General features: G+C 35.5%; 1 protein-coding gene and 4 non-coding genes across 7 annotated transcripts; 2 read left to right on the plus strand and 3 right to left on the minus strand.

Moving 5' to 3' along the window:
• Positions 1–5,102: 5,102 nt before the first annotated feature.
• Positions 5,103–87,563, minus strand: LOC141405031 (beta-glucuronidase-like). 3 transcript variants are annotated; one of them, XM_073988985.1, is made up of 11 exons: positions 86,947–87,563; positions 9,923–10,329; positions 9,684–9,850; positions 9,473–9,618; positions 9,044–9,408; positions 8,809–8,981; positions 6,328–6,471; positions 6,131–6,215; positions 5,893–6,069; positions 5,690–5,828; positions 5,103–5,627 (listed from the first exon to the last, which is right to left on the minus strand). In XM_073988985.1, exons 1-11 carry the CDS (start codon positions 87,005–87,007, stop codon positions 5,428–5,430), a joined length of 2,064 nt encoding a protein of 687 aa, XP_073845086.1. In that variant the 5' UTR covers positions 87,008–87,563; the 3' UTR covers positions 5,103–5,427. The 3 variants fall into 3 exon arrangements, with proteins under 3 accessions (XP_073845086.1, XP_073845088.1, XP_073845087.1); XM_073988987.1 differs by lacking the exon at positions 86,947–87,563 and adding an exon at positions 21,943–22,127 and having other exon boundaries at positions 9,923–10,275; XM_073988986.1 differs by lacking the exon at positions 86,947–87,563 and adding an exon at positions 16,621–21,908.
• On the minus strand, positions 35,982–36,053 carry TRNAD-GUC (transfer RNA aspartic acid (anticodon GUC)). The gene has a single exon. It is a non-coding gene; the product is annotated as a tRNA-Asp (tRNA).
• On the minus strand, positions 38,855–38,926 carry TRNAD-GUC (transfer RNA aspartic acid (anticodon GUC)). Its single transcript has one exon. It is a non-coding gene; the product is annotated as a tRNA-Asp (tRNA).
• TRNAE-UUC (transfer RNA glutamic acid (anticodon UUC)) lies at positions 45,001–45,072 on the plus strand. Its single transcript has one exon. It is a non-coding gene; the product is annotated as a tRNA-Glu (tRNA).
• A 26,934-nt stretch (positions 87,564–114,497) lies between the features above and the next one.
• On the plus strand, positions 114,498–114,570 carry TRNAV-AAC (transfer RNA valine (anticodon AAC)). The gene has a single exon. It is a non-coding gene; the product is annotated as a tRNA-Val (tRNA).
• The last annotated feature ends 29,609 nt before the right edge of the window (positions 114,571–144,179 follow it).

A 144,179-nucleotide genomic window follows, 5' to 3' on the forward strand; every position in this document is an offset into this window, starting at 1 on the left:
AATTCTTGAGTTTGGCAAAAGTATAAACTTTATTTTGACGCGTCAAATGTTGGGTTATTTTGGCAATCTTTATTTATTCCGTATAGAAACGTTGGAAGGGCCTAACATTTTCTGGATTCTAATTCACCACTAAATACTTAAAAAAGTTACATTTATATGTTATACGTATAATTTCTCTATGTCGTTGTAATAATGCAATAAAAAAATGTTGAGAAGTGGAAATTTTATTTTGACGTCAAAATACCTGAAATCGATACCTATGTGGGCTTATGTCCACAATTTTTGTAGATAAGTCTTTAACCGCTAGGAACCGTAAATGCTAAATTATAGCTAATTACGTCGTTTAAAACATCCAAATACCCGAAATCGGGTGCTACTGTTATATGAGGTCTATTCCAAAACATGGATGTATGTCCAAAATATTTTGTTGAGAAGTTTATTTGGCCACTTCGGTCAATATCGGAATATGGGGCTGTTCCAAAACATGGACCGATGCACAGTGGATGCGCTCAACGACAAAAATCAAAAAATTCATGTCGTCGTTTCAAAAATTTAAAAATGCACATAGCTTCAAAACATTCCAAATTTTTCGAAACTCAACTTATTTTTTCCATTTTTCGCGGTTCTTAAGAAGAAAACGCCTCATGAACATAACTAATTTTGAAGAAAAATATGTATTTAAAAATGAGAAAAAATACTTATATTCTAAGCGAATTTATGAAATAAAGGACTATTTTTAACGCCTTAACTTAAGATGACTCATTTAGTAAATTGCCTAAGCTTCATTTTTCTAGTTATGAAAATTCCTCTAAATCGCAAGGGTTGCCAAATATTTTGGTTATAATATTGGTAAAAATGAAATTATTTAATATAGATGTATGGATTTCCTTAAACTTTTAGTCACTAGTGCCAAATTGTAGCCTAGCGCCTGTTGATTTCAAAACTGTATAGACTTTTTGCGGAAATTTGCTGTTTTGGCAGTTATGACCTTTTGTAGTTGCTGAATTTATAATTTTTGGAATACTTTTAAGTAATTTTATTATCCTTTCTTAAATTTGGTTTCAATATAACGTTTTTTGTGCTATTAGCTATTTCTATGGTCATGGTAACTTAGACCTGTAATGAAAACTCGCGAAAATAAATTAACAAATAATTTATTTTATTTTTGGGACACCCTAATGTTGGACCACGCTAAAAAGTGGAGATTTTTCCACGCATTGAGTAAAAAAATGCATTACAAGTAATTCTGCAGACAAATGTGGTTAAATCTTATAAAGTACAAAAAAAAGATGGTAACCCTATATGGAGGCTGTGGTCAAAAATGGACCGATACGACATTTCTTTATAAGATGTTCTGAAGTCTGAGATCATTATAAGAATATAGTCGCTTAGAATATTTGGTTGACATCTGCCCAAATAAATCGATATATAAATCATTGGGGAGTAAACCAAATCATGGACCAATACTGAAAATTTTGCGTGGGGATGCTTACAATACAATAATAACTCCTGGTACCGGATTACAGCAAATTTGGGTGAACAATATCTTGGTAACAGTAAAATACTTAAATTCAAGATGATTCGTTTCATGGGAAACACGCGAAATTTTGGACCGAGGACCCCAATATTTTACGTACAGTGTTTTTAGGCCACTATGACCCATTGATAACAATTTCAGTTCGATATAGCATTTAGAAGTATTTTTGTCACACCTTCCCATGTAAGTGCCACCACTGTGCGATGTCCACATTTTTCAGGAGATAAGTTTCTTAACCGCTAGGAACACTAAATACACCAAAAAGATTTATACAAAGAACGGGAAGGTCAAGGCTCCGATGGAGTGGACAAATAGATGACGATATCAAGAATAATGCTTTTCAAAATTAAGAAAGTAACGAAACAAATAGAGAGGATTGGAATTCTATTCTGTTGAGGGCTACATAGGTAAGTAAAAGACAACGTTAAGAGTGGTAGACATAGACTCGTCGTAACCCCGCATAAATTGACTGTCGGCTATATGTATGATCTTTATATGCAAAAGCATTCTTACCCTCCACCTTAATATGGAGGGTATAATTAAATTTGTCATTCCGTTTGTAACACATCGAAATATTCATCGGAGACCCGATAAATTATATATCGACGCCTCCAAACAATAGTATGCTAAGTCGACTTAGCATGTTTTCAAGTTCTTTACATTTTTATATTTAACGTCCTTTAACTTAAATCTTGTCAAATTTTGGTAATATTCGGACAATCCGAACAGAAGTTATAAACAAATATTTACTTAGCATAGTACTGAAGGTCAAAGAAATTTCCAAGCTTTTAGAGCTTGTCCTGCAAAACTCACTGTTCAGAATTAGCATACTATTATTTGTAGGTGTCGAGCATTTTTATATTTAACGTCCTTTAACTTAAATTCTGTCAAATTTTGGTAATGATAGGACAATCCGAACAGAAGTTATAAGCAAATATTTACTTAGCATAGTAATGAAGGTCAAAGAAATTTCCAAACTTTTAGAGCTTGTCCTGCAAAACTCACTTTTTAGACTTAGCATACTATTATTTGGAGGTGTCGATATATTCTTGATCAGGGTAAAATTCTAAGTCGATATAAATATGTCCGTCCGTCTCTTGAAATCAAGATACAGCTCGCCATTTTTAAGATAGAGTTTTGTAATCTGGTATGGGCTATATCGGTCCACGTTTTGATATAGCCCCCATAGAACGGTACCACCCGATTTTCGGTATTTTGGAAATTTTACCCTCATTATCAAACCGAAATGGATGAAATTTGGTAGTACCCGGTACCTCCCGATTTTCGGCATTTTGAAGGTTGCGGCCACAATAATCCACTGAAATTGCTGAAATTTGGTCTTCATTTGGGATATTAAACGTTCCACATGAAATTTGTCGGTATAGGACCACGCCTTCATATATCCCCCATAGAACGGCACCTCCCAATTTTCGGAATTTTCAAGGTTGTAGCCTCAATATTCCTCAGAAATGGCTGAAAGTTGGTATTTAGTCTTCGTTGGGGGTATAAAACTTTCCCCCAGAAACTTGTTGGTACAGGTCCACGCCTTGGTATAGCTACCATAGAAGGGTACCTCCCTATTTCCGGTATTTTGAACTTTAGCCACATTGTTTTACCGGACTTGCTAAAATTTGGTATTTAGTCTTCTTCATAAACGAAAGGAAACTAATTGTTCCATTTTACTTCAATACAACTCGTGGAGTAGGGTATAACAATTTCGGCCTGGCCGAACTTAACGCCGTTCTTACTTGTTTCGGCTATATTATGACTGAAATGGTCTGTTCCAGTACTACACATTTCTACACATTTTTACTCCGATAACCGATTTTTCCTTTATGTTATCGAAAAAAATAGTAAAAATGTGTAGAAATGTGCAGTACTGGAACATACCATAAGTTTGCATTTAGTATTCTAAATTTATGAATTACAAAAAATTTGGACGTAGCACAGTGCAAAATATGAGGACTTTAGTGGAACTTTACTAATAGGTTACCAAAATTTTGCACAAATATATTAGTGGGTAATTTGGGGCTCGATATGGGTCATATAGACCGGCGGTTTTCTACAGCGCTCATGTAAAGGTGACGGGCGTTCATACATTTTGGATTCATTTTACTGCAAATTGGTATATTAAGGTTTCAGTGGATAGAAAAGAAAACGTGTGTACAAAATTTTGTTCAATATAGGTTCTCGTTTTATTTTAGCCCCCATTGAAAAGGCACCTACGAAATGTCATAGCCTCAAGGTTCCAGCCACATTTACCAACTTATTTGGTTGTATTTTGGCTTTTTATTTTTTTGTAGATAGAAAACCTCTATGCGAAATATTGAGGTATTTTGAAGGTGTTGCCAACCAAGATCGTTCTACTTGACAATAAGTATCAAGTGAATAAAAAATGTTGTAATAAAACAATTTGCAACATATGTCCTAAATTTGGCCCTAACAGCCCCTCCTCCAAACATCTCCATACATTAAGAAATGATAATCCAACAAAAAAAATATGTTTTAGGTATTTAGTTTTAGTATAGTGTCATTAATATAACATCCATTTTATAAATTGCAGGTTTTCAATTGAGGATATTTTTGTCTTATTATGTACATGGATCTTCAAATTATTCTATTCATGTTACCATTTGAACGAAATTAGCAAGAATAACCTTCAAACTATAAATAACAAGATTTCTTAGCTTTGGCGAACCTATTTTGTCTTAAACGAAACCAACAATGAGTTTAATGTCGGTTCTTCTATGACCAATGACTTTCTGAAAAAGTCGCATAACTCTGAAACCTGCGCAAACTTGTAGCTATTTTTTGGTTTGTCCAAAGAAAAATATCCTGCCTCTCAGAAAATGTGCGTTTTATTATACCAGCTTACGACTGGACTTTTTAAAACCTCCAAGGATTATAAAACATATTTTAGTAGAGTTTTAAAATAGCCCATTTTTGGGAAACGAATACCAAAAAAAAAAAAAACTAAATGAGATATTACAACAAATGTAAAATATATCAAAAATTACAACAACGACAAAAAACTATAGTCAACTGGCTTACCATTTGTTTTTATCACTCTATTACTTAAGCAAAGCTAGAAACAATTTTTAAGGAAAATAAATATTGTAAAACAAAAGTGCAAATTTTAAGTGCATTTCTAGTTGTTTCGCGGGGTATATCGCAAAGCGGAATATGAGGCATTTTTCGTGGGATACTTAGCAATAGAATACAACAAGAATCTTATTAGTTCTATGTACTACAATAGGCGTACCGAACTAAATGAATGTAATCTAGGTTAATATACTTAAACGGTCTATTTCCCTAAGGAAACGTTTCCAGTTTTATGTCAACTTTATCTCTTTTTATAATCTAGGCCTCTAAAATCTCCTTCAGGATATCTAGCACAGGCACTAGGCATAAAGGGATATGAATACAAATCTTGGGCAGTTCATTAACCTTTACATCAGTGCGAAGGTGAAGGCCATAAGTCTCTTGTCCGGAGTATATTATAGTGTCTTTGGGTGCCTTACATAGTATTTTTCGAAACCTTCATTACCAAAACACTAAAACTTCATTATATTTCAATATAAAAAATAGTTTATTTTCACTATTATCATTCACTATTTTCTATATGTACATAAAAGAGACATATAACCGTTTCTTATCATATAGATGTATAATAAAATATAAATATTTTATAAATATACTTACATATAACTATAAAAAATTTCAATAACTTAGATTAATACAAAAAACGTATATAAATACATTTCTTCAGAAAACGAAAACAAAAAACACACGAACTAGGCATAAAAATGCAATGGAAAGTTTTAGAATAAAACATCATTCTCCAGAGAATGATTATTGACAATAAATAGCTCTAGAATTAATGGTGGAAATTATAAATCGCTGTCGTCATGTTTGGCATTACGTGCAGAACCTAAATCGGCAATATAAGTGAACAGGTCTTCGGGGAAATTGCATTGATCCACTTCACGACCCAAGGCAAAGTAACGTTGACGTAGAAGATGGGCCACAGCTTTCGGTTGACGATTACGTGTGAAGACACCCTTTTTATTGCCGCCAACACGGGTTACAGCTGGAATATCAAGGTAGAAATGAGCAATTTTTCAGAGAGTTTGCTTGTGTTTTTGATCTTACTTTGAGCCGTTTTAAAATCGGCAAAATTCCACACAAATTCACCAATAAACCAAGGTTGTTTTCTTAGCGTATCGAATGCCTTAAAGTGGCGAGAGAACAGTTCTGTTTGATATTCCTCAGACCAAACATAGGCAGGAAGCTGAAAAGCAATATTAAAATATTATATTTTTTCAATATATCGAAAAGATTTTTGTTTATGTTACCAAGTGTAAACCCTCCACAGTATCGGCACCATATTCCGACATTATTACCGGTTTATTGTGCTTTTTATACCAATTTGTAGCCTCATCGATTACCCGCTTGGTAATCATATCCAAACGTCCTGGGTTGCTATACCAACCATTATAGCGATTAAAACTAATTACATCTAAAAATTTGGCCTAAAAGAAATGGGAAAAAATTAAGATGGAATTTCCAATATTGTTATGACCATCTGCTTACAGCTTTATCATCATTTGAGGACACGGCAATGGCAGCTGTAACTGGTCGCGTAGGATCCAGTTCTCGGGTATAGTTGGCTACATATCTAAAGAAGAGAAATCACAACATTTGAACTTCCATAACAACATTTAAAATTCATGAGCCTCCAAGAATGGAAGTTTCAGAAACTTTTAGAGAAAAGCTTATGTTCTACTTACTGGAAATATGATCCTGCATTTAATTGATTAGTTCTAGGTTCATTGGCAATAGACCACATAACAACACTGGGATGATTGCGATCACGGTGGATAAGTTGTTCCATAGATGATTTGTGCTTGTCCAGCAGTTCTTGCTTGAAGTTTCTGAAAACAGAGAATGGGAAAATATATGATAAAATTATATCGAAATCAATACCATTAACTTTTAGGCTATCGATACGTCCCAAAATATGATACGTCGAAAAAATGGTTTTAAACTTAAGTATGGACGAAAGCCGTTTCAGACAATTTGGAGTCGATTTAGCCCTGTCCGCCCGTCTTTCTGTCTGATCAATGGTAACATTTTTACGATAACTCTCAAGGGAAGTAACCGATTTGGTCCAAGCATTGTATATCCTCCAGATATACATAGGCCAGGTTCGAATATGGACTATAGGCCCACTTCTTCGGTTAGTTCCCAAACAAAATTTAGTTTGTTTTTCGCAAAATTGTAATATAAGGTCAAACGTCGAATCATTTTGAAACAAGTTGTTGTCATTGTTGCAAGGCAACTATGTTCACTCGTATATATTTTTTCAGTGATCTGGGTCTCGTTCCTCTTTGTCCAGATTGAACAATTTTGCAACATGGACTGGCTGTCTCCATAAAGAATCAGGAGACAGGTAAGTGGGGTTAGCTTTGTAGTTAAACAAATGTAGCGCGTTGTGTGGTTCCAAACCACATGCGAGCATGTGTTGGGTAACGTGCATAAATATATTTGTATTGCCTGTACAACCACATCAGTTGGATCTCTCTCTAGATCATGACGATATATCCTGGCGTGTCTGGGTGGGAGAAGCCCTTCCACAAGATTAGAGTATGTTCCTTAACTCCTGGGTCTTCAGGGTTCGTATTCGTATTTCGGATATTCGACCAGCAGTTATGTAGCGAGCGGTTGCAGCTGCGATGATGTCTCCGGAAATGCTCTCAGCTACCCGGGGATCTGAGGGAATGTTCAGCTCTCTGAAGCGGTGATCGGTAAATTCTCTGGACGCTTGCCAATCAGCTTTCCCGTGGTTCAGAAAAGTACGGCGGGCAGAGGCTATGAAGTCGGATGGTCTCTTAATGAAGTTAATGATAGGAAGGTGGTCTGAAACAAGCGAAATGACGAGTTGTCAGGACACATACAGGGACCGGGTGCCACAATGGTGTGAAATCTGGCGAGTTGCGGCAATTTCCTCTTATTGTCGTAGGAGCATCTTCGTTCACAGTGCATAATGTACCCCTCTGGTCATTGCCTAGCAAGGGATGTCAAAGCTCATGATGAGTATTGAAGTCCTCTAGCACCAGACGCTTATTGCCCTCGAAAGCGAACTAATAACAGGCATGTAATGTAGGGCTCAACTATTCATTGGCGGTATGTACACTTTAAGCAACACTACCTAAGCAGTCCCACTATTTACTACTACCCCCTACCTTCCATGTATGGGTGCGTAGCTGACAGACTATTATGAAATTAGTCCTCCTCCTACGTCGCTTTTACGATCCTTTCGCAAAACGTTGTAACCACCGCAACGTTGAAAGCTACAGATGACTGTGATCATTGTTTCCGATGACTAATATAGATACACCCTGGGAGATGTTCTGCCAAAGAAAGCGGCAACATAACTGCTATCGCAGAAGTCCAGCAGGCCGGTAAGGCCAGAGCATCCTCGGAATTACACCCACTCCCTACAACCATTATATTTCACCGATGTTGACAGGCAGATGGTGGATGCGGATCTGTGACACGAAATATATAGATTGCTCGAGGTTCTTCCCTATCCTGACACGAACTTAAAGAGCTCGGAGCAGGCATTCCGGGATATATTGCCGCTTCCATGGTGAATAAATACAAACACATAATTGTTGAAGTGACGGACCCTGGTCGAAAATTCATCCGTGTCAATCCGGTGCATAGAACCGCCCCTTCAGAGAAATTTAAGTATAGGTGAGTCTTTTTACATAGTTCCATTAAACTGTACATCCCAGGATTTCATAAAGGGCAGAAAACTTCCTTGCAAAAATTTGTTGTCAGAAGCTCCATTTTTTTTTTGATATAATCGTCAAAGAAGTACCACGCTATTTTTGGTGTTTTAAAGGTGGATTCCTACCGTATTAGGCTAAACTTAGACAATACCCCGAATATATCCATCGTATGCTCGGGTCTAACGAACGGCGTGACCTGACAACGCTCCATTTCATTATGTTTAGATTCCCACCCATGCGTGCCTCCATCAACAGAGGTTCCCAACTTCATAAAATCTGAATGTGTATGGCTTTCTCATGATTTAGGGAAGTCAGACATTCTTCACCCCTCGTCGCTTTAAAGGAATTTCCGGAAATTCAGATGTTGGAATACATAGGATATGACAAACTTTCCAGAACTTAACTTCTGTATCTCCTCCCCTGATTCATGACAATTACTACATTTTAATCTCCCTCCTAATCGAAATTACTTACTCTGTATCAACGCTGGGACATTCATCAATTATCATTATGCCATTTTCATCGGCAAACTGCATTGATTCCTCCGAATAGGGATAGTGTGAGGTACGATAGGCATTGGCACCAATCCATTTTAACAAATTAAAATCTCTTGTCATTAAGGCTAAGTCCAAACCTTTACCACGAATCTATATGCAAAGAAAATGCAAAACTATTATCAACAGTTCAACACCAAACTCCTTCTACTTACATCCGAATCTTCATGTCTGCCAAAACCGCGGAAATACACTGGTCGACCATTAATCATAAACGAAGTATTATTCCAACTTAGCGTACGAATGCCCACCTTTTGACGATAAACATCGAGCAGCTCATTATTGTTACCATGCAGGAATACTTCCAACTGATAGAGATAACCAGGTTCGGGATGCATTAAATATGGCCACCAGGGCATAACTTTTTGTACTTCTAGAACGCCCTTCAAATCGGCATTGGAAGTTTCATTGGCCACAATAATGCCCTCTTTGTTACGCAGTTGAACGCGAACATAAAGGTTACTAATGGCTTCATTCGCGGCCGTACCATTGGCCTTGACTTTGTAATAAACGAAACCAACTGGGGAAAAAAATTAAAGGATAAGGAAATTGTGATCAAAAAAGCTCTATCTCGAGTTACTTACCATTATTGTCCTTTGCAAGATCTGTTGTAATTTCCATTTCTTCAATATAGGTTAGGGGAGTTGTATATAAATGCACAGAGCGGTGGATACCAGCATAATTAAAGAAATCAAATGTATAAGTTTGTACTATGGCAACACCATCATCCCTGCAAAGAATGATTAAAGGAATGTTAAAAAGAAGTAAATGTAACCGGAATCTAATGCAACGTACCTTGAAACTTCGGTAATTTTACCCTGAGGCACTGTTGTTTGTATCAGGGCATTATCGCACATTACCGTTATGCGATTTTCTTCTCCATATTTGACTAAATTCGTGATTTCAGCCTCGAAGGGCAAATGTCCCATTTCATGACGCACAGCAATTTCTCCATTAATAAACTGTCAACACAAAAAGGGTTAGGTTTAGAATCAATCATGAATATAAGGTCCTCCACAGAAACAAAAACTTACCACAAAGGCCTCATAATGTACACTACCAAATCGCAACCAAACCCTTTGTTTATCTGCCCACGAACGCGGCACAAAGAATTTACGATCATACCACACAGTTCCAACATGATCTCTCAAATCATTTTGTGTTGTTATATCATTATAACTAGCCGGTACAGGCATAGGTATTGTATCCTGTACCCTACTCAGATCATCCATAAACCATTTATCACGTATACCTTGTGTTGGATTTGTGGGATCTGATTTGGCAAAATTCCACAGGCCATCGAGTGAGCGTACCTCACGTGTTTCCGATTCTCTTGGATATAGCATACCGACAGTTGGTGAAATTTGTTTATTTAATATTACTAGTGCTATGGCATAGTGAATACAGAATCCAATAACACCCATGGCAATTAGTGATAAGGCTGGAAAATATAGAGAGAAGAAGAAAGGATTAGATCTCAATATAGGGAAAATTATACAAAACCACCAAAAGCCAAAAAAGAGAATGGTCTTACAAGGTCTGCACAATACGTCTTGATTCCCAAGCGATAAAGTACACACTGCTTAAAGTAGTTATTGCTTAAATGTGCGATCCGGGCACACCTTACTTTTTGGTCAAATGAGCCGAATAACCCATTACAAAGTAATGTAAACAACCTATATTCTGCATCACCAGTAGGCTAAAAAATAATGCGTTATTTTTTTAATTTTCTTATATTATTTTCTATGTAATGAGTAACTGTGGGAAGCAGTGTGTGAATCCGACTACAAGACCGGGAGTTGTGAGTTCAACCTCACCGTCGGCAAACAATGTTTATACCCTAATCAGGGTATATACACGTTGATACAATAAAAATGAAGACAAAATCCATTTCAGATAATTTGGAGTCAATTTAGCCCAGTCGTGCGCCCGTCTGTCAGTGTGGCTCTCGAAAGGATCAACCGATTTGTCCAAACTTCGCACCTCGGAATATTTTGTCCAAAGTTCAACGATGATCCATATTGGTCCACTTCTTCGAGTACCTCCTTCATTGAAGTTCAAATTTTTTCCCTAAAATGGTGTGCACAATAGCCCTCGAAGTGAGTAACCGATTGGGTCCATATTTTTCACATCGTAATATGTCTACCGGGCATTGATCAGGTTCGAATTGGGATGCTCCTTCGGGTATTTTCCACACAACTTTTAGTTTATGACCAGCTATCAGCAGGTTGTCCTCGCATCTCTTATTACGAATGTACATGGAGGGAAGTCAATATTTCCGGTGGTAATGATCCAAAAGCTAAAAAAAAAACCTTGCCGGCACCAACTAAGGGACTGATGAGCGCCACTACAAATACCACGACGGATTGACACGGTGTAATCTTTGACTCCGGCCGTCATCTCAACAATTATATGGAGAGAAGAACTCCAGATCATGGATCTGTTGCGTTTGCCAGATCCGTATCTACCACATATCAACATCGGTGCTTCTGCTCCAGAATATTTTCCAGCATGTAGCCAACATTGTCGCCATCAAAATACGGAACATCTTACAGTCTCACCAACAACAACAAACGCACCATGTTACACCCCATGTCTTTGTCCATCGCCCCGGAAATGCATAATTCCCGGAAATCAATTTAATCCGATTTCAATCCATTGGAGAAATATAATTGTCGCCGCGATCCTTGAGACAAAGCTTATCATCACCTGTAGCTTGCAACATAGCGAAAGTGTCATACAAGAAGCACGGGAGGAGCACTTGCCTTCCTTATACTGCAGTCTCTTGAACTTGAATCTAGTGACCTACATCTGCCAAGCTACGGGGGCTTAATGCGTAAATACAGCCGATGAATAGCTGTGCTTCGCGTACTATGCCTGAAATTATTTTACTTTTGGAGAACAGTAACCGTCAGCTGCTAGAAGATTTAAGGCTCATCATGAGCTTTGGCATTCAGTTCTAGTCCTTGACCAGAGTGGAACAGCGCATGCAGAGCAAAGCTGAAAAAACACTCTCCTACGAGAATAAGAGGAGATTGTCACAGCTCGTCAGACATCACCACTGTGACACATCAGGCCACCTTCATATCATCGTCACCCTTAACAGATTTTTCTGAACCATGGAAAAGCTGATTGGCAAAGATTCAGAGACTTCACCAATCACCGCTTCAAAGAGCTCCCAGTGCCGCAGATCCCTCGGGTAGACGCTACATACTTACATACACATGCATATGTTCCCACAAAATTGTCAAATCCATATACAAAAATAAAAATAATATAATAATAATTGTTCCACAAACATCCCCGAAAGGACAAGGGAGACTTCTCTCATATCAATGACTGCACGCCGATTCATATTGACTCAATGACATGGGACCTACTTTTTTTATCGCCGAGACCGAACGGCATATCTTACGACACCACTTGTAAAGAGGTTTTTCATGGCTGAATGTAAGCCAGCATTACACTGAGGATTTGCCACCGCCGAAACTTTTGAGTACAAGGCGGACGTGCTTATCACTGCACCGCGGTGGCTACTTACCTGCTGGTAGAATAGGCGAAATTAGATTCATCGAATCGTGAAGACGCAAGAGTTAGGGAACTTACTCTTGAAGTCAACAGGCTAGTAGCCGAACATAAACGGAAAAAGTGGCCAGATCACCTGAAGCAATGCAACATTGGTACAAGTAATGTGGGCAACGGTAAAGAATGATGATAGAACGGCTGTTACTTTGAACGGCATGACGGCGACAGATCTGAAGAGGTGCTCGTGTTATTTTAACCGGCAATTTTTAGAGTACCCCAATAGTAATATGGTGTGTATAAAAGCCCTCTATGCCGAAGCTACAACCGCAGATACAACCGCAATTTACGAGGGGTGATTTTACAAATGTCATCCGAAACGAGAATGCATCCAAAGAGTATGGGCCACACGAAATCTAAATTATAATACTTCAGCAACTGGATGGATCCGGAGTTGAGTATTTGACAAGTGTCCTCAATATTTCGTAAGCCATACCGCTACTAAAGTCAGGCATGGATGCTAACAGAGGTGAATCGTGCAGATCAATTTCCTAGAGACACTACTCCTCCTTATTATGAAAAGCAGTTTCCCAGTTGCCCAACATCAGCATGGATTCCGGAAAATGCACAGTAACACAACAGTATTATAACCATACAAACACATATCAATCGAGGACTGAACCAGAACAGAGGGCCTATTCTGTAACTTTTTAACAACTTTACTCATTGTTTATTTTACAACAATTCTATTTGTTTGTTTTTGTAGTTGTTACAAAAACAAAAGAAATTTTAACAACTTTTCAATCGATAAAAGCTACAGCTAATAGACCTACAGGTGTGCGACCGAACAGTCATGGTGGTTTCTGACCCATCGAAGACCTTCGATAACGTCAGGCATGCCAAGCTATTCGAAGACATAGAGAAGTTCCCCGAGGGGGGGTGATATCTCCGGAACTGTTTAACGTTTACCATTCTGAAATTCCACACCCTCCGGGTGACATAGATATTGTAACGTACGCGGATGATTGTACGATATGGGCGTCTGGTCCTATTGTCGATGACATATGTGATAGGTTAAAAATCTACCTTTCATACTTAGTGCAGTTCTTTTATCTGAGAAATATTAAAATACCCACCGCTTAATATACTGCTATACTGTTCAACACCTGGAAGTCGGAAATGAGGCTTCCCCTGAACATATTGGTTGATAGTATCCGGATTCCGACCACTAAATGCACCAAAATATTGGGTGCAACGTTCGATAGCTTGTTTAATTTGTCCGCACAAGCCACTGCTATTTGGGAAAAGATCACAAAGATCCTAAAGTCGTTGGCCGGCAGCACTTGGTATGCTGACAAATAAACTTTGTGGACCTATTATAAAGCAATAGGCCGGACTATGGTAAGCTATCCGGTACCATTGTGGTATGCAAAAATTAGCACTACGCAATAGAAGCATACTCAAACCTGCCAGAATGCAGCCCTCAAGACTGCAACAGGGTGCTTCCTCATGATACCAGTACAGTGCACGAGGGTGTATTATACCCGGTAGCATCACTGCCACAATTTTGTAGACAGGTTTTCTCCACCCAAACACATCAGGAGAGATCTCTATGATATTAAGAGTGAGGTCCAAAGGCAAAAACACGAGTAGTTTTAGCACAGTAAAGATCCGGACGATGCAGCCGCCTTAATTTGTATTGGGCCCGAATTAACAACACTATACCCAACACATGCCCGCTGCATTCTTTTTAACTGAATCTGGACACAGAAGAACCAGATAATTGACAAAATATTGCGAGAACCAAATTTTGGACCAAATCGGTTGATTGGTACAACTCTACAACTGGTGACAACCCCTTAATGGACAATTAAGATTAGATTTACTTGTTAAAATAAAAACTAAATAAAATCGAATTTGCTATATGTAAATCCAATTTTGAACAACATTGCTATAGTTGCATATCCGCATTCTTGATATAACCTCGGAGTAGCACACACACAATAAGGTAAGCATGTCTCTTCATTAGCTGACTGACATATTAACAAATTTTTATATCAAATTTTTTATCTCACCTGGGCCTGGACTATCGCCAATTTTAAAATTAATCTTGAAATAATCTAGTATAAATGTGTGATTCATGCTTTAGTATATTTTAGTTAGCTATAAGATGTACTAAAATGCTAAGCATGTTAATTTTGTGTATATGTAACTAAATGGTGTTTCATTCACCAAAAACAAAGTTTTTAACTTATCAACGAAAATTAGAACGACGATATCGATATCTCTACATAAATATCAATTGGTATGTGCTATCATTGTGATAGACTGACGATATCTTATCGAATATAGAAAAATTAACTTTACTAACAAAATACACCAATAAAATAGCAACTCAATCAAGTCAATATGTTTAGAAAAAACAAAAAAAAATCTATTGATAAAATATTCCATAAAAACGTTATAATCCATTAACCAATTTATTTGTTTGGTACCATATGTTCGAATTTGAAGTGAAAGATAAGAACAGTCTCTAGAGAAACAGGGTTCAATATACATACTATATTTTTACTTGTATAATTTATATGTAAAAAAAAACTGCATAATTATAAAAACTTTGGACATTGAAATATTTCTTTCACACATTGATCAGGTTCGAATACAAAATTGCAGTTCATGGAAGTGTATTGGATAATTTAATACGACGATATAATTTTGTACGGGCGCACTTACGAAATGAGTATCCAATTTGGGCGAAATTTTGCACATCGTAAAATTTTTTGTAAACCTTGTGATTCTGATTATAACCATATATTTTTTTCGAGGGTAAAGTCTATGTTTCCTGACATATCGACTCAAAAGCTCTAAAATATTCTACGGTGACCAACTTAAATGGCTGCGTGGTACGAAATTGTCGAAAGGGATGACGTCCAAAATTAGTCCATATTTATATTAGGCAATTTTCCTTGCGGCAATTGTCAGTTTGAAGGAGAGAGAGGTGAGGCATATGGTAACCCATTGTCTCTCAACACCCCCTCTCACCGACAAACTTATAATTACCACACGAAAAATTGCCTAATGTAAATATGAACTTAGGTCTAGTTTAAAGATGGACTATTTCGGTCAATTCCTTTAGGCACCTCCCCCACAAAAGTTCAACACTTTTGTTCTTTATTCCAGTTTGAGTTCAATTCTCGGAACGCGTTGAAATTTTAATAGCGGGTAGTGGGCGTTATAATGCTCTACCACATTATAATATTTTCTAGGAGAAGTCCACTACCACTACTTCATATCCTTCTCGCACATAAGTTTTTAGCAGTGGTTGTGGTATTTATTTATATATTTTCCAAACTTCTCTCGATGCCGACCGCATATTTTTACAATATCAGGGTATACATATACACTTTGATACGATCAAAAATGTGCCTCATCGAAATAATGGGTTTAGACTCCAAGTATGTTAGGACGAATCTGTCTCAGACAGTTTGGAGTCAATTTAGACATGTCTCGATCGAAGCAACCGATCTGATCCAAATTTTGGCATTCAATTTTTTTTGTCCAAACTTAGTTCCAGTTCGGTCCACTCCTTCCGGTATCTCCCCCAAGAAAGTTCAAACATTTTCGTTAAAATACTTCAAGGCATAGATCGGGTTCGTATATGGATTATATCGGTCTACTCCTTCGGGTGCATCCCACAAAAAATTCGGAAAAAGTGAAGTTTAAGAGCTCCTCTTGGATAATTTTTACATTTTTGAGCAGGTTGTCCTTGCGGCCCCTCTAACGAAGGTATATTTTTTTCGGGTGCAAGTCCATACTTCCTGAGCTAATGAACTAAAGCTCAAAAAAACGATTTCCGGAATTTTTAGGTTTTTAGCTACATTTTCACACCGAATTGGCTGTAATTTGGTATTTAGGGTTCGAAGTGGTCAAAAGCTTCTCTACAAAAAATTGCGACACAGGTCCACGTTTTGGCATGACCCCCATATATCGACGGTACAAGTCGATTTCAGGTATTTTAAAATTTTACCTATATTTATGATCTAAATTGGCTGTAATTTGCCATTAAGGGTTCCCAGTGCTCAAAAAAAAAATCGCCATCAACACTGTAAATATAGATTCACGTTTTGGTATAGTTGTGCTGTAGTTTGGCACTAAAAACTTAATTTTTTTTACTCGTATAACTTTGTTTTAGTTATGTATAAATACTTACATGATACGATATATTACAAAATATACAGACAGGAACAACATTTTGTCACATTTGATAGGGCACATGAAACATAAATTAATTACAATATGATTAAATGTCATATTTACGGTAGATATCAGTTAACAAAAACAACAACAACGATAACATCAACAAACCACAAGCTTTCGGATGGGATAAACCGATTAAGTGCGAACTCAACTTTATTGATTTTGAGCGAAAATTACCGAGAGCATATTCTTACAAATCAAATATGTGAACTTATATATATCCACGTTTGCTGACGTTTTCATTAGGAGACAAACAAAAAGGGAAAATGAATCATTAATGACGTTAATGAAACAATCAACGTGCAAGATAATTCGAATGATGGTAACATTACAAGATTGCAAAGAAAGTTACAAAAAGTCGTTCGCGTTGCAGCAGATAGATGAGTCATACAGATTTTTTGGCTGGTAAATTTCAATAGCTTATAAAAAAAAAAACAAAAATACACCAAGCTCTCACTAAGAAAATAACCAAAATACCAAAATGCAACCTTTAAAATAATATGGTGACCCGTAGTGGAATTCTGCAACTCGTTTTTGGAGTTACCGACAAAAAAATCGGTAAAATTAAAATGCTTAAAATTTCGGTAATTAACGAACTTTGTCGTAAATTAACAATCAAAATAAATTTGTCGCAAATCCCTACCGATAGTAACAGTGCTGTCAACTGTTTTGATACTTTTCATTCATAATTTCGCCTTTTACTTTTACCGATTTTTGTCGGTTATTCAAAAAATGAGTTATAGAATTCCACTACTGGTCACCATATTATTTTAAATTTTGCGAACACATCGCACAGTTTTGTCAAAAATTACACTGTGCTACAAATGATGGCCAAAAAACTATTCAGGGTTTCTGATGTAAAAATTCGGTTTTGTTGGAGTCCATGGGAGACGAAAATATCGCTGGTTTCGTTGGTTCACTTCTTTTTATACCACACTGTGGTAAGGGGTATTATGTCTTTGTGCATTTGTATGTAACATACAAAAGGAAACGAAATAGACCCGTAGTTCCATTTGGGGATATACATATAATCACTTTCTGCTGCAAAATTCGAGACTACAGTGTTTTTAGCCATAGGAAGAACGCTATTGCTTTTGGTGAAAATCGGTTCAGATATATACTTCCGATTTTGATGAAATTTTAAATGTGTGACTAAATTCGGTCCTGAAATAAGTGTGCCAAATTATAACGAAATCGGTTCAGATTTGGATATAGTTCCTATATATATTTTCGGCCGATTTCAGATATTTTCTGTACCAAACACTCTATATATGTCCGATTTCGATGAAATTTGGAATGTGTAACTGAATTCGGTCTAGAAATAAATTTGTCGCTAATTCCTACCGACAGTAACAGTGCTGTCAACTTTTTTAATACTTTTCATTCATAATTTTGCCTTTTACCGATTTTTGTCGGTTACTCAAAAAAATGAGTTATAGAATTCCACTACTGGTCACCGTATTATTTTAAATTTTGCGAACACATCGCACAGTTGTGTCAAAAATTACACTGTGCTACAAAAGTTGGCCAAAAAACTATTCAGGGTTTCTGATGTAAAAAATTCGGTTTTGTTGGAGTCCATGGAAGACGAAAACACCACACTGTGGTAAGGGGTATTATGTCTTTGTGCATTTGTATGTAACATACAAAAGGAAACGAAATAGACCCATAGTTCCATTTGGGGATATACATATATTCACTTTCTGAGTCGAGTTGTGCATGTCCGTCCGTCTATCCATGTTTTTGTGTTCGCAACGTACAGGTCGCATTTTTGTCCCATTCAGCTCCAAAATTTGGGACTACAACTTTTTAGCCATAGGAAGAACGCTATTGCTTTTGGTGAAAATAGGTTCAGATTTGGATATAGCACCAAATTATAGCGTGCCCGATTTTGATGAAATTTTGAATGTGTGACTGAATTCGGTCTAGAAATAAGTGTGTTAAATTATATCGAAATCGGTTTAGATTTGGATATAGCTCCCATATATATATTTTCGGCCGATTTCACGTATTTTCTATACCAAACACGCTATATATGTCCGATTTCGATGAAATGTTGAATGTGTGACTGAATTCGGTCTAGAAATAAGTGTGCCAAATTATATCGAAATCGGTTAAGATTTGGATATAGCTCCCCTATACATATATTTTACATATTTACAGTGGTGTAGGGGATCATATAGTCGCCCGCCCGACTTTGATCCTTTCCTTACTGGTTTTTATTTTATAATGTTAAACGTAGAGAAAAACGGGTGATCCAACTAGAGGTACTTTTTTCAAAAGCCTTTTTTTTGACTGATCACGCGTGAGTCGTGTCATGCTGTCATGTTATTCTTGTTTAGTATTGTTTGGCATTTCATCGTGGAAAGTCTTACTACTAAACAATGTTTGTAATTCGTTCAACTTTATTACTAAAATTCAGGTTTATTGAGGAATGTGTGTTCGAGCCATATTTTTTTCAGCGTTGAGGCCCATTTCTGGCTCATTGGGTGTGTAAACAAGAAAAGAAGCCGCATTTGGATAAAGATCAACTTAAAGATATTCAAGAGGTGTCACTTCATTCAGAAAAATAAGGGTTTCGTGTGGTTTGTCCTCTGGTAGAATCATCATTTCTTTAAAAATTATGTCGGTGAGAACGTAACCTTCAATGGCGACCAATTTCAGGTTTTGGGACTATCGAATGGTCACCAAGATATTACACCGTTAGACTTTTTTGGTGCTCTCGCCTCTACGCTACCGTAAATGGATGAGTCTCTTAAGTGTTGTTAATCCAGCAATACATAGAAGTTTTTTGTAATATTTGAATTAATTCATCATAATTTTTTTTTATAATTACAATTATGTTTTAAAAATATAAAATATCTAATGAAAACTCATGAAAAATAAAAATATTGACTTCTCTTAAATACAATTGTGAGCAGCCCTGGTCTAAAGTGTATGCGGACAACCCCGCTTCCATTCAGGCCTTGGGATAAAACATCACGCGTGTCATTCGTCAGTTACCAGTCGAAATGTTCGAACGATTCAGCGATAATTGGACTCTACGGACAGGCCGTCTCAGACATAGACGCGGCCAAATGTTCGATTCAGCGAAAATTGGACGCGACCAACATTTGATAGACATAAACTTAAAAAAATAAATGCCAATGAATGTTCTTTCAAATGATCTTTAGTTAGATCAACCTTTATATGTAATTTTATGGCGTTATATTAACGTTAACCCGTGACACTTGAGCGATCTTTGTTTCCATAGTACTTTGTAAGGGGGCCAAAGACGAATTTTCAGGAACTCGCTCTACATGCAACATTTATTTTTCAATCAATGAACAAATTTTACCAGTTCATTGTTGTGACTTTATAAACAGAAGTTTCCATTAATCCTAAGATGTTTGGTAATGAAAATGGGCCATATCGGTACATGTTTTGATATAGTCCCCATAGAACGGTTCCTCCCGATTTTCGGTATTTTGAAGGTTGTGACCTCAATGTCGCATCGAAATGGCTAAATGTTGGTATTAAGTCTTCGCTGGGGATATACAACTTTCCACCAAAACTTTGTTGGTATAGGTCCTCGTCTTCATATTGCCTCCATAGAACGGTACCTCTCGATTTTCGTATTATGAAGATTTCAGCGTCATTATCAAAACGAAATGGGTGAAATTTGGTATTAAGTGTTAGATGGGGACATAAAATATTCCAATTTTTTCAACTATAGAACAATACCTCCCGATTTTCGTTATTTTGAAGGTTACGGTCTCAATATCGCACCGAAATTTTGTATTAAGAGTTCTTTGGGGGTATACAACTTTCCACCAGAAATTTGTACGTACCCAGCAAAAAAAGTCCTGCCAAAATCATGGGTTTTGTAAGGGATTTTTGGCAGCCGTAACTACTCACAAACCCCCTTTCTTCCCCATTACTTTTACAAGGCTTGTCGCACTCAGTTTCTAGTTATTTTATGACCACTAGAATAACTAGTTATTCTGTGGCCACTAGAAGTTGAAAAGTAAGGTGAAAAAATTCTATTTTTAGAAACAGTTGATGTAGAGAGGATTTGTTTTTAGTTTCATCACACTTCTTACTTTTATTTTACTTTATTTTATTTCGCTGTCTGCCTGAACTGAACCCACGAACCCTCTGATTTCTAGCCAAAGACACTACACACTGTGCCACGCACACGAATATTAAGGGTTGCTTAAGAACTTAAATGTGCAGTGCACATGTGCACCACGAACTGTTATTTTTTAATTAACAAAAACTCGCGTGCCGACGGTGAGCGTTGAACACACAACCCTAGGATTAATAGTCGGACACACACTCACTGTGCCACCGTCCTCATTACTTAGTGAGGAGTAAAGTAAGTAGGGTTGCCTTGTAAATTTTTTAAGAAGTAACCCATTACTTTTCAAATTACTTGTAATGCGAAAAGAAGCTTGTTTACATTACTTTGTAATGGGTTACGTAATGACTAAGGGATCCGAATTTTTGCTGGGTATAGATCCACAGCCCCCATAGAACGGCACCCCCGATTTTCGGTATTTTGACAGTTTTAGCCACATTATTCAACCGAAATGATTGAAATTTGGCATTTACTCCTCTTGGGAGTTACAATACTTTCCTTCAAAAATTTCTCTGTATTAAGTGTTCGCTGGGGAACAAAAAATTATAACAGGTACAAAACAGGCGCACCTTGTCTACATTTTCTTTTACATTCAAAATTTAAAAAAAGTGGAAGCAATCTTTTTTCCCGCACTGTTCAAGCAGTGCATTTGAGAGGCACATTGAGAGAAGATAAAACTACCTATCTCAACGTATGCAAATAAATTACGTCATTGTCTTACGTTTTCGTCTTCATACTACAGCGAGATACCGACCCCAAACATACTGTGTCCGGGAAATGTAAACACGAAGACATGAAAGACAAGTGACAAAAATAAACAGAACAAAGAACAAAATAGACCGCCAAAGACAGATGTCAACAAATATGGTCTTCGGCTGGTAACAGCTGATTTGGAATGCACATGTTGGGGGGTCATAATTCTGATATTTATTTTTGTTCATTTTCTATTTGCAATAAACGACAGTATTTAGTTCCGATGATGACACATTTTTTAGCCTTGGGTTTGACTTTTATTTTCAATATTCTAGCCAATAATAGATTTTGTTCATGTTATCACAAGTGGTTTCTAGTGTTGATGTTGTTGTTTGCAACTAGCGCTGTTGTTGTTATTGTTCTAAATTAGTATATTGTTTCAATTTTGTTCCAAACACAAACATTTAAAAAAGCTACGCATTCCCCAGCCCATAATCAATGTGCCCACATTGCCTTTCGCGACAATATCAAACGCTTCGTTTTTGTTTAGCTTTTAGTTTTCTTTAAAAAATTCCACGCACAACAACGTTCCGCACGACGACTTGACAGTTCTCCGGTTAAATATGAACTACCGCCATTCCATATCACGTCAAATTGTTAAATTGTTGTTTGACGGCGAAATCTTGTTTTGAGTTAATATTAAAGGCGAAATCACATTCTTGTTAAAATATTTATCATCTGTTGGATACTGACGGGGCAGCACAATACAAATATGAATGAATGAAGCTTTTTCATAATGGCAGAGAGCTTTTCTGTTATTATAATAAATCTAGTGACGGTTATAGAATTGAATTTAAATCAAAAAAATGCCACATAAAGAATGTTTTATACCACCAACGTAGACTAAATACTAAATTTTAGCTATTATGTTACTAAAACCTTCAAAATATCAAAAATAGTTAGGTACCTTCAATGGAGGCTATATCAAAATGTGAACCGATATAACCTATTTAAATACCAACCATCCTGAAGTAATAGAAACTACCAAATTATAATTACCACTTTTAACAACTATGTACTTATTTTAGGTGTCGTTCGTTCCGAATAGTTCCGAGACGGAAATGTTTTCATCGTTTGGTGGATGAATTGACACAAAAACAAGTAAATTGCAGTGAATAAAAAGCAACGGAGAGAGAGATAGACGTAGGCGTTAAATTAAAGGAACGATAAGAACGAAAGGAACTATATGAACTAAAGGTGAAAGTTCCAATAGTTCCATGTCAGAAATAGTTCCTTGGAACTAGTTCGTTCCGGAAGTACACAACTCTAGTGGGAACCCCAATTACTAAAGTATAGCTAGTATTTCGATCCGAAAATGTAGCTAAAACATTAAAATACCTGACATTGGCCTATGCCCACAATTTTTGTTGGAGAACTATTTAACCACTCGGAACCTTAAATGCCAAATTACATACTATTTAGACAAAAAATGTTCCGTGAACCTATGTCCACAATTTGAATACAACAGGCGGGCGGACGGACATACAAATAGCTTATCCTCATTAAGAATACATATCATCATATCATATTGAAACTCGCGAACAGTTGTAATATACCATGACATTTGAAAGTTACGTAAACTGAAGTGTTTTAACTCGATTCACCGATGGATTTTTAAAAATAACAATTTAAGCGGAAGCTGTGGTCATATTAATGTAAAAAATCGGAAAAAATCGTTGAAGGAAACGAGTTTTTTATGTTAATTTCCAATTAGTAATCTTACAACACAATGTAGAGCTGTAGATGATTAAAGGAGAAGTTAAAGAATACACTTCAGAGTTGAAGTTTCTAATGTATGATTTTTTAATATATCCACTGTACCTACCTCAAACGGATTCTGACATTTTGAAGACTGAAAAATAGGGTTTTTTTACGTTCTGAATCTAATAAGCCTCAGGGCATCTAAATCTATCCACTATATCGGCGGATATGATACCCCTCAAATTCCGAAAATCTGCAACAAATGTTTTTGAAAATATCGCGTATTTAAACGAGTTTTGGATGTGTCATTTCTACTCAACTAAATAGAGCGATACGCCTGCCTAAAATGTGCGAAAACAGATATTTAAAAACTATAGCGAATCCGGAGATACAATTGATTTCTTCTGAAAATTAAGTGCGATGTGTAGTGCGTGGATGTAGCCACGGTTCTTCATGGATCGCAAAGAAACAAATGATGAATTTTTTAAAGGTTATCATCGAAATCGGATGCGCATAAAATGTAAATGAACTTCGTGGAAATTATGACCATCTAACTGTATTTTGCGCCCTAATATGCAACAGACGCTACATCGTGGCCGCCAAATAGAATTTCAAAAACTGTACATCAAATAAAAGGGATTGATTCGCTGTGTTGGAAAATCGGGTGCGCATCATGTCATTTTCACTATTACGCGGTTTATATGCGTTTCAAATGTTGTAATATTCAATATAACATTATTTTAATGTTATGTCACAATTGTGATTTAATATAATGTTCTAAAAATATTTGCCCATAGGAAAACTATAAGCGAAAAATTTGTTGCAACGGAATATCTTCATTATTGCGTGAAATTTTGACGAAAATGCCGAAGAACTCAAACATTTTTTCTTCAACTTTTCCTATAAAACCATAAAAAATAATAAAATTAGAATAACATGATTTTTATTTGATCCTCATATTTTCTTCGTATTTTTGCAAATAACATGAATACTATAGCTCCAACCATCACGACTTAGGTTTCATTATACCCTCCACCATAATATGGAGGGTATATAAAGTATATATATATTCTTGATCAGGGTAAAAATCTAAGTCGATATAACCATGTCCGTCCGTCCGTCCGTCTGTTGAAATCAAGATACAGCTCCCAATTTTTAAGATAGAGCTTTGTAATGTGGTATAGAAGTTTCTATTACTCCTAGGTTGTTTGGTATTGCAAATGACCTATATCGGTCCACGTTTTGATATAGCCCCCATAGAACGCTACCACCCGATTTTCGGTATTTTTAAGGTTTTAGCCTCATTATCACTCTGAAATTTGGTACTGGGTCTTCGTTGGGGGTATAAAACTTTCCCCCAGAAATTTGTCGATATATGTAGGTCCATGCCTTCATATAGCCCTCATAGAACGGTACCTCCCGATTTTCGGTATTTTGAAGGTTTTAGAGCATCATTATCACACCGAAATCTCTAAAATTTGGTATTTAGTCTTCTTTCCATATGAAATTTGTCGGTATAAGTCCACGCCTTCATATAGCCCCCATAGAAAGGTACCTCCCGATTTTCGGTATTTTGTAGGTTGTGGCCATAATAATCCATCGAAATGGCTGAAATTTGGTATTTAGTCTTCTTTGGGGGTACAAAGCTTTCCATATGAAATTTGTAGGTATATTTCCATAATATAATATAGCCCCATAGAACGGTACCTCCCGATTTTCGGTATTTTGAACGATTTGACCTCAATATTCCCCCGAAATAATTGAAATTTAATAATTTAAGCCTGCATTTAGCACCCATAGAACGGTACCTCCCGATTTTCGGTATTTTGAAGGTCGTGGCCACAACAACCCACCGAAATGGCTGAAATTCGTCGGTATAGGCCCACACTTATATATACTTAGGCCCTAAGAACGGATCCTCCCGATTTTCGTATTTCTGAATGTTGTGACGTCAATATCCCACCGACAGACTGAAATTTGTTATTTTGTCTTCCATGGAGTTATATGAAGAAGAGCATTATCAGTATAGGTTTATTCTTCCTATATTCCTCTTAATTTTCGGTATTTTGAAGGTTTTAACCACATTATCTTTCCAAAATATAGGAAACTTGGTATTTAATCTTCTTTGAGTCTAAAAACTTTCCGCCAGAAATGTGTAGGTATAGATCGATGTTTTGATACAGCTCCCATAGAACGGTACCTGCCGAATTTCGGCATTTTGTAGGTTAGCCACATTGTTTTACCGAAATTGCTGAAATTTGGTATTTAGTCTTTTCGTAAACGAAAGGAAACAAATTGTTCTATTTTACTTCCATACATTCGTGGTAGAGGGTATAACAAGTTCGGCCCGTCCGAACTTAACGCCGTTCTTACTTGTTTTATTCCTCACAATGCACAATGGTCCCAAATCCAAATTTTCTGGCCAAAACTATTTCAACGTCCATTTAGTATTGAAATTAATTATTATTTATAATAAATGTGTACAAACAGCAATTCTTACGTTTTATAGACCAAAATGACCAAAAACTGCCAACATTTGTTGAACAGGGTGGTCCCGTTGTGTGGGGTCTAAACCAAAACATTGACCTATGTTAATAATTTTTGGTACGAAGGATTCATATCTTCCAAGAGGTCAAAATACCAAATTTCAGCCGAATCGGTCATAAAGTGTCGCTAAAATCCAAAATCCAAAAAAAATCTAAAATCGGACGGTACTTTTATGTGGGGGCTATGACAAAAAATTGACCTATTTTCAAAAAATTTATACATACCTGTTTTCTACACTCTGAAACCCTTAAATATGAATTTTAAGGAAAATCGGTTGATAGATGTGGGTATTACCGTTCTATTTCAATTGAATACTACGTACAGTCACTACAGGTATTTACAAAAAATTCCCCCATCTTGAAATAGAAAAATCCACTTTATTTTAACTGTGGCAAATTTGAGCAAGAATTTATTTCTCAATTTATTAGTTCAGTCCCCCAGCTATCTTCCGAAATCAATTTAGAGGTGGACAAAATTGGACATTTTTTTAAAAGTTTACGAATATTTAAAAAGTTTTTGTAAAAAATAATGTTCAATATATATATCGACACCTCCAAATAATAGTATGCTAAGTCTAAAAAGTGAGTTTTGCAGGAGAAGCTCTCAAAGTGTGGAAATTTTTTGAACATCAGTACTATGCTAAGTCAATATTTGTTTATAACTTCTGTTCGGATTGACCGATCATTACCAAAATTAGACAGAATTTAAGTTAAAGGACGTTCGACACCTCCAAATAATAGTTTGCTAATTCTGAACAGTGAGTTTTGCAGGACAAGCTCTAAAAGTTTGGAAATTTCTTTGACCTTCAGTACTATGCTAAGTAAATATTTGTTTATAACTTCTGTTCGGATTGTCCGATTATTACCAAAATTTGACAGAATTTAAGTTAAAGGACGTTAAATATAAAAATGTAAAGAACTTGAAAACATGCTATGTCGACTTAGCATACTATTGTTTGGAGGCGTCGATATAAACATTGATTTTATTACGCTAATTTTACAAATTTCATCGTTCTTTTTGTAAATATTATGAAAGTACTCATTAACAGCTTCCCGATTCATAATAACTTTGGTCTCACTTCTGTTTATTTATGCAGCGACGCAATACAACAAAAATTGTATATTTTACAGCACAAAGTCTGTTTTATTTTTACATAAAAAAGTGTCAACTTTGATACTGCGCCAATCAACGAATACTAACGTTATTTACAAAAAGTAATTATTTTCAGATGACTTGATGTGTTTTTTATTATTCTGTGCAAAAAAAAAAATTAAAATTTCGAAACTTCAAAAATAGGGGTTTGGCCAAAAATTTCCTGATTGAAACCTATGTGCAATGTCTGGATGCTATTATAATTTTTTATATATTTTGTTGTACGTATAAGCGCTATTGTTTCAAAAATATGTTTGTAAATACGTGAAATTATTTAACAAATTTGTTTTTCGCGAATCCATTGAGACTTTTCGAATATTTTTTGCATCATCGCAAAGGGTGCGAATTCAGTTAACGATAATAGGATATAACAGCTTACTATGTTAAGCCGCGATTTTTTATATTTTTTTTCTAATTATCATAATTAAAACGGGCATATCTTTTGCGCGAAATGATCAATGCTGGTAACGAAAACAGATTTAGAATGAATATTTTTTCTTAATTTATGTGCCAAATATCATTGATGTAGTCTCAAAATTTTTTTCTGATTTTTTTGAAATGGAAGAGAAGATTTTAGACATTTTTCCTGATATATTCTTTATAGGGTCGCAAATGATTATTACAATTTGTTATAAATTTATTCAATTTGTTACTAACTGAAAAAATAAACTTAATAAACCATACTACTACGGTGAAGGTATAAAAATTAATAAAGTGCTGCACCATTCAGCAAAAAATCACCCATTTCGTTAATATAATATGAATTTTAAGCTGGACAAATTAATATACAATATATTATGTTTGTGATTTTAAGCCACATCGCCGAATTTGACGATATATCGTCATTTTAACGTTTTTTGGCCCAAAATCGAAAAATTACGATTCGATTGATAACTATATTTTGACCAGAATTTCACGAAAGACTTTAAAGAAAAAATGTTCCTTGCTAGATTTTATGAGCTTTTTTAATGTTCCTAGTAATTTCCAGCCAGATTGGTTTTATTTAGGTGTCTGAATTTTTGTGGACAACGGAACCTCTCGAATACAGGTACATTGGTTTTTACCACCTTCGAATCAAATTAGCCAAAAAATCGTTTAGGGTAGCTAATGGATAAACATTTTTTAATCCCCTCTTTAAGCCCTCAGGCAGTCCGTTTTGAATGGCAAAAATGTACGTGGATATCTGACAAACATGGACGGCCACACTCTCAAGCAAGCCACATGTGTACACAGCTTTACGTTGCTGCATTACTGCAAACTCGATACATACATACATACATACATATGTTCCCACAACATCCCTGAAGGGACAAGGGAGACTTCTCTCATATCAATGAGTGCACGCCGATTCATATTGGCTCAATGATATGGGACCTACTTTTTATTGCCGAGTCCGAACGGCGTGTCTTACGACACCACTTGTAGAGAAGTTTTTTATGGCTTAAATACTCAGGAAATGTCGCCGGCATTACTGAGGGGGAATTTTGCCACCGTTGAAAATTTGCTGCAAACTCGATAACCATTGGGAAAACTCTCACCCTTTGAAATATGTTTTTGTAGTGGTATTTAAGTCAGATTTGGTTAGATTTATTGCTGTGGGTTGTATATGTAATGTAGATAGTCTTATTGACATAACTATCTACAAAAAATCGCATTAAACGGTAACTAAATTTAATTTTGGAACATGTTTACGATTTTTTAAATTTGTTTGACGATTTGATTTGATTTTTTGACGATTTCCGATTTTGCCGCCCACACAGGCGCCATCTATACCTAAATGACGGAATGAACTAAAAATTTGTTTTGTTATTTTTAAATCTTTCTTCCTTATAGTAATTCCTATCAATTTTTTCATATTTGCGTATAAAAGATGAGATTAATAACGATTTTATTCATTTTTGAGGGGTGTACGAATGTGAACTTTGCATACTGTGTGTGAATAAAGAAGTCTTGACCCCCTCCTTGTTGCAAATTAGAACAGGGTAGCGCTTAGATAACGGAACAACTTTGCAATATCCTCGAATTTTTGTTTGTGTATAAATAACTACATATTCCTTTCATAATACAAAATTTAGCATTATGATAGATAAATTTGGTTTCGGTAAGAAGTCTAAATATGCACACCGATCTTAATAGGCCGGAAATATATGTGCAGATATGTAGATTTGCGCGTATTATAAATTGTAATAAAATTTCAAGACACATCGTCGGTGTCATGCTTAAGTGTTTCATACGCCACTTTTGACTTTTTTAGATATATATGGTTTCAAGGGTTTTCGCTTATGCTCTTTCTGAATTTTTGGTCGGCTTTTTCCTATCAGCTCTAGTTTCCGAGATGCACACCTTTCGGATCGAAGGCTTAAGTTCTTTTCATTAATATTTTAATAAATTACGAATTTAAAAATACATTGCAAAAATCAAAACTTTTATTTTCGATTTAGAAGGTTTGAATTTATTGTTGCAGGAATATATTTATCACAGCCTTACATAGAGCCAATCAATAGCGAATGCTTTTCGTTAACTTGTATACAATTTACAAACTAGATTAAACTCCGGAAACCATATAAATAACACTGTGCAACAAAATGGAGCTCGAGGTCTGGGGGGTGGAAAATTCCTTTTGGGGGTGAAAGCCCTTGATGAGTATATACAGAACCCCAAAGGGCAGATCCGCCGTGAGTCGAACTTCTGAGTTATGGCGTGATGAATTTTTCACTGGAGACCCTATAAGGCATCAGAAATTAGCGTTATATCTTTGTTCTCTGTTGTTTTGGCTTATTTTTGATATGACATATCTTCAGTCAAGTCTAATGAGGATCTTTTTCATAGACCACTTCAACCTTCTAACTCGCTTCCTTCCATGTCATTTTGTTCCTTTATTTCAAGAACCGCAATAAAAGTACCACAAGATGACATTTTTCAGCTTCGACATGTTCTGCAAAAATGTCTCTCAGAAAATTTTAGGTTCGGCTCTCATTGACAACTAATCGATTTTGTCGCGTTTTCATAGTCATTTTTTACATTTACCCCTATTTGCTCAGAAAAAACTGTGTTTTGTGTTTTTGTATTTTCTGTAACGAATATACAAAAAACAAAATGTAATCTTTTTCTGAACAAAAACAGGGTAAATGCACAAAACGACCACGAAAACGCGACAAAATCGCAAAAATGTCAATGAGAGCCGTACCTAAAATTTTCTGAGCGACATTTTTGCAGAACATTTCGAAGCTGAAAAACGTCATCTTGTGGTACTTTTATAGCGGCTCTTAAAATAAAGGACGAAAAGGATATTGAAGAAGGCGAGTTAGAAGGTCGAAGTGCTCTACGAAAATAATCCTCATTCGATTTGACAGAAGACATGTAATCTCAAAATAAGCCAAAACAACAGAGAACAAAGATATAACGCTAATTGCTGATGCCTTATAGGGTCTCCAGTGAAAAATTCATCACGCCATAACTCAGAAATTCGACTCACGCCGGATCTGCCCTTTGGGGTTCTGTATATACTCATCAAGGGCTTTCACCCCCAAAAGGAATTTTCCACCCCCCAAAATTTCGGTTCACAGTGTAATCAATAAAAATAGATATATAATATAGGACAACAAAGAATCTTTGCCACTTACTCGATTAGTTTCGATTCTATTTTGAGTTTAAATTTGAATATTGTGGTATTGTTTTACACCTGTTGTTCTTGGCAGACTGAAGACAAGCGAGTTAAACTGGCTTCTTTTAAAGGCCATAAAGCTAACACAAGAATTATTTATTTATCCAATATCACAAATGAATAACATTCTAAAATTGTTTAATATGCAACACGTATTGTAAAATATCCAGCTAGGTGCAAATGACCCATATTTTGAAAAAAAATGTTACACTTTAGAAGTTTTCTTGGCAAAAATACAACAAAATACAATTACAACATTCACTTTGTCAATCATTGAATGGAAAAAGTAGAACACAGAACACCAATTGCAGGAATTTCCATGGCTAATCTAAGTCAACATTTTAGCGTGCAGACAAGCTAAAATGTTTTGGCTTTCTCAACATAATCCAATTCTTACCATAAATTTCAAACTTATGTAGAAATAATTTAATTTTTAAACGCATTCCACTTCGCTTATCCCGCACACTTAAAGCAAATTTAAAAATTTTAATTTTTTTGTAATTATTTATTTTACAACGTTCAACCAGCTTCGTTTTGATAAGAGTTTGGCGCTAAACTAAAAGAACAAACATGTGTAAAATTATCAGGAGCCACCTCGGCGTCATCGGTTGGCCGGTCGTTTGTTTGGGACATAATCTCAATTATCGATTTCATGGATTCCATTTGAATTTCCCTCTAGATGCGTGCATTTCTGTTTACGTTAGCTATGCGGACTATAATGTAAATAACCTCCCTCATTCAGGTTCCTTCCGAACAATATAAAATAAACAAAACGACAATAGTTTAATCTCCAAAACTACAGTGGTATGTATGTACATATTCGTATAAAACTATACGATTTTCAGAAGGTAAAGGTAAGGTCACATTAGGCAAATATTTGCTCCAGTGACCGGCACTGTGCGCTTACTGAGAGCAAGTGAGCATACATTTCAATGCATTATTTAAGCTTATTTGCTCTTAGTAAGCGCACACTGCCGGTCGCTGGAGCAAATATTTGCCTAATGTGACCTTACCTTAAGAAATACATTTTAATAGAAACAAGTTAGAACGGCGTTAAGTTCGGCCTGATAGAGCTTTTACAATTACTTTTCTTTTGTTTATGAAAGTACTAAGCTCTTCCGCCACGCTAACTGAAGAATATGCATTTCTTTTAAACTTGGTTTAATACCAATGAGACTTCGATGCATTCTACCCATTCAGATTCCGAAATACCAAGTTCGTATTGGGAACATACAAAAATTTTCTTCGCGGAGCTTTTCTAGGATTGAGAATTCGAAATACCAAGTTACAGTCACAGCAGTAGAGTAATCCTTTAAAAGACTTCACATCGAGATTAGAAAAGTACAATGATACCTTCCAATCGGATAACCCGCAATGCCTCTTCTACGAGGGCTATATTAAAACGTGCATCTATAGCTACAATTATGTGTAGGTATGTTTTATACCCAAATTTCAGTCATTGCGGTTGGATACTTTCCTAATACCGCAAATTGGGAGGTACCTTTCTATAGCGAATATATAAATAAGTGGACCTATATGGACAATTCTCAGCAGGAACGTTGTACATTCCCAACGAAGACAATATACCGAATTTCACCCATTTCTGTAGGATAATGTGGATAAAACTTAGAAAATGCTGAAAATCGGTAGGTATCGTTCTATGAGGTGCTATATCAAAACCTATATTGACAAATTTCTGAGGGAAACTTTTGTAGCAACAAAGAAGACTAAATACCAATTTTCGGCCAGTTCGGGGTAATAATGAGGCAAAAACCTCCAAATAACGAAAAATCTGGAGGTATCGTTCTATGGGGGGCTATATCAATACATGGACCTATACTGACAAATTTCGGGGGGAATGTTTTGTGGCCCAAAGAACACTAAATACTAAATTTCAACCATTTCGGAGGGAAAATCTAGCAAAAGTCTTCAAAACACCGAAAATGGGGAGCCATATCAAAACGTGGACCTATACTGACAAATTTCTGGGGGAAAACTCAAAAGAAGATTAAATAGCAAATTTCAGCCATTCAGTGGTATATTGAGGGCATAAGCTTCAAAATCCCGAAAATCGGAAGGTACCGTTCTATGGATCTATACAGACAAATTTCAGGTGGAAAGTTGTATACCCCCAACGAAGACTAAATACCAAATTTCAGCCATTTCAGTGGTAGATTGAGGCCACAACCTTCAAACTACCGAAAATCCGGAGGTACCGTTCTATGGGGGCTATATGAAGGCGTAGACCTGTACCGCTAAATTTCATGTGGAAAGTTGTATACCCCCAGCGAAGACTAAGTACCAAATTTAATCCATTTCGTTGTAATAATGAGGATAAAACCTTCAAAATTCCGAAAATCGAGACGTACCGTTCTATGGGAGCTATATGCAGACGTGGACCTATACTGACAAAATTCGCATGGAAAGTGTTATATCCCTAACGAAGTCTAAGTACCAACGACAACAACCTTCAAAATACCGAAAATCGGGAGGTACCGTTCTATCAAAACGTAGGCCGACATAACCCTTTTTATACCCTCAGCATTTATGCAGACACTTTGATACGGGCAAAATGTGCCTCATCGAAATAATGGTATTAGACCCCATACTTGCAAGTATGTTTGAACGAAATCCGTTTCAGACAATTTGGAGTTGATTTAGCAATGTCCGTCCGTCTGTCTGTCTGGATGGAGCGCACGATAACTCTCGAACGGATTAACCGATTTTGTCCAAAATTTGGCTTTCGTAATATTTTTTGCAAACTTAGTTTAAGTTCGAAGATGGGTCATATTGGTCCACTCCCTCGGCGGTCCTCCCCAACAAAAGTTCAAAAATGTTCGGAAAAATTGTGAGCAAGATAACTCTTGAAAGGAGAAGCCGATTTGGTCCATACTTTGCACATCGTGGAATTTCTACCAGACAGAGATGAGGTTCCAATATGGACTTTATCGGTTCACTCCCTCCCACACAAAATTTCGGATAAGTTCAGTTTAAGACCTCCTCTCGAATCGCTTTGATTTTTGTTATATCAGCTTGTATTCGTTGCCCCCATTACAACGATACAAGTTTTTTCAGGGGCAAATATGGACTTGCCTGAGAAAATAGCCCAAAAGGCGTTAAAAACCCCCAATGGCGCCATGCGTAGTGGCTGGAGCGCACTATAGCTCTCCAACGGATTAACCGATTTGGTCCAAAATTTGGCTTTCGTAACATTTCGTTCAAACTTAGTTTAAGTTCGAAGATAGCCCATATCGATCCACTCCCTCGGGTACTTCTCCACAAAAGTTCAAAAATGTTCGGAAAAAATTTGCGCACTATATTAAATTTCGGATAAGTTCAGTTGAAAACTTGCTCTCGAATCGCTTTGATTTTTGTTACATCAACTTGTATTTGCTGCCCCCATTACGACGGTACAAGTTTTTTCGGGGGCAAGTTCATATTTCCTGAGAAAATGTCCGAAAGCCGTAGAGCTTTATGTGCAGTTGCTACGGCCATAACGAACAAAATTTGGCCTCCCTAACATTTTGTCCAATTTAGTTTAAGTTTGAAGAAGGGTTATATCGTCTAACAAAATTCACTAAAATGGTACGCACGCCTATCTTGAAATTATCTTCAAATGTATCTTCGAAAATGGTCCATATCGGGCTAAGGAGAAGAAGACGGTACCACCCATGTTCTTTAAGTTCTGTTTAGAGTCTGTTTACAGATATATTTTTCGTTCAAAATACGTCCAAAAAGGCCACAAAATCTGAAAACCCCTAATACATAATTATGGGGGAAAAGAATTTTGGTTGAGTTTTGCACAAAAGCTCTATCGTAAATATTGAGAGCTGTATCTTGATTTCAAAAGACAGGCGGAAGGACGTGGTTATATCGGCTAGAATTTTATGCTTTTCAAGAATATATACACTTTAAAGGGTCTCCGACGAATATTTTGATGTGTTACAAACGGAATGCCAAATTTATTTATACCCTCCATATTATAGTGGAGGGTATAATATGGTAAAAAGAGTCAGGTGTGGTGGAGCTAAATGTACTATAAAAGATATCCCACCTTTTGGACTTGTTCCCGAAACATTGTACCGTTGTAACAGGGTCCACGAGGACTACCTGCTGTAAAAACATCAAAACGATCAGAGAGCTGGTCTTATACTGCACTTCAGTGAAAAATTTTGAAATTTTGTGTGGGGAAAGTTGCCTAATCGGGTACATGATAAGGTGGCGTAAATCGTCCAGCCATGGTGGAATAAGAAGGTGTTACATCAAATCATGTCAAACGTCAAATTTGCTCACAATAATGCATTACTGTGAATTGCTTGTTTACATTTTGTATGTGATTTTATTCACATTAACGCATTTTGACATCTGGTGTGAATATCAGCTGTTTTTGGCGTTACACCTTATTATTCCACTATGCGTCCAGCTGATATACATAGTATGTATGTATTTCCATCTTGCACATTCGTTGTTATTGTGAATTAAAGCGTAAAGAAACATTTTGACAGATTGAAGGATTCTCTTCATGTTGTTGTACATTTTACGTGACCTGTTAAACAGACATTGATCGGGTAAAACTATTTTTTCTGAAATAGGCATTTTTCCAAATAAATTATAATTTTGTTATGGAATAAATTATAGTATTTTAGTTTTTTTTTTTACATTTCGACTAGTGTTCAAATCCATTTGAAACGAAACGGCAAACCAAACCAAACAACTTCATCTAATTCTTTTTCATTTGTTCAACTATTTGTAAACAAAGCTTATCTTGCACTTTTTTCTTTGCAAATAAATTTTATACTACAATCACTTTTGTTTATTTTATATCAATTTCTTCTTTTTCTGTTTATATGTATGTAAATTTAAATACTTAAATACTTACATATGTACATACATATGTATATAATGTGACATATCAATGACCATTTGTCAGCAGCAACGTCTGCACACTTTGACGGACTAAAATAAGGTCAATTTAATCTCGTGACTTATTCTTGACAGTTGGTGTCGTCTGTTCATTGCAACCGAGGGGGAGGCGCGAGTTTTATGTTAATCAAATATCGGTCACTGAGCCATTGGCCTTTCCTATTCACATTGTTTTATCAATTTCTAATTATTGTCAGTTTATATTTAACTGCATTTTGTTTTTACGCCATTCAAGCGGAAGTGTAATGTGCAGTTTATTATCTTTATATAAAAGAAAAAAGACCAGAAACAAAATAAAAAAACTATTGCCTGCTATAGTAAAAACAATTCACATGTTATTCTAGTATGTAGTAATTTTGTCTAGAGAATTATGTACGCATTTTCAAATATGTTTTGTTAGAAATCTTTTTGGTCAAAAAGCAAATAAAATAATATCATTCAAAAAGTTGAAGACCTCCCCGACGGGGAATTGAACCCCGGTCTCCCGCGTGACAGGCGGGGATACTAACCACTATACTATCGAGGATCTTGCAGACCGCGTGTCAAATGCATATTATCCAACAGTGTACTATCAAGGTGTGCAGATGATCTTCTGTTTCTGTTCCTGCTGTAGCAAGATATGGGCAGTCGATATAGGCAAACAAATACATATTTCGAAGCTAGATATAAAACCTTCACCCATATTGTTTGTCACATTCGTAACACATGAGTCTGGCCAGACCCATGTAATTTCTTAGCAAACTTAAGCTTTGTTCCAGAACTAAAAAGTTTTTAAAATTTTTACCACTTTTACACATTTTACCCGAAAAAGCATTCCCTGCACCAGCCAAGATCATCCATATACGTTAACGTGACTGCAACAACAACATACGTACTCTTTATTCTCATTTGTCGTGGTTTTGCAAAGGAAAGACACACTCAGAGAGACTAATGCACAAAATATTTTGAGCATCAATGACCTACACAAAAAAGTTGTAAAATGTTCACTTCTCTTTAAACAAAAATGACGCTGAATGACGCTCTCTTTAAAAAAATTTTACACCAAATTTGGGCGAGTAAAAAAATAGTAACATGGTTGCCGGCGTCTGATTGGCTGATACGCCGACTTTGACATTTTTTCCAGTTTTTTTACGTAATTTCCATTTTCCGTTCCCGAACTATTTAAAAAACTTGTGTGTGAGAACAAATTTTTTGCAGTTCTCTCTTTTACGAGTTTTATTATTAAAAAGTACGGGAACGAATCTTTAATTAACATTTTTATTCCCTACACCACTATGTGGAGAGGGTATTATAAGTTGGTTTTGGCCAAAAGGTTTGTAACGCATCGAAATAATGGTCGTAGACTCATACTTATGTATGTATATATACCAAAATGAATGTCTCGACGAGCTGAGTCGATCTGGCTATGTGTGTCCGTCCGTCTGTCCATCTAAACCTTGTAATCAAGCTACAGGTCGCAATTTTGATCGGATCGGCACGAAATTTTGGACGTTGATGGGGGTCCCGGAGGGAAAGAAGCCTATTGATTTTTGTGATGGTCGGATAATATTTAGGGGTCGGAATGGGCAAAAAACTTATGTGGATAAAAAGACAACGTTTTTTCCAAAGCGAATATCTCAGCTTCTGCATGGCGTATACCAAACGCAAGACCTGCTAATGAAAGTTGAAAATATCACCTTTCTAACACTGTTAAGGAGGTTGTCGAATATATCGCAATAGCCGCAAATTAAACCCAACTTTTCATTTTTGCAATTTTAATTATAATGACAAATATCACAGCTTTGGTTGGCGACTTTCCAAAAGCAAAGTCTGGCTATGAAAGTAGAAGATTCCATCTTTACAATGATGCAAACTAGGTCGGCGTAGGTGTCCAAATAACGGAGATATCGCAATAGTCGGTAATACATCCCATTTATCCATTATTTTTGAAAATCATGCTACAGGTCGCAATTTTGATCGGATCGTCACGAAATTTTGAATGTTAATGGGGGTCTCACAGAGGAAGAAGCCTATTGATTTTGAATGTAGTCTTATTTGGATAAAAAGACATCGTTAATTTCCAAAGCGAATATCTCTTCTGTAAGAGGTATATCGAAAGCAAAACCTTCCAAGTAAAGTAGAAAATATCACCTTTAAAATTATGTGAAGCAGGTTGTCATAGGTGCTCAAACAACAGAGATATCGCAATAGTCGGTATTGCATCCCTTTTTCCATTTTTGTGTAATCACACTACAGGTCGGAGTTTTGATCGCATCCTCACGAAATTTTGGGGGTTGATGGGGATCTCACAGAGAAAGAAGCCTATTGATGGTTGGCGTACATCCCCCTTTTCCATTTTCTTTAATTTAAGTTGTACTGACGATGTACTTTAAGCGTTTCAACAAAATTGGCCTGTATTAATGAAGACACTCAGAGCAAAAGCTTATGCACAAGGGTAGTGGTGTAGGGTATCACATAGTCGGCCCCGACCCGACTATAGCCTTGGCTCACTTGTCGTAAACAAAGTTGTAGAATATGTTCAAAGGATCCTAATCGCGAAAATCAAAATAAAATATTCTACATATTTAAATGAAAAAATTGGTCGCAAGGTGCAAATACTCATTACCGTGGAGTGTCCCTAGTCGTTTTGTGCTCAAAAGACATTAATATTTCAAAATATATTTATTATATAAAGTGACTGTCGCTGAAAATTATGCAACCCAAAATAAAAAATGTAATCGTTGATAACTTCGAAACGAGTTGAGATTTTTTAACAATTCAAAATATAATTTTGTATGCTGAAAAGTTGTCTTTAAGATGGCAAATATTTCATTTACAGTGCCGTTATACTAAATTTTTACCGGAAAACAAAAAAATTGGCATATTTTAATAGGGCATTGAAAATGATGCACCACAATAATCGATTAATAATTTCCAAATTGTTGGCTTTTTAAGCCATTTTAGTAATCAGAATGGTCGAATAATTGGTTCCCTATCGTTTTCAGTAGTTTTGTCTGATTCCAACAGAAACAATAATGTTCCTGACGTAATTTTGGCGTGATTGTAATTAATGTCCCTTTGACGCAATTTGGCTAGAAATTTCTAGTTTTTGATGTTATTTCCCCAAAAAAATGACTATGAAAAATCATTAACGGTTATGTCTAGAGTACGTACAAACAATTTAACGATATATGGAAAGTCCTGTATCAGTCAGGCTTGCCCCATATTAGACTAGTATTTAACGGCACAGGCGTGCTCACCCCTGGAGTAAACGAAGAGAGCAAAAATTTCACATTTTATAAATTAAAAAAATGTTTATGCTCTTTTAAAAATAAAAAAGAAATATTTCTCCCCGACGGGGAATTGAACCCCGGTCTCCCGCGTGACAGGCGGGGATACTAACCACTATACTATCGAGGACGTTGACGACCATGCGTTCAAAGTTTGTTATGAGCGCAAGCCAACAAAGCACGAAAGAAAAAATGTTAAAGTTATTCATTTAAGAATGTTTTGCAAGACCACAAAGAAAGCTTTTGAAGTTTGTGTTTAAAAAGCTTAATATAGATGTCGCCGTTCATTATTTGCACACGAATATAAATAACATGACTAACTGCATGAATGTTAAGCTGCGTGACACTGTACAATTTACATTGGAAATAGAGGCGTTATCACAGTTGTGAAACATACATGGAAGGTGTGACAAAAATAAGTACTTCTAGATAATAGCAGTGTTTTTTACGTGATAGTTTGTAATAATTACCACGAAATGTTACAGAATGGATCTTTTTACACAAAAGTTAAGTAAAAGAGAGCGGAATGAGAGAACAATTTTGATAGTTGTTTGCTGAGAACTTGCTAAAGGTAGCTGGAAGAAATTTTCCCAGCAACATTTAGCAAGTTCGATCAGCTGTTTTTCAACCATCCCTTAATGGTCAGTTGTTGAAAGTTTGTTTGATTTTTGTCGAAAAAATATTACAAATATTCCGCTTCTGTATTTATCATTTATTTTATTAATCTATTATTTAATTTTTTTAAATGTCACTGCTTTGGATAAAGTTTTACTTTCCTACATATTGGCGCCAATATTTTTGTTTTGGTAATCTGCTAAAGTTTACTAAATGTTGTCTTTTTAGTTTCTTCTCTATTTCTGTATTTAAGAGGAACATCTTTCGTACTCTCTCAAAAGATGTTACTGAGTAAATCTTAGTCCCGGGCCACACTAGAGTAATTTCAATGAAGTTTTGACAGGTTAAATTTGCTTTCATTGGCAAAAAATAACAGTCTGTTTGGGTCCGATGGACTAAGAAAGGAATGGCGTAGAGTCCAATTTGAATCATTTAAATTAAGATAATGCCTGAATAAAAGACCTTTGATTCAGAAACTCGCTTATAACATAACAGTTTTTATCCTTTTTAAATATATTTTTCTCCAAAATTAGTCATGTTTTAAGCCTTTTTCGTAGTAATTTTCTTGAGTTTCGAAAAATGTAAAATGTTAGAAGCGATTTGCAACTTTAGATTCTTAAAGTGAAGCCATTAATTTTTTGGTTTTTGTCGTAGGGCTCATTCACTGTACGTCAGTGGAATGCACAGTGAGTTTTAAACGATTCGCTCTGATAAGAAAAATCCTATTTAAAAAGGACTTATTACAAATATACACTTAAAAAGAATCCAAAATAAATCCGGTTGTTTTTAGAACTAAAACGCAAAAATAATTACTTCAAAGCTTATTGGCAAAATATATTTTTGTTCTAACAAAATAATAAAGAATATTACAGTTCAACCAGAAACATATTTATACAACTTCTTAGGATATTTTCCAATAATATTTCATTGTTTTATTCTATTTTTGCATTCCTCGTTAACAATTTGAATTAAAACTTTCATCTATGGACAGATCGAATATATTTTGGGGTATTTTTAGTTAGTATCTTTTAGACATTTGAACTTGCAATTAGGAGGGTTTTTTTATTTGGGATGACGACTTCTATTTTGTTTTTCAAAATAGTCAGACTTAATCCCATAGTCGTTGTTTCAATATTTTATTAAAACAACTTTAATTTATTAGTGGAAAAAATTGGCGATGTTTACCAAGGGGTAAGGCAGGGAAGACTATAGTTTCAGATCTCGCCACAGATTTTCATCAGTTCCCTTGTTTCTTGCTTTTCAAACTTTTTATACCCAAGTGTCAATTGCCCTCTTTAATAGATACGTGTGCTATCAGGCTATTTTCTCAGAAAGTATGGATTTGCTCCTGATGAAACTTCCACCGTGGTATGGAGGCAGCAAATACAAATTGTTACAACAAAATTTAAAGCGATTCAAGAGCTGGTCCTAAACTGAACTTTTCCGAAATTTTGTGTGGGAGGTAACCGAAGGAGTGGACCGATAGAGTCCATATTGGAACCTCATCTATGCTTGGTAGAAATTTTACGTTGTGCAAATCAGTTACTACCTTTAAAAGTTATCAATTTTTCCGAACATTTTCGAAGTTTTGTGGGGGAGGTACCTGAAAGAGTGGACCGATACCCTTGTTATCATAATTGCTGAGGGTATAAAAAAAAACTTAAAATAAACAATTTTAAGAAAGTCTACTGTTTTTGTACATATTCACAAAAATACAACAAAACACATTTGGATGGCAAGTTTATGTAGAACAAGTGAGAAAAGCGTTAAGTTCGGCCGGGCCGAACTTTTTATATCCTCCACCACGAACTGTATTGAAGTGAATAGGAACATTTAGTTTTATTTCGTTTATGAAAGTACTAAACTCTTCCTTTTATTGCAGGAGTAGTACATATATCTCAACTGATAATACTCCTTTCAAAACAGTTAATATGGGACGACATTTTTGTTCTTTCCAAAACATCGACCAATATTTACAATTTTCCGAATTGAGTGAAATACATAAAATTGTGCAAAACCGATTAGACCTAAACCTGGATAGTCTGGATATGGATAGTTAAGATCATCGGGAGCACCGTCCTATGGAGGCTGTAAAAAACGTTAGCCTGTACCGATAAATTTCTGGAGGAAAGTTTCGTAACTCCAGCGAAGACTAAATAACAAATTTCAGTTATTCCGATTGAATATTGGGGCTAAAACTTTCAAAATACCGAAAATTGGGAGGGATCTTTCTATGGGGGGTATATAAAAACATGGAACAATACCAGAAATTTTAAGGTGGGAAGTTTTATACGACCAACGGATACTAAATATTAAATTTTATCCGTTTCGATGGGATATTGTTGACACAATCTTAAAATACCGAAAATCGGGAAGTACGCTTTTATGGGGGTTATTTGAAGAAAAGGGCTTATACTGGTAATTCTCTTCTGCAATATTTTATACACCCATGGCTGTTTATATACACACAACTTTCAACTTTCAAAATACCTTAAATCGGAAGGTACAGTCCTATGGGGGTATTTGAGGACGTCGACCTATACCGGCTCCTTTCAGCTGGAATGTTTCATACCTCTGTCAAAAACTTAATACCAATTATCAGCTATTTTGGTGGAGAACGAGCTATATGTAGAAAATCGGGAGGTACCGTTCTACGGGGGCTATGTGAAGACATGGACCTATACCGACAATATTCAGGTGGAAAGTTTTATACCCTCAACGAAGACTAAATATCATCTTGCAGCCATTTCGGTGTTATAATGAGGCTAAACCCTTCAAAACACCGAAAATTGGGATGTTCCGTTCTATGGGGCGTTCATCAAAGCGTTGACCGATGCAGATAAATTTCTGGGAGAAAGTTTTGCATCCCAAAAGAGCACGAAATATCAAATTTCAGCCATTTTGGTAGTATAGTATAGCTAAAACCTTCAAAAATGCTGAAAATTGGGAGATATCGTCTTATGGGGACTATATGAGGACGTGGAACTATAAAGACAAATTTCATATGGAATGTTTTATACCCCAAATGAAGACTAACCACCAAATTTCAGCCATTTCGGTGGTCGGGAGGTACCGTCCTATGGGGGCTATATGGCGTGGACCTATACCTAAACATTTCCGGGAGAATGTTTTATACCCCAACGAAGACTACGAGGGCGGTTCGGGAACTTCTTAGTCTATCAATGAAAGAGAATAGTTAGTTTTTCAAAATTATTTTTATTTTTCAATATAATCTCCTGAAACTTCAACACACTTAGTCCAACGCTTTTCTAGCAATTCTATCCCTTGATTAAAATAGTTTTCCTCAAGGTCTTCAAAATAGTGGTTTACAACTGTAATTGCATCTTCATTTGAGGTAAAACGCTTGCCAGCAAGGAATTTTTTTAGATTTGGGAACAAGTAAAAGTCACTGGGAGATAAATCAGGAGAATAAGGTGGGGTGGTCAAGCAACTCGTACTTTAATTCGTTGATTTTAGCCATTGTTAGAACACTCTTGTGCGCTGGTGCGTTGTCTTGATGAAAAATTATTTTTTTGTGTTGTAAGCCAGGACGTTTTTCTCGAATTTGTACATTTAATTGATCCAAAAGGTTGCAATAGTACTCTGAATTTATTGTTTTACCCTTTTGCAGATAGTCAATCAATAAAATACCTTTGAAGTCCCAAAAAACCGTTGCCATAACCTTACCAGCCGATTGAATTGTTTTTGCCTTCTTTGGGGCACTTCCTCCAGCTTCAGTCTATTGTTTGGATTGTTCTTTTGTCTCTGGAGTATAGTGGTGGATCCATGTCTCATCAACAGTTATGAAACGACGCTTAAAATCCATTTTATTTGGCTTATAACGATCCAAACAAGCTTGAGAAATGTTCATTCTTATGCGTTTTTATCGACTGTTAACAAATGCGGCACCCATCTTGCAGAAAGCTTTTTCATCTGTAGTTCTTCATGTAAAATTAAATGGACTCGATCATTTGAGATGCCCATGATATTAGCAATTTCACGCACATTTATTCGTCGATCATTTAATACCATATCATGCACTTTGGCTACAATTTCTGTTGTTGTTGCTGTTTATGGACGTCCACTACGTGGTTCATCTTCAATGCTTGTACGACCACGTTTAAATTCAGCAACCCAATTTTTTACTGTTGCATATGAAGGAGCACTTTCACCTAACACATTCACCATATCATTATGAATTTCTTGTCCCGATAAACCTTTTTTATGTAAATATTTAATGACAGCACGCATGAAGGAGTTGCCAGATCGAAACAAAATTTAACATGTGTTCATAACAGAGATGGAAGATTCCAAAACACTTAACTTTTTTCTGTTTATACCGCGCTTTTTGTGCTAGGCTAAGAAGTTTACGAACTGCCCTCGTAAATACCAAATTTCAGCCGTTTTGCTGCGATAATGAGGCTAAAACATTCAAAATACCGAAAATCGGGAGATATCGTCCTATGGGGTCTATATCAAAACCTGGACCTATATAAACGTTTTATGGTAGAAATATTTCTTAGCCTCTGGAAACACAAAATACAAAACTTACAACCGATTCTGTGGTCAAATGGGACTAATACATTCCAAATATCGTAAAGTGACGCGTTCTATATATGGGGGCTATACCAAAACGTGGACCTATATAAACAAACTTTGGTAGAAATGTTTTTAGCCTCTGGAGACACAAAATACCAAATTACAACCAAGTCGGTGCTCAAATGGAACTAATACATTCAAAATAACTTAAAAATACGCGTACTATATATATTGGGCGTTATATGGGGGGCTATACCAAAACGTGGACCTATGTAAACATTTTATGGTAGATATGTTTCTTAGCCTCTTGAAACGCAAAATGCAAAGTTACAACCGATTCTGTGGTCAAATGGGACTAATACATTCAAAATATCTTAAAATTACGCGTACTATATATGGGGGCTATACCAAAACGTGGACCTACATACATATATAAACAAACTTTGGTACAAATGTTTTTTAGCCTCTGGACACACAAAATACCAAAATTACAAGCAATTCGGTGGTCAAATGGCGCGTCAGGCGTCACTTTGTATGGGGGCTATACGAAAACGTGGACCTACATAGCCCGCTTCCAATTCCAAAAGTCCTACATACATATAATAGATTTTACCAAAATTTCATCCACCTAATTCAATCCGTTCGGACGCTAGAGTGATTTCCACAGACGAACATGGCTATATCGATGTAGAATTGCACGCTGATCTACAATGATTATTTCGAGTAGTTACAAACGGAATGACAAACTTAATATACCCCCATCCTATGGTGGAGGGTATAAAAAGGAAAAATAAAAGAAACGCCATTTTTTCCATTTTCAGGGTGATTATAAATGTAAACTCCCCGTGAGCTTTGTCTATCTGTCATTTGAACTTAAAGGAAAAAGTGAGAAAACTCACGGGGAGTTTTTATTGATAATTGGGCTGTTTGTTGATTGGTGTTATACGATAGTCATTTGTATCTGTACAGTACTAAATACACCTCAGTTCATGTTGAATACGATAACACAACAGTTTTTTAACAATGTTGTTAGACACACGTAATCTCATATCCCATATGGTCTAGTGGCTAGGATATCTGGCTTTCACCCAGAAGGCCCGGGTTCGATTCCCGGTATGGGAAAGTTTTTTTTTCTATTTAAATTTAAAAATAATCTTAGAATATTTTTTATTCCCGTTTTCTTAAATGATGAAACTAGCAAAAATTTTCAAAAATTACAAGATATTACGGGAAAATTGCATGTTGCCCTGCTCAGAACCGTTAAACTTTTCCCATCAATTTTCTTTCGGTTTTTGTTGAAAATCGAATAAGTGAATTATTATACCCTATACCACAATGTGGAAAAGGGTATAATAAGTTTGTTTTCCCAAAAATTCATGTAACGCCGCGAAATATTCGTCGTAGACCCCTCATGTGGTATACCAAACTTCATATCTCGACGAGATAAAGCGATTTAGCTATGTGTGTCCGTCCGTCCGTCTGTCCGTCCATTAAAAATTGTAATCAAGCTACAGGCCGCAATTATGGACCGATTGTCACGAAATTTAGTATGAAGGTCGGGGTTGTACCAGAATAGAACTGATTAGTTTTTGGCGATGATCGTGAAATATTAAAGGGATGAAATGGACCAAAAACAAAATTTTTGGTCGATTTTGTAGCCGCTCTGTAGGTCGCAATAATAGTTCGATCGCCGCGAAATTTTACACAAAAGTTAAGTTTATGATGGAGAAGGCGTGTGAAAAGCAACATGAATATCGGATAATATTTAGCGGGTTAAATGGACCAAAACTTTTGTGTGAAAATTGGTAAAATTTGTAATGTACAGGTTATATTTATCCATGGAGGAAAGATATTGCAAATCTATAGTGGTATAGGGTATCACATGGTCGGCCCTGTCCGACTATAGCCTGCTCTTACTTGTTTTTTTTTTAATTTTTTAATATAGGGAATCGTTTTTGAGGACAATAATGTTCAACAATGAATTAAACATCGAAATAAAAGTCCAAAAATCGTTTTTTCCCTAATTTCGCTTAAATGATATCTTGCTCTCTAAAGTTTGATACCTGTAGTGGAATTCTGTAACTAATTTTTTGTGTTACCGACAAAAATCTGTAAAATTAAAACACAAAAATACAAATACAAAAATATGAATGAAAAGAGTATCAATAAAAGTTGACAATACTGTTGCTATCGGTCTTATGGTCTGTTCCTGTACTGCAAGAATCTATTAGTTTTTACTATTTTTGAGGAACAAAAATTAGTAGATTCTTGCAGTTCTGGAACAGAACATTAATTTCGATTGTTAACTTACCGAAAAATTCGTTAATTACCGAAAATATAGGCATTTTATTTTATCGATTTTTGTCGGTAACTCGAAAACTGAGTTACAGAATTCCACTACAGGTCTCAATCATTAAAAAGCAAAAACAATTAAGAAAAATTAGAAACAAAATCAAAAATATTTACTTATTGAAAATTGATGGAAAAATTTCACCGTTGTGAGTAGGTCTGGGTTAAACCTACATACATGGAGGAGATAGATAACATCATAAGATGTTAGTAAACTCTTTCTAGCTAGACTTAAAAGTCCAGTGAATATAATAAATTCTTTATACACGTTCTTAACAATATAAGAGCTTCGTTTTAGCATATTAAAAAAAACTTCTTGAAGATATAATTGTCTAATATTTATTTATGTTACCCCTTTGAAAAGTCCACCACTTAATTATGGAATAGTAAAAAAATATTTCTTGCTCGCTGCCAACAACTTAAAAAGAACTTGCATTAAAAGGACTTTTTCTTTTGTAAGACCATCGCAAAAAATCTAACCTTTAACCTATTAACCTCACCAAAAGCTCTAACCTCTGTTAATTCAACATTAACAACACAATGTTTGCGGAAATAAGATATAATTTGTTGCATTAGTATTTTTTGTTGTTGATATTTTACACTGTTATCACATTCATTTTGCACATTGTTTAACCAAATGACACTGAACACAATAAAACTATGAGAATACAAAACACTAATGAAAACGAAATCAAAGAGAAGAACATAAAGGCAATATGTAGCGCAGCAAATGAATGTATTGAAATAGCCCAACATCATAACCAACACTAAAAGAAATATTACATAGGTATGTACTACATACATACATTTTTTTTAAAATTCGTATTATTTAATAAAGTAAACAGAAATTAATATTTGAGAACCCAATTGGAAATAGTGAATTCTGGCACTCTGGAGACCATGATCGTAGTCAAATAAATACTACTTTTCACCTTCAATAGAGTACGGAATTGACCTCAGGATAAATAATTTCCGTCACCAGCAACTACATATTTTGATTTGTGCCGGGAAAGAGAGTAACCCCCATGGTTTTAATCCGTTTGTCACCGTTTCATCCACCATAGGTCGGTGTCAGTGAGATGCAACGGATGCCGTGAATGGATACATTTCATTAATTGTTCAAGCCTGACTTCCTGAGTGAGTCTTCGTCGTCGTCAATGTGAAAATGTTACATTTCTGCAGTTTAACTGCGATGGTCTTCGTGGTACGATCGCGTTGATTCAAAAACGAAGCTGAACAACACCTGCAGTCTTCGGAGTTGTGATGGATACAACGTACTGCGTTTGGATCGTACGAGAAATGGAGTTGGTTGACTTGCAATCTTATTGCACTAGTTTGTCCAGTACAGACTAATCTCGCTTGAGCTCGACTCTACTGTCCCATACTTGGAGAGTATGGGGGTAGAGGTCAAGTGAGGAATCGCTGAGATATAACCGCTAAATGTGTATATCACGCCGATTAATAGATATGTCCCTCGTTATTCTGCTGACATCAGACAGTTGGAAGCCGATAACCGTTGGTACTACACGCAGAAAAATATTTGTTAGAAATATGTTTGGATCCAAACAAATATTTTTTTTAGACTGGATCCAAACATATTAGGTTTGTGTCCAAACAAATATATGTTCGCAACATTTTGTAACATATGCCAATTTTATTTTTTTGGGTACCAACATATTTTTTATGTTAGAACGTATTTTTTATGGGTGGAAAGAGGATTTTTGTCAAAGAGAGTAACAACAGGAGGCTGCGGTATGCTCTTTTATAATAAAGAGCTGTGTGTATGGTGTAATAGAAGACGCAGAAGCGAAGACGGGAGGGTAAAAAAGTTTATTTTTGCTTTGGTGGTGAGTATGGTATGAATTCTGTTGTTCGTTTTTCTTCAGTTTTCTAAATAAAATCGTTGAGAAAAGACGGTAAAGTGAGTGAATAAATCAGTGTTTTGTATTTTCTTTAAGAAATTGTGCTTTTAGTAAATTAAATGCCCAATATATTTTATAATTGAATTAAAAAGGTGAAGGGAAATATTTTATTGGACAAGGATGAAATCGCATTTAATATTGCTAATAACACTAATATATTTTTTATATAAATGCATATATTTGAAATATTGATGAACCTATTTATTACATTATATAATCATTTGATTTCCGTTGATGATTTAATTTTTGAGGAGAATGTGTTTTTTACAACTAACGAGAAGCTTTGAACGATGTTTCTACAAATATTTTATAATTAATAGTTTTTTTTTGTTTTTCTTTCTAAAAGTGTGACACTATTTCTTTTATTTGCAATTTTGTATGTATCTGCCCGTCTGTTGTTGCTTTTGTGTTTGGTATTTCTATACATATCAATAAAAACAAGTAAAAAAGCGTTAAGTTCGGCCGGGCCGAACTTTTCATACCCTCCACCATAAAATATTCTGAACTAAAATGGAATAATTAGTTTTCATTCTTGTCCCCAACTTTAAGTGGGTACGTTAAAATGTCAGATAATGTACATAAAATGCTTCATTCGGAGGCCCTTTTTTATGGTGCCTATATCTAACTATGTATGTGGACAATTTTTGGTGGGCTAGAAATTGGGAGGTACCGCTATATAGGGGTTGTAATAAAACATGGACCTATTTTGACAGTTTTTGATGGGAGCCTTTAATGTCAAATAACTCCTAATTCGGTTAAAAATTGTAGCTAGAATCCTCAAAATACCGAAAATCGGGAACTTCAAATGTCATTAACAGCTAGTTCGGAGGTATCTGGGCTATAATAAAATATGAACTTAAATGAACAATTTTTGTTGCAGAATTTTTGATGGCTTTTAAATTTCAAATCACGGAAAGTTCGTCCAAAAATAAAGCTAAGGTACGGAAAATCGGGAGATTTGTTTTGGGGCTAACCAAAACATGGACCTACGTTCGGTTAAACATTTTAAGTAAAAAATAGGGGCTATGTTGAAAATTGTTGATGTAGATGTGTGGTGGCCACTACAACCTTCAAATGTCAAATTACAGTTAGCTAAAATTGCTAAATTACTGAAAATTGAGAGGTACCGTTATATGGGAGCTATATCCGAACATGGGCCTATGTTGACAATTTTTGGTGGAGAGGTGTGGTGACCACTAAGAATTTCAAATGTTCAAATTACAGATAATTCGGTTAAAACTTGTAAACATGGACCTATGTTCATAATTTTTTCGATTATAAGTTTTTTGGTCACTAAGAACCCTAAATATCAAATTATATCTAATTCGGTCTAGAAATGTGACTTAAATGGGTTGGGGGCTATTCCAAAACATGGACCTATGTCCACTAGTTATATAAGTTTATTGACATTTAAGAACCCTAAACGTCAATTTATAGCTAAATCCGTCTGAATATGTAGCTAAAAACGTATAAATGCCGTAAATCGGGGGTACCGTTATATGGGGGCTATACCAAAACGTGGACCTATGTCCACAACTTTTGTTATATAAGTTTATTGACATTTAAGAACCCTAAATGTCAAATTATAGCTAAATCGGTCTGAAAATGTAGCTAAAAACGTCAAAATACCGTAAATCGGGGTCACTGTTATATGGGGGCTATAACAAAACGTGGACCTATGTCCAAAAGTTTTGTTATATAAGTTTATTGACATTTAAATGTCAATTTATAGCTACATCGGTCTGAAAATGTAGCTAAAACTTCAAAATACCGTGAATCGGGGGGTACCGTTATATGGGGGCTATACCAAAACGTGGACCTACACGCAGAAAAATTTATGTTAGAAATATGTTTGGATCCAAACAAATATATGTTTGGGACCGGTTGCAAACAAATTAATGTTTGGATCCAAACATAATATGTTTGGGTCCAAACAAATATATGTTTGCAACATTTTGTAACATATCTCAATTTGATATGTTTGGGTACCAACATATTTTTTATGTTAGAACATTTTTTCATGTGTGGAGAGAGGATGTTTGTCAACGAGAGTAATAACAGTGCTCTCGCGGCTGTGGATTGCTGTTTTATAATGAAGAGTTGTGTGTATTGTATAATAGAAGACGTAGAAGCGAAGAAGGGGGCTTTGGTGGCGTGTATGCGACAAACTCGTGTGTTTCTTGTTTTGTTGTTGTTAACCAACTTAGGAGGAGAAGAAGAAAAGAAGAAATGATATGAATTATATTTTATTTCTTTCTTCAGTGTTTTAGATGCCTTTGTAGAGTCAAGACGGTAAAGTGAGTGAAGTGAAGTGAAGTGTTTTGTGTTTTCTTAAAGAAATTGTGCTTTTTAGTAAATTAAATGCCCAATACATTTTATAATTGAATCGGATAGTTGGATGGAGTTATTTTATTGGACAAGGAAGAAATCGCATTTAATATTGGTAAATACATACATACTTATGTATATTTGAAATATGGCATATCCATATTTATTTATTACATTACATAATCATTTGATTCTAGATGCCGATTCACCGCTGATGATTTCAACTATGAGGACAATTTGTTTTATTTCACAACAAGCGTTCAAGCGTTCAACTACGTTTCTATATATTTTTTCTTTTTAAAAGTGTGACTATTTACAAATTATTTCAATCAGTTTTTCTTTTATTAAATTGTGTTATGTATTTCTTTGGAATTTTGTATGTACCTATGTGTTTGTTGTTCTTTTGCCTTCCAATAAACAACCTCAACATTTGTGTGTATACTATGGAGATAGCCAGTGAGTTCTTACTGAGAGCATGTGAGCACACATTTTAAAGTGTTTTACATTGAATTTTACGCTCCCTTGCTCTTAGTAAGCGCTCACTGGTGCATGTGTTTGTTTTTTTGTGCCTTTTGGGTTTGTATTTTTTTGCACCCAAACATATAAAATGTTTGCACCCAAACATAAAATTGTTTCCACCCAAACATAAAATTGTTTGCACCCAAACATAAATATCTTTGCACCCAAACATATATATGTTTGCACCCAAACATATATATGTTTGCACCCAAACATATATTTGTTTCCACCCAAACATATATTTGTTTCCACCCAAACATATATTTGTTTGCAGACCCAAACATATATTATGTTTGGGACTGTTGCAAACATATATATGTTTGCTGCAAAATATGTTTGGGACATATGTTAGAGAGGCCGATTTTTTTTGCGTGTATGTCCACAACTTTTGTTATATAAGTTTATTGACACTTAAGAACCCTAAATGTTAAATTATAGCTAAATCGGTCTGAAAATGTAACTAAAAACGTCAAAATACCGTAAATCCGGGGGTACCGTTATATGGGGGCTATACAAAAACGTGGACCTATGTCCACAACTTTTGTTATATAAATTTATTGACACTTAAGAACCCTAAATGTTAAATTATAGCTAAATCGGTCTGAAAATGTAACTAAAAACGTCAAAATACCGTAAATCCGGGGGTACCGTTATATGGGGACTATACAAAAACGTGGACCTATGTCCACAACTTTTGTTATATAAATTTATTGACACTTAAGAACCCTAAATGTTAAATTATAGCTAAATCGGTCTGAAAATGTAACTAAAAACGTCAAAATACCGTAAATCCGGGGGTACCGTTATATGGGGGCTATACAAAAACGTGGACCTATGTCCACAACTTTTGTTATATAAATTTATTGACACTTAAGAACCCTAAATGTCAAATTATAGCTTAATCGGTCTGAAAATGTAGCTAAAAACGGCAAAATACCGTAAATCGGGGGGTACCGTTATATGGGGGCTATACCAAAACGTGGACCGATATAGCCCATCATCGAACTTGACCTGCCTGCAAACAAAAGACGCATTTTCCCAAAATTTCAGCGTTCTATCTCCATTTTTGTGGATGCTAGAGTGATTACCACAGACGGACGGACGGACGGACGTGCACAAATCGACTCAGAATATATATACTTTATAGGGTCGCAAATGAGTATTTCAATGCATTACAAACGGAAAAACAAAATTAATATATCCTCCATACTATGGTGGAGGGTATAAAAATACCACAGCCATTTATAAATGTGAGTATGTCGGAGTAAAAAAATGGGTCTCCCGTAAGCGTAAATTGACTCTCGGTCACCACCAATAAGAGTCTACACAGATTGTGAGCGAGAGTAAATTTACGCTCACGGGAGACCCATTGCCTTATTCTGTTGTATGTGTATGTGTTTTTGGGTTTGTATTTATATTTCATTTAAACAAATATTTTTTTGCACCCACACATATATGTATTTGTTTGTAGGACCTAAACATGTGTTATGTTTGGGACTGTTTGCAAACAAATATATGTTTGCTGCAAAGTATGTTTGGGACATATGTTAGAGAGGTATTTTTTTCCTCCATGTGGTCAAAACTCTGTAACTTTTGAACGGATATACAGGTAACACAATCAGCTACCTAATTCATTAATTAGTAGTTGCAGAGGAATTCAAGGTCAAAATTAAAATTTTGAGCTTTTTTCATATTTGGCATCTAAATATGAGTGTTTTTGAGTTTTTCACATGTTACAATCTATTACAAAAAGGTCAAACACCAATAAACAAACCATAAAAATACAAAAAAAAATTAAAATTCTTTAAAAACATTTTTCAACAAATTTAGTATATGTTTCTAATTAAAAAAAATGATCCTTGGATTTTCATAAAACTCATATATTAAAAAAATGTACATTTGTGTAAAAATGTATATGGTATGAAAAAAAATTTATATGGTATGGAAAAACACATTTTACCCATATACAGTACGAAATTCGGACGCTACCCAGCAAAAATACTCATTACAAATTGGCCTACTTTCTCATTATTTTAACACGGGCATGTCATAGGGAGTAAGTACTTATTTTTTGGCCACTAAAAAGTAGATAAATATGTAGTTACTCCCTGGTTACTTCAAGTCGTAACTACTTATTTATGTACTTATTTATTTACTTTTAACTGCCAAAAAATAAGTACTTACTCCCTATGACATGCCCGTGTTAAAATAATGAGAAAGTAGGCCAATTTGTAATGAGTATTTTTGCTGGGTATAAACGATAGTCGAAAGATAAATTCAATTTTACTTTTTTTCGTATAAAGGAAAAGTTTTAAATCTAATTCAGATCTGAGTTTTTAAAGGCTTTCCAAAACACTTTGTGTGCTTGGGACATCTTCTGAGTAAATATATTTTAATGAGTTTGATGAGAGCTAGAAACTCATCTTACACATATGGTACATGAAATTTGGGTTGCAAGAAATAAAATATCATAAAATAAAATATCTATATATGTATATAAAAAAGGATGATGTTAGTTACTACGCTTATAACTCAAGAACGGCTGAACAGATTTTGACAATTCGCACCAATTCGGAATGGTCTCATGGCAGAAAAGGATAAAACCTAGACTTTTATTTATTTTCAAGCGTCTTTTCAGGAAATTAACCACGAAAAAAATATTAAAAGGATAGACTTTAGTTTAGAGTTTTTAAAGATTGGTAGTAGTTTCGGTCAGTTTCCGATTGAAAAAATGTGGTTTCCATAGTTTTGAGGAAAAAGTGCAAACTCCACAAAATTGGTGGGTTATTTGAAAAATCAAGAGCTTGAAGGTAAATTCATTGGAAGTGAGGTTGTGGCATATATGCATACTTTTACGCCGTAAGTAAAAACATCTTCGAAAGATCAACTTCCGATTTATGTCATATAAAATTTGAGCAGTAGCAGATATACATTGAACTGCCTAGGTTCTGTCATGTTACTAAATAAAAATAGGTAAAAAAACTTTTTAAGTTAAACGGTTTGATGTTAAACATACATTGCAATGTTTAAGATAAATGTACTAAAAACCAAAAAATAATAAAATAGATACAGTCGTGGGAATTATAAATATATGCATAGACTAGACTAAAATAAAACCGTGGGGCACGTCAATTGTCTACAATCGTTGATTCAAATGTTTGTTTTGTAATGTTACACTATAATTAGGCAGTTGTTCAACCGACAACGATGGACGTGTGATAAGTAGGGCTAGAATGTGGAAACAAGCTAGCAAGCTCGATTATAAGCGAGTTTTAAGGTTTCATAGTGGTGAGCGAGTAGTACTTTGTCGATTAAAGACAAACTACGAGCAGTGAAACGCTTCCTCGCCAGGCAGCAGTGTGAATGTCCAACGATAAACTAGTTGAAACATCTCTTTTATTTACATGGGGTGTATAACTATTGGAATTTCCATGAGCAAGAAAATAGTAAGTAATTTCCTCAGCGTCTGCGGGCCAACTGCCTAACGACGAATTAAACGATTCTTCTATCGCACATTAAGTCGATAATTTGTAGACAATTGTTTTATTTTGGTTATATTTTAGTCTAGTCTATGCATATATTTATAATTCCCACGACTGTATCTATTTTATTATTTTTTGGTGTTTAGTACATTTATCTTAAACATTGCAATGTATGTTTAACATAAAACCGTTTAACTTAAAAAGTTTTTTTACCTATTTTTATTTTCTAGTTTTTAGTTTTTATTTCGCATTCTGTTTAATTCATTTAGTGCTTCATTATTGCAAGGTTTCTTGCCCGTTAGTTTATTGCAGTCCAACTCCTCTATATGTAGTCCCTGCAAAGATCTTACTCTACTAAGAGCCACGTAGGCTTGACCTTCTTCAAATAGTTTCGCACCTAAGTATACGACTGCGTGATTCACAGTGCTGCCCTGCATTTTATGTATTGTAGAAGCCCATGATAGTATTAAAGGCAACATTTTTCTTTCAGCCGTCCCGTAATTGTACTTAGCTAGAAACTGTATGGCTTTCGGGTGTATAAAATGTACTGTATAGTTCACTGTATTCTTCTTGTCAAGCCCTTCTATTTGATACCCATATTGGAGGGATTGATAAAAAATTGTTGTCAGTCATTTGGTAGCGGCGGCCATCTTAGATTTCAATTTTGCATCGTAAATTGTATTCTACTAGACCTTTCATTTGATACCCATGTTGATGGGATTGATAAAACCTAAGTTATCCGCCATTTTGTAGCGGCCGCCATCTTGAATTTATAATGATAATGAATAAACATAATTGTATTGTCACCAAAATCCAAAGTGTATACAAAATTTCAGATTAATCGGTTGACAGGAAGAGGGTGAAATTTGAATTACTAAATTTGACCCAAGAATAAATAATAAATAAAACAAACGGGGTGAGCTAAATAAAACCTTTTAAAAATGTTATCCCCACTGAAAAGGAGTATGAATTCAATCAGTTTAGTGGAATGCAATTGCGAATGGTCAAATACATATATATGTATCTACAAATATCGAAAAAGTATGGTATTCAAAATTGGAAAGAAACATGTAAGAAAGTATCAGTCAGTTGTAGCCTCAGCCTTTCACCAAAAACAAAAAAGAAGCAAACACAAGTGTAAAACAAGTTTGGAAAATTGTTGAAAAATGTGAGAGTTATCCTTCATACTAGCAGTTTAAGTATGTGCCGGCAGGGTGTTATGAGCTTTTGGTCATTATCTCAGGATGTATGGACTTACTCCGGAAAAAAATTGTACCGCTGTAATAGGAATCGCGAAAAGAACCTTCTGCAAAAAAAATCAAATAGATCCGAGACGAGTCCTCAAAGTCCACTTTTCCCAAATATTATGTGGGAGGTACCCGAAGGACTGGACAGACTGGACTGGATGAAATAATACGATGTGCAAAGTTTGGACTAAGCAGAAACTCCCTGCGGGTTTCTCGGAGTTTTTAGGCCATTGTCTCAAGAAGTATGGACTTTCCCCCGAAGGACAAGGACAACCTGCTGAAAAAAATTTAAAAACAATCCGAGATAAGCTGCTAAACTTCATTTATTCCGAATATTGTGTGGTAGGTACACCAATGAGTAGACTGATATGGTCCATATTTAAACCCGACCTATATCCGTAAGGAGTAATACGATTTGCAAAGTTTGTACCAAATCGATTGCGCCCTTCGAACAATTTAGAACTTTTGTGGGGGGAGGTACCCGATGGAGTGGACCGATATGAATTTTTTTTCAGTTTCTCATACAAGGCTATTCAAAGAAAGACTTCGGCCGAACTTGTTTGTTATAAATCAGTCATAGGTTGCTGGACATAATTCAGTTGTTTAACCCCACATTCAAGCATGTTGCACATATGTTGGTTATTTTACGAGTACATTCCTACCTGTAGAGAGGAATGTATCTTTTTCATATGTTTCGTCGTTATAACCGATAACAAAATCCAAATATTTGCCAAAAAGACGACGTTACAACCGATATGTCGTTATAAACGATGTCGTTATAAGCGGTATTTATTTGTGTGTGGCCTATAAAGGGGAGAAATTCGGGACTTCTGGATTTCGAAGTTATAAGCGATATGACGTTATAAACAATTTCGACTTTCAATAATTCAAACAAAAAAAATGTGAAACGCGCAGAATGGGACGGGTGTAAAAGTATATATGGGCTGAAAGAGTACACTCGCAGGCTTCATTCTGCGAAAATTAAACGTTGTTATGAAAATATCTCTATCCGTTCAAAAGTTACAGAGTTTTGACCAGGAAAAAACGTTTCTTAACCACTGTGCGCCGTACTGATGCTAACGACCCTAGAGTCAGAGAGCTTGACATTGTTAGGCAATAGATTAGTCGGTGATTACAAGCGGAAAAAGTGGCTAGAGCATTTAAAGTGTTGCAACATTGGAAGCGGTAATAGTAAATTGGGAACTACGGTTAGGTCGTCGTTATCAACTTTCGGAAAAAGGGTGATCGGACATCTGTCATGCTTAACGGCGTAGTTGTGACACTTTACCCGATAGTGATTTGTTTGCTATCTCTTCCAGCCAAGGAGGGAGGACCACGCCAAGAGGCGAAAAATAATCCAATCCATCAATGATGATTCTAAAGCAGCTGGATGTAGCAAAGATACTTAAGTCGTTACTCCTCCCAACGTCAGAAAGTGCTATCCAGTTACGGTCTGTGGTGTGGTTTGCCAACGTAAGTGACACGCAATGGAAGAACTTACAAACATGTCAGAAAGCAGCCCTGAGAACTGTATCAGGGTGACACCTCCTGTCTTTGGTGTACCACTCACATGGCGAGGCTAAGATATTTCCGGTGACGTATACCGACAAATTTCAAGGAAAAAGTTGTATACCCCCAACAAAGACTTAATACCAAATTTCAGCAATTTCGGTGTGTTAATGACGCTAAAATACCGAAAATCGGGAGGTGCCGTTCTATGGGGGCTATATCAAAACATGGACCGACACCCACAATTCTCTGTTGGAATGTTTCATACCTCTGCCGAAGACTAAACACCAAATTTCAGTCCCTTCGGTTGGTCATTGTGACTAAAATTTTCAAAATACCGAAAATCGGGAGGTACGGTTCTATGGGGGCTATATCAAAACGTGGACCGAACATCCCAGTTTTTTGTCCTCCATATTTTAAGTCACCAAAATTGATGTACATACCTACGATAACTCCTTACATTTTTGGCCACAATTAATATGAACTCGCGACATAGTGCATTAGTTGCAGCGGAAGAACTGCAGCTGCCTAGACAAATGAGAGTTGTTTTAGCTCAACTTTATTCGATTGCTGTTGTTTTCAGTATTTATATGACAAATAAACAAAAAACGTTTCCTTTATTTTCTGCAGATAAAAATGGACCTCAATTGAAAATTTCGTACTTTCAGACTTGAAAAAAATCACGTAGTTAAAACACATGCCTTCTGATACCAGCTTAAGTATAAAGATGTTTGTTCGAAGTTACTAAGCCGCATGGAGATGGTATTATAATATGTATGTATATCGGTTTGTGATCCGGATAAGTGCAAGCGACATGTCGCACTGGTCTCAAAACTCAAGGAGGCTGGCTTTCTTGGCATTTTTGGTAAAAGTCTAAAAACCAAAGGACAATTTCAAATTTGGCTCGACTGTTCTTTATTCTTATGCCAGTAAGTAAGAATGTCATGTTGCTTATGTACCGGGGCCTTAGTACATAGAACAGAAGTTAAGATAACCCAACATAAATTGAACTTTTTTATCAACTTAAGGCTATTTTTGGTATTTACATAGTCTCTCAAAATTATAAAACACTTTTTTCCAAGTGTAATTTTCCCTGCACGAGACAACATACGCGGATGACACTGAAATTGTTTGGAAATTCAATTCTTACCTTTTCTTTGTCGCGAATAAACAAAACAAACAAAAATATTTTCTCAATGATGGACACTGGACTGGACAAGACAACACCACTATTAGGTTAGGTTATTTAGTTTTCAAAGCACACATTTATTGATTTGAATAATTTACGAAAAAACAATTATTTTGATATAAATTCGCTTAAATAACACCGAAGACGTTACGTTGCCGAAATTAATTAACCGACTTTAACTCTATTGATATCTTTCGATTTCAGCAAACCATTTCACTTTTATACAACAGATAGATATGATTTTTTCCTCAATCAAATCAATTGATATTCAGTTTGTGGCACTTTTGATAGGTAGCAACATTTGGTGCATGCAAACAACAGCCAACCAACAGCAACAAAACAAAACATTAACAATCAAAGGCTTTCTTTCTTTTTCGTTTGCTTTTTTGTCGATTAGTTCGATTTCTACAAACACTTTCTTCTACACAACCGCACTCGTCCAAGATGAAAAACCAACTAAAGCTCTCAGCTCAAAACTAACCCTTAAAGAGAATTGAGGTTCGTTCAACAATATTTTGTTGAATTCCGCGTCCGACTATAAATAAAGAGGCAAAAGAAGTACGTGCTTGCAGAGAATTAACAAAAAAAAAAAAAAAAAAAAAAAATCGCCATCACCATCATTGTAAGCGATATAACGCTTGTCATAACATATCACATTAATAACACTGGTTAACAAAGGTTTTGGTTTAAAGGGGTATCTTGTCTTAATCTATAACAAACGCTACTACTGACGCATCTTTACTCGAGCAACTAAATTGATCTTGTTGTGGGTGCGACTAGTTCTAGTAAACCGAGCTGTACTTGTAGGATTATACTCAACTAAAAATTTGTCTGATAAATGTGAGTCAGGACAACAGTGGGGACTACATTTCGGCCTAAATAGTCAGTTTCGAAAAAAAAGTAACAAACATCTATTAAAACCCGCTCTATTTGAACAGAAATTTATATTACGCCATAATATAAATACTTTCTATTAGTAATATTTTATACCGAAACCTGATCCGGAGGTTGATTTTGCATGTCGTAGTTAATTCACTTACCAAATATGAATAAGAAATAAATTTATGGTTATAAGTAAAACATATCGCCACAACAACAAAGTCACTGAAAATAAAACAAGTAAAAAAGCGTTAAGTTCGGCCGTGCCGAACTTTTCATACCCTCCACCATAAAATATTCTGATTCAGTTTTCATTCCTGTCCACAACTGGGTACCTAAAATGTCAGATAATGTACCTAAAATGTCTTCATTCGGGCGACACTTTTATATGGTGCCTATATCTACCTATGTATGTTGACAATTTTTGGTCTAGTAGCTTTAAGACAACTGGAACCGCAAATGACAAATTACATCTAGTTCAGCTAAACATTAGGAGGTACCATTATATAGCGGTTATAACAAAACATGGGCCTATGTTGATAGTTTTTGATGCAGAAGTTTTGTGACCACTGGGAATCTCAAATGTCAAATTACTGTTAGTTTGGTTGAAAAATTTAGGACAAATTCTAGCTAGTTCGGTTAAAAATTGTAGCTAAAGTCCTCAAAATACCGAAAATCGGGAGGTGCCGTTATATGGGAGCTATACCAAAACACGGACACGTAAATGTATGGTGACCACTGAGTACTTCGGTTAAAATGTGTATTTCAAATCTTAAAAACGCTGAAAATCGAGAGGTCCCGTTATAAGGGGCTATATCCAAACAGACCTATCTTGATAATTTTTGTTGGAGAGGTGTGGTGACCACTAAGAACTTCAAGTGTCAAATTACAGATAGTTCGGTTAAAAATTGTAGGTAAAATCCTCAAAATACCGAAAATCGGGAGGTACCGTTATATGGGCGCTATATCCAAACATAGACCTATGCTGACAAATTTTGGTGGATTAGTGTGGTGAACACTAAAAACTTCAAATGTCAAATTACAGCTAGTTTGGTTGAAAATTTTAAGTCAAGTCCTGAAAATACCAAAAAAAAAGGAGGTACCGTTATATGGGGGCTATATCCAAACATGGACCTATGTTGACAATTTTTGGTGGATAGTTGTGGTGACCACTAAAAACTTCAAATGTCAAATGTCAAATTACAGCTAGTTCGGTTGTGAATTGTAGATAAAATCCTCAAATTACTGAAAATCGGGAGGTACCGTTATATGGGCGCTATATCCAAACATAGACCTATGCTGACAATTTTTGGTGGATTAGTGTGGTGAACACTAAAAACTTCAAATGTCAAATTACAGCTAGTTTGGTTGAAAATTTTAAGTCAAGTCCTGAAAATACCAAAAAAAAGGAGGTACCGTTATATGGGGGCTATATCCAAACATGGACCTATGCTGACAATTTTTGGTGGATTGGTGTGGTGACCACTAAAAACTTCAAATGTCAAATTACAGCTAGTTCGGTTGTGAATTGTAGATAAAATCCTCAAATTACTGAAAATCGGGAGGTACCGTTATATGGGGGCTGTACCAAAAGATGGAACTATGTCCACAATTTTTGGAATATAAGTTTTGTGACCACAAAAGAACTCTAAATGTTAAATTATAGCTAATTCGGTCTAAAAATGTGACTTAAAGCGTCAAAATACCTGAAATCGGGCGGTACCGTTATATGGGGGCTATTCCTAAACATGAACCACGGACTAAAAGTTTTGTTATATAAATTTCTTGACACTTAAGAACCCTAAACGTCAAATTGTAGCTAATTCGGTCTGAAAATGTAGCTAAAAATGTCAAAATACCGTAAATCGGGGGGTACCGTTATATGGGGGCTATACCAAAACGTGGACCGATATAGCCTATCATCGAACTTTACCTGCAAACAAAAGACGCATTTTCCCAAAATTTCAGCGTCCTATCTCCATTTTCGTAGATGCTAGGTGATTACCACAGAGGGACTGACATGCACAGATCGCAAATGAGTATTTCAATGCGTTACAAACGGAAAAACAAACTTAATATACCCTCCATACTATGGTGGAGGGTATAACAAGTAAAAATGCGTTTTATACCCTCAACCATTAAATATTCTGAAATAATACGGAATAATTAGTTTTCTTTCTTTTACGAAAGTACAAATGCCAGCAATTTCAGGTTCAGAAGTTTTTTTGATAACTGGGAACCCCAAATACCTAATTTTAGCTGATTTTGAAAACTCGAAAATACGTGAAATTGGGCGGTATCCTTATATTGGGGCTATAGCACAACGTGGGTCCATGCCCACAATTCTTGATGGAGAAGTTTTTAACCACTGGGATCCATAAATGCCAAATGACATTCAATTTTGCCTGAAGATGTAGATAAAACTTAAAAAAGAAATGATATCGGTGATACCGTTAGATGGGAGTAGATCGGCTACAATGCACAGTGGTCCCTCTTGTATGGAAAAAAGTTCCAAAAATAGTTATAATCGAGTTACCGCCTCCAAATTTTAAACGTAGGTTTATAACAAGCCAAAAAGATAGAAATCCATTTTTAGTGGATGTAGGTCCGTATTTGGGTATAGCTCCCATAGAAAGGTACACCCGATTATTATTTTGATGATTTTGGCCAAATTTACCAACCGATTTGGATGTTATTTTGCGTTTTGAGTTCTGAGTGGATAAACTGCCTCCTTGCAAAAAATATTCAATATAGGTCCACGTTTAGGTATAGCCCCCATATAAATGTACCCTCAGATTTTCGGTATTTTGACAATTTTAGAGAAATTTTTCAACTGACTTGGCTGTAACTTGGCATTTCGAGTACTGAGTGAACCAAATACCTCTATGCAAAAAATGATCAATATCGGTATACGCTTAGCTCTCATATAAACGCTCTCATATAAACGCACCTCCCGATTTTCGGAATTTTGACGATTTTACAGGCGTGGTATAAGAGGAATAACTTAGTGAGTGGCAGACTAAACTACAGACTTTCCCCTGCATTTAAAAAAAAAATTGAGACTCACAAATGCTCACAACATTAACATAAATTAATAGTAGTAAATATGTATATAAATATTATTATATTATAAAAATAGCAGAAAGAGTCATTTATAAAGAATTTATTTTTAATGAAGTTAGGAAACGAATTATGTTTTTTTTTCGTAAAAACATTGTCAATTCCATCGCTTATAAATTTCATTTTGAAAATTGCACATTTACCTCTCCAATTTTTTATAATTTTGCTCATAACCTACGAATGCTTTGCGGATGTATTTTTCGTTTTTAAGGCCTCACGTACAAATCACAACTTCTTCGACTTAACTTGGCGTATAACCACTGTAAACTTACAAAAATAATGCTGGATGTTACAAATTTCATATGTTTAGAGAATATTTATTTCAATCGCAATTAAATTTTGATCGCCATAAATTTTTCGATTTTTGTCCACCGGCGGAACCGCTGTGCAATGAGGCACAATTTTGGTCTTGACTGAGCAACGCTAGGTCCACCAATTTAAATGGAGATAATTATAGACCACAAGGAAACCTAAATGTCAAATTACAGCCTATTTAGGGCGAAAATGTAGATAATAACTTCTACATAATAACTGACACCTGAAATAGGGACTGGAATTCGTATGTATGGACGAGAATTCGGGATATTGGACGGGAATTCGGGACTATGGAAGACTTCTAAGTGATGCTAAAGACAGGGATGCCTTTGCGGAGATCCTGAGAAACATATGAAATTAGCAAATAATTAATTTTTGTATTATTGTTTTGGTCGCCTATAATTCGAAAACCGAATTGGCAAATAAATAAGAAGTAAAAATAGGGAGGTACCCTTAAATACCAAAACGTGGAACTATGTCTGCAATTTTTGCTGGTTAAGTTTGTTGGACTACTTTGGATCCCAAATACCAAATTACAGCTAATTAATTCCAAAAATGTAGCTAAAAACGTCCAAGTACCCGGAATCGGGTGGTACCGTTATACGGGGCCTGCTGCAAAACGTGGACCACTGTCTACACTTTTTGGTGGAGAATTTTATCGATCACTAAGAACCCTAAATGCCAAATTATAGCCAATTCGGTCCGACAACTTAGTTGAAAATGTCAAAATACCGCAAATCTGGTGGTACCGTTATATGGGGGCTATACCAAAGCCTGGACTTATGTTCACAATTTTTAGAAGATACGCTGTTAACCCTATGCTAAGAACCCTAAATGTCAAATTATAGGTAATTCGGTTTGAAAATTTAGCTAAAAACCAAAACGTGGACCAAAAGACGCATCTTTCCAAAATTTTAGCTTTTCTCAATTGTTTTGGATGCTAGAGTTATTATCACGGAGAACAAACATGATTAGATTGACTTAGAATTTTACCATGAATATATGGGGATTTCTGAGTGAAATCGGTAACTTTTTCAAAAACTGGTTTTTGATTTCCATAATTTGTTGGTGTGTTGATGCTGCTAATCAGCAAAACATTTCAGTATATTTTCAGATTTTTTTTACTCACGGTTCCAGAAATATCGCGCCTTGAAAAACTCGATTATGTAAACACTATGTGCAAAGAAATACCCATAAGTTCTTTAATATTGGTTCAAGTAGAAAAAATCTTTTTGTATTTTTTGTTGTTTTTCCAGCTAATAAAAAATAAAAAAAATGTTTGCATTCTGGTATTGGATGCAAGCTTTGCGATTTAAAATTTAAAATCAATTTTTATGAATGATTGCACTCTTAAATTTTTTTAATTTTTTCGTATTAAACTACGATCAATTACAAAAAGTTCGATTGGTAGTGGGATTCAAAAGATTACTTTTTTTCTTGATTTTTTTTAAATTTGTCACGAAATTTTTTCCTTTATGTCAGTGTGAAACAAAAAATAAAAAATATACATTTTTCGAAATTTTTTCTTTACTTTTATTTTAGAATTTATCCTAAACATCTTAAAAACTTCGTCGTTTTTGATTTTGAAAATGGTTTAGCTGTTATTGTATCAGCCGGACTATAAACTAACTAAATTGATGATAAAAAACTACAGGTTGGAAATTATATGAATGGACATCCGAGCCGAATAATCTACCAAGTATTAAATTGACATTTTCATAAGAAGATAATTAGTTAAATACGAGAGAGGATTTGAGGTTGAGATATTAAATGACCAATCGTATCGCGGGCACAAAAAACTTCATTAAGTAATATCCACTAATGTTGGTACACCAATTGCTAAATCATTCTTAGAATCGAAAAATGAAGAAGTTTTTAAAATGTTTAATACAAGGTGGCGCAAAAGTAAACTTCCGATGTTTTTGGCTGTAATGAAAAAAAATGAAAAACTTTGATTCTTCTTGTGGATTATTTTTATTTAGTCTTTTAATTTTTTTGCATCAATTCGAGAATATGATGTCAGATAAATGGCCGCCACCACAGTTTATTGTCATTTGAGCCCTTTTTATGGCATTTTCCATCACTTTGGCCAAAACTTCCGGCGATAGGTCCTCACATTCTTGACGGATATTGTCTTTAAGAGCTGAAAGAATTTGAGGCTTGTGAACATAAACCCGCGACTTTAAAAAGCCTCACAAAAAGAAGTCTGGAGCGGTCAAATCAGGCGATCTTGCTGGCCAGTGCAAATCGCCAAAACGGAAGATTAGGTTGTGGCACGTGTAGTGTGTGCCGTTGCACCGTCCTGTTGGAACCACATGTTTTCCAATCTCAATTCATCAAGTCATCATTGCTCTGTAGCGCTCACCATTCACAGTAACCGTTTGGTCTTCGTCTTCGAAGAAAAAAGGTCCGATGACTCCTCCAGCGAAAACAGCACACTATACAGTGACTTTGAGCGGGTGTAATGGCTCTTCATGGGTTACACGCGGATTTTCAGTGCGTAAATTTTGGACGTTGGACGGCCAGGAAGCCTGCGACGAAATTCACATTGTGCCAAAGTCACCGACCAATTATTGGTCAAATAAATAGTCACCAATATTCCGCGTTCTGGAGCAGTGTAGCGTAAGATTGTTTATTAACCTGTATTTTGCATGTGTTTACTACACAATTGTCAAAACAGAACTGACATGTATAGCATTTTCTGATAGGAGGATTACTTTTGCGTCACCTTGTATAAATAAAATAAAAAAACAAATGTCGATAAATTCAACTTTTTATTTCTTTTTTGTTGTAAAATAACATATTTTCACAGTGTTATACGAGTATAGGAATAATTTTCTTGAAAAATTTAAAAAAAAAAACAAGTAAGCAAAGGATATAGTCGGACAGGGCCGACCATACGATACCCTACACCACTACCCTGCGAGTTAGCTTTCAGCAAATCAAAGTTTCTTTTGGACAAATAAGCTCATTGTAAGAAATACATTTTTGAAGTCTGCAACCTTATCACATTAAGTTTAAATAACAATATAATAATTGTTCCACAAACATCACAGAAGGGACAGGGCGTGCACCACGATTCATATTACAGCAATAGATGGGGCCTACTGTAGAGAAGTTGTACATGGTTGAAATTTTGATGGTTGTGGCCTCAATATCAAACTGAAATGGCTGACATTTTGTATTCAGTCTTCGTTGGAGGTAAAAAAACTTTCCACCTGAAATTTGTCGTTATATGTCGACGTCTTCATATAGCTTCCATAACCAGAACCTACCGATTTTCTGTACTTTTAAGGTTATGGTCTCAATATCCCACCGAATTGGCTAAAATTTGGTATTAAGTCTTCATTGGGGGTATTAAACTTTCCATCTGAAATTTGTCGGTATAGGTCTAGGCGTTCATATAGCTCCCATACTACGAAAGCTCCCCATTTTCGACATTTTGAAGATTGTGGCTCTGGTTACAGATTTCTCTATTTTATTGACTTGTTTGAAGTGAATTTCAAACAAAAAATGTACACATACACATTTTAGAAGATATTATTGAAATATATGTAGCATACGAAAATATGTGAAATACAGAAATTTTACATATGCAAAAATAATATTTGCATATGCATAATTTATACATTTCGCATATTTTTGCATATGTGATATACATATTTCTTGGAATTTAATTAGAAGCCAAAAATATGCAAATTTTACAAAAATAGGTGTTGCATAAAATTCCGCTGTCTACATATCATTGAGCTGATATTAATCGGGGTGCTCTCATTGATATGAGAGAAGGCTCCCTTGTCCCTACTGGGATGTTTGTGGAACAATTATATACAGTACATTTTAAAAAATATTCTTAAATTTGAAAATTTGCGTTGTTTAGCAATTTCTGCTACATCTTTAAATTTTCAACAATTGGACAGGTAATATGATAGGGTTCCACACAATTTGTAAGAACTGGGAATTTGTCTGTCATGACACAGAAAATTTGTAGCATGGCAGGAAGATGTGGTTCTCTTCACAAAACTCATTACATCTTAGCTAGTAGGTCCGTTACCAAGCACACATATTATTGCAATTTTCATCAGAGGAAAGATCGGTAGTTAATTTTTCATATATAGGCGACTTTGCCGGTATATGGCCTCCAGGGATTCAAATATGGATCAAAAATAAAATGTCTTTATTTAGCATACAAAAGTAATGGTCCATTGCACCCGTTAAATAATATCAGATCATCATCAAAAATTGTAGGCATCTTCTTCGACCTAAACCCCTACCTCGTTCAAAATTTCGGAACTATTGATATATAATTGCGACCTCTAGTATGCTTTTGATTACATTACAAGCAAAACACACGATATATTAGGTTGTAACTCTGTTATCTGACCACATAAATCAACATAATTGGCATTAATTGAAAGGGCAATTGTTGTCCTTCCAAAAACTATTTATGTGGGCGGAATGTGTGGTCAAGGAATAAAAATATTACCGGTATATTAAAAATTTTCACAATTTTCACACAAAAGTTGTGGTCCATTTAACCCTCTAAACATCATCCGATCACCATCTCAAATAGCAAGCTTCTTCTTTGTCATATAATCTTACATTATTTAAAATTTCGAGGCGATCGGACTATAATTGCGACATACAGAGCCGCTACAAAATCGGATAAAAATTTTGTTTTTGGTCCATTTCACCCGCTTAATATTTCTCGATCATCACCAATAAGAATAGGGATCTATTCTGATCTGAACCCGACCTCCATACAAAATTTCGTGACGATCGGTCCATAATTGCGGCCTGGAGCGTGTTTACAATTTATAATGGACAGACGGACGGACGGACGGACGGACGGACAGACACACATCTCAAAATCGCTTTATCTCGTCGAGATATGAAGATTGGTATACCACATTGGGGGTCTCCGACGAATATTTCGCGGTGTTACATGAATTTTTACCAAAACAAACTTATAATACCCTTTTCCACATTGTGGTATAGGGTATAATTAGAAAAAATAGTAATTACTACCAAATAGGACTTACAATTTGTGTAATTAATCGTAGTTTAATACAAAAAAATCAAGAAAATCGAAGAGTACAATCATTAAAAAAAATTGTCTGTAAATTTTAAATCGCGAAAATTGCATCCAAGACCACAAAAAAAGGTTTTTCTATTTGGACCAATATTAAACAAGTTATGAGTATTATTTCTGCGTACGATTCGAGTTTTTCTTGGCGCGATACCTCAGAAAACCCCATACAATTTATTGGGTAGGAAATTATTAATTTAAACTTAATATACCCTCCATACTATGGTGGAGGGTATATAAATGATGACTCAAGTAAACCCGTTGCACCACGCTATAGTCGAAATGGTACATAGGAGAATCTTCGTATTTGAAACATGTTCTTAACTTGTTTAGACAACATTGTGTCTACTTACCCCATTCGGCAGAGGTGATAGGGGCAGCTTCCCCTACATGTTGTTGGCCAGGGCAATTATTAATTGCCCCTAATAACTTCGTTATAGATCCGTTTTATTGCTGAAGAAGCCGTAGTGTTGCGCTTTAGTTTCTTCATCTTAGCGGGATATGTATGTCCTCTGTCCGGGAACGTCATCGCTTGGAGGTATATGAGTGCTAACGACCAGACATATTAATACACTTGTCGGAGTGCTTTCGGAGCGAGGAGTGTTTTAATTAAGCAATTGGGCACGTTGAGTGTAATATGCCGAGACTATCTGTTGCATTGTCTGGATCTTATCTGGCCTGAAACCACTCGTGTTTGCCTTTGCAGCTGGCGTTCTTCTGAATATGGTATTCACAGTGTACCTTTGTACTGTTTGCAAAACTGCATCAGTATGAATGCAATTCAGACCTGCCTGATAGGCTCGTTGATATAGATGTTCTCGCTGAACCTTTCGACCCCATTCTCTAGATCATGAATATCTCTCCTGACGTGCATAAGTGGGAGAAGCGTGTCCACTAGATTGTGGTAGGGATGATCACGGCGTTAACACCCAAGGAAGAATACATCGACAACATCTTGTTATGCTGAAGAACGAGTAAACTCTTCCTTGCCTTATGAAGATGGCCCACTAGTGAAATCAGGATTCTATCGACCTATTTTTTCAGGGGAAGTATCATTTCAGCCGTCCAGGTGGTGAACAGTGGGACTGAAGATTTTGAGGTGGATATATTCACATTCTCCAGATGGAAGATGAGGTTAAACAGTTCAGCAGATATCACCCTGCCCTGGAGAACTCCTTGTATCCAAGGTTCAGAAAAGTACGGCGGTCAGAAGTTATGAAATGAGGTAGTATGTTAACGGAAACAATAATAAGAAGTGGTCAAGGGAAAAGAGGGGTTGTCAGGACACGTCTTTTATCAAACCGGGTGCAACAATGGTGATGTCTGGTGAGCTGTGGCTATTTTCTCTTATCCTCGTAGGATTATTTTCGTTCAACGTGCAAAACGTGGATCTATCAATTAGATAGACCATTGCTTGGGACGGAGTGCCAAAGCTCAGGCTGAGCATTGCAGTCCCCTAGCACCAGACAAATTTTGCTCTCCAGAAGTGAACGTTCGTATTTCGTTGACGATGTTGAAGACATGTTGGGAGATGTTCTGACGCAGCAAGTAGCAACATATTTCGATCACAGTAGTCCTGAGTGGGCTAAGACCAGTACAGCCTAGGAAATTTCCCCATTTCCTACATCCATTACATCTCACGAAACAGATCCATGGTCCGACGTTCTTCTCTATACCGGCACGGAGCTCGGAGGGCCGATTCCTTGGTTAAAAATATACGAATACAGTCACATAATTGTTGAGGTTACAGCTCCTGGTCTGTGAATCCTCCGAGTAAATCCGGTGCATAGAACGGGCAGCCTTGACATTGAATATTTGCTAAGTACCATTTGTTTTGCCGCTGCGAAGTCTATCAGCCTCATTACGTTGTCATATGTTTCATTGTGGATACTGAATTTCCAAACTGTTCGACCTTTTCAACTTTGACCAGGACAACTGTAATATATTTCTTTTCAGCTCTCGTAAAATATACATATCTTTGGGCTACTACACCTTTTTCAGATGAAATTCGAAACATTTTAGTTGCAATTCGTAACATTTTATTTGTAATTCGAGAATTCTATTTGTAATTCGTAACATTCCATTTGTAATTCGAATTATTCTATTTGTAATTCGAATTATTCTATTTGAAATTCGAATCATTACATTTGTAATTCGATTTTTTCCATTTGAAATTCGAATTATTCCATTTGTAATTCGAATTATTTTATTTGAAATTGCAAAGGAAATCATTCGAATTACAAATGGAATAATTCGAATTACAAATAGAATAATTCGAATTACAAATGGAATAATTCGAATTACAAATGGAATAATTCGAATTACAAATGGAATAATTCGAATTAAATATGGAATAATTCAAATTTCAAATGGAATAATTCGAATTACAAATGGAATAATTCGAATTACAAATGGAATTCTCGAAATACAAATGAAATGTTACGAATTACAAATAGAATTCTCGAATTACAATTAAAATAATTCGAATTACATCTGAAAAAGGTGTAGTCCTTGTTTTATTTGTGGCATGATCACTAATAAGATTGATGTTGACAAATGTAGCTTTTACCGGAATTGTAGCAAGTCCTTCTCCGACCTACTACAAAACAGCAACCAAACTCGTCCTTTATACCACTGCAGTTATAAAACCGTGAGTCATTTTTAGGTGTTGTTGTGACGGTTTGCTTTTCATTTACTTTGTGTTTTCTTAGTAGGAAGCTTTTTTGCAGGGATGGGTTGGTTAGTAACACGGCGAACCCGGAGCCCAATTCAAGATTTTATCGTTCTAAACGGGCGGCACATGTTAGCTTCCTATGTACCTTTAATGGGTGGTCTCCGGCTAATATATCGAGGAGTTGCAAACGAAATGGCAAACTTAAAACCGTCATTAAAACCCTCCTGATATTTGACCACTTTCAGTAACATAAAGTAAAAGATCCGGAGTTTGAAATAATAATTGAATAACACATATTCTGTATGATTGTGTATTAAGTTAAAACAAAACTGTCACATTTTCTGCAATGTTTGTTATTATCATATTTCATAGTGCTGCTGGTGCTGTGGTGTTTGCACATATCGGCGAAAGCACTCGTCGCATGAACATGAATGAAATGTGTTGTCTTATACTTTCGGTCTTTCTTTCACCCATATATTTTTTCATTTTTAATCTTTTTTACTTTTGAAAATATTTGCAAATGTAAACAAATATCTATGTAAGTGAATTTCATTTGTTTTTCGTTAAAGCGGGAAAGGGAAGGAAAAATAAGTGTAAAAGATATGCAGGGTGTTCAAATTTGCATAGTGCTTATTGTAATGCTGGCAACGCTTTTGCGTACTGGCAACTTATTGAGGTTTCAGTCTACGCTTAGTTATTTAGTTTAGACAAAATCCGTGGTGTTTTAATATAGTTTAAATTATACACGTCAGGGGAAAGTCATTAAAGGTATTGATAGGTTTTGAATACAAATCATTAGAGCTCAGTCAAAATAGACCTGGGTATAAGCGAGCCACAAAAAAATTACTTAAAAAAATTTCAAAACGATCCGTGAGGAGCTTTTAAACTTCACTTTTTTCCGAATTTTGTGTGGGAGGTACCCGAATGAGTGGGCCGATATAGTCCATATTCCAACCTGATACATAACTGGATGAAATAATACGATGTGCAAAGTCTGTACCAATCAGATACTCTCTGCGAGAATTATCTTGAGGATTTGCCATTTTGGTTGGTGCCGTCAGGGTTTCTTGTAGCTTTAAGGCCAATATGTCAGGAAGTATGGACTTGTGCAAGAAAAAAATTGTACCGTCGTAACAGGAGCCGCAAGGAAAACCTACTGAAAAAATTTCAAAACTATCCGAGAGTAGCTCTGAAACTTCACTTTATACGAATTTTGCGTGGTAGGTACCCGAAGGAGTGGACCGATATAGTCCATATTCGAACCTGATCTATATCTGAAGGGAATAATACGATGTGCATAGTTTGAACCAAATCGATTGCTTCCTTCGAGAGTTATCGTTCACACCATTTTACAGAAAATTTTTGAACTTTTGTGGGGGAGGTACCCGAAGGATATGGCCCATCTTCGAACTTGAACTAAGTTTGGACAAAATATTACGGTACCCAAAATTTCGATTCGGTTAATCCGTTCGAGAGTTATCGTGCGCACCAGCCAGACAGACAGACGGACGGACATGGCTAAATCGAATTGTCTGAAACGAATTTCGTCCCAACATACTTGGGGTCTAAAACCGTTATTTCGATGAGGATCACTTTTATTCCTCATGGTTATCGTTAGCCTAAAGGCTGAGGGTATAATTACTCTAACATGGAATAACTCAACTAAACACGCTCCGATTTTGTTGGATTTTTTTAAAAAATAGATATAATATCGCTCTTCAAGGAAGCATATATTTTATGGGGGGACAGACCCGGTTACTCCGGTTATTTTAGCAGTTTCACCAGAATATGTGCGTATTTCCCTTATAAGTGCATAAAAATGATGTGTTTCTTTGAACCGCTATATCTCAAGAATGATTCCTTTTAGGAAAAACATTATAATGACCAAGAATTTTCTGCCTACAATATTTGCTCTATTGACTCTATTATTAGACCCACCGAAAAAAAATCCTAAATTTTGACCTTTGACTCCGAATATTGTTTTTGTACACATGGGATTGAAGGAGACATTGGGTCATTGCTTCTAATGGCAAAGCCTAGCTTTCTACCAAAATTCAGCTTTGTGGGAATTTTTTGCTATTTCAATGTCTATTTTGACTGGACTAATATAGGAATTACAATTAAATCATTTAAATTAATTTTTTTGTTTTGCTGAGAAACACATGACATTTTAAAACTTTAAATTGAATTTTTAGAAAATTCTGTTTTTATAGCGCAAAGGCTTGGGTACACTCCAAATCTCATTTTTATCGATCGGGGGGAAAACATTAGAGTTGTGCCAAAGGAACTATATGGAACTATCTAGTTCACTTCGCAGTTCCAATGGCCCACATTTTTTCTTTGAACAAACTGCGTATACTTAACAGCACCCGTTATATTTCATGATGTTACTCATACGTTTTGGTACTAGTACAAGGAACTAGGAACTAGATTACCCAACTCTAGAAAACATAATTTGACGTCGACCGTTCATTGACCAATGTCAGCCACATAAATTTCTTTGAACTATAAAAAAGACATTAATAATTGTTATTTGTCCAATTTGTAAGTTGGCAAATAAATAAATTTTCCGCCCAATAAATATTTCAATATAAGCAATAATGTGAATTTGAATTATTATAATTATAAGTTATTCATAATTTGAATATTGGCCATGTGATTTACAAGTCAAAACTTAGTATTATTTTATAAAACAATTGACAGGTGTCCATATGAATATTAAAATAATTATTAACAAGTCCACATGAATAATTTGAATTTCAAAAAGGCAATGGAAATAGGTTGTGATGAGGTAGATTCTGTTTATTTGTTGATGGTGACGATGAATACTATTCAATTGGGGTTATTAATGTTTTCCAAGGGACCAGCGTAATTGTCATTCTCTATTGCCAATTGTCATTCTCCAATGCCATCGTCGCAGAGTAAGCAACAGTTTTATTATCATTATCCTGTCAGATGTCTAAAGAAGACAAAAGTGAATGGCCCCAAGTGAACTGGGTGTTTGTATTTCATTTTGTTTTAGTTAGTGTTAATTATACAAGTGACACACCATACGTACTACACAAAGTGTTCATACATGTGTGCATAGATATTTTTTTCTTTGCGTGAACTTGACCTTCAAATTGTGGCTACACAGTGGAAAAAATTAAATAATTAACAAAAAACTATTTATTTGATTTTGTATTCTTGTGAAACGTTTAGAGTTTGCACGGTGAGCTGAACTAACTTTAAATGAAAGGTGCCTACATCTTGGAAGTTTTTACGGATTCTGAAACTACAATGTCCGAAGATGTCTCAATATTGGTAAAACCTAGGAACAAATCATAAAGGCCAATCTTTTAAAGCATTTTCACAGATACAACATTTTCTCTTATCCCACTTCGATAAGACTTGCTGTTTTCAAGCAAAATCCTGAAAACCCAAAAACCCTACAAATGTGAACTTTGACCGTGATTTATTTAAAAATCCCTCTGGCGATTTTTTTTATTTTTCTCATCTATGAACCTAGTGGTTTCAGAATCCGGGAAAGCTTCCTAGATGTAAGCACCCTTCATTTTAAATTAGTTCAACGGCACCGTATTGGTCGAATAGCCCCATGAGCTTTGGCATTCCGTCCTAGGCAATAAACAGTGGGGTACAGTGCTGACCGAGCAAATTGATAGCTCTACACAGAGGAAAAAAGGCCTCTCTGACATATGTCCCAAACATATTTTGCAGCAAACATATATTTGTGGGCAACCAGTCCCAAACATATGTTTGGGTTGAGACATGTATTCGTTTGCAACCAGTCCCAAACATATATTTGTTCGGATCCAAACATATTTCTTACATATATTTTTCTGCGTGTACATTTTGCATGGTGTGGTGATAACACCGGGACTGTTTTACCTTACTGAAAATCCACACTATCCGGACGGCAGTAATGTAGGCGGATGATTGTACGACCTTGGCGTCGGTCCTATTATCGTATTTGATAGGTTGACTTTTATAGTTGACTTAGAACAGATCTTCCATCTGAGGAATATGACAATACCCGCCGCTAAATCTACTGCCACTCTGTTCGTTACTGAACATGTTGGTTGGTGTTGTCCTTATTTCGACCACTAATGCAGGACTACCTCCGCCTATGTACCAGTAAATGATGGACCTTCTCCATGATTTTACCGGTGCATCAGATGTAGTCGATGCACAGTGGTTCGGGAATTGATTTTCCTGACCAAAACCCGATTTTTTGTCATCACCGATTGTTAATTTCTTTATGGAATTCGATAGTAAACATATTGAAACTAAGGAAATCAAAAAATTAGGTCAAAATATGGGAAGATTTGGGTGTGGTGTGCTCAATTTTTTCTCCAAAATTTGGAAAATAAGTATTTTTTTCAAATTTCTGGAGAAAGAAATAACTATTTTTCGGAAACTATAATAGATATTGTGTTTATTGTTTTTTTATTAGGTAGGTCGGATTGTTACCATTAATAGCCGTTTAAATAAATTACCGTAGCGTTTTCACGAAGTTAGCTATTTTATTTTTCCGTAGACTTTACACGAATTTAGCTATTTTATTTTTACTCAACTACTAAATATTAGTGAAATTTCAATTTAAGTGGACTAGATAGAGGACCAGTGTGATAGAAAAACAAAAATAAGAAGACACGTGTCCCGGCGTTTTTCCCTATCACTTCAACTTTCGTGGTTATGGGCCCCCAAAGACCTGAGGCTTTGATGCCAAAAGGGATCATTTTGTCAAGCACATATTTTCTAAACCGCAAAGAATTTGGCTTTACTCGTGGAAGCATTGTTGTAGCCCTCGTCCTAAAGAACAATGATTGGGAACACATAAAATTAAAGCCCAATACACAGTATGGTTAATTATTTTCGTGTTGCATAGTGTTATTGGTGTTTGACCGTTTTTAATAGATTGAAACATATGAACAACTCAAAAATACGCATATTTTGGATGCACTGGAAAACTGAAAGTGTTATCTGTCGAACAAAAAATATCTCTACCCGTTCAAAAGTTACAGATTTTGACCAGGGAAAAACTTTTGAACGGATAAAAATATTTTCTTAATACTTTTTTGTTCGACAAGCAACTCATTTAGCTTTCCGATACATTAAATGCGATCAAATTGGAAGAATCATCACGGTCGCCTCGATTCCGAAAACCAAGCTCAAGGCCAACTGTAAATGACGTCTCCTGGCAACCTGTCCCCGTTAACAACTCCGAGTTCATAACCTCTGACTGGGTACTTTTCTGAACATAAAGCTGATTGGTAATAGTTTAGAGAATTTACCAATCAATGCTTCAAATAACTGCCCAGTCCCTTAGATACATACTTTTGGTCGAATATCCGCAATAATGCAAAATTTCCAAGGACTAGCAAATGAGTTCGATGAGCTTCGCAATAGTTACTCTTGAGGTGAAGGCTAGTATGCAAAATGTGGCTTGACCAACTGAATCAATGCAACAATAGTGCAGGATTCAACGGCGTGACAGTGACAGGTCCGAAGAGGTGCGCCTGTAATTTTATCTGGTAGTTTATAGAGCATACCGAGAGTAACAGGGCGAAAAGGACTATGCCCTCTCAGCCGAGCAGGTACCACCACAATGTAACATGATCGATGTTGGATGTCATCAGAAATGCGAAATCATCCAAAGCGTTTGGCCTCCATATTGTACAAGAAGCCTGAAATTGGTCCATCCACAAAAGCCAGGCAATGAAGCCAACAGAGGCGAATTTCCCTTGTATTGCAAGTATCAAGGAAGAACAATTGTTTTTTGTTGTCCAACATCAGCATTAATTTCGGAAAATGCATAGTACCACAACAGAATTACACTCCATATCCACACATTTGAGAAGTGAACGAGAACAGGCCGTGCAACGTGGTGGCCATTGACCTATTGAAGACATTAATGCAACCATGCCAACTTGTTCGTCTGTGCAAATGAGCAATAAGATGTCAAAATTGAACAGCAATGGGCATCGACACACATCTCCTCCTCATGAGCATGGAAAAGACGAACAGAAGCACGCAATGTGTGCCTTCGTTGGTTCGAGGCATTTATTGTGGTTTAACGCAATACAATAACGCAATACAGCATTGTCTTTCCTTGTGATTGTGTGGTGATATCCCCGGAACTGCTTAACCAGTGTCTTGCCGAAAATCAACACTCTCCAGACGGCAGAGATAATTGTGCAATCATAGCTAACATAGTATGGTTCTTTCATTTGAGGAATTGGGAAATATCCGCCGTTTAACCTACTGCCACTCTGTTCTCCACTTGGATGCCCCTCATGCCGTACTGCTATATGTATTTTGGGGTATATTGGTTCTTTTTATACCCTCCACCATATGGAGCGTATAATTAAATTTGTCATTCCGTTTGTAACACATCGAAATTGGTGTTGAAAATGGGATATATCGGTCCACGTTTTGATATAGCCCCCATAGAACGATAACTCCCGATTTTCGGTATTTTTAGGGTTTTAGCTTCATTATCCCACCAAAATGGCTGAAATTTGGTATTTAGTTATCGTTGGGTGTATAGAACTTTCCACATGAAATTTGTTGGTATAGGTTCACGCCTTCATATAGCCCCCATAGAACGGTACCTCCCGATATTCAGTATTTTGAAGGTTTTAGCTTCATTATCCCATCAAAATGGTTGAAATTTGGTAATTAGTCTTCATTGAGGATATAAACCGTTCCACCTAAAATTTGTTGGTATAGGTCCACGCCTTAATATAGTCTCCATAGAACGGTACCTCCCGATATTCGGTATTTTGAAGGTTTTAGCTTCATTATCCCACCAAAATTGCTGAAATTTGGTATTTAGTTATCATTGGGTGTATAGAACTTTCCACCTGAAATTTGTTGGTATAGATTCACGCCTTCATATAGCCCCCATAGAACGGTACCTCCCGATGTTCGGTATTTTGAAGGTTTTAGCTTCATTATCCCACCAAAATGGTTGAAATTTGCTAATTAGTCTTCGTTGAGGATATAAAACGTTCCAACTGAAATTTGTTGGTATAGGTCTACGCCTGAAATTCGTCGTTTCGATATAGCCTCCTAGAACAATACCTCCTGATTTTCGTAATTTTGAAGTTTGTGACGTCAATATCCCACAGAAATGACTGAAATTGGTATTTTGTCTTCTTCATAAACGAAAGGAAACTAATTGTTCCATTTTACTTCAATACATCTCGGGGTGGAGGGTATAACAAGTTCGGCCAGGCCGAACTTAACGCCGTTCTTACTTGTTCATATGAAAGACTGTGCTCTTATCTGAAATCTATTTTGGTAATGAAATATTCGGAGATGTCCTTTTCTATTTCAACTGAGAACCGCGTGATGTTATCTTACAGAGTCGTATGAGCTTTGTGGGGTTTTAAAATTTAGCCACAGGGATGACAATAGCAGTAATCTAAATATATTTATTTTCGATCATTTGCGACCATATATTTTTGATCTGGATAAAATTCTGACCCGATATAACCATGTCCGTCTGTTGTAATCATCCAAACATCCGCAATAATTGAGCTAGAACGCTATATTTTTGCACCCGAGTGTTTTTTCCATAGACAGGTCAAGTTCCAAGATGGGCTATATCGGCCCACGGCATAGTCCCCATATAACGGTATCTCCCGATTTTCGGTATTTTGAGCATTTTAGCTACATTTTTAGACCGAAATATTTTTAATTTCGCTTTTGAGGTTCCCAGTGGTCACAAATTATCTTCACCGCGAATCGTTAACATAAATCCTTGTTTTGGTACACACCTCCATAACGTACCTCCCGATTTTCGGTATTTTGCGAATTTTAGCTAAATTTTTTTACCGAACGGTACCTCCCGATTTTCGGTATTATGCCAATTTTAGCTACAATGTTCAACCAAACTAGCTGTAATTTGACATTTAAGGTTCTTAGTGGTTCCACCACTTCACAGCCAAAAATTGTCAACATAGGTCAATGTTTTGATATAGCCCCATATAACGGTGCCTCCCGATTTTCGGTATTTGGAGGATTTTAGCTAAAATTTTTAATTGAACTAGCTGTCATTTGACTTTTGAGGTTCTCAGTGATCACAAAATTATTTCACTAAAAATCGCCAACATAGGTCCATATTTCAAATTACCTGGATCGGTTCTGTGGACATTTTTTCATTGCTACTACTGGATACAAACAGATTGGAAAAATGTCTTTCTATAACAAACTACCACATATTACCTTGCTCCGTTTCTGCTGAAGTAGGTGCTGTACCAAAGCCATCAGTTTCATGTTTTACTTTTGGTTAGAATTTTCGGAGTTCATTCTGACATTCGGACATCAAAAAAAAATTTTTTTCAAACTCCCGCTTTTAAAGTTGTCTCTTTTTAATATTGAAAAGACGTTTCTCTTCCCTACATATCTCCCGATACATCTCTCGTATGCTACACCGTGCTACTAATTGTAGATTAGTCCTATATATCGCATTCATCGACTCGCTAGTAGCACAACACTTGTGATTGAACTATTGGTTCTTTGGTGGAGGCCTCTGGTATTCAAGTACGGCTTTTACGCTGACATTTCAACGGGATGAGGAGTATTTCAATAAATCAATTGGGTAAGTTGAGAGGAGTATTCTGCGGCTGCATGTTGAGAGTGTCTGGTGAACCCATTTCAATTTTACTGTCCTATCTTTCTCCAAAATTTACCAAAGAATACTTTTTCGGATCGAGATATATTTCCAACTAATTTTCGTTTTATTTACTCCAAACGCCGAATTACACATATCTGATCAATTTCTCTTGGGTAGAGAAATCATTTGTCAATGAGTGCCAACATTTGACTCTTATACAGAATTAGAATGAAGTGTTTGTTTTGTACTATTTAAAACAATTCTAAAAATACACTTCAAAGAACGCCAATGAACCAACCAACAATTCATTCATTTACAAAATTAATACAAAACACCGCATGCCAATGCTGTCTGTTTGAATAGATAAGATTATCGTCAATTGGTAATTGGTATACGAGTATATATATATTTGTATATATGTATGTATGCTTTTGAGTAGGTCGTGACTAATACAAAATAGGTGTCATAATCATTAGGCACTCATCAAAAACAAATGTAATTCGAAAGTCAATAAAACTATCTGTATTGTTAATATTTAATGTTGGTCAATGCCAATACCATTACACATAAATTTTGACGTCATATTTTGTTGAACATTGGAAAATATTCAACAAGAAAAATCTCGTGTAGTAAAACGCGTTTTTACTTAGAACCCCGCAGCCATATTAAAGTGTAGAAATGCTTACATACATACATATCGCTCATTTACTCAAAGAGTGGCATAACTCAAGAAATGGGGTTTTTAGTTAAAAATTTCTTTTTTTTTCTACTAATTTTCAAATTTTCAAGTTGATATCTCTAAAACTCAACGAGTTACAGCTTATTTTCTAGAAGATTGGCATAAATAATCAAAAAAGTTTTTTTGATTTTATGAAGCTCTAAAACACTTTAAATCATGCTTGATCTTGCACAGATATTTAGCACTGATATCTGGCTAGCTATTTTCAAAAGATGGTCCAAGTAGTTGTTTGATTTTTTGTGTAATAACATTTTTATGTTGGGAAGTCAAATTTCAATCGGCAACTTAAAACGCGTTTTTCTCGAAAGTTGGTTTATTGAGATGTGCCACTCTTTGAGTAAATGAGCGATATGCTCCCACAAACATCCCCGAAGCGACAAGAGAAAGAGACTTCTCTCATATCAATGACTGTACCCCGATTTATATTAGCTCAATGATATGGACCTACGTTGTATAGCCGAGTCCGAACGTTCGCCCAATGGTGCCTCAGTGGACAAAAATCGAAAAATGTGTTGTCGACTTTTAATAATTGTATGGTTTTATTTTATTAAGAACACTTCAAATATATATGTATATTAGGGCTATAACCAAAAAAATACCACCACATAGCCGTGTAGGGCATGGAAAACTATTATGAAATACGGCGTCAATTTTTCTCTATCGCGAAAAAAGTTTCCGCACCAAATGCATTGAAGTTCTGCAATGCATTTTTTAATTTTAGCTGTTATGACAACATATTTGCTTTTAATTAAAATTTTTATTTTTTTGTAATCTAATTTAAAATCATTATCAAAGAGTTCTGGACCAATTTGTTCTAAAATCGCGGCATTTTGGACCATATTAAGATTTTTTGACACTATTGCAATTTTCCGTTTTTCTTTATAAACTCGTGAATTTTATGTTTATATTTTTTGTATCTACCGGACAAAAGAATATGGGGTCATTTGCAACGAAGTCGCGAAAGATACAGGTTGTTTTTGTTGACTTTGCCTGTGAGAATCGTATATGTTTTTTACAAAAATACAACACCAGTACCACGTGGGGAATTTTGTCCTAATAATGAAAACGCGTTTCTAAGATCGATTCGAGGAAAAGAGTTTCCGCGCCGACTGTAATTACTAAAACCCTTTTGATATTTTTTCTACTTATAATTTTAAATTTGCTTTGTTTGAATAAATATTCATAGAAAAAAATACAATTCTCACAGGCAAAGTCAACAAAAGCAGCCTGTAACTTTCGAGAATTAGTTGCAAATGACTCCGTATTCTCTTGTCCGATAGGTTAAAAAAAATATAAACATAAAATTAACGAGTTTATAAAGAAAAACGAAAAATTGCAATAGTGTCAAAAAATCTTAATATGGTCCGAAATGCCGCGATTTTAGAACAAATTGGTCCAGAACGCTTTGATAATGATTTTAAATTAGATTACAAAAAAATAAAAATTTTAATGAAAAGCAAATATGTTGTTATCACAGATAAAATTAAAAAATGCATTACAGAACTTCAATGCATTTGGTGCGGAAACTTTTTTCGCGGTAGAGAAAAATTGACACCACATTTCATAATAGTTTTTCATGCTCTACACGGCTGTGCGGTGGTATTTTTGATATTTGCAAAAAAGTGCAAAAAGTTATATCCCTAATGTATATATGTTGTTACTATAAAGTTATAGCTCCTCAAACATAGAACATTTTTTGTAGGTAGGTTATATTGAAATTTATATAAAATGTTCAAGGAAATGTATTTAAACAAGTTATTAGAAATATCAAAACTTTTGAATAGGGAATTAAAGAGTGGCCAATAGACTTCCTTTTTGTGAACAAAAAAGTTTACATAAAATTTATATACGTAAAGTACCGTTATGTTGATTGAAGCAATAACATGTTATACATTACTCACGAATTTCGATTCTTTCATGGAGTGTATCTAAAAATTGCAGCGAATTGCAGCTTCGGCCATTCGGTACATGAAACAGACATACATACATATGTTCCCACAACATCCCCGAAGCGACAAGGGAGACTTCTCTCATATCAATGAGTGCACGCCGGTTCATATTGGCTCAATGATATGGGACCTACTTTTTATCGCCGAGTCCGAACGACGTGTCTTACGTTACCACTTGTAGAAAAGTTTTTCATGGCTGAAATACTCAGGAAATGTCGCCAGCATTATTTGATGTTTCTTGGCCTGGGATTCGAGCCGCAGACGTTCTGAGTGCAAGGCGGACGTGCTAACCATTGCAAAAATTCTTTGAGACCCAAGCCCATTTTCATAAACAGTGTGTACGAAAAATGCAAGTTTCCTGATTTTGTCTCAGTCTACCAATTCACTTTATTTGACTGGCTCCTAATATTTTTGTTAATACGTTTTCAAAAACACTTAAAAAAGCTCGAATCTGAAATATTGTTGTCGATAGGTATTGATAGGAGTGGGATATTTGTTTTAATAAATTTTTCGTTAGAGTCGAGCTTAATGACCAATGATGCCTGTGAAAAAGGAAAGCCGAAGATTCGAACCCACACAACACCACTATGTGACATGTTTCGCCTTTGGTAGAGGCTCTTCAGACATATCGGCTGTGGAGCGGCTTCGCTATCGTTTCACTTTTCCTCTTTCAAATGCAATTTGTTGTTATATGTGTGATAAATTCAACTTTATTACAACTTTTGAGTTAGGAATTAAGGTGGCCTTAAAAAGGTTTACATTGTCATAATAATGGCTCTATATTGATTTAGTTGGCATGTGTTTTCGGAAATTTCACGTCAAATAAATCGAGATAGAAAACCGTTACTATGAACATGATTATAGTTCTAATTAATTTTATTTCAAATTTAAACCAACTATGTGGTAACTCCAGGCAGGTTGTTAAAGAGGGAATATTAAAAACAAAAGTACACTTTATCACTTTATATCGGAACAAATTTTTGTTTAAATCGATAAAATTGATCAGGGACCTTAGACAACATCGCTTATTAAATTTGAAGGTTATTGAATTAAAATAACAAAATCGGAGAATGATATATAGGACTATTTCAAAATCTGAACCGATTTTTGTAAAAAAAAAAAACGATAAAACTGATCAACGACCTAGGAAAACAACGCATATTAAATTTGATGAATATTCAAATAAAATTGATCGATTTTTTTGTAAAATCGGAAAAAAGTATATATTGGGCTACATCCAAATCTGAACTGAATTTCGTAAAACTGATAAGGGGCCCAAGAAAATATCATATACTTATTTTAAAGACTATTCTCTTAATATTGACTGAGTAATAACAATATCGAGGAATGATATATATGAGGGCTATATCCAAATTTAAACCGATTTTTGTCAAATTTGGTAAAACTGATTAGGGGCCTAAGAAAATATTAATATTTAATTTGAGGACTATTATCTTAAAATTAACCGAGTAATAGCAATATCGGGGAAAGAAATATGTATATGGGGGCTATATCCAAATCGGAACCGATATGGACCAAAGTTGGTATTTTTTTGATTCCTATGCCCTCAACTTCTCCTTCAACTCCTTCTATTTTTGTCCACGTTTACAAGGAAGCGGCACCACTGTGCGTTGTGTCTGATGACACCACTTGTAGAAAAGTTATATATATATATGGCTGAAATACTCAGGAAATGTCGTCAACATATTTTTACATACATATATTTTATGTTTTCAAAGGTTTTCACCACATGTTTCAACATGTTGATAAAAATATATCGATATACGCCCACGTTTTGACATATCCTCCTCAAAGGAAGCCTATGGTTTTAGGTATATCTATGGATTAAATGACGAATTTAATGAAATAAAACAATTTATTTACAAATGTTAAGATTTGACACTTTTCCGAAATACGAACATAGTTCCAGTACTGTATTAATTATAACAATTCTTAAAATACGCCTAAACATACATTACCTTAAAGAGCAATAAACCAACAATTCAATCACCCATCCCAAATAGTTTCACTCAATTACTTCGAATCATTTATAGTCTGGTTAAAATAGACATTGAAATAGCAAAAATTCCCACAAAGCTGAATTTTGGTGGAGAGCTAGGGTTTGCCCTTAAAAGCAACGTCCTAAAAGTCCCCATCGATCCCATGTGTGCAAAAAAAAAAATTTTTTTCGGGGGTTTATTTTTTGAAAATGGTTGATCTAATCAAAAAGTGACTAAAGTAAATATTGTAGACAGAAAAATTATCTACAAGTTTGACCCTTACAATTTTTTCTTAGAAGGAACCATTCTTGAGATATAGCTGTTCTAAAAAACACATGATTTTTATGCACTTATAAGGGAAATATGCACATATTCAGACGAACCGGGTAAAATAAGCGAAGTAATCGGGTCTGTCCCCCAAAAATATATATATTTTCTTGAAGAGCGAAATTATAGCTATCTTCTAAAAAAAAATCCAACGAAATCGGAGTGTGTTTATTAGAGTTATTCAATGTTAGAGTCATTTTATGCAAAAATAGCCCAAGGGGAACGACCCCAACGAAAACTCTCCGATTTTTTTCAAGTTTTGTCCGAACGTAGGGTTTGCTGCACTGATTACGGAAATGTATAATTTTCAACGGTGGCGGATCCGGTTCGCCGGTTATTAGACCCGAAAGGCCAAATTTAAAAACCGGGTTAGACCCGGTTCTACTGAACCGATTACTGCAAAGTGGATATCGTTTGAAAGCTTACGGAAGTATCTAATACATAGTGTCGTTACTTTAACCGATTCGCCTCATAATGAACTTACGCGGCTAATTTTTTATTTGACCTTTAGATCGAGATATCTCGAAAATGGTAAGTCTTTTTTAAGAATCATAAGGAGCAATCTTGTAGACAATTATTGAATCTACAACTTTTACTTTAGCGGGCTTTTGCTAAGTCTTACCGTTTTTGAGAAAAATTAAAAAAACTTTACTTGCGAGTGAAAAGTACTAGAGACAAGTTGAGGGGGACATGTTGAGAGCGGGGAAGTTGATTGGAGTGAATTTTTTTTTTTTTGGGGGGGGGGGATTTTTTGCGTCTTCCAACATCGCCGCCCAAAAAAAAAATATATATATATGTATATATCAATTCTTTTTCATTCGATTTTACTCGTCGAGTAAACTCGTACTCTATTTCGAGCATTTCAACTCCCACTCTTTTTTCTTGCAAAACTCGTACTATTAAGTACTCGTAATCGCAAACACTTTTCACTCGCGAGTAAAAACGAGCAAGTCTTAAATATGCTTCGCGAGTGACGAGTAAAAGTAGAGTATACTCGATTTATTTTTTCTGTTCGCGAGAGTACTCCGACTCGAACTCGCACGAGTTTCACTTGCGAGTAGAACTAAAACTAAGTTTGGGGAAAAACCCGACAACTGGGAATGGGAAAATGTGGTTCCCTACACATAACCCATTATATATTAAGCAGTAGGCCCGTTATCTAGCAGAAACTTTTTTGCAATTTTCATCGGGGAAAAGATCAGTAGTTCTATTTTCATATTTAATCTACTTTGCCGGTATATGCCCTCCAGGAAAAAAATATAGACCAAAAATATTTTTTTGTATTTTCATACAAATGTAATGGTCCATTTCACCCGCTAAATAATATCAGATCATCATCCAAAATTGTAGGCCTCTTCTTCGACCTAAACTCTCAACTTATGCAAAATTTCGTCATTATTGAACTATAATTGCGACCTCTAACGTGTTTATCATTACACTACAAACAAATAACAGGGTGTATTATTCTGTAACTCTGTTATCTTATAATGTACACCAACACAATTGACATCAATAGAAAGGTCAAGCGTTCCTCTTCCAAGTATAGCTTACTTGCCCGGATTGTCCCTTCCAGGAATAAAGATATAAGCTGTATACTAAAATTTTTCACAATTTTCACACAAAAGTTTTGGTCCATATAACCCTCTAAATATTATCTGATCGCCATCTCAAATTGCAAGATACTTCTTTGTCATATACTCTTACCTTATTTAAAATTTCGAGGCGATCTGACTATTTTTGCGACCTACAGAGCATATACAACATCAGATAAAAATTATGTTTTTGGTCCATTTCACCCGCTAAATATTTCACGATCATCACCAATTAAAATAGCGATCTATTCTGATGTGAAACCGACCTCCATACCAAATTTCGTGACGATCGGTCCAAAATTGCGGCCTGTAGTTTGATTACAATTTATAATGGACAGACGGACATACGGACGGACGGACGGACGGACACACATCTCAAAATCGCTTTATCTCGCCGAGATATGAAGATTGGTATACCACATTGGGGGTCTCCGACGAATATTTCGCGGTGTTACATGAATTTTTACCAAAACAAACTTATAATACCCTTTCCACATAGTGGTGTAGGGTATAAAAATTAAAATCCATACTTGAACAGCTCTTAAACTGTGCATAATCAAAAGTTTGGAACTTTTGTAAGATAGTTACTGGTGGGAGTTATTGTTCTTAGATGGTCCCTGTAGGATTTTTTAAAGCTTTTGGACCATTATAGCAGCAAGCATAAATATGTATGTATAATTAACCACGAAAAACATTATATAGCTGTAAACAGGACTATAAGACGTACTTTTGGTAAAAATTTCAAAACTAAATTCCAACAGCCTTAAGCGATAACTCAGAACTTTAGTGAAGGAGAAACCCGAAGTGTTGGAAGAAATTTTACGATGTGTAAAGTTTTGTGTTTATCAGTTTTTGTAGTTAGTACCGACTTGGTCCTGAAAAATCTTATATCGCCGTAATAGGAGACGAAGTATATGTCTGAAAACAATATTACAACACACATATGTGCAAAGATTGAACCAACTCTGTTACTGCCTTCGAAAGTTAGGAAACATTTTTGAATTTTTTTACGGGAGGTACCCAGGGAATATATTTCTTTGATTTAAATATGTTTTTAAATTTTAATTTAAATTATTATTTAAATTTAAAACAGTTTTAAAGGCTCATATCTTCAAATTTTGTCATGCCCTACCAATTCACTTACCAGTTATTAATAGTATTAGTTTCCATTGAATCCGCAAATACATCCAGATGTTTTTAATCATTTACCAAATATTTACAAAATGTTCTATTAAACAAGTCACCATTAATGAGTTTAGAAAACTGAAGATGGAGGTAAATGATGAAGGATTCAACGGTATCATTTGAATGTTAACGACAACGGCCACGGCGACGTATGGCTGTGAAGAAATGAACTCATTTGTGTAAATTAGACCTTGAACACAATAAAGCACAAAGAGCGGCCATGAAAGTGAAAGGCTAACATTAAATTTTTAGATTTTTGTTTCGTTTTTTGAGGATTTTTTTTGTTGAAATTTAATGGTTTGTTTTCTTTTTTAACGACACAATAATAAAGGCGACGACTATAGATAAATATTGTCTCGACACTATGACAAAGGCCAATACACTTGGACACAATACACATTAACGGGCTAAACACAAAACTCGAACTGAATTTATGTTCAAGAAATTGGTCTATCGCTAAGCTTTGCTAGGACTTTTGTTTTAGTGCTAGCCACCGCACACGACTAGTCTATCGCCTTGGCTTTGGATTTCTCATGATTTCCGTATAATAGCTGTGCTGCCTGCTTGTTAGAAGGAAAGACTACTGGGTAGAAGGTTGTAGTAAATGTGTGGTTGTGTGTATGACAGACGAGACATTTTTACGTTTACTTTGTCGGTTCGGTTTAGTGGTTGATTCACTACTAGTTCACTTGTAACATTTCTTAGGAAATATTGTGATTGCTGCCACGACAGATTAGCCACAGTAAGACACTGAGAAAAAAAAACAAATAATACAGAAATTTTGAAGATATCTATAGAAGCACACTTTCTTTCAGAAAGGGTCGATAGAATCACTCTTTCATTCAAGGAATGCTACAGACGCACCATTTCTTCCACAAAATGTCTATAGAAGTACCCTTTCTTCTAAAAAATGTCTATAGAAGCACCCTTTCTTTCAGAAAGAAATACCCAGTGCGTTTTGTAAACATTTTTCTCTGCAAAGAGGAAAGTGATGAAGTTAAGCCAATGGGGGAAACTCCAGACTTAGACAATACCCTTACTTTCAGAAAGGAGTACACTTTCCTTCAGAAAGGATACATAAAGGCACCCTATAGAAGCACCCTTTCTGAAAGAAAGGGTCTATAGAAACAACCTTTCTTCCAGAAAGAGTCTATAAAGGCAGCCTTTCTTTCAGAAAGGGTCTTTAGATGCAGCCTTTTTTGAAAGGGTCTACAGAAGCAGCCTTTCCTTCAGAAAGGGTCTACAGAAGTAACATTTCTTTCAGAAAGCGTCTACAGAAGCAACGTTTTTTTCAGAAAGAGTCTATAAAGGCAGCCTTTCATTCAGAAAGGGATAAGGAAGATAAGGAAGCAGCTTATCTTTCAGGAAGGTTCTACGGAAGCATTCTGACTTTCAAAAAGGGTCTATAGAAGCTTTTTAGAAAGGGTCTATAAGAAGCTTCAGAAAGGGTAATAGAAGCAGTATTTCTGTCAGAAAGGGTCAACAGAAGCTTTCTTTCATTCAGAAAGGGTCTTTATAAGCAGCTTTTCTGTCAGAAAAGTCCATATATGGAGTCTTTCTTTAAGAAAGGGTTCTTTTGGAAAGGGTCTATAGAAGCAGCTTTTCTTTTAGAAAGGATCTATGGAAGCAACCTTTCCTTTCACAAAGGGTGTATAGAAGAAAGGGTCTATATCAGTACCCTTTTTTCCGAAAGTAAGTGGCTTGCAGTGCTTTTGTGGTACCATGCTGCTTCCGGAACTTGTTTTCACTATCCTCAGTTTAATAATGACTTCTATTACTCAAGAATCTTCTTTTCATTTTCTAGTCTTCTGGAACTATTAGAATAACTGAAGACAAATTTTGGAATTTGCTCTGTTAGACGACTACGGTTTCATCTCTCTGATTTAACGTCACCGTTAAAATTCTATAAGGTCCAAGCGCTTTGGATGATTGTGGGCCTGGGAAAACATCTGCAACAGCACCCTCTTATACAGCGGTTGTATCCTTCGGCTGAAAGGAATCAGATACGACGTTAAACTCCTCTCTCCTGTTTGAAACTTGATACTGAACTGTTGAGTGTCCTGAGCAAGGACAGTAAAATTTAACCCAACAACTTTTTGTTAAAAATCGGTATATCCTCAAAATTTCTCCGTGTGTATATTTTTCAATACTTTTACTCTCAATGTGCGAGAGTATTTCATTTTATTTGTTAATTTTCGATTGAAATGTGTACGAATGACATAAGGAGAGAATTGAGCTTCGAATTAGCAAAGTTACTGCTAAAGTCGATAAGGACTAGAACAACAAAAGCAACAACAATGAGAATATTGTGTGTGGTGTTATGTAGTTTATGTCTCGCACAATAAAGTCAGGTGAAAATAATACCGACCTCCAGTAAATGCCACAACAACAACAAAGTTCACAATGTCACACAGCTTAAATGACACGACAGAGGGTGTAAAAGCGAAATGTGTTGTAAATGTTGATGTTTGCCGTGTGTTGCTGTTTCTTCTTATAGGATATTGTGAAGTGTTTCTTTGAAAAAGGTTCAGGGTTGTCGTGTTCATTTTATAGGAAATATTCAAAAAAACTATATACCTTTTTAAAGAATATCCATCTCGTTATTTATACCCTCAGGCAATTAGGATGACGAGGATATATGTACATATACATACATACACTTTGATACCATCAAAAATGTGACTCATCAGAATAATACACGAAATTCCTTTCATACAATTTGGAGTCTGTATAGTCGATATTTCATCCAAACTTAGTTTTAGTTAGAAGATGTGTCACATCGGTCCACATTTTGAAATCAGATGTTGGAATTTTAGAAAGATTCGTCTTTTCTGTGCGGTTGTCATTAAGGGTTCATACTTGTCACAAAACTTATCTACCAAAAATTTTGAACTTCTGTGGGGGAGGTACCAGAAGAAGTATATCGATATGGCCCATCTTCGAATTTAAACTAAGTTTGGGACCGATTTGGCTGATCCATCCGAGAGTTATCGTGCCCTCCAGCCACTTCAAATGCTTTTGTTAGGAAGTATGGACTTGCCCCTGAAAAAAATGTACCATCGTAATGGGTGCAGCGAATACAAGTTGTTGCAAAATGAATCAAAGCGATTCGAGAGCAGGCCTTAAACTGCACTTTTCCGACATATTTCGTGGGACTTCTTTGAAGAAATTGACCTATATAGTCCATATTCGAACCTGACCTTATATCATAGAGGTATTACAATGAGCAAAAAAAATTGAACTTTTGTGGGGGCAGGAATCCGAAGGAGTGGGCCGATATGAGCTGTCTTGGAACTTAAACTAAGTTCGGACAAAATTTTACGAAGACCAAATTTTGGACCGAATCGGTTGATCAGTTCAAGAGTTATGCGTTCCAGCCAGACAGAGGGACGGACATTGCTAAATCTACTCCAAATTATTTTAAAGGGATTTATTCCAACAATGCCATTATTTCTATGAGGCACACTTTGACCGCATTAAAGTGTATATACCCTCGTTAGCATAAATTCTGAGGGTATACAAATTGTGGTCTACCTTTTGGAATATCACCCATACAACCGTACTACCCGATTTACGGTATTTTGACGTTTCAGCTACATTTTCACACGGAATTATATATAATTTGGCATTTAGGGTTCCTAGTGTTCAAAAAACATATCTTCCAAAAATTGTGGACATAGGTTCCTGTTTTGGGCATAGTCCCCATATAACGGTACCACCCGATTTCAGGCATTTGGAACTTATTATCTTCATTTTCGGCATAATTTGGCCTTTATCAAAAAACATCTCCATTAAAAATTTTGAAAATAAGTCCACGTTTTGGTATAGCCCCCCACATACCGGTACAGCCTGATTACAAGTATTTTTAAGTTTTTATACCCTCAGCATTTATGCTAACGAGGGTATATACACTTTCATACGGGCAAAATGTGCCTCATCGAAATAATGGTTTTAGACCCCAAGTATGTTTGGACGAAATGTGTTTCAGACAATTTGGAGTCGATTGAGCAATGTCCGTCCGTCTGTCTGGCTGGCTGGAGCGCACGATAACTCTCGAACGGATCAACCGATTCGGTCCAAAATTTGGCCTTCGTAATATTTTGTCCAAACTTAGTTTAAGTTCGAAGATGGGTTATATCGGTCCACTCCTTCAGGTACATCCCCCACAAAATTTCAAAAATGTTTGGAAAACTTGTTCGCACGGTAACTTTTGAAGGGAGTGGCCGAATTGGTCCATACTTTACACATCCTATATATCTGCCAGATATAGATCAGGTTCAAATATGAACTACATTTGTCCACTGCATCCAGTACCTCCCAAACAAAATTTCGAATAAGTTCACTTTAAGACCTGCTATCGAATCACTTTGATTTTTGTTGAAGCAACTTGCATTCGCTGCCTCAATTACGATGGTAAAAGTTTTTTCAGGGGCAAATCCACACTTCTTGAGCAAACAGCCCCAAGGGTGTAAAAATCCTCTATGACACCATATGTAGTGGCTGGAGATCCACTTCCATAATGGTCAATATCGATCCATTCCTTTAAGTATTTCCTCCGCAAAACATTTGCTCTTTAGTCCTAATCAACATTTTTGTCGGTTCATACTCCCAAAATTTTTAAAACCCTCTAAATACATACGTTTTTTGGGAACAATTTTTTCAATATACACAGGCTGAGGGTATATCTCTGTCGCCAAGACGACTGATACTTTTTTACTTGTTCCTATAGATTTCTACCACATAATGCATGTGAAAAAATATTTTTCAAACAAAAAATTATTTTTTTTACCAAAATATGTGCTTATTTTGGCTGTAACATCGAAACTATAACACCAATCTGTATGATTGTAGTCTCATTTGATTCGCCGTGAAGTTTTGATCCACAACAATTTTTTATGTAATTTTATGACCACTAAATGGGCCTTAATTTTGAAAAAATTGACTTATATTCAATAATTTATCAGTTTTATGTATATTCCGCGAATTCTGTGTAACATTTTGCAGGTATTATGCAATCTACTCGCTGAAGTGATTTCGCCAGAACTTTTTTGTAACAATTGTGCTCATTCAAATAATTAGCGTTTTTATAATATTTTCTTTCTTAGTAAGCGATATAAAAATGCCATAACTTTTTTCCGCAACAACCAAAAATTGGCTCGCGACCAGATTCGTACTGGTAATTTTTTTCTTAAACTACATATCAAAAATCGTTGATGTAGCGCGAAAAAATGTATCCTTTTTTCTGAAATGGAATATGAAATAATTGACAATATTCGTGATATGGTAAAAACCAAATTTCCTTTGAAAAAACAATAAAAAAATTTTTTTGCGAGCACATCTTCGATTTTTAGTGCAGAGGTTAAGGAAAATATTCTGGTTTCAAATCTGCTCGCGTTCACAAAATTGGCCGATGTGCGCAAAAGTTATTGCGGTTTTTATCCTCTTATAAAGAAAAAATATTTTAAAAATTCTTATTTGTTGTATTGAGAAAATGTATGCATATATCAGTAACATCATTTGATATCCATCCGTAGATGCAACATAAATTCTAAAATTTGTTTTTATTTTCGCGGAAAACCAAAAAAATTAAAAAAAATCTGGGAGCAAATCTAAATTGTACTACCTAAGAGTCCGTATACACCTCTAAAAAATAAATTAGAAATACGTACAGAATCTAGACAACGCGTAAAAAAATATGAAACCAAAATTGTAAACATTGACTTTATAAATTGCATATTATAGCAACAACAAAAGAGAAAAAAGTATTGTTAGAATATTTTTCCAAATACATTTTTTGGTTCGATTACAAAAATTAGAAAAAAACAAGTAAGCAAAGGCTATAGTCGGACAGGGCCGACCATACGATACCCTACACCACTACCCTGCGAGTTAGCTTTCAGCAAATCAAAGTTTCTTTTGGACAAATAAGCTCATTGTAAGAAATAAATTTTTGGAGTCTGCAACCTTATCACATTAAGTTTAAATAACAATATAATAATTGTTCCACAAACATCACAGAAGGGACAGGGCGTGTACCACGATTCATATTACAGCAATAGTATGGGGCCTACTGTTTATCGCCGAGTCCGAAAGGCATGTCTTAAAACACCACCTGTAGTTGAGTACATGGTTGAAATACTCAGAAAATGTCGCCAACTTTACTGAGGGGTATTTTGCCATCGTTGGAAATTTGATGTTTGCTGGCCGGGAATCAAACGCCCGACCTTCAGCGTGCAAGGCGGGTGTGCAAACAATTGTACTATGGTGGCACCAATAAGTAATTTTAGAACGGACTGGACCTAATTTTTTGCATATTTTGACATATATGCTAAACCATATGCAAGACTTTGTGCCCTAAGTATCCCATCGAATTGGCTGAAAGTTTGTATTAAGTATTCGTTCATCACAATTTTCGACCTGAAATTGATCGGTATAGGTCCAGGTCTTCATATAGCTCCCATAGAACCGTATCTCCCGATACCCGGTATTTTGAAGGTTGTGGCCTCAATATCAAACTGAAGTGGCTGACATTTTGTATTCAGTCTTCGTTGGAAGTAAAAAAACTTTCCACCTGAAATTTGTCGTTATATGTCCACGTCTTCATATAGCTCCCATAACCAGAACCTACCGATTTTCTGTACTTTGAAGGTTATGGTCTCAATATCCCTCCGAATTGGCTAAAATTTGGTATTAAGTCTTCATTGGGGGTATTCAACTTTCCATCTGAAATTTGTCGGTATAGGTCTAAGCGTTCATATAGCTCCCATACAACGAAAGCTCACCATTTTCGACATTTTGAAGATTGTGGCTCTGGTTAGAGATTTCTCTATTTTATTGACTTGTCTGAAGTGAATTTCAAACAGAAAAATGTACACATAAATATTTTAGAAGATATTATTGAAATATATGTAGCACACGAAAATATGTGAAATACAGAAATTTTCCATATGCAAAAATAATATTTGCATATGCATAATTTATACATTTCGCATATTTTTGCATATGTGATATATTTCGATTGGAATTTAATTAGAAGCCAAAAATATGCAAGTTTTACAAAAATAGGTGTTGCATAAAATTCCGCTGTCGACATATCATTGAGCTGATATTAATAGGGGTGCTCTGATTGATATGAGAGAAGGCTCCCTTGTCCCTACTGGGATGTTTGTGGAACAATTATATACAGTACATTTTAAGAAATATTCTTAAATTTGAAAATTGGCGTTGTTTAGCAATTTCTGCTACATCTTTAAATTTTGAACAATTGGACAGGTTCCACGCAATTTGTAAGAACTGGGAATTTGTCTGTCATGATAGAGGAAATTTATAGCATGGGAGGAAGATGTGGTTCTCTTCACAAAACTCATTATATCTTAGGTAGTAGGTCCGTTACCAAGCACAGATATTATTGCAATTTTCATCAGAGGAAAGATCGGTAGTTAATTGTTCATATATAGGCGACTTTGCCGGTATATGGCCTCCAGGGATTCAAATATGGACCAAAAATAAAATGTTTTTATTTAGTATACAAAAGTAATGGTCCATTGCACCCGCTAAATAATATCAGGTCATCATCAAAAATTGTAGGCATCTTCTTCGACTTAAGCCCCTACCTCGTGCAAAATTTCGTGACTATTGATCTATAATTGCGACCTCTAGTATGATTTTGATTACATTACATGCAAAACTCTCGATATATTAGGCTGTAACTCTGTTATCTGACTACATAAATCAACATTATTGGCATTAATTGAAAGGGCAAGAGTTGTCCTTCCAAATATTATTTATATGGGCGGAATGTGTGGTCCAGGAATAAAGATATTACCGGTATATTAAAAATTTTCACAATTTTCACACAAAAGTTGTGGTCCATTTAACCCTCTAAACATCATCCGATCACCATCTCAAATTGCAAGCTTCTTCTTTGTCATATAATCTTACATTATTTAAAATTTCGAGGCGATCGGACTATAATTGCGACATACAGAGCCGCTACAAAATCGGATAAAAATTTAGTTTTTGGTCCATTTCACCCGCTTAATATTTCACGATCATCACCAATAAGAATAGGGATCTATTCTGATCTGAACCCGACCTCCATACAAAATTTCGTGACGATCGGTCCATAATTGCGGCCTGGAGCGTGTTTACAATTTATAATGGACAGACGGACGGACGGACGGACGGACGGACAGACACACATCTCAAAATCGCTTTATCTCGTCGAGATATGAAGATTGGTATACCACATTGGGGGTCTCCGACGAATATTTCGCGGTGTTACATGAATTTTTACCAAAACAAACTTATAATACCCTTTTCCACATTGTGGTATAGGGTATAACAAGTAAGAAAAGTCTATAGTTGGACGGAGCCGACCATGGGATACCCTATACCACTATCCCTGGACAATCGCTCTCCACGGAACTTCTTTTCAATGATTGTGAAAATTTAATTATCAAATATCAGAGATGAATTGTATAATACTTATGACCAAAACCAAAAAGTTATCTAGCATGACAAAGACATTTTTGTAGTAGGAAAGGAAAATTTAGTTCACACAAACTAAAATGTAATGAAACCCACTTATGTAGTACTACTACTTCCGTTGTTTAACCGCTACGTTATTGAAGTTTTTACCAATTTCACAAAAAGTTTCAGTCCATTTAACCCGCTAAGTATTATCTGATCTTCACGTTGGTTTGTACGCTTCTTCTTCATCATAAATTCAAACTTTGTTTAAAATTTTGCGGGTTATTATTTTGACCTACAGAGCCGCCACAAAATTGGTTAAAATTTTGTTTTTGGTCCATTTCATCCCCTGAACATTTGACGATCATCATCAAAAACTAATAATTTCTATTCTGGCCCGAACCCAACCTCCTTAAAAAATTCGTTACAATCGGTCCATAATTGCGGCCTTAAGCTTGTTTACAATTTTTAATGGACGGACACACATCGCTAAATCGCTTTATCTCGTCGAGATATGAATTTTGGCATACCAAATAAGAGGCCTAGGACAAATATTTCGTGGTGTTACACAAACTTTTGGAGAGACAATATGTAGCATGGGATAAAAATGTGGTTCTCTACACGGAACCCATTATATATTAGGCAGTAGGCCCGTTATCTAGCAAACACTTTATTGCAATTTACATCAGAGGAAAGGTCAGTAGTTTTTTCCCATATGTAGGCTACTTTGCGAAATATATATGTCCTCAAGGAATTAAAATATCGACCATAAATAAAATTTTATATTTTTCATACAAAAGTAATGGTCCATTTCACCCGCTAAAGAATATCAGATCATCATTCAAAATTGTAGGCATCTTTTTCGACCTATACTCTTACCCGGTGCAAAATTTCGTGACTATTGATGTATAATTGCGACTTCTAGCGAGTTTATTATTACACTACAAACAAATAACGGAATATATTAGGCTGTAACTCTGTTATCTGATCATGCACACCAGCATAATTGGCATCAATTGAAAGGCCAAGCGTCCCACTTTCAAGTGTATCTCACTTGTCCGGAATGTCACTTCCAGGAATTAAGATATAAGCTGTATATTAAAAATTTTCACAATTTTCACACAAAAGTTTTGGTCCATTTAACCCTCTAAATATTATCCGATCGCCATCTCAAGTTCCAAGCTTCTCCTTTGTGATATACTCTTACCTTATTTAAAATTACGCGTTGATCGGACTATTATTGAGACCTACAGAGCCGCTAGAAAATTGGATAAATATTATGTTTTTGGTCCATTTCACCCGCTAAATATTTCGCGATCATCACCAATAAGAATAGGGATCTATTCTGATCTGAACCCGACCTCCATACAAAATTTCGTGACGATCGGTCCATAATTGCGGCCTGGAGCGTGTTTACAATTTATAATGGACAGACGGACGGACGGACGGACGGACGGACTGACGGACGGACACACATCTCAAAATCGCTTTATCTCGTCGAGATATGAAGATTGGTATACCACATTGGGGGTCTCCGACGAATATTTCGCGGTGTTACATGAATTTTTACCAAAACAAACTTATAATACCCTTTTCCACATCGTGGTATAGGGTATAACAAGTAAAAAAGGATCAGTCGGCTTTGCCGACAGAGATATACCCTCAGCCAATGTGAAACGAAAAGTTTACCTCCGGACAGATCGAATGTATTTAAGGTTTCTTCATAATTTTGTGGCCCTTTTTGGACCATTGAACTTGCCGACAAAAATGTGGATTAGGAATTAACTGCACTAAGACACAAATGTTGAACTTTTGTGGGGCAGGTGAACTTAGGGCGGACCGATATGGGCCATTTTAGAAGTTAAACTAAATTTTGATAAAACATTAGGAGATCCAAAGTTTGGACCAAATCGGTTGCCCCATTCAAGTGATATCGTCCTAGCATTTTCGTGACATTTTTTAAATATTGGGGAGAAGTACCGAAAGTTGTGGACCGGTATTGCCCATGAAACTAAGTTTGGATATAGTATGACGAAGGCCAAATGTTGGACCAAATCGGTTGAACAGTTCGAGAGTTATCGTGTTCTCCGACCGTCATATATGGTGACACAGGGTTTTTTTTACACCTTTCGGGCTGTTTTCCCAAGAAAAATGGACCTGTCCCTGAAAAAAACTTTTACCGTCGTAATGGAGGTAGCGAATGCAAATCGCTTCAACAAAGATCAAAGTGATTTGCGAGCAGGTCTTAAAGTGAACTTATCCAAAATTTTGTGTGAGAGGTACCAGAAGGAGTAGACAAATATAGTTCATATTCGAACCTGGTCTATATCTGGTATATATGTTAGGATGTGCAAAGTATGGATTACATCGGTCATTCCCTTCAAGAGTTATCGTGCGCAAAAATTTTCCGAACATTTTTGAAGTTTTGCGGGGGAGGTACCTGAAGGAGTGGACCGATATAGCCCATCTTTGAATTTAAATTATGTTTTGATAAAATATTACGAAGACCAAATTTTGTCATAGGGGCTTTTTGCACCTTTCCGGCCATTTTCTCAGGAAGTATGGACTTGCCCCTGATGAAACTTGTACCGTCGTATGGGGGGAAGTGAATACAAGTTGCTGCAACAAAAATCAAAGCGATTCGAGAGCAGGTCCTAAACTGAACTTATTCGAATTTTGGTGTGGGAAGTACCGAAGGAGTGGGCCGATTGAGTCCATATTGGAACCTTATCTAAGCCTGGTAGAAATTTCACGACGTGCAAAGTATGGATCAAATCGGTTAATCCCTTCAAGAGTTTCGTGCCCACAAATTTTCCGAACATTTTGGAACTTTTGTGGGGGAGGTACCGGAAGTAGTGGACCGATATAGCTCATCTTCGAACTTAAACTAAGTTTGGACAAAATATTACGAAAACCAAAATTTGAATCGAATCGGTTCATCCGTTCGAGAGTTATCGTGCGCACCAGCCGGACAGACAGACCGACGGACGGACATTGCTAAATCAAGCCCAAATTGTCTGAAACACATTTCGTCCAAACATAGTTGGGGTCGAAAACCATTATTTCGTATATACCCTTTCTAGCCTAAAGGCTGAGGGTATAACAAGTAAGAAAAGACTATAGTCGGACGGGGCCGACCATGTGATACCCGACTCCACTACTTTTGCGGATAAGAATTAATTTTGTAAACAAAGATACTCGTTCAAGAGACGTGAAAGTATACTGGAAAAACTGTAGATCCTAACGCAGTTTAAGAGATCAGGCAACATATAAATAATTTTTTTTTAAGTTACGTGTACTTTAGCTTAAAGTTTAGAAGGTATGTGATCAGTATATAAATTTCAATTGTTGTCAGTCAATTTCACCCACCAATTACAATTCGATCATCATACAAAATTATTGATAACTTCGTCGACCTAAACTCTTTCCCCGTTAAAAATTTTGTCAGCATTGAACTATAAATACGACATTTTCGTGATTATAAAACACTATGCACTGTTAGATCCCTTTATACATTAAGCTGTAACTCTGCCATCTGACCACTTACGTCAAAATTATTGACATCAATGGAAAGGTCAAGAGTTCCTCTTTCAAATATCACTTAATGGGCCAAACTGGGTCTTTCAAGAATAAAGATACAGACTGTACATTAAAATTTTTTAAAATTTTCACACAAAAGTTTTGGTCCATTTAACTTGCTAAATATTATCCGATCATCTTCTAAGATTGCAAGCTTCTTCTTTGTCATGAACTCAAACATAATTAAAAATTTCCCGTCGTTTGGACTACTATTGTGGCCTACAGAGCAGCTACAGAATCGGGTAAAATTTTTATTTTTGCTCCATTTCACCCGCTATCTATTTTGATGTGAAACCGACTTTCATACCAAATTTCGTGACTATCGGTCCATAATTGTGGGCTGGAGTTTGATTATAATTTATAATGGACAGACGGACACACGTACGGACGGACGGACACACATCGCTGTATCGCTTTATCTCGTCGAGATATGAAGAATGGTATACCACATTGGGTGTCTACGACGAATATTTCGCGGTGTTACATGAATTTTTAGCAAAACAAACATATAATGCCCTTCCCACATTGTGGAGTAGGGTATAAATATATGGGAGTTCTTCAACTATTTCGCTAAAATCCCATACAATAATTAATGTATACTGCTAAAACTTCATCAAGAAATAGTGTTACCATCGCGAGAGCTTAACTGCTTACTATGATAACTTATAAGGATAGGAAATTAAGAGTAATATTTAAACAAAGACATAAAGTAATAAAGACCTGACAAAATGCATGCAACAAAAAAATGTTTACGAAACTTTGTATAGAAACATTACCCTTAACAGGTTGCAGTTAATTCAAAATCGCAACCAAGGATGAACATTTCATGTAATGGTATCAGAAACGAAATTTATGTATTCCAGGATCTATTAAAGAATAATTCCATGTCAATTGGATCGGTAAATTCGGTTAAATACGTAAAAATGTATAAAAGAAAAAAATGTTATATCACCATATCGTAACATAACATTATGTTAAATTCAAAAGCCATTCACTAAAGAATGATAGCAAAAGAAATGTCTTATCTTGTTGTATTTATGTCTTTGATTTAAATTACAATCATTCAAAAAATATGAAAATTAAAAAGCCTGTTATTCGCGAAATAGTTAAGGTCGGTTGATGCGCATCCGATTTTGGATACAGTGAATCAATCTCTTTCAATATCTATGCCTATTTCGATGTTTCACTCAGCGGTCATTGTGTGCCGTCAGCTGTATCACAAGATGCAATAAACCTTAAAGTGGGTAAAAGTCGCGCAATGTGTATACGATTTTGATGCGCATCCGGTTTCATAGGCGCCCATCAAAAATACGTCAATATACACCCATTTCAAATAGAACCGCGGATGTGCCTCCACATTCTATTTTGCGTAAAAGACCCATATTACTCGCACATCTCTGTAATTTATGACACGCGTTTTCGCAAATATTATAATCGCGTATAAAGGATTCCATTTATGTAAAATCTTTTTAAAGGAAATCTCGGTTTACTACGCGTATTTCTCAAAATATATTTTTGCTTATTTTCCTATTTTCTAGGTATCTACATCCGTGGTTTTAGTGGATGGATTCAATCGCGGAAGGGCTCATTAGATCCCTCGCTTAAAAAAACTAAATTCACGCGGGGTTCAAAGGAAATTGAATGACAGTTGTAAATTTTACACGCAAAAAATAGGGCTTTAAGAAAATTCACGCATGACATTTTGGCCTTTGGATTCATATTACTAGGATACTATAAGTAGCACACTCATGGGATATACATTAAATGACGTAAAATCACGAGTTCTATAAACCTATTACGAGTTTGGAAAATTATCTTGTTGCGCGTCCGGATTATTAGAAAAATTCAAAAAACCCCGAAATTCCGGCTTCAAAATGTCAGCATCAATTTTAGGTGGATGCAGTGGATATATCGAAAAATGATACACTAGTATCATATTGCCCATGAAGTATTCTTTGAGTCTTTCTTTGGGCATAGGTCTATAAAATGTAAGGTTAAACTGAAATCGGAAGGGAACATAAAAAAATTGTTGGCTTCAACCCATTTTTACCCATTTTTCTACGTTGATGGCAACACAGCTTCGACGAAAATAAACTTTAATGGTCGACATTATGGGATCCCTCCTAAAACACTTCATTTTAAAGAATGCCAGTCATACTATATAGAATATGTTAACAGTTAGCGAATTCTGAATTCGTGAAACTCGGATTCATCGATTGTAAAACATTTTTGGTTTTTTCATATATTCTTAATCAGGATAAAATTCAGAGTCAATATAGCCATATCCGTCTGCTGTAATCACTGTAGCGTCCACAACAATTGAGATAGAATGCTATATTTTTGCACACCAGTATCGTATTTCCATAAGCAGGTCAAGTTCGAAGATGGGCTATATTGGCCCACATTTTGTTATAGCTCCCATACAACGGTTCCTTCAAATTATCGGTATCTTAAGGGTTTTAGCTACTTTTTTACAGAACTACCTGTAATTTCACGATTAAGGTTCCCAGTGGTCACAAAACATCTCCACCAAAAATTATTAACATAGGTCCATGTTTTAGTATAGAACCCATATAACGGTACCTTCCAATTTTCGGTATTTTGAGGATGTTACCTGCAATATTTAACCGAACTACTTATAATTTGACGTTTGAGTTTCCCACACAACATCCATCCACTGAAAATTATCAACATATGAATGTCCATTAGGGCTATAACCAAAAAAATACCACGACAGTACGATGTGCGGAATATTGTCCTGATAATGAAAACGCGTGTTTTAGTTCGATTCCGTGAAAAAAGTTTCCGCACCGACTGCGATTACTAAAGTCATTAAAAACAGTCTGTAACTTTCGCGAATTTGTTGCAAATGACCACATATTCTCTAGTCCGAGAAGTACAATAAATATAAACATAAAATTCGGACGTGTTTTATTCGCACACATTCTTCTTTCGACATACAGAAACTGGCTGTAGGAGTATTTTGCTACAAAAGCATGAGTTGGATCGTATATCTGACTTAAAGTTTTCATTGCTAGAACTTCTATTGGGTTTTCATAAAATATTCTCGGAAAAGTACCCTACTATGCACATTTTTGCCCTTCGGGCTAAAAAACTTTTGAAAGTCTGCTCAATTGAAAGATTTGAAAGCTAACACTAAACAATCATTGCTTAAATGCTTTGTACCAACAATGACACATCTTATAGGGGCGTTTTTATTTCCGCCGTTTAACAGCTCATTTAGACTAGCCATGAATCCTCATATGGATTTAATAAATCCAGTACAAATCTCATTGCATTTAGATATACCTTTTCGAGGATTTAAATTTCAATCAGCTGATTTTTGTTCATAGCACAATTACCAAGGTAGATGCATCAGCCCATCCTATCGAATTTGAAAAATAACTTACAAATTGATTGTTTAATATTGAAAATGTTAGCTTATTATGATACTAATGCTAACTAATGAGCAAATAAAAAATTATTTTATCGTTTAAACATTGCAAATATTTGTCTTGGTATCAAATCAAATTTATTTTTTCGTATCGTTTACAAATTTTGACATTTTAAATTATTTTTGTAATGGCAATTCACCGATGAATCTACCTTGTTTCTTGTCCCAGCTTGCAACTTTTTATATTTTCTAGCAACATGTTGCAAAAAACAGAGTTGTGTGGGAAATATGGTAGATTTTGACCGGATTTAGGAAATGAAACCTGGTAATGCACTAAATCCGGCTAAGGGGTAGTTTACACTATATGTAAATGTCATATGACACGAAATAAAAACATTCCATATCTACCCACGCAGGCAATGTGGAGACGTAATTTTATTACATTTTTGCTGGTGTGGACGCACAAAGTAAATGGCGTAAGGAAAATCCCCAATATTGCACATATTAGCGACTATATAATGATGGAAAATTTCATGTCATGTGACATTTACATATAGTGTAAACTACCCCTAATGAAGTCATATCTAAATGACCTATAAGAAGATGATTTTTTATTAGCTAATGTAAAAGCAATGTTACTTGATATACAAAGTGAGAACGTATGATGAGCAGGAAATTACAATGCCACATTTACACTAATTATCAGAGTTTTTGGATCAAAATGGCAAAAAGGCGAAAAATGAAAAAGTTGATACAGAAATTGATACATAGTATCGAGTGCCGTATCTAGCCCGACTGATGTTTTAGACTTTTGGAAACAGCCTAATCTAAAATATTTAGAACAATTAGCCAGGAAATTTTTGGCTATACCCGTCAGCTCAGCAACGAGCGAGAGATTTTTTCCACATCTGGAAATATTCTCAACGAAAGGCTTACTAGACTTTTGAGTTCTAACTTGGACAAAATAATGGTTTTTAAATAAGAATAGAGAAATTAGAAGTTCATATGAATATTTTTTAAAAACAAATGTACACCTATATCGACTTCTCCTTTTTATACCCTACACCACCTTGTGGTAAGGGGTATAATGTCTTTGTGCATTAGTTTGTAACATGCAAAAGGAAACGAGATAGACCCACAGTTCCTTTTAGGGATATACATAGAATCACTTTCTAAGTCGATTTACGCATGTCCGTCTGTCCATGTATTTTTGTAAACAAAGTACAGGTCGCATTTATTGTCCGATTCGCATGAAAATTGGGGAAGATAGTTTTTTGGCAAAAGAACGAACGCTATTTATTTTGGTAAAAATCGGTTCAGATTTGGATATAGCCCCAATATATATCTTCGCCCGGTTTAAGGCATTTGATGCAAGAAAAACGCTATACAGTCTGTCGCAAAAGTTAGTATACACCGTTGAAACCAAAATGTATTAGGGATAAATATCACTATAACTTATTGAAAACAACAAACAATTAGTTTTATTTGATAGATAAGAAGGTTGTCCTCCGCAATAACAATTAAAAGTGCGCAATATTTGCATACATTAGCAAATGTACGGTTCGAATTCCAAAAAGACCAAAATTTATGTCGCAAAATTTAGTATACAACGGAGAATCCCCGTGAAACTGTTTAAAAAATTCTTGATATTTTTGAACAAAATGAAACTAAATCTGTACTTAAGATCATAAAGAGTATATTAATTGGTTTTAATGGCAGTTATAGTATTTATAGTGACAAGTCCAACGTACACTGGATCGTAAAATCCACAAAAATTGGTCATCTACAAATACAACAATTGTAGCGACAAAATTCCGGGTGTTATGTCCTGTTTATGAATTTTAAAGCCATGAAATGCTCTAAAGTTTCAATATGGGTGATCTTGAACGAGTTTCGACTTGTCCTTTTTGAAAAAACGGGAATTTCTTGAAGGAAACCCATACTTTCGAGGCCGTTGTCCTTTTGAAACATGTAATAATCCTTAATCCTTACACATAAGGACCTTCCTTTTCAGTTAATTTTCTTACAAATTATGTCCCTTTTCACTTTCCCACCAAAAATAAATAGTAGGAGAACCTCAAGTTCTGGTGTAAGCCCTACAGTGATACTCCACCACCACAGAAGGATATGATAGCTAATTTAAAATTTTAATACAGAGCTTTATCTGCCATTATAACACATGGATTGTGCAAAAACGTTCTGAAAAGCTGTGTTCGCTTCACTTAGGACTAAAATACAACTAAATGGATCAGTTAGAAGTAGTTCAGTAGACATTAGTAGTACATTAGACACTAGGGACACGAGAAGAATGTCCGATACTGCTAAAAGGCCGGTAGGACAGTATAACTGTAGGGCTTACAACGGACCTTGAGGTTCTCCTGCTATTTTCTTTTGGTGAGAATATGAAAAGTGGCAACATTTGTGAGAAAATTAACTCAAAAGGAAAGTCCTTATGTGTAAGGATTAAGGATTATTACATGTCTCAAAAGGACAATGGCCTCAAAAGTATGGGTTTCCTTCGAAAAATTCCCGTTTTTTTCAAACAGGACAAGTCGAAACTCGATCAAAATCACCCCATATTGAAACTTTAGAGCTTTTCTGAGCATTTCATGGCTATAGTATTCATAAACAGGGCATAACACTCGGAATTTTGTCGCTACAGTTGTTGTATTTGTAGATGCCAGTTTTTGTGGATTTTACGATCCAGTGTACGTTGGACTTGTCACTATAAGTACTATAACTGCCATTAAAACCAATTAATATACTCTTTATGATCTTAAGTACAGATTTAGTTTCATTTTGTTCAAAAATATCAAGAATTTTTTAAACAGTTCCACGAGGATTCTCCGTTGTATACTAACTTTTGCGACATAAATTTTGGTCTTTTTGGGATTCGAACCGTACATTTGCTAATGTATGCAAATATTGCGCACTTTTAATTGTTATTGCGGAGGACAACCTTCTTATCTATCAAATAAAACTAATTGTTTGTTGTTTTCTATAAGTTATAGTGATATTTATCCCTAATACATTTTGCTTTCAACGGTGTATACTAACTTTTGCGACAGACTGTATATGTCCGATTTCAATGAAATTTGGAATGTGCGACGAATTTAGTCTAGAAATAAGTGTGCCAAATTATATAGAAATCGGTTCAGATTTGGATATAGACACCATATATATTCGCCCGATTTAAGTCATTTGATGCACGAAACGCGCTATATATGTACGATTTCAATAAAATTTGGAATGTTTGGCCTAGAAATAAGTGTGCTAAATTATATAGATATCGGGTCAGATTTGGATATATATTCTCGTCCGATTTTAGGCATTTGATGCACCAAACGCGCTATATATGTCCGATTTCAATAAAATTTGGAATGTTTGCCGGGATTTGGCCTAGTGTGTCAAGTGTACCAAATTATATCGAAATCTGTTCTGATTTGGATTTAGCTCCCATACATATTTTACATATTTACAGTGGTGTAGGGTATTATATAGTCGGCCCCGCCCGACTTTGATCCTTTCCTTACTGGAATTGTAATTTCGTGAGTGAGTGTGCGTGTTCGTGCTTCTCGAAAAACGCCGTGTTTGTGCGTGAATGTGCATAAAAAATTTGGTCCGTGTTCGTGCATGTTCGTGCCTAATTTTTTAGTCACGCGCCCATCTCTAGTCCGATTTCAATGAAATTTGGAATGCGTGACGGTGGTTAGTCTAGAAATAAGTGTGCCAAATCATATCGAAATCGGTTGGATATATCTCTCATAATATTATCGGCCGATTTTAGATATTTGGTGCACGAAACACGCCATATACGTTTAATTTTGATGAAATTTGGAATATGTGACGGAATTTCGTCTACAAATAAATGTGAAAAACTATTTCGAAATCTGTTCAGATTTGGATTTAGCTCCCATAAACATATATTTTACATATGCCCAGTGCTGTAGGGTATTATATAGTCGGCCCCGCCGGACTTTGACCCTTTCTTTACTGGTTTATTTGTTGATGTTTATTTTGTACAATCACAGGCCGAAGGAAAAGCTGATAAATACTTATGTACTTGATTGATATGTTATCGAACTCAATCGACTGTAATTTTGCATTTAAGGGTATCTGTATAAAATCGTATTATTACACTGTGATACAAAAGTGGACAAAATTTTTTGCAGGGGTTCTGATGCATAATTTCGGTATTGTCGGAGTCCTTGGAAGACGAAAATACCTTTGGTTTCTTTGGGTCACTTCGTTTTTTGATTTTATAACGGAAAATGTAGTGAAAAACGGGGTTTCTTGGATTTTCAACTTAAAACGGACATAACTTCTTTTTCCACAACGGACATTTACAGCTTATATAAAAGGTGAGAAACATGTCTTTCGAACAAGCCATAATTTTTAAAAATCGGGTAACAAATGGTTAGGGTATAGTGATTTAAGTGTGACAAAAACGCATTAAAAAACAGGAAAATGCTTATCCTCGTGCTCTAGGCTGCGTAGAAGACACCAAACGGCGTAATTATTTACTTTTATCAAGGAGGAAATTTAGTTAGCTTTACAAAATGGGGAAAACCAATGAAATCGGTTGAAAAATGCGTGAGTTATGCCATCTTTAGTGTGTTAACTTTTTGGTTTTTCCTTTAAAAAAGTAAATAATTACGCAGTTTGGTGTCTTCTACGCAGCTTAGAGCACCAGGAAAAACATTTTCCTGTTTTTTAATGCGTTTTTGTCACACTTAAATCACTATAAATCAACCATTTGTTACCCGATTTTTAAAAATTATGGCTTTTTCGAAAGCCATGATTTTCACCTTTTAAATAAATAATAAGCTGTGGAAAAAGGAAGTTATGTCTGTTTAAAGTTGAAAATCCAAGAATCCCCGTTTTTCACTACATTTACCGTTATAAAATCAAAAAACGGAGTGACCCAAAGAAACCAAAGGTATTTTCGTCTTCCATGGACTCCCACAATACCGAATTTATGCATCAGAACCCCTGCAAATTTTCACTGTAGCACAGTGTTATCATCACGTCCAAACCATACCCATAATATTTTGCACTATTTTCTTGGCTACCTTAATTTTAGAAAGGTTAAAGTTACGAAACGAAACATTATCTAAGTGTTGGTGTTGAATTTGGTAAACCGAAGGATAAGAATTCTTGTTTACAGATATATGCCTATTAGGGCGGGGTGATATGTATGGAAGGAAAAAACCTTAAAGGAGGCCTAGCGTTTCTGATTCCTGGGATCGTACTGAGCAAATAAGTCGACTGGGCCATATGTCTACGGTGAAAATCGAGCCTCCCGAATGTAAAAGTGAAGAAAGATCCTTGCATTAGAATAATGGGATCAATATTCCCCATTTAAATCTTTTGTAAATATTAAAATAGGTATGGCAACTCTGTTGTAAGCACCTTAGGTGCCAACCGATACCTTGCAGTATTCAAAAGTAAATAATGTAAACTACTAAAAAAGGAAACACTTGAAATACAATAAAAATAGAAACATGAAAAACAATTATGTCTGATATCATGAACGTTTTTGTTGTTGGTCTTGTTATACCAAAAAAAAAGAACATACATATTTGAGTGAAATATGAATAGGCTAATAAAACTTGAAAAAGAAACCTACAAATGTATGTACAACTCATTAACATTTCGTCCTTTTACGTGGAAGGGGACAATAACAACTACAATAAGAAACGTTTTTGGACATGAATACTAAATTTGTCACCTAAACAATATTAAATAAGTATTTATTTATTTTAGTAGTTATGTATGTATGTTTTACCATGAAGTCTGGTCAATACTAAATACAGGTTAACTTTTTTTTTATCTAAGGGGAATGTTAAGTAGTTTTTCAACTCCAAATTAAATATGTATGTACATAGGTATAAATGTATGTATTTTATTGTTATAATTTCCAAAAATAAACTGTTTGTATACTAAATAAATTCATCGCTTTAATTATATCAAAAATTCCATGATTTGTTTTGTGTGTGTCGCAAATTAACCTTAATTTGCTGTTGTTGCGCTAATCAAGGTCTAACGTGATTTTTTGTGGCACCAAAAATTTAATAATATTGGTTGGGTAAGTAAAGCCGGATTGAGGTTCTTTATCGCGGTGGTGAAAAGAGTGTGGCATGCATTGCTTTCGTGAGCTTCAACAGAAAATAGCAAGATTTCGCCGGAAACTAATGTCGGCCAAGGACATTCAGGTACTGCAGGGTGAAAAAATTATTAATGGCAAAGCAAAATATGGAAATGATGAAATAAGCAGGATGATTTTGCACAATAATGACTTATATTTTCTTTTCATACCCTCCACCATAGTATGGAGGGTATATTAAGTTTGTTTTTCCGTTTGTAACGCATTGAAATACTCATTTGCGACCCTATAAAGTATATATATTCTTGATCAGGGTAAAATTCTGAGTCGATCTGTGTAAGTCCGTCCGTCCGTCTGTGGTAATCACTCTAGCATCCACAAAAATGGAGATAGAACGCTGAAATTTTGGGAAAATGCGTCTTTTGTTTGCAGGCAGGTCAAGTTCGATGATGGGCTATATCGGTCCGCGTTTTGGTATAGCCCCCATATAACGGTACCCCCCGATTTACAGTATTTTGACGTTTTTAGCTACATTTTCAGACCGATTTAGCTATAAATTGACATTTAGGGTTCTTAAGTGTCAATAAACGTATATAACAAATGTTGTGGACATAGGTCCACGTTTTGGTATAGCCCCCATATAACGGTTCCCCCCGATTTACGGTATTTTGCCGTTTTTAGCTACATTTTCAGACCGATTGATATTTAGGGCTCCTAAGCGTCACTAAACTTATATAACAAAAGTTGTGGACATAGGTCCACGTTTTGGTATAGCCCCCATATAACGGTACCCCCCGATTTACGGTATTTTGACGTTTTTTGCTACATTTTCAGACCGATTTACCTATAATGTGACATTTAGGGTTCTTAAGTGTCAATAAACTTATATAACAAAAGTTGTGGACATAGGTCCACGTTTTGGTATAGCCCCCATATAACGGCACCTCCCGATTTACGGTATTTTGACGTTTTTAGCTACATTTTCAGACCGATTTACCTATAATTTAGGGTTCTTAAGTGTCAATAAACTTATATAACAAAAGTTGTGGACATAGGTCCACGTTTTGGTATAGCCCCTATATAACGGTACCCCCGATTTACGGTATTTTGACGTTTTTAGCTACATTTTCAGACCGATTTACCTATAATGTGACATTTAGGGTTCTTAAGTGTCAATAAACTTATATAAAAAAACTAGTGGACGTAGATCAACGTTTTGGAATAGTCCCCATATAACGTTACCGCCCGATTTCAGGTATTTTGACGATTTAAGTCGCATTTCTAGACCGAATTAGCTATAATTTGATATTTAGGGTTCTTAGTGACCAAAAAACTTATATTCGAAAAAATTATGAACATAGGTATAGCCCCATATAACGGTACCTCCTGATTTTCGGTATTTTGAATTTTTAACTACAAGTTTTGACCGAATTAGCTGTAATTTGAACATTTGACATTTGAAGTTCTTAGCGGTCACCACACCTCTCCACCTAAATTGTCTGAAATTTTGGGAAAATGCGTCTTTAGTTTGCAGACAGGTCAAGTTCGATGATGGGCTATATCGGTCCACGTTTTGGTATAGCCCCCATATAACGGAACCTCCGATTTTCGGTATTTTGACGTGTTTAGCTACATTTTCAGACCGATGTAGCTATAATTTGACATTTAGGGTTCTCAAATGTCAATAAACGTACATATATAACAAAACTTGTGGATATAGGTCCACGTTTTGGTATAGCCCCCATATAACGGTGCCCCCCGATTTACGGATTTTGACGTTTTTAGCTATATTTTGTATGGTATGTTTTGTACCTCTGGCTAAAACTTCCAAAATATCGAAAATCAGGGAGTGCCGTTCTATTGGGGCTACATGAAGACCTATACCTACAAATATCAGGGGGAAAGTTTTATACCCTCAACGTAGACTAAATACCAAATTTAAGCCATTTCGATGGGATATTGAGGGCACAACATTCAAAGTGCCGAAAATCGGGAGGTGCCGTTCTATGGGGGCTATATCAAAACGTGGACCTACCCATTTTCAATACCAAACATCCTAGGGGTAATAGAAACTTCTATACTAAATTATAAAGCTCTATTTTAAAAATAGCTAGGTGTATCTTGATTTCAACAGACGGACGAACGGACGGAGAGACGGAAATGGCTATTTCGACTTAGAATTTTATGCCGAACAAGAATAAATGTACTTTACGGGATCTCCGACGAATATTTCGATGTATTACAAACGGAATGACAAATTTGATTATAACCTCAATATTATGTTGGAGGGTACGCGTTAAGTTCGACCAGGCCGAACTTGTTATACCCTCCACTACGAGTTGCATTGATGTAAAAGTAACAATTACTTTTCTTTCGTTTAAGAAGAAGACTAAATATCAAATTTCAGCAAGTTCGGAAAACGATGTGGCTAACCTTCAAAATACCGAAATTCGGGAGGTACCGTACCATGAGGGCTATATCAAAACTTCGATCTATACCTACAAATTCCTGGCAGAAAGTTTTTACACTCAAAGAAAACTAAATACAAAATTTCCAATATTTCGGTAAAACCTTTAAAATACCGAAAATCAATAGGTATGCTTCTATTGGGAATATAGGAACCCACTGACCTATACTATAACTCTATATAACCCCATGGAAGACTAAATAACAAATTTTAGTCTTCACAACCTTCAGAATTACGAAAATCGGGAGGTACCGTTCTATAGGGGCTATATCGAAACGTGCACCTATACCGACGAATTTCAGTCAGAAGGGCTTTTACCTCCAATAAAGACTAAATACCAAATTTCAACCATTTTGGAGGAATATTGAGGCCACAACATTCAAAATACCAAAAATCTGGAGGTATCGTTCTATGGGGACGATATAAAGGCGTGGACCTATACCGACAAATGTAATATGGAAAGTTTTATACCCGAAATGAAGACTAAATACCAAATTTCAGCCATTTCAGAGGAATATTGAGGCCGATTTCGATGTAATTTGGCACACTTACACTCCTGCTCAAAATAATAGATACACCTTATATATTTTCCATGAAAGTTCAATAGAACGGTTATATTTATTTAAAGAAATTGAGAATATATTTTTTCTCACACCTCAATACCATAAAAGTGTAGCAATAAACATACAACGCAAGTTTCATTTAAAATGAATTAACTTTAGATAATGTTTCAACTAAGGGCAGTAGATTTGCTGCTCATAATAATAGATACAATTCAGTTATAGTCGGAAATAATGAACTTTTATTAATTTTGTATGTGAAATATTATTGAAAATAATACAATGGACTGTTAGCTTTCATTTTCGAATCTTATCCCTACCAATTTCATAACAAAATTTAGAATACAGGACCTCACATCTTGACATATCCCAAGAGACTTTCCTTAGCTTACTTTCATCGTTTTTACCCATAACATGACGTCATTTTGGAGAGAAATGAACGAAAGTGTTTACTTAGTCACACAATCCAAATTTCATCAAAATCGGACGTATATAGCGTGTTTGGTGCAGCAAATCGGCCGAAAATATGTATGGGTGCTATATCCAAATCTGAAGACTGAATTCAGCCACACGTTCCATATTTCATCGAAATCAAACATATATACAGTGTTTGGTGCAGCAAATACCTAAAATGGGGCGAAAATATATATGGGAGCTATATCCAAATCTGAAACGATTTCGATATAATATGGCACACTTATTCCTAGACCGTCACACAATCCAAATTTCATCAAAATCGAACGTATATAGCGTGTTTGGTGCAGCAAATACGTCAAATTGGAAGAAAATATATTTGGGAGCTATATCCAAATCTGAACCGATTTCGATGTAATTTGGCACATTTTTTTAGACCGAATTCAGTCACATGTTCCAAATTTCATAGCGTGTTTGGTGCAGCAAATACGTCAAATCGGCCGAAAATATTTATGAGAGCTATATCCAAATCTGAACCGATTTTCACCAAAAGCAATAGCGTTTTTCCTATGACAAACAAATTATATTCCCCAGTTTTCAGCTGGATCGGACAAAAAATGCGACCTGTACGTCGCGAACAAAAATACATGGACAGAAGGACAGACGGACATGCATAAATCAACTCAGAAAGTGATTATATGTATATCCCCAAAAGGAACTATGGGTCTATTTCGATTCATTTTGTATGTTACATAGTGTGGTGTAGGGTATAAATAAAATAAAAAAGAAATAATGAACTCGAAAAACTGCATTTATTGCCTCAAATTCAACATTTTTTAAGAAAATTAAGTAGTAGCCAATACAAAATCAACATTTCAGCAAAACTTAGCTAGCCGGATGTGTATATATATTTTGGTTTTTAGTAGGCATTAAGATGAATGGAAATGAGGCTTATGAAGCTAATTGGTGATGTGTCGGGAAGTGGAAAAGCGCCGAAGAAAATACTAAAAAGCAAATCGTGAGATTTTTACAAAAATATTTGCTTATTTTAAGAAAATGTAAAGTTATTAAAATATATGTAAAAATTTGTAATTACCATTTTTAAATAAAGACACTTCCGCAGGCGAAATATTGTTGAAAAAAATAGCTCGATTTTTTTTATAAAAATATTTTCACTATTTAAGGAAATAAAAAAGTGTAAAAACAGCAAATACTTTCTGAAAAACGAAAAGTGCCGCAGGGGAATTTATTTATAATTTTTATAAAAATATTTTTACTATTTAACAAAAAAAAGTTTTTGTAAAATTGTGCACGTACCTTATGAAAAATAGAAAGCGATGCAGGCGAAAATAATTTTGAGAAAATTCGTGCGATTTTTTCCAAAAATATTTTCACTTTTAAATAAAATAAAAATATTTTTGAAAAATCGCGCGATTTTTTAGGAAAATATTTTCGCTATAAAAATAAACAAATACCTTCTGAAAAACAGAAAGCGCCGCAGGCAAATATATTTAAACAAAAATCGCGTGAGTTTTTACAAAAATATTTTCACTTTTTAAGGAAATAAAAAGTTGTTTAAAAGTATGCAAATACCTTCAGAAAAACGAAAAACGACGCAGCCGAAAATATTTTTGAAAAAAAAATCTCGCGATTTTTAAAAAAATATTATCACAATTTAAGAAAATAAAATTTTTTGTAAAAATATGCAATTTTGGTTATTAAATTAAGAATAAATTATATTTACATGTCCATATTAAAAAATAATAATAATGAATACGAAATGTCTTCGTCGAATACGATAGTTTGGTAACCTTCTTCGAACTGATAATTTCATAAATTGAGCAAAAAATAATTTTGTAATTAAAAAGCAAGCAAGGGGGACGTAACACCCAAAATCATTTTGGGAGTTATGTCCGGGCACCGAATAAACTGTTGGTGTGAACGATGAAATATCCCGCTGAAACAACATAAAATAGGCATTTTAGAGTTTCAGAATGTTCTGAAGAATTGATGAGTACTTTATTTGGAAGATTGCAAAGGTTACATGGTTTAACTCCCAATAGTTAGCTGATACTTTTTTCTTTGTTTTATCGATTTTGATGCCCCAGATGGAGTTTTGTTATGTGGTCTGTTCCTAATCGTTTCTGAGATAAAACAAAAAACTGTAGTTTTAGCCCGGTTTAGATGAGGCCATAAAATCCGAACTGGATCTGAAAGAACAAAACCTTACTAGGGTTTTTGTAGTCTCAATATGTACTTTAAAAAATGCATACTAGCAGTTGTTTGCATTTTCAGTGTTGCATAGTGCTATTGTACGCAGAACGTTGGTTACATGAATAATAAATTTTATGTTTTATGAATTACCATGTTACAACTTTAATTCACCACATTGAGAATGTATTATTTGTTGAATCACCCTATTACATATTATTGTAGTTGTTGAATTACCCAGTTGACATTTACAGCAAAGTGTACAACCTTTTTAATTTACTGGTTATTAGTTCATGAATTCACATGTGTTTCCGTGGTGTAGTGGTTATCACATCCGCCTAACACGCGGAAGGCCCCCGGTTCGATCCCGGGCGGAAACAATTAACATTTTTTCTTTTTTATTTTAAATAGTTTAGGTAACAAATTTCGCAATTTATCTTATTTTATAACGAATATTTCGTTCTTATACATATGTAATGTATGTGAGTGATAAAATATGTAGGTTAAACTTATAGTCAAACCTCGATTATCTGCTGCAAATAATTTTAATTTTTCGACCCTATAAGAGTATCAATGAAGAAACACAAGACAAAATTAATTATTTTAAAATATTTACAATTTCTTTAGCTTCGTATTAAATTCTTTAATATGTTAGTATTTGTAATAACGCGAGTTTTCTAATTTGATTCGAAGAAAGTACATGCCGAATTCTATGGTGGTGCAATAAAAAAGTGCTCTGTTTTTCTTAAAAATTGTCGACATTGTACGAGGGTTTCGGAGTCGAGGTATTTTTGGCTCGACTCCGACTCCAGACCTGTTTTTTTCACGACTCCGGCTCCGACTCCGGAGTCGACTCCGAGGGTGAATTCATATACCACTAAAAATTAATAAAATGAGCATAAATATTTTTTGGCCCATATATGCAAAAGTTGGTTTTCCCTCACATATCCCTTAGAAAGGGCGTTCGTTTGAATATAATACTCAAATACAGAACATATGTAAATATGAAGTAAAATCCCTATCTATATTGTTTTTGCTGAATCTCACATTGAAAAATAGGAACAAAATACAACTTAGAAAGTTTTGTCGGCTTTGCCGGGTTTTTGCACGGATATATTCTGGAAGGAACTCTTCACCGTGAAAAAAATCTTTTGCTTGCAAAATATGTGAAAATGAAGGGGCAATACAAATCATAAGGACAAATGCCGTAAAAATTATAAGAAATTCATGACCAGGTTTCGAGAGCCTTAAGGGAAGACACCCAGTTGTAAAGCCCAATAAACCCATTATTCACGAATTTTTTTCCAAAAAAACTACGAATCTTTTTTGGTAGATTTTTTCTTCATCTGAAAGAGGAAAATATTACTAATTTTTGTGGTAAATAACCGTCTACAAAACCCTGTTTTTATTAAAGTGTTTTGCGGTGCCAACTCTAGCTCGAAAACTAATGAACCAATCACGGTGCTCTTGAATCCAATTTAAATGGAAGGTGCTTACACCTGGGAAGTTTTTGCGGATTCTGAAACTACAATGTTCATAGATGAGAAAAATCAAAAAACTAAAAAAAATCGACGGAGCGCTTTTTAAATAAATCGCGATTCAAGTTGATATTTTTAGGGGTTGTTTAGGTTTTCACGATTTTGCTTAGAAACCGCAAGTCCTATCAGAATGAGACTGAAGAGAATGTTGTAGCTATGAAAATTCTCTACAAGATTGACCTTTACGGTCTTTTCATAGGTTTTACCATTTTTGAGACATTGAAGTTCAAATTGGGACAATGCACTGATTGTATCGCCCCCCTTATAAAACAATGTAATGAAGGGTGCGCCTTAACTAATGAAAACCGCTTACACAGGGGAAGTTTTCGTGAATTCTAAAACAGCAATGTTCATAGATGAGAAAAATCCGAAAACAAGAAAAAATCGCTGTAGGGATTTTTAAATAAATCGCGGTCAAAATTCACATTTTTAGGTGTTTTTTATGTTTTCACGATTTTGCTTGGAAACCAATCGAAATGGAGCTAAAGAAAATGTTGTAGCTGTGAAAATTCTCTACAGGATTAACGTTAATGATTTGTTCTCAGGCTGTGCCATTTTTGAGATAAAGAAGCTCAGTTTACATTTTTAAGTTTTTTTTTTGTTAGGGTTTCGCGATTTTGCTTGAATACGGCAAGTCTTATCGGAATGGGACCTGAGAAAATCTTATAGCTGAGAAAATTCTCTACAAGACTGGCCTATGTAATTTTTCCTAAGTTGTAATTTTTTTTAGATATATAAGTTTAAGTTGCGAAATTGCAGTCATGACATTGTTTTATAAGGAGACGATACATAATTGAATTGAATTTGAATTGTCCCAATTTCAACTTCTATAACTCAAAAGTTGTAAAACCTACGAAAATACCATTAAGGTCAATCTTGTAGAGAATTTTGATAGCTACAATATTTTCTTTATTCCCATTTTGATAGGACTTGCGGTTTCCAAGCAAAATCGGAAAAACCTAAACAACCCCTAAAAATAAGTTACAAAATTTGAGAACTTTAGTAGAAAATATGATAAAATGTATGTGGTATAAATTTTTAAAAAGCACTATTTATTAATTTTTTTACATATAATCAAAAATATTACACGTTACTGTGGTTATACATTTAGACGATCCGTATGTATGTATCAGATTAACATTACTAAGTGTCATAAAGATGTAGATTTCCGTAGAAAAATTGTATTCTTGATCTTCATGAATTACTTAATTTTTTAAAGTGAACAAAGGAAATAACGAACTGAAAATATTGATAACAACACAATGTTTGCTGTAACTTTGTGTATCAAAAAATATTCCTTAATGAATGCAGTTGACGAAAGTATGTGGATTTTCCCAATTAGTATGGTACGTTTAAAGTCACTTATTATTCTGGTGAAATTGGACCTGTTGATATTTGTACAACAAACAGTTGGTATGTTCTTTTACTTTAAAAATGGTAACAGTGACAAAAAATGGTAAAAGTGCTGAACTGCTCTCATATAAAATGTATGTTTTTAAAAGTAAGCGAACACTTTGCAAGTAAAAACTGGTAACCTCAGGCACGCAAAGTAACACGACTAATATCACTCAATGAGAATGTGCTGATTTTACTCAAGTAGGATTGTACATTTAAAGTCAACTTTATGATTTCGGGATAAATATAACCACACACTTATTATGTTGGGGAAATTGTACCTGTTGATATTTGTACAAGAAACAATATTCATCAATGAAATACGCGGATTTTCCGCAAGTAGGATTGTACGTTGAAAGTCACTTATTATTTTAGGGAAATTGTACCTGTTGATGTTTCTACAACAAACAATATTCCTCAATTAATGTAGTTTTACGGTAATTTTTCGAAAATAAACATTTTTATTACACTATCTTTTGGAGACATTTACATGTAAAATGCCTATCAAAAAATCTAACATTTCCACACAGATCGTAAGAACCATATGTGTGGTTCATTACCTTTACGTTATTGTTTAGTGTTGCGGCTTGTGGAACAGTACGATTTTTAGTGCTCCGCAGTCGAAACACTGCACTTTTTAGTCGCCATTGTACAACAATCAGATTCTTTTTTTTTCAAAATTTCCACCAAAGTTATTAACGTTTGTAACTAATATAAAACACATGGATTTAACATGTTAATTTTATTTAGTAATTTTTAATTTTTATACCCTCCACCATATGGAGGGTATAATTAAATTTGTCATTCCGTTTGTAACACATCGAAATATTCGTCGGAGACCCTATAAAGTATATATATTATTGATCAGCATAAAATTCTATGTCGATTTGACCATGTCCGTCTGTCCGTCCGTCCGTCCGTCCGTCAGTCCGTCCGTCTGTCTGTTGAAATCAAGATACAGCTCGCAATTTTAAAGATAAAGAGTCAAAATTTGGTACAAAAGTTTTTATTACTTGCAGGATAGTTGGTATTGAAAATGGGATATATCGGTCCACGTTTTGATATAGCCCCCATAGAACGGTACCTCCCGATTTTCGGTATTTTTAAGGTTTTAGCTTCATTATCCTACCAAAATGGCTGACATTTGGTACTTATTCTTCTTTAGGGGTATACAACTTTCCCCCAGAATTTTGTCGGTATCGGTCCACACCTTCATATAGCCCCCATAGAACGGTACCTCCCGATTTTCGGTATTTTGAAGGTTTTAGCTTCATTATCCAACCAAAATGGCTGAAATTTGGTACGTAGTCTTCTTTAGGGGTATAAAACTTTCCCCCAGAATTTTGTCGGTATCGGTCTACACCTTCATGTAGCCCCCATAAAACGGTACCTCCCGATTTTCGGTATTTTTAAGGTTCTTCTTTAGGGGTATAAAACTTTCCCCCAGAATTTTGTCGGTATCGGTCCACACCTTCATATAGCCCCCATAGAACGGTACCTCCCGATTTTTGGTATTTTGAAGGTTTTAGATTCATTATCACACCGAAATGGCTGATATTTGGTACTAGTCTACGTTGCTGGTATAAAACTTTCCCCCAGAACTTTGTCCGTATCGGTCCATTCCTTCATATAGCCCCCATAGAACGGTACCTCCCGATTTTCGGTAGTTTGAACGTTGTGGCCTCAATATTCCACCGAAATGGCTGAAATTTGGTATTTAGACTTCGTTGGGGGTACTCAAACTTCCCCTTAAAATTTGTTGGTATAGGTCCACGCCTTCATATAGCCCCCATGGAAGGGTACCTCCCGAATTTTCGCATTTTGAAGGTTGTGTCTTCAATATTCCACCAAAATGACTGGAATTTGGTATTTAGTCTTCAATGTGATATTAAACTGTTCGCCAGAAATATGTCCGTACATGTCCACGCTTTCATATTGCCCCATTTCTGACTAAAATTCGTCAGTATAGGTCCACGTTTCGATATAGCCCCCATAGAACGGTTTATCCCGATTTTTGTAATACTGAAGATTGTGACGTCAATATCCAACCGAAATAGCTGAAATTCGTTATTTCGTCTTCCAAGAGTTATAAAATATTCCAGAAGAGTATTATCAGTATAGGTCCACGTCTTCCTATATCCCCATAGAAGCGTACTTCTTGATTTTCGGTATTTTTTAAGTTTTAGCCACATTCTCTTACCGAAATATAGAAAATTTGGTATTAAGTCTTCTTTGAGCCTAAAAACTTTCCGTCAGAAATTTGTCGGTATAGATCGACGTTTTGAAATAGCCCTCATAGAATGGTGCCTCACATTGTTTTACCGAAATTGCTGAAATTTAGTATTAAGTCTTCTTCATACACGAAAGGAAACTAATTACCGTCGAAATCGCTTATAACGTCGGTCAAGGGACCGACCAAATTCGGACGCTATAAGCGATAGTCGTTATAAACGATATTAAAAAAAGTGGTCAAATTATATTATGTGTAGTAACTTTTGGGCATAAATACGTTGTTTTATTTAGTAAATATATAAATTCAATTCATTTTTTGTACTTTTTCATTCTATATACATAAATATGTATGAAAAACAAAATAATAAAAAACAAGTAAGAAAAGTCTATAGTCGGACTGAGCCGACCATGGGATACCCTATACCACTATCTCTGGACAATCGCTCTCCACGGAACTTCTTTTCAATGATTGTGAAAATTTAATTATCAAATATCAGAGATACTATAATACTTATGACCAAAACCAAAAAGTTATCTAGCATGAAAAAGACATTTTTGTAGCAGGAAAGGAAAATTTAGTTCACACAAACTAAAATGAATTGAAACCCACTTATGTAGTACTACTACTTCCGTTGTTTAACCGCTACGTTATTGACATTTTTACCAATTTCACACAAAAGTTTCAGTCCATTTAACTCGCTAAGTATTATCTGATCTTCACGTTGGTTTGTACTCTTCTTCTTCATATAAACTCAAACTTTGTTTAAAATTTTGCGGGTTATTATTTTGACCTACAGAGCCGCTAGAAAATTGGTTAAAATTTTGTTTTTGGTCCAATTCATCCCCTGAACATTTCACGATCATCGCCAAAAACTAATCATTTCTATTCTGGCCCGAACCCAATCTCCTTAAAAAAGTTGTTACAATCGGTCTATAATCTATATATATATAAAATTCTTCGAGACTGCCATGGACCGAATTCGATGAAATTTTGTATGTGGAGTTTTTAGGTCTGAGAATAGGTTTTTAGCTATTTCTTATACTGGTCAGTGGAGTGACCAGGGTACCTCCCCCACAAATTTTTTTAAGAAAACGTGAAATCAAAGATAATTTTGAACGTATTGTTTAAAAACTTATTGCAATACTATGGTAATAACTATCTTGATCCTGAATGGTCATCTCGGAAGTGAAATATCGCGGTCAGCTCAATTTTTTAAAAATGTATAATTATAGGTAACATCCTTAATTTTAGTAAGCGTGACTACAAAAACGCTATAAACACTGGCTTCAATAATTGGGAAAGCGCGATCAACACCGCATTTTGGAATACAGTACAACCCAAATAATGCTAAATGTCCCTTGACCGAAATTCCAAAAAATCGATAGAGAAATCAGGCAAAACTAATTTCAAAGACGGTTAAATCACTATAACGTCTAAAAAATATGCATTGGTCACAAAAACGATGGGTCAGCAATTCGGTGTATCTATAACCTATCTAAATGTATATAGGGTTTTTTAAGACTGGCATGATTTCCTAAATTAAACTTCCGAATCGGCTGGACCGAATTGGATGAAATTGTATGTAGGTTCATAAGGTGAGAGAATACCGAAAATGGAGGGTGTGGGGGACCTCCCCAACAACGGGTTTTAACAAATCGATCAGAGATAAAGTACCAATACGTCTAGGTACTCAATAAAATTGCAATTGTGGCGTCTGCCATTTATGGGTGTTTTGGAAGCAGAATACGCGATTGCGTCCAATTTTTGAAAACTTTATTCTTACTGATTAGATTTACAAATTCAGTAAGTGGGACAGCAAACATTGCATGAACATTGACTTCAGCGCTTGGAATAACTCGATCAAGACCACGTTTTTTAATACAGCAAAGTCCAGATAAACCCAATAGCATTTTGAAGTCATTTTTTATGAATCACAGATGTTTTCATGTTTAGGAGTGCAAAATAATAACGTGTTCAATGAAACATCTCTCTGTTAACAAGAAGTAAAAACGACGTTAAGTTCGACCGGCCCCAACTTTTATGCACACCACCATAAATTATATTAAAATCAGGTTTAAGTCATTCCGATTGAATAATGTGGCTAAAACATTCAAAATCCCCAAAAAATCGGTAGGTATCGTTTTATGAATGAAAACATGGATTTATACCGACAATTCTCTGCTAAAATACTTGATACCTCTGTTGAATAATGCCGCTAAAACCTTGAAAATATTGAAAATCGGAAGGTATCGTTCAATGAAGGCTACATGAAAAACTTCTACCGAATATTCTATGCGGAACTGTTTTATACCCACAATGAAGACAACACACCAAATTGCCATAGCCATTTCGGTGGGATTATGAGACTAAAACCTCCAAATTATCGAAACTCGGGAGGTACCGTCCTATATGCCGATAATTCTCTGCAGAAATGGTTTATACTCCTAAGGAAGACTAAGGCTATAAACTTCAAAATACCGAAGGTCGAGATGTACCGTTCAATGAAGACTGTTTAGAAACCTGTACCTGTACCGAATATTCTATGTTTTATACTCACACTGAATGCTAAATACCAAATTGCAGCCATTTCGGTGGGATAATGAGATTAAAACCTCCAAAATATCGACACTCGGGCAGTACCGTTCTAGGGTAGTTCTATCAAAACGTGGACCTATGCTGATAATCCTTTGCAAAAATGCGTTATGCCTCTAAGGGAGACTAAATACTAAAGTATTCTCATTTCGGTAGGATAATGCGGCTAAAAACTTGAGAATTCCGAAAATCGGGCGGTCAGTCGGTGCTATATCAAAATGTGGACTGATATAATAAATTTCCAATACCAAACATGCTACGAGAAAAAATAGAAACTTCTGTACCAAATTGAAAAGCCCTGTGTAGAATATCGCGAGCTGCATCTTGATTTCAACAGATAGACGGACATCGTTATATTCACTCATTTTTTATATTGATCACGAATATATACTTTATAGGTTCTCCGAAAACTATTCCGATGTGTTAAAAACAGAATCATAAAGTTAATTATACCCTTCATATTATGGTGGAGGCTATAATTAATGTAATTTTCTATTTTACATCTGGAGATACTATTGCATGAGGGTAATACCAAAACGTCGATTTATCGTCAATTCGGTTAGAATGTCTGGAGGTATCAATATTAGATAGACAAATTGTAAATAGATTACTAAGCCTTACACGGAAATCCAAAACGACGGGCCAGCAACGCGGAACCGGGTCAGCTAGTAATATATAATCTATACTTATAAAAGAGTTCAGTAATGATGACTCACTGACTCACTGATTCACTGACTCACTGACTGACTGACTGATAATCAACGCCCAGACTAAACGGCTAAAGCTAGAATCTTGAAATTTTGGGTGAGGGTCACTCTTGGTCCGAAGGTGTCAGATAAGGCCGGATTTTTGGAAATTCGAACTAGAACTGTACTAAAAGTACCAAAAGGTACTAAATATGGTACCCTTTGTATTAGGCAAACGCGAAGAGCTAGAATTCTGAAATTTGGAATGAGGTTCACTGATGGAGAGTTAGAAAGGTGTACCAAATGGTTTTTGGAAATTCGAACTATAAGTGTACGAAAAGTACTAAAAGTTACTAAATTTAGTACTATTTGGTATTACGTGAACGGATAGATCTAAAATCTTGAAATTTGGAATGAAAATCAAGGTTTAGAAGATGAGTTGATATAAGGAGGTGGTTTTGAAAATGTGTACTCATGTGTACGAATAGTACTAAATGGTACTAAATTTGGTACAATTTGAATTTGGGCGAACCTATAAAGTTGGAATTCTGAAATTTGGAATTACTATTACTGTTGGAGCATAGGTTTGAGATATGGAGGTAGTTTTCGAAATTCGTACATATGGGTACGAAAGGTACTAAATAGTACCAAATAAGGTACAATTTGGATTTGGGGGAACGGATGCAGCTGGAATCCTGAAATTTAGAATTAGGATAACAGTCGGGGTGTAGGATAGAGATATTTTGGAAATTCGTACTTTTGGGTACGAAAAGTACTAAATGGTACCAAATTTGGTACAATATGAATTTAAGTGATCGGATAGAGCTGGAATAGTGAAATTTGGAATTAAGATTACTATTGGAGTGTGGGATTGGGATACTTTTGGAAATTCGTACTTATGGCAACGAAAAGTACTAAATGGTACCAAATTTGGTACAATTTGGATTTGGGTGATCAGATACATTTGGAATCCTCAAATTCGAAATTAAGATTACTTTTGGAGTGCTGGATAGGTTTGGAAATTCGGACCTTTGGGAAAAAAGTACTAAATTGTACTAAATTTGGTACAATTTTGATTACGGTAATCTGATGCAGCTGTAATTCTGAAATTTGGAATTAAGATTACTGTTGGCGTGTAGGATTGAGGTAGTTGTGGTTATTCGTACTCTTGGGTACGAATAGTACTAAATAGTACCAAATTTGGTACAATTTGGATTTGGGTGAACGGATATAGCTGAAATTCCGAGATTTGGAATAAGGAGTACTATTGGAGTGTAGGATTGGTAAAGTTTTGGAAATATGTAGTTATGGGTAGGAAAAGTACTAAATTTGGTACCATTTAGATTTCAATGATGGGATACATTTGGAATCGTGAAATTCGGAATTAAAATTGCTGTTGGAGTGTTGAAAGAGGGAGGTTTGCAAATTCGTACTTTGGATACGAAAAGTACTAAATGGTATCAAATTTGGTACAATTTGGACTACTGTGATGGGATGCAGCTGTAATCCCGAAATTTGGAATTAAGATTACTGTTGGCGTGTAGGATTGAGGTAGTTGTAGAAATTCGTACTCATGGGTACGAAAATACTAAATGGTACCAAATTTGGTACAGTTTGCATTTTGGTGAACGGATATAGCTGGAAACCCGAGATTTGGAATAAGGAGTACTGTTAGAGTGTAGGTTTGAAAAAGTTTTGGAAATTTGTAGTTATGGGTAGGAAAAGTAGTAAATAGTACTAAATTTGGTACAATTTGGATTTCAGTGATAGGATACATTTGGAATCGTGAAATTCGGAATTAAAATTGATGTTGGAGTGTTGATAGAGGTAGGTTTAGAAATTCGTACTATGGATACGAATAGTACTAAATGGTACCAAATTTGGATTTGAGTTATCGGATATATCTGGAATCCTGAAATTCGGAATTATGCTTATTGTTTGAACATAGCACTGTGGTAGTTTTGAAAATGTGTACTTATGGGTGCGAAAAGTACTTAATGGTACTAAATTTGGTACAATTTGGATTTCGGGGATCTGATGTAGCTGCCATCCTCAAGTTTGGAATTAAAATACCTGTTGAATTGTAGGATTGATAAAATTTTGGAAATTTTTAGTTATGGGTAGGAAAATTACTAAATTGTACTAAATTTGGATTTGAGCGAATGGATAGAGTTGGAATCAAGAAATTTGGAATTAAGATTACTGTAGGAGTGTAGGATTGAGATATGGAAGTAGTTTTTGAAATTCGTACTTATGAGTACGAAAAGTACTAAATTTGGTACAATTTGGATTTAAGCGAACGGTTAGAGCTGGAATCTTGAAGTTTGGAATTAAGATTACTGTTGGTGTGTAGGATTGAGGAAGTTTTAGAAATTCGTACTTATATGTACGAAAACTACTAAACGGTACTTAATTTGGTACAACTTGGATTTGAGCGAACGGGTAGAGCTGGAATCAAGAAATTTGGAATTAATATTACTGTTGAAGTGTAGGATTGAGATATGAAAGAAGATTTGGAAATTCGTACTTATGAGTACGAGAAGTACTAAATTTGGTTCAATTTGGATTTGAGCGAACGGCTAGAGCTGGAATCTTGACGTTTGGAATTAAGATTACTGTTGGGATGTAGGATTGAGGAAGTTTTTGAAATTCGTACTTATATGTACGAAAAGTACTAAACGGTAGTATATTTGGCACAACTTGGATTTGAGCGAACGGTTAGAGCTGGAATCTGGAATTTTGGAGTTAATATTACGGTTGGGGTTAGTTTTGGAAATGCGTACTTAGTTTTGGAATTGCGTACTTATGCTTACAAAAAGTACTACATTTTGTACAATTAGGATTTGGGTGAAATTATAGCGCTCGAATCCTAAAATGTGGAATTAGGTACACTTAGGGGTACGAAATGGTTCCATGTATGGTACCATTTTGTATTGGATGAACGGATAGATCTGGATTCGTGAGATTTGGAATTAAGATTACTGTTATCATTTGCTTATAACGTTCGATTTAAGAAATATGTGCCATAAATATACGAAAAGTTGTCAATGACACAGGATTTGGTACAATTTGTTATTATGTAAAGGGAATTTTGAAATAATAGGAGGAGGTTCGTATTTATGTATTTACATGTAAAGTACTTTATAGTTCTATAATTGGTTTTAGGGGAACAGATAGAGCTGGAAATGAGGATGGCGGTTGTTGGGTTAGGCCGTATTTGCGCTGAGAACCTCAATTAAAATATCTCAAAAAATGTGGATTGCTCTTGATGTGTAGGCGTGACAAAAATCTAACTAAAGTGGTACGTATTAGTACACAAAATGTTTCCACCATTCTATATTATATATTGTTTATTTGTTTTGTATATTTAACGCATACGAAGTAGCGGGCACTTTGCTAGTATTATATAATTTTTAATGGACGGACACACATCGCTAAATCGCTTTATCTCGTCGAGATATCAATTTTGGCAGAGCAAATAAGAGGTCTAGGACGAATATTTCGTGGTGTTACATAAATTTTTGGAGAGACAATATGTAGCATGGGATAATAATGTGGTTCTCTACACAGAACCCATTATTTATTAGGCAGTAGACCCGTTATCTAGCAAACAATTTATTGCAATTTACATCAGAGGAAAGGTCAGCAGTTTTTTCCCATATGTAGGCTACTTTGCGAAATATATATGTCCTCAAGGAATTAAAATATTGACCATAAATAATATTTTTATATTTTTCATACAAAAGTAATGGTCCATTTCACCCGCTAAAGAATATCAGATCATCATTTAAAATTGTAGGCATTTTTTCGACCTATACTCTTACCTGGTGCAAAATTTCGTGACTATTGTTGTATAATTGCGACTTCTAGCGAGTTTATTATTACACTACAAACAAATAACGGAATATATTAGGCTGAAACTCTGTTATCTGATCATGCACACCAACATAATTGGCATCAATTGAAAGGTCAAGCGTTCCACTTTCAAGTATATCTCACTTGTCCGGAATGTCACTTCCAGGAATTAAGATATAAGCTGTATATTAAAAATTTTCACAATTTTCACACAAAAGTTTTGGTCCATTTAACCCTCTAAATATTATCCGATCGCCATCTCAAATTGCAAGCTTCTCCTTTGTGATATACTCTTACCTTATTTAAAATTACGCGTTGATCGGGCTATTATTGAGACCTACAGAACCGCTAGAAAATTGGATAAATATTATGTTTTTGATCCTTTTCACCCGCTAAATATTTGGCGATCATCACCAATAAGAATAGGGATCTATTCTGATCTGAACCCGACCTCCATACAAAATTTCGTGACGATCGGTCCATAATTGCGGCCTGGAGCGTGTTTACAATTTATAATGGACAGACAGACGGACGGACGGACGGACGGACTGACGGACGGACACACATCTCAAAATCGCTTTATCTCGTCGAGATATGAAGATTGGTATACCACATTGGGGGTCTCCGACGAATATTTCGCGGTGTTACATGAATTTTTACCAAAACAAACTTATAATACCCTTTTCCACATTGTGGTATAGGGTATAATAAGGACATTAAATTCATTCTTCAGCAGACATATTACGTTAATATGGGATTTGGTTTTATATATAATAGCCTGTTGTTATAGTTTTGGCTTTTTTGGAAATTAAAAATTTTAAATTTAACTCAGATCTTAGTTTTTAAAGGGTTTCCAAAACACATTCTTTGTTGTAACATTTTCTGAGTAAATACATTTTTAAAGAGTTTATACTGCTAGGCATGCATCTGACTCTGGCGGTAATTGAAATTCTGGTTCCGTAGTATCCTCAATTTCTTCGCTAGAATTGCCTTCATCTAAAACTTCCAATATTATGTCGTCATTATGCATGGCATTGATGGCAACTAATTCATCAATATCTTCTACGTGTTGATAGAAATGAGAATGGAGACAAATGCCTACAGAATCGTTCAAAGGACCATTAATCCCGCATAATGAAACCGATTAGCAATGACAGAAGACGCTAAATTTTTCCAGGGTTTATTTAATTTCGTACTTTCATCCTTTCCTATTCTTGCCAGGATAGTAGGTATCTGTTGATCCCGGTAATACGATTTTAATGATTTTACTACTCATTGGTCTACGGGTTGTAAAACAGATTTAGCATTGGGCGCTAGTTACCGTCCAATCTTCATTGACTTGAGACTGCCTACATGTCTTCGAACATGTGCAAAAAAATATGCATACAAATATAGACAAAAATGTTCTTCTCGTATGGTTCGACGTTGTAACCGATAGCAAAATTCAAATATGTCACAAAAATCCGACGTTACAACCGATATGACGTTATAAGCGATGACGTTATAAGCGATATTTATTTGTGTGGAATATAAAGGATATAAATTCGGGACTTTTGAATTTCGTCGTTATAAGCGATATGACGTTATAAACGACGACGTTATAAGCGATTTCGACTGTATTCCATTTTACTTCAATACAACTTGTGGTGGAGGGTATAACAAGTTCGGCCCGGCCGAACTTAACGCCGTTCTTACTTGTTTTAATTTTAATTTTTAATTATTAATTTTTCTTGTCCCACAAGCCATCAAATATTTAATTTTCCTCACAAATCATAATAAACAGCGTTTCGACTCATATTACGCCTCGATTTTTAGAAAACCGGCAATCAAAAAACTACAACTTTAAGTGCTCCGTATTTGAAAACTACGATTTTTAGTGCTCTACAGTCGTACAGTACAATTTTTAGTGCTCCAGTGTGCAAAAACCAGTGAGATGTTTTTCACATTTTCTACTAGTTTTTATTTCTTAATTTGTATTCAGTCCAAAAAAAAAACATAAAATATTAAATTTCCCTCACAAATCATAATAAACTCATGTGTGGTACATTACTTTATTGTTTTGCACATGGTACACTACGATTTTTAGTTATCCGCCATTCGGAACACTACGATTTTTAGTGATCCGGCAGTCGGAACACTACGATTTTTAGTGCTCCGCAGCCGAACACAACGATTTTTATTGATCCATTGTCCAAAAATCAAATCAGGCGTTTTTCACGTGTTCTATTATATTTTATTTCTTAATTTGTATTTATTAAAAAAAATTATAAAAAATTTAATTTTCCTCACAAATCATAATAATCTCCTGTGTGGTATTTTCTATGTATCCACAGTCAGAACACTACAATTTTTAGTGCGCCATTGTACAAGAACCGAATCAAAGTATGTCATATTTTCTACTTAAGTTCCCAACGTTATTAATTAATATGTATACATACATGGATTTAACAGGTGTATCTGTGTTTTTTTTTTATGTCTTAATTTGAACTTATCTCAAAAATTATAAATATTCAATTTTCCTCCCAAATCATAATAAACTCGTGTGTGGTACATTATCATTACGTTATTTTTTAGTGTTCCGACATGTGGTACACTACGATTTTTTAGTGCTCCGACTGCGGAACACTACGATTCTACGTTTATCGTTGTGCTCCGGAACAGTATCACTAAAATATTTTTTAGTGTTTGTGTTCCGGAACACTAACGCTAAAAAATATTTTAGTGATACTGTACTCGGAGCGGTACACTATGTTAGTGTACTATTTATTTTCGAACTCTGATCTCTATGTCGGCAAAGCCGACTGATACTTTTTTACTTGTTCTAAATATAACAAGTAAAAAAAGTTAAGTTCGGCGGCGCCGAACATTTTATACCCTCCACAATAAAATAGCCTTAATTAAAATGGAATAACTAGTTTCCTTTCACAATTCGAGGTGGAAATATTTTTCGACCATGGATACCCCAAATGCCTAAATTATCTAATCTAAACAAGTAAGACAATAACAGTCAGCTATGCCGTCTGATATATGGTAAAAACCAAATTTCCTTTACAATTCCATTTGAAAAAATTAAAAAAAAATTCTGGTTTGAAATCTGTTCGCGTTTACAAAATTGGCCGATGCGTGCAACATATTATAGCGGTTTTTTCACTTGTGAAGATAAAATATTTTAAAATTTCTTATTTGTTGTATTGAGAAAATGTATGCATATATCAGTAACAGCATTTGACATTCATCCATTGATGCACCATAATCTCTAAAATTTGTTTTTATTTTCGCGGAAAATCGAAAAATTTTAAAAAATCTGGGAGCAAATCTTAATTATACTACCTAAGAGACCGTATAAACCTCTAGACAACGCGTAAAAAATATGAAACAAAAATTATAAACATTGGCTTTATAAATTGCATATTATAGCAAGAACAAAAGAGAAAAAAACTTATTGTTAAAATATTATTCCAAATATATTTTTTGGTTCGATTAGAAAAATTAGAAAAAATATTTAGGAGTTCTCCAACTATTTCGCTAAAATCCCATACAATAATTAATGTATACTGCTAAAACTTTATCAAGAAATATGGTTTACCATCGCGAGAGCTTAACTGCTTACTGTGACAACTTATAGGGATAGGAAATTATGAGTAATATTGATATTAAAATCATTCGCGAATTAGTTAAAGTCGGTTGATGCGCATCCGATTTTGGATACAGCGAATCAATCTATTTCAATATCTATGCATATTTAGATGTTTCACTCAGCGGCCATTGTGTGCCGTCCCAGCAAAATTTTATGGAAGGGGTTCCATGCGATGACGTGATTTCATAGCATCTTTTGCATTGGTTCAAACGAAGTCGGGAAAGATCCGATCTTTTCATTGTCATTTGAACCAATGCAAAGGAAGTCGTCAAAGATGCGATCTTTTCATCTGCATTTGAACCCATGCAAAGAAAGTCGTGAAAGATCCGATCTTTTCATCAGTATTTGAATCCATTCCATCGATCTAATAGAGATGAATTTTGTGTTTTTATTTATACAAATTTTCTAAATATATAAGAATAATTATTTAAACTAGGCTTGATGTTGTTGGAGACTTGAAACCACAACCAACGTTTTTAAAACTCTCGTCGTAAAGACAATGTCATTGCAAAAGGGTTGGTGAAAATGACATGCCAAAGCATTGGTGGAAATGACATGCCAAAGCATTGGTGAAAAGGACATGTCAAAGCATTGGTGTAAATGATATGCTTTGGATCCAAAAATGAATAGCATCTTTTGGGGTCCACGCTCATATAAAATTCGTCGATGAAGATGCTAAAAAGATGACATGCCAGATCACTTGCACCCATGATTGAATGGCATCTTTGGCATCGAACATTTTGCTGCGGTCAGTTGCATCTCACAATGCCAATAACCTTAAATTGTGTAAAAGTCGCGCAATGTACACACGATTTTGATGCGCATCCGGTTTCATTAGCGCCCATCAAAAATAAGTCGATATACTTACACATATTTCAAATAGATCCTTCAAGAACCGGATGTGCCTTCACTTTCTATTTTGCGTAAAAGACCCATATTACTCGCGCATCTCTGTAATTTATGACACGCGTTTTCGCAAATATTATAATCGCGTATAAAGGGATTCCATATAACTAAAAATTTTCAAAGAAAATCGCGGTTTAGTACGCGAAATTGCCAAAATATATTTTTGCTGATTTTCCTATTTCCATGGTTTAGTGGATGGATTCGATCGCGGAAGGGCTCATTAGATCTGCCGCGTAAAAAAAACCAAATTCAAGCGGGGTTAAAAGGAAATTGAATGACACTTGTAAATTTTAAACGCAAAAAATAGTTTTTTTATGGATATTCACGCATCAAATTTTGGCCTTTAGGCTCCAATTACTGGGATACTGTAAGGTGCACACTCATGAGATATACATTAAACGACGTAAAATCACGAGGTATATAATCCTATTATGAGTTTGGAATATTACCTTGTTGCGCGTCCGTATTATTAATTATGTTGTCCATGGAGTATTCTGTCATTATTTCTTTGGGCATAGGTCTAAAAAATGTATGGTTAAGCCAGAAATCGGAAGGGAACATAAAAAAACTTGTAGGCTTCAACCCATTTTTAACCACTTTTCCACAGTGATGCCAAAACAGCTTCCACGAAAATTAATTTTAATGGTCGACTTTATGGAATCCCTCCTAAAACACTCAAGTTTAAAGAATTTTAGTCATACTGTATAAAATATGTTAACAGTTTGCGAATTCTGAAAGGTTGACTCTCGAATTTAGTTTTTAGAGTTTTTGAAGAAGTATGAATTTACTCCATCTTAACTAGGACCGCATACAGAACATGTTACCAACAATTTTTAAATGATTAGACGAGCCCTTGAACTGCACTCTTTCCAAACTTTGGATGAGAGGTACCCGAAAAAGTGGTGCTATGTAGTCAATAGTCGGACATAATTCGAGGCTGCAGAAAATAATACGGTGTACACAACGTTTGGACGATATCCGTTTCTCCCTTCGAGGCTCATCTTAGTTACTACCCAGTTAAGTTGCAAAAAAATTCAAAACGATCAGAGACGAGCTATTATAGTGCACTTTCTCCAAATTTTGTGTGAGAGGTACCCGAAGGAGTGGACCGATATAGGCCATACTCTAAACTGATACATGACTGGATGAAATAATACGATACCAATCAAAAACTCCATGTGAGAATTATCTTGAGGATTTGGCATTTTGGTTGGGTTTCATGGAGCTTTTAGGCTAATATCTCAGGAAGTATGGACTTGTGCAAGAAGAAATTGTACCGTCGTAAAGGGAGCCGCTTGGACAACGTACTGAAAATTTTAAAGCCGATCCGAGAGCAGCTTTTACACTTCACTTTATTCGAATTTTGTGTGGGAGGTTCCCGAAGGAGTGGATCTATATATTCCAGCCCGATATATATCTGGAAGGAATAATACGATGTGCAAAGTTTGGACCAAATCAATTGCTCCCTCCGAGAGTTATCGTTCACACCATTTTACAGAAAAATTTTGAACTTTTGTGGGGGAGTTGCCCGAAGGAGTGGACCGATATGGCCCATCGTGAAACTTAAACTAAGTTTGGACAAAGTATTACGATAGACAGACAGACATGGCTAAATTGACTCAAAATTGTTGGAATCGAATTTCCTCCAAACATACTTGGGGTCTTAAACCGTTATTTCGATGAGGCACATTTTTGGTCGTATCATATTGTATATGGTAATATTCAAAAAAGTTTTACAATCGTTGAAGTTGAGGTTCACCATTTAATAAGTCGCGAACTGTTAATATATTTTATAAAATATGAACACATTTATATATATTGAAGTGTTTTAGCTACGATCTCATAATATGGACCATAACAAATAATTTTCGTGGAAGCTGCGCTGGTGGTAATATAAAAAAATGGGAAAAATGTGTTGAAGTTTACAAGTTTTTTTGCGTTCTTTCTTGATTTCTGGCCAAACCACGGAAAGTTCAAACCTGTGCTCAAAGAAAGAACTAAAGAATACTCCTTTGGCAATATGGTTCTAGTGTATGGCTTTTCGATATATACACTGCATCCCCCTAAAATCGATGCTGACATTTTGAAGTTTTGATTTCAGTGTTTTTCGAATTTTTCTTATAATTAGATGGTGCAACTAGATAATATTCGAAACTAGTTTATAGGATTGTAGAACTCGCGATTCCACGTCGTTCGATGCATATCTCATGAGTGTGCTCCATACAGCTTCCTAGTAATAGGAGTCCAAAGGCGAAAATTTGGTGCGTAAATTTTCTGAAAAAACCTATTTTTTGGCTTTAAAATTTACAACTGTCGTACAGGTACCCCTGAACCCCGCGTGATTTTAGTTTTTTTACGTGCCGGATCTAATGAGCTCTTCCGCGGTCGAATCCATCCACTAAAACGCCGGATATAGATAACTTGAAAGTAGGAAAATCTGCAAAAATATATTTTGACAATTCCGCGAATTGAATCGCGATTTTCATTGATTATTTTTGCATTAATGTAATCCTTTATACGCGATTATAATATTTGCCAAAAAGGTGTGTCACAAATTACAAAGATTCAGGAGTAATATCCCTATTTATCCCAAAATAGAATGTGGTGGCACATCCGCAGTTCTTGACGAATCTGTCTAAAATAATTTATATTGACGTATTTTTAATAGGGGTCCATTGAAATCGGATGCACCTTATAATCAAATGCACATCGCGTAATTTTTGACCACTTGAAGGTTTTTTGAATAGTAAGATGCAACTGATGGCACACTTTGGCCGCTGAATGAAACATGGGAAAATCCATGCATATTGATAGACATGGACTCCATGTATCCGAAAAGCACATGCACCTCAACCGATTTAAACAAATTCGCGAATTATACGGGTTTTAACTTCTATGTTTTTTCTTTGATTGTAATTTCAATATTACTCTCTACTTCTTATTTCTATTGCTTATCACAGAAAGCAAATATACTTTCACGATGACTAATTACTTTTCTCGTAGAAGTTTAAGCAAATTTCTTCAGGATTTGGATCGAAATTTAGCGAAATAATAGAATAACTCCCAACATTTATTTTTCAAATTTTTCGTATTTAACAAAAAATATATTTTTGAAATAATTTCCAACAATAAGTTTCCGTTCTTTGTTGTTGCTGTAATATGCAAGTTATAAACGCGATCTTTATAATTTTGGCCTCACATTTTTCTACGCGTTGTCTAGAGTCTGTACGTATTTTAAAATTATTTTTTAGAGATTTTTTGGACTCTGTTTTAGAATAAATAAAATTTATTCCAAGATTTCTTCAACATTTTTTGATTTTCCGCGAAAATAACAATAAATTTAGCAACTACTTTAGCATCTACGGATAGATATCAAATGCTGCTAACGATTCATATATACATGTTCTTATTACAACACAATAGGAATTTTTAAATATTTTTTCTTTACAAGAGAGTAAAACCGCATATAACTTTTGAGTGCAGCATCCAATTTTGTGAACGCGAACAGATTTGAAACCACGATTTTTTTCGTAACCCATGTACCAAAAATGGCGGATGTGCTCGCCAAAAAAGTTTTTAATTTTTTTTCTATGTAATTGTAAAGGAAATTTCAAATTTACCATATATCTTTCTAGCCTAAAGGCTGAGGGTATAAAAATGTGTTCAGCCAGGTGAAAGGTACCGCCTATGGGGCTATATCAATGTGTCAAAAGTCGAATTACAGGTAATTCCGTCAAACAACATAGCTAAGACCCTCAATAAATGGAAAATCGGGAGGTACCGTGATATGGGAGCATTACCAAAACATGGAACTATGTTGACGATTTTTAGTGAAGAAGTTTCGTGACCACTGAAAATTCAAATGTCAAATTACAGCTAGTTCGATTTTTGGTGCTAATTTTCATGAACACACAACCGAAAATCGGGGAGTACCGTTATATGGGGGCCATACCAAAACATGGACCTATGTTGAACATTTTTGGAGAAGATGTTTTGGGACCACTGGGAACCTGAACTGTCAAATTACAGGTAGTTCGATTAAAAATTGTAGCTAAATTCCTCAAAACACCGAAAATCGGGAGGTATCGTTATATGGTGGCCATATCAAGACATGGACGATATTGAAAATTTTTGGAGAAGATGTTTTGGGTCCACTGCGAACCTGAACTGTCAAATTACAGGTAGTTAGGTTAAAAATTGTAGCTAAATTCCTCAAAATACCGAAAATATTGAGGTACCTTATGTGGGGTCTATACCAAAACATGGACCTATAATGATGGTTTTTGGTGGATAAATTTTGTGACCACTGGGAACATAAAATAATTAATCGGTCGGTTCCTCAAAACACAGAAAATAGGTGGATACCCTTGAATGGGGGCTATACCGAAGCATGGACCTATGTTGACAATTTTTGGTGGAGATGTTTTGTGACTACTGGGAACTTCAAATGTTAAATTTCAGGTAGTTCGGTCCAAAAATGTAGCTAAAACCTTCAAAGTACCGAAAATCGGGAGGTACCGTTATATGGGGCTATACCGAAACATGGACCTATGTTGACGGTTTTTAGTTGAGAACTTCCATAATCTTTGAGAACCTCAAATATCATATTACAGCTAATTTGATTAAATCAAATAGGAACCCTAATTGTCAAATTATACCTAATTCGGTCTGAAAGTGTGACTAAAAGCGTCAAAATACCTGAAATCGGGTAGTACTGTTATATGGGATCTATATCAAAACGTGGACCGTAACCCATCATCGAACTTGACCTGCCAGCAAACAAAAGACGCATCTTCCCAAAATTTCTGCGCCCTATCTCCATTTTTGTGGATGCTAGAGTGATTACCACAGACGGATGAAGAATATAAAGGGTCGCAAATGATTATTTCGTTGCGTTACAAACGGAAAACAAACTTAATATACTCCCCATACTATGGTGGAGGGTATAAAAATAGAAATAATCAAATTTATTGAAAAAAATATTTGAAATATTATTTTGTACAATTATAAAAACACTGAACATCCCAAACATCGCACAGATTTTGCAGTGCGTGCAGTTAATTATTATGTATCGTTTTTTTTTTCATAAAAAGTAAAAATTACAATATTTATTTTGATGCGATATGTGTTGTCATTTTGTATTCCCAAAATCCCAATAGCTCATGCTACTGAATTTTCATTTGCTTCTCAATTTCTCATAAAAAATAGAAACACGTTAAAAGCTTTTATTTGTGTCTATATATATTAGATTTACATATATATGCATTTATCACTTTTTTGTTGCAGAAATATTGTCATTCTTTAACAATAATCGACTCAATTTAATATAATTCTACATTAAAAAAAAAATAAAAAATGATATGTATATCAATATTGTATATTACACTTAATTAACATAAATTGCTAAGTCATAAATATCCAATAATAACACATACATATGTATACACATACATTACAATTAACCACAAAATTTACAGTGAATATAAAATAAGATAACAACAGCAACAACAAAATCGTTATATCATTTGAAAAATATAAACACATTAATTAAAATTATGGATTTTGTTGCTGTTTTTTTGTTTTGCAAAACAAAATATCAAAATTCAGGACAAATAGAGAAAATTGTATATAAAATGAATTGTTAATTTTTGAAAAGACTTACGACACAAACAACAAATATGTATAAATATATAATTTATAATCCAGTATGTAGGTGTTCATTTCAAAAATGTACAAAAGTGTGAATGTCATCACCACCTCCAGCTATTTACCAATATTGAAATGTACTGTGCGTACATGAACACACACATATGCACATACATGTGTACATTTGTATGTATGTAAGCATCCGTGCAATTTGTCCTCTGTTGAGATTTATGATTTCTCTAATTTGCTAATATGGCTTAAATTTACATAAAATAATAAATATTGCATAATTTCATTATCATAAATAAATAATCGAGAATACATTTTAATGCGCCCCAGATGATGACACCTATGGCTGAATTAGTGAGTGAGTGGCTCAATTACGATTTAAATGAAAATGAAATCAAATCGTGTATTTGTTCAAAATTACAAAATGAAATTAAGACAACAATTTATTTTAGCTTTTAAGAAATTAAAAATGTGGCATATCTTTGGTGACCATGTCAGTCTGGCTGGCTGGAGCGCATGATAACTCTCGAACGGATGAACCGATTTGGTTCAAACTTTGGCCTTCGTAATATGTTGTCCAAATTTAAATTAAGTTCGTAGATGAGCCTTGTCGGTCGACTCCTTCAGGTATCTTCTCCAAAAACAGTTCAAATTGTTCGTTAAAACCTGATTTGGTCCGTACTTTGCACATTGCGAACTTTCTACCAGGCATAGGTGAGGTACCAAATTTCATACAAAATTTCGGAAAATATCTGTTTAAGAGCTTCTCTTCGTAATATTTTGTCCAAACTTAGTTTAAGTTCGAAGATTAGCAATATCGGTACACACTTTCCTGTACCTCCCCCAAAAGTTAAAAAAGAATTCACCAAAATGGTACGCGCGATATCTCTTGAACGCAGCAACAAATATTGTCAAAACTTTAGATCTTCTAATATTTTGTCCAAATTTACTGTAACTTCTAAAATAGCCCATATTCGTCTTCTTCTTAGGGTACCTCCCCCCACAAAACTTCAACATTTGTGTCTAAGTGCAGTTTAGGTTCTGTTCGAAGATACTTTGAATATTTATACCGATGCTACTCTTTATGGTCCTGTTTACAGCGATATTATGTTTTTCGTGGGCTAGTCCATGCTTCCTGACATGGTGGTTCAAAAGCTCTATGTGTTCTATGGTAACCAACTGAAAAGACTGGTGGGCGCGATAACTGTCGAAAAGAAATGAATCCCAAAACAAGATCCATTTCCAAAAGGGACAATATCGATCCATTCCTTCAAGTACCTCCTCCGCAACATTTTGGATCTTGAATCCAAACCCACATTTTTGTCGATATTTTCAAATATCCAAAAAGAGCCCCAAAATTCTTAAAATCTGTCGAAAAGAAATGAATCCCAAAATAAGACCCATTTCCAAAATAGACACTGTCGATCCATTCCTTCAAATACCTCCTCCGCAACACTTTGGATCTTTAATGCCAATCTACATTTTTGTAGGTAGTTTCAAATGCCTAAAAAGGGCCCCAAAATTCTGAAAACCAACTAAATATGTACTTCATTTATGAGGAAAAGGATTTTTAGGTGTGTAGCCCGTATTCGATCTTTCCGCAGATGAACGTTTCAATTCATATAGGCTGAGGGTATATCTCTGTCGGCAATGCCGACTGATACTTTTTACTTATTTAAGGAACATTTAAAATATGGCTGAAAAGTTCAGGACGTAAAAAGAGAGCAGGTATTTTCTAATATTTAAATTTATCAATTATTATTTTGCAACATTCTCTTAAACTAAAGTTCTTCCATAAAAGTGCAACAGTTCGCGCACAGGCACTGGCTGCTTCGGGTAATGCTGATTGGAGATATATTTTCTTTCCAGTGGGTCTGATACTCAAAGCTCTCAAGGTGTTTGCCAAAGTTGTATGAACTAGCGTATGAACTAGATCAGTAGATATAGTTCATTATAGTTCAATAGTTCACTGACCTAGGATCAGTCGATGGCCGTACGATCAATGAACGATCTACAATCTAGTTCAACATATCTTTCACAAATATATAAGTGACGCCGTCGTCACAACTTATAACGAATGGTTTTATCTAGGGCTGATGTAAACTCTTGGTGTTTGTTAAACGAATAACACTGCTCAACAAAATTGAAAAAGTTGAATGTTTCAGACGAAGTTGCAGTTGTTTCTAGATGAAATCGGCGAGTTATTTTCAAATTCGGTCCCGGTTTTTCTCCATCAGCTCTTGTTTTTGAGATATAGCTCAAAATCGAGTTTAACCCAGACTTTCGTTATTTTCGGATTCAAACAAATATTTTTTGTGGGTTTTTCGACATTAATATATTAAGGAGATGTTGTACGCTCGATACAAATCGTTTTTGAAATAGTTATGGTGAGTACATATCAAAAAAATATAGAAAATATACGACGGACCTTGTAAAAATTGTTTATTTTGAGTACTTTAAGCTGTAATTACGTCATCGGGGGAAGTCATAGGATCTTCATATGACAATGCGGATATGCTTAGGGTGTCTACTATATAGTCTAGTATTTAAATATATAATATAAAGTTCATAGCGCCCATGATTCGGCCATAACCTAAAAATCATCATGAAGGTTCGTACGACGAAGCTCATCACGTTCATTTGCTAGTCCCGTCGCCTCTCCTGGGAAATTTGGTCTTACTTCGGGTATTCGACCAGCAGGTATGTAGCGAGCGGCTGCTTTAGTGATGATGTCTCGGAAAGTTATCTCAGCTACCCGAGGATCTGAGGGGGTGGGCAATTCCCTGAAGCGGTGATTGGTAAATTCTCTGAAACCTTGCCAATCAGCTTTCCCATGGTTCAGGAAAGTACGGCGTTCAGAGGTTATGAAGTCGGGTGGTCTGTTTACGGAGACGATGATAGTCCCCTAGCACCAGACGGTTATCGCCTTCTAAAAGCAAACTAATATTGGGCATATAACGCAGCAGCTTAAGCAGCTCTACCTCGGCAGTACCACACTTTACTGCTACACTCCATGTATGGGTCACTAGAGCCAAGCTCAAGCGGGATAGGTCTGTACTGGACAGACTGGTGTATTAGGAAGGCAAGTCCTCCTCCTCCGCTTCTTGTGCGATCCTTCCGCAAAATATTGTAACCATCACAACGTAAGCTACAGGTGGCGGTGAGCTTTGTTTCCTGGATCGCGGCGACCATGATGTTTTTCCGACTCATAAAGTCCACAATTTCACTGACCTTATTGCGGAGACCCTTGCAATTGAATTGCAGGAATGATGCATTTCCGGGCCGTTGAACAACAACATGTGGTGTTAGATGCTGCATTTGTTGTTGTTGTTGGGGAGACTGCGGGGGCGTCTCGTATTCCGACGACGACGAAGAGTCAGACGACGACGTAGAAGACGCAGTGGGTGATGTGCTGACGCAGCAAGCAGCAACATACCTGTCGCTGTAATCCCGGGTGCTACTAAGGCCAGAGCACCCACGAAAATGCACCCATTCCATACATCCATTACATCTCACCATTGTTGACATGTGGTGGATGCGGATCTGGGAAACGGAACAGATCCATACTGGCCCGGGGTTCATTTCTATCCAAGCACGGACCAGAAGAGCTCGGAGCAGGCATTCCGGGATAAATTGCCGCTACCATGGTAAAAAAATACACGAACACAAACACATAATTGTTGAGGTGGCGGACGCTGGTCGAAGATTCTTCCGAGTCAATCCGGTGCATAGAACCGGCCGTCGCGGGATTGCGTTGGGTATGTGGCTCGGCTCAGTGGTATTCGGATTGCTGTCGGGAAGAGATCGGTTAATGGGAGCTGGCTAAGAACATGGAGCTGGCTATGAGCATGGAGCTAGTTATGAGTTTGAGCTATCTGAGAGCTTGCTAAGAGCCGGGAGCTATGAGCTGGGAGCGTGCTAAGCGCTGAGAGCTTGCTATGAACTGGGAACTTGCTAAGAGCTTACTATGAGCTTGCTAAGAGCTGAGAGCTTGCTATGAGCTGGATCGATTCGTAGCTAACTAGTATGGTAGACTGCGCACGAGCCACACGTCTATTCGTACTTTGTTCGGCTGGTGATCGACCAGTTCGGTGAATAAAACCAGAATACATATTCGGGTGGTTGCACGAAGTGAATGAGTGAATTGTTGACTGCACTGAACCCAACCTATGCTATATGATGATAGCCCACTATTGAGCATGGGGTAAGTTTGTAAGTTTGATACTGACGGTATAATGGAAATATTAAAGTGGAATGGATATCAATGCGGGTAGAATAAGATGTAAGAATTGTATGAAGCGGTCACGTTACAAACTTTCCCCCAGAATTGTTTCGGTACCGGTTCACGCCTTAATATAGCCCCATAGAACGGTACCTCCCGATTTTCGGTATTTTGAAGGTTGTGACCACCATAATCCGTCGAAATGGCTGAAATTTGGTATTTAGTTTTCGTTGGGAGTATTCAACTTTCCCCTCTAAATTTGTCGGTATAGGTCCACGCCTTCATATAGTCCCATAGAACGGTACATCCCGATTTTTGGTAATCCACCGAAATGGCTGAAATTTTCTAAAAGCTTTCCGACTGAAATTCTAGGTCTAGGTCCACGTTTCGATATAGCCCCCATAAACTTATTTGTTACATTTTACTTCAATACAACTCGTGGTGGAGGGTATAACAAGTTCGGCCCGGCCGAACTTAACGCCGTTCTTACTTGTTTTTCTTTTCCTTTGTTTTTCATAGTAGGATGCTTTTTTTCCACTTGACACCCAAAACTAATTTTTTATTGTTCTTATGGGTGTTAGCTCACTACCTTTAACAGGTGTTAAAGGCAATTGAGATGAGAGAGGGACCAAGGTAAATCCTGGGCTTTCTCATGTTAAAGCCTGTCAGTACCTTCGATAAAAATTTAGGAGAGATCCTCCAACAACTCTTGAACTGCACACAAGCGTAAATTTTGAACTTTTGTGAGGGAGCTACCCGAAGATGTTGTCCGATGTAGTCTGTCGTCCTTTTCCAAGAGAACGGATTTTATCTACAGAATATTTTGTAGACTCCCTATTTTTGAATTGAGAAAAAAATGCAGAAAACAAAGCCCCCTAAAATATAGTTTCGGATACATTCAGTTTACCTTGATCTCAGGTGTTACGAGATCAGCGCATCAGGAACCCTAACAAACTGTTTCTAGTCGCACATTACCACATTTTTACGAAAACAATAGTTTTAACTTTTAGCAGTTCATATTGAATTTTAAACAATTTATTCAATGCATATTAATAATATTTAAGACGTTTAATATTTTCGTAGAATTATTCACTAAAAACAAATTGATAATATTAACAAGATTTTGAAATTCAATGTGTTTTATAATGTGGAACAATAATAAAGTTTTAAGAAAATATTACGAAAGTATTTAATACGATCTATTTATTCCATATTTCCCAATCTATTCCAGTATTGCATTTTCCTTACATATAAGGGGTAACTCTAATTGTTTAGAATGATATTTCTAGTAATAATAATAAATTGATTACAAAAGAAGGACAGACAAAAAATTTAGCAACAACAATTATTAGCATAAAGAGTAATTAATAATTGTGAATTTGTTGTGTTTTCTTTTCACATTCTAACCATAAAATATAACAATAAAATGTAAATACTCATATTAACAAAAGAGCTTCAAGAATTATTGATCATGCAAATACAACAAGAACAACATAGCAAATTTACACTTATTCTCTTTTCATTCGTGCTTTGTATGTTTTTATACCCTCAGCATTTATCCTAACGAGGGTATATACACTTTCATACGGGCAAAATGTGCCTCATCGAAATAATGGTTTTAGACCCCAAGTATGTTTGGACGAAATGTGTTTCAGATAATTTGGAGTCGATTGAGCGATGTTCGTCTGTCTGTCTGGCTGGAGCGCACGATAACTATCGAACGGATCAACCGATTCGGTCCAAAATTTGGCTTTCGTAATATTTTGTCCAAACTTAGTTTAAGTTCGAAGATGGGTTATATCGGTCCACTCCTTCCGGTACCTCCCCCACAAAAGTTCGAAAATGTTCGGAAAATTTGTACGTACGATAACTCTTGAAGCGAATAACCGATTTGGTCCATACTTTGCAAATCGTGAAATGTCTACCAGACTTATATGTGTTTCCAATATGGACTCAATCGGTCCACTCCTTCTGGTACCTCCAACACAAAATTACGGATAAGTTCAGTTTAGGACCTGCTCTCGAATCACTTTGATATTTGTTTTAGTAACTTGTATTCACCGCCCCCTACACGACGGTAAAAGTTTCAGCAGGGGCAAGTCCATACTTCCTGAGAAAATATCCGGAAAGTTGCAAAAAACTCCTATGACACCTTGTGAGCTGGTTGGAGCGCAAGATTACTCTCGAACGGATCTGCCGATTCAGTCCAAATTTGGCCTTAGTAATATTTTGTCCAAACATAGTTTAAATTCGAAGATAAGCCATATCGGTTCACTCCTTCAGGTACCTCCCCCACAAAAGTTCAAAAATGTTCGGAAAAATTGTGCGCACGATAACTCTTGAAGGGAGTGACCGATGTGATCCATACTTTGCACAGCGATTTGCATTCGCTATATCCACTACGACGGTAAAAGTTTTTTCAGGGGCAAGTCCATATTTCTTAGGAAAATAGCCCGAAAGGTGTAAAAAATCCCTATGTCACCATATGTGGCTGTGGTAGAGCACGGTCCAGGTCCAACATTTGGTCTTCGTCATATTATATCCAAACTTTGTTTCATGGGGCAATACTGGTCCACAACTTCCGGTACTTCTCCCCAATATTTAAAAAATGTCAATATAATGCTAGGACGATATCACTTGAATGGGGGCAACCAATTTGGTCCAAACTTTGGATCTCCTAATATTTTGTCAAAATTTAGTTTAACTTCTAAAATGGTCCATATCCTCCCTAAAGGTACCTCCCCCACAAAGGTTCAACTTTTGTGTCTTAGTGCAGTTAATTCCTTATCCACATTTTTGTCGGCAAGTTCAAATGTCCAAAAAGGGCCACAAAATTCTGAAGAGACCTTAAATACATTCGATCTGTCCGTAGGTGAAAGTTTCACTTCACATTGGCTGAGGGTATACATATATCTGTCGACTGACTCTTTTTTATTTGTTTTTCTCTAGCTTTGATAACCCACAGAATTAATGCATATTACAATACATGATTAGTATGAGTTACTCACCAGTTCATCCGAAGATCGTGAAAGCCTTCCAGATGTTCGATGCTGGATGATGATGTTTCCAAGATAATCATGTTTGATGATATTTGTAATTTACGATTAATATGCATGTAAGATGGTAATGATTACCTTTCTATGGGATTACTGGATTATTGTTGCTTCAATTACTCAATTTAAATATTAGGGTGTTTTCATAAAATAAAATTATTTAAGTGAATCTTTCTATCTATGCAATTTATAATATTATGGACTTATGTCTATGGAA

This window comes from Musca autumnalis, unplaced genomic scaffold (assembly GCF_047663935.1).
Source record: "Musca autumnalis isolate F117 unplaced genomic scaffold, ASM4766393v1 scaffold_5, whole genome shotgun sequence".
NCBI classification, from domain to species: Eukaryota; Metazoa; Arthropoda; class Insecta; order Diptera; family Muscidae; genus Musca; species Musca autumnalis.

Coding starts and splice junctions, on each gene's coding strand:
- LOC141405031 (XM_073988985.1), bottom strand. CDS start 87,007: ATGATTAAAAACATCTGGATGTATTTGCGGATTCAATGGAAACTAATA. Junction 9,851..9,922: donor TACATTATGAGGCCTTTGTG/GTAAGTTTTTGT, acceptor TTGTGTTGACAG/TTTATTAATGGAGAAATTGC. Junction 9,409..9,472: donor TCTTGCAAAGGACAATAATG/GTAAGTAACTCG, acceptor TTTTTTCCCCAG/TTGGTTTCGTTTATTACAAA.